Below are 144179 nucleotides of genomic sequence, written 5' to 3'. Positions count from 1 at the left end.
TTTCAAAACATAATAGTTATTCTTATAATAAATTTCCTTAGTGTTTATTCGATGAAGATTAATGGTTTTTTTCTAGAACATTTTATTATTTGCTTTATGAACTTGAATCTTACACTTTTCAACACCATACATATCATAATTCGTTTTAGGTTTGTTGTTATGTCTAATACTAAAAATATTCACGTAATTATTTATTGTTTAACAAACCTTTCATTATAGAAGAAGAAGAAGGAGGAGAATAAGAAGAAGAAGAAGAAGAAGAAGAAGAAGAAGAAGACGAAGAAGAAGAAGAAGAAGAAGAAGAAGAAGAAGAAGAAGAAGAAGAGTTTATTTCCAACTTGTACACATATAGTACCGCGTTGTTTCAAGTAATTATATAATGAAATTAACAATGTCACAATGATAAGGAGCTAATATGTAAAATATGTCAGCTAATTCAACATAGAAATAACAAAGTGTGACAAATGTATAGAATGAAGAATGCACACACTATTCAAATGATTTTAACAATTATTATCATTAATGTTCTTTACCAAAAATCTGAATTTATCAAGAGCTTTAATCATAACTCCTAACAAAGGTCCAAAGTACATTTGACTTTATTACTTATATTAACTGACAGTGATAAATAATTATTAAGAGACCAATTCACTCTAACAATCCTTAACAAAATATTCATATGCTATTTATCGCATGTCTGGCAATGATTTCGCGCATGTGCCGTACGCTTTAAAAGAATTTTGCATACATCATTTTTTTAATTTATGTACTTTGTTAGGTATTTTGTTATGATTTGATACCAAGATATAAACAAGTATTCAAGTTACAAACTTCAGACAACATAAGTAAGATCCTTAGAAAATAAATGATAAAATCACAAAAGATATAGTGATACACATGTAAACAAATGCAAATCTAAATGTTGTTTTCATGAAAAAAGTCTTAAATGCAATAAGAATTAGTACTTGTCAAAATTGACAGACATTATTATTTTTTATTAATGATCATTATCATATTAATCTTTCTATTTTATTTATTTATTTATTTATTTATTTAGGTCTATTTTAATCACTCACCTCTTTCTATATCTTTGACTGTTGAATATCCATTAATTTGGTCATTGTCGATCTCTGATCGATGTCAACAATATAAATGTATGTAAATTTAAAATATTCCGTTTAGGATAAGCAATACTTGATACTTAGGGAAAATATCTTACGTAAGTGATGAGGAAATAAAATTCTTGAAGAGCATTTTCTTCTTATTTTTTTCCGTCGCAACTCATATTTTTACGGTTAATACTGTAAAATCAGGACATTTCGCGAGTTATGAACTTTCGCTTATCTAGCGAGTTGTGGAATTTCGCGAAAAGAAAAAAGAATTCGCTATTCATTACCTTATAATAAATCAATTAACATCATTAAATTCTTCACATTGGAATTAACATATATCAATGGCAGCCATATTGAATTGTACTGATAACCATCTCCCAAACATCTGACTTTGCAGTATATCTAAGGTTTCGAGTGTTAATTCTGCGAAAGCAAATTTAATTACATTTATTTAAGTACATGAGAAAATGTTTTAGTTTTCTATTCTGTTTTCGAAAAGCTAATGTTTTCTTTTTCTTCCTTCAATTTTACTGGATGATTACTCACTTATCTTGGAATATTTTCATGTCCTTAACACATGACCTTAAACAATCAATGTTAAGAGATGATGTAACTACTGCTTAGTAGCTGTAAAAAATGCCGAATATTTCATCTCAGGGTTGTTGTATTTCTCTGGTGTTTCCGAGCCATTGATTACTATACGTAACTATACATTAAAGGCACAATATTCCTCAGAAACAAATAAGTTTTGTTTTCTTCTAAAGAAATCACCGTGTATATTCAGTAACGCCGGAATGAAATAATAACACACGATTCCGGCAATAAGTAACGCAGAATTGTGCAATAAATGGCGGATATCTGACAGGAATTCCAATGATGTAAGTAAACTGCCCAATATATTTTTTTATTTAACCGAACTGAAAAAAAAATGAACAGCTGCATACGGCCGCAAAGACATTACTTTTGATCCCTCATGATTATTTCCACGAAATTTATTACTTTTCAAGATCATTCGTGAAAATGATGACTTGACTTCCGTTTTGAGTGAGATTTTGGCTTCTGTCGACTCTTATAAGTACAACAATGCATATATATACCGTCTAATTTCGATTGTAGGTAGGCAAGGGACATTTACTAAACTTCTGGTAATATAGAAAATTGAAATAAGCTGATTAAATGGGATTCAAGTCGTTTGTATGAGGTAACGCCGGTGTACGTGAATTGTGCTTCGCGGTAACGCCGGAAACTGTGATTTTTTCATATATGGTACTGAACTGTTACACAGGTTTAACGCCATTTATCGGCGATTATTAGCACTTTTCAAATACAATGTATAGTTTTGTTGGAAAACTTTAATTCATTTTATACAGAATTTATGTTAGTTTGATTGCGTACAAAAAAGACACAATCACGAATCCGAACCCTGAAACCACCAAAGAGCTATAAGCTTCGTAATATGCCTTTATTGAAGTGAGTACGAAGCAATGCGAAAAAACATTTCTTACTCAAGGAAACAGCCGGGTAGCAACGGGGTAGCAATTTCTCAATACCTATTGAGATGGTAGTTATGAAAATGGGCTTTGTTAAATTATAGAATTTTTCATTGTTCTCACACTTATTAATTATTGGAAATGAAGAAATCCACTTTTAGAACTTCGTGGCATGGATAGATAAAATCTTCTACACACACATCTCTAGTAGCTTTCCATATGCATGTACATTGAGTTAAGAAACCAAAATATATTCAACCTATCTTTAGTCTATGTCACCGTTTACTTGGTAAATTTATGAAATGGTTTTGCTCAGCTGTGAACTTGGAACAGTTCATTCAAAGTCTGAGAGATTGGTATTAGATATTTAATGTATTTGTACAAATAAGCTACCTGAGTGAGCAAATGGTGACTCTGTATGGATGTGACCTGGCTTTGTAATGGTGGCCATTTTTAGAGTCATTAGTCCTGTTAGTTTTGTAAACGTCTATAGTAATGTCTAGCATAAACTCTTACGCTAGATTCATATGTTTTTCCATACAAGTTAACATATAATAAGAAACCCTAAGAGTTTGGTAAATCTTTACCCCAAGGGTTATAATTTATTTAACTTTAGCAGAGGACAATAAGGTTATGCTTTTACAAGTTTTGGACATTATAGTTTCTAAGCAAACTATCTTTTGAATACAAGTTACTTCCTTATATAAGCGAAAAAAAATCCATTTTCACAGAAGTTCACCAGGCAAATTGCTTCAGCCAAATATTTATTTTAATTGGGTTTCACATCACGACTACACAATAAAGGACATATGGAGACTTTCAAGCTCTACTGGTGCATTGTTTCATGCGTAAAATATACACATCTTCTCTTGATTGTTTTCTATTGTTTTTATATTCAATTATTTGCAAACTAAGTTTATTGTTCTTATTTTCTTACAAGATCAGATTCGGGCAGCATGTTCAATTGTCAAATTGTACTAAGCTACAATATGCAATCAAAATATTGAAAGTTTGTCAAGATCTAATTATCATATATTTCCTAATAAGTTACGAAGAAAATACATTGACTATATGTCGCAAATAACTTCATTATACTCGCCGATATAAGAGACGTTTAACCTGTGTAATAATTCTGTACCATATAAGAAAAAAGCACATTTTCCGGCGTTACCGCGAAGCACAATTCAAGTACATCGGCGTTACCTCATAAAAACGGCTTGAATCACATTTAATCAGTTTATTTTCAATCTTCTATATCATAAGAAGTTAAGTTTATGTCACTTGCCTACCGAAAATCGAAATTATACAGAATAATGTGCATTGTTCGACTAAAAGACAAAATCTCGCTCAAAACGGTTGTCAAGACATCATTTTCACGAATGATCTTGATAAAGTAAACAATTTCGTGGAAATAATCTTGATGAGGGATGAAGAGTTATGTCTTCGCAGTCGTATGCGGCAATTCATTTTTTTCAGATCGGTTAAATAAAAATATATTGGGCAGTTTACTTACCGGTTTGGAAATCCTGCCAGGTATCCGCCATTTATTGCACAATTCTGCGTTACTTATTGCAAGAATCGTGCGTTATTTTCACATTCCGGCGTTACTGGATATAGTTTGCATGAATTTTTATATCATGTTTAAGGCTATATTACATGCTTTGATCCTGTAGAATAAAATACTGAATATAAAATTATCTGTCATGTAAACTAAGTAGTATTTTGACTTCCTTACAAAATAAAACAATATAATTTGATTAGTTGCGTAGTTCGCTGTATAATGTACAATAGAGTAAAAGGTGCGTTTCGTTTTCAATTTCATTACTATGACACTGTGTGTGTACCTCAAAGTATCAATTCGTAAATAAATACCGCAGCGCAGGTGAGCTACTGCCGATCGTTCATTTTTCAATGAATTCGAGATAACATTTTGTTCATTTTTAAACCCTTGTTTGAAAAGTCTATACCTTCTTAGTTTTGAATATGGCATACATGTAGCATGAATTTGAATATCGTTTTACATGCGATATGATAGAATAATCATACTAATTACGGAGTAAGAGCTATTTTGCATTAAAACCAGTTTCTAAAAATTGTGGATTTTTGGTACTTAATGCTGTCTGCATGCAACTGCGAGGAGTATATTCTAAATAGTTGCAACGGCAGCGCGCTTTTTTATTTAAATAAGTCATACCTGTGAAAAATGATAAGTAAAGTACTTTAAATATTCACCATGTTTTCGAACCTCAGAATCCTTTCCAAAAAGGCATTTTTGAAGTGTTCTTTGGTTATACTGTTTTTACACTGGAAGAGAGCTCTCCAAAGGCACTACGGGTTTCGAACCGGCGACAGGGAAGGAAAGATTTGATGTATGAAATTAACCAAAAGTCGTAAGAAAAAAATTTAATCTATAATATGACTTTGCAATATTGCATTGGCAGCATCGGTGATGTATTCCATTACCTGTTATAGAGTAACTAATTTTCTGGCAAAAAAAAAAAAAAATAAAAAATCAGACAACATCTAAGTTTTCACTATGTAGGACAACCAAATATGATATTTGAATAGTGATAATATTATGAATAATAATATCTGTTATAATTTGCGGTTCGGATCGGAAAATCCGTCCCTGGGGACCCGCCCATTTGTCGGTAACGGACTTATATGACGTATAACCGCAAACATCATACTAGAATGTCAGATATTCAACCATATTCCATTATATTTTAAACACTTATTAAACCAATTTTTCATGGAAATTTATGTCATCCCAGTTTGAAATTTCCGGTAAAACGAACGGAAACGCCAGAATGCAAGAATAACTGTGACAAGATGGTGGTGTGCCTTATAAAAAAAATTCCCCGCAAAATAGCAAAATTTATTTCTGAAAGTTATACAAGGAAAAACACCATATTTACAATACAACATAGAATAACACTTTTATTAAAGCAAAAAAAGAGTCATGAACAATTTTTGATTATAGCATTTCCTATGATAACTCCTCATTAAATTTCCTTTGGTTTACTATGTGACATGACGATAGTTAATTGTTAATACTAGTGTGCTATACGGTGACTAATAGGCCCATCGGGTAGGGTGTGTTTGTGTTGTATATAATTTAAATGTCACCATATTAGTATGTTCACACAAGTCAACAAAATCAACAAATTTCTTATATTCTCTTCTCTTATCTTATCTTATTATGAACATTAAATCTGTATGTAATGGAGATAGTCACAAAACATTACGATAAGTACAAGCACTTGTATGTTAATGAAGGAAATTATTGTAAAATTTGATCATAGCTAATGAATGTACTAATTATGATGTGTCAAGTGTTGTGTGGCAGCTGTAAAAGTTAAATGCCTCGTACTTCACTTCAGTGTTGTTATATTTTTCTGGTCCTTCGGGATCACTTCTATGTGTTGACAATAGAGTACCACTCAAGCCGGTGCTAGAAGGCGTGAAGGATGTTAAAATTTTCCTTATCGACTCAATCAAACCGAGTCTGCAATTTCTATGCAATATTGTTGTGATTGATGCTTTCGAAGGGTCGCCTTTTTCCAGATTTTCTAGTAATAATACCACATTGTGCGCCTTCCATATAGCTTATGTTTTTACAGGATAATATCTCAATACAGGAATGTTTAGACAATGTTATCTGAATCAATGACGGATCCCACTTTCTTTTTCCCTTTTTGTATTGTGTTTAACGTCACACAAACACAGTATTGGCCATATGGTGACTTTCCAGGTTTACTTGTGGAGGAAGATCTCAGGTGCCCCATCCTTACATTATTTCAGCCATGAATGTGCACCTGAGTAGAACCACCGACGTTTTGAAAGGTTCTGTCCGGATTCGGATCCACAGTGGTAAACAATTTTCAGGGGACCTCATATGTTTTGATTAACAGTGGGACAACATACTGTTTCCCGATGCATAGAAAACTACATTGAGCGATATGTAATTTTGCTGACGCCATTTGGTTTATTGACGTCATATGGCATGTTTTTACAAGCTTTCCAATCTTATATGTTGTGCATATACCTGTAAAATGTATTAGATTGTCCTATCAGTTTTATAGCAAAATAATAAGAAACGTGTTAGAATTTTTACTGAGGAAAATCGGTGGTTCTATTAAGATGCTCGAGATGTACAGGTTCTTGCCTGAATGATACCCGCATATGTGAGGCTGACGTCTTCTTCCACCAAATAAAGATTGAAAGCCATCTTATAACAAATACAGCGAAAGATTAAGAGTACATGTAGATGTAACTGTACAAATTTTCACGTTAAATAAGACAAATACACAATTGATCCTCTTCTTTCTTGCACATTATCCATTTTGAAAGTCCTTAACATACATTTTGGTTTGTAAGAAAGGTGAATAAGAAATAAAGATTAGATAGAGTAATCGTTGTAGAGAGAATGTTCAAGACATATATCTGGTCAAAGCGTTTACGCGTTGCTCCGTCCTGCGTGGTCGTCTGCTACTGCAAGTTGTGGCATCGACAAACCCGTAATATTTGGAGACGGTGAACGCCCAACTTCTCTCGGTTTTAGAATTTGTCTTGATCTCATGGTCGTTGATCCAGGTCCAACTCTTGTCGCCGTAGTACCTGCAGCAAAAATAGATAGGGATCGCCCACCACGCAATAAAGATTTCACTTCTTGTCTAAAGCGTGATCCACTCAGAAAATAAAGCATGAAGTTAACAGCATTATTTGAATACATAAACGAATTCACGACAGACCACCATAAGCTCAAGACGGCAAGGTCATGATATGTCTTTAATTGTCTTAGCCATTTAGGTTCACCAATTAGATATATTGACATTGGTATTGTACAAATGAAGAAAACAACATTTAATAAAATCAGCATAGCTGTTAGTTGGGTAGTCCTGTTTGACCTTCCGATTATATCTATCCCTCCGGTAGTAGGTGCTATTTGTGTCCGTGTTTTATGTTTGCTGATGAGCACGCGAATAATTATTGAAACGTTTCCTATCAAAAGAATTGTGAAAGGACCCAAGCTAAAAAAGCAAAGGTCAATCCAAGGCCATTTAAACCCAAGGAAGTCACCATAATGTTCATTTATAGACTGACATTTAAGCACGTATGTCACATTCCCATACTCTATTTCTTTTTCGCCCATTCCATAAAGCCAGTGTGAATTAAGGGCCATCAAACTGCCAACAATTATAGAAATGGTTACTATGGCAATACGTGGTGTACATCCTTGTTTTACTTTATGAGGCAACCAGACACCAATAAACCTTTCTGACGTCACAGCAACGAGGAGCCATGATGAACATTGTGTCGCGAAATAGACGAGAAAAATGTGAATCTTACATCCGGTCTCCGACAGGTGGCGCATGTCAATATCAAACATGTATATTATCCACTGACGTAACAGTCCTGTCCAAAGCACGAGTAAATCTGACACAGCCAGTGCAGAAAGGTAAAGTGCTGTAGAGGACAGTCGACTTTTGCTTCTCATTAAAACCACAATGGTCAACAAATTTCCCAGAGTTCCTAGCACGAGCAATATCGGCGGAATTGTCTTCCATATTCTCACAGCGTGTCTGTACTCGGAATGCTCCTCCAAGAAGATGTCCATAATCGACTTGTGATGAATGTTTTAGAAACACGTTATACTATGTGGTCAAGTAGATTGTTTCAGATTCACATCAACTGTAAAAAGAACAAAACATTATTCGGTTCTCCAATACTTCTAACGAGAAAAAATAACACTCACAATATTACATAATATTATTTTTTTCATAAATTTGTTCCTTCCTTACTCACGAGACAGAAGGCCTTCAAACAAAATGAATGCCAGTACAACAAAAATAAATGAGAGTGACTGTCCACTCCCGCATACATTGGACAACGATCGAAGAATATTGAATTAACTGTATAGAATGATGCATTGTAGCTCTAACTATTATCATTACAGGTAACAAAAGCGATGTATTTTCCGCTATTGAATGTCCGTTCATGTACTTCATGTTCACATTCTGTCAGGTCAAGGACTTCCGGTATTAGAATAACACTAAAGACAATTAAAAACTTTTTATGTTAGATTATTATTTTCTTTATATTATGCGAAGTATTTTAAGCTGAAATATTGGATCAGTTATTTGACCCCCCTCCCCGACAATTATAGTCCTGTACTTCTTGATAGGCGTTGCAAGTCTTAAATGTTCATAATTTTGATGTGTGAGATTTCCTTAGTAATTAATGTTCTTGGCAGAAAATATCAGGAAATGGTTTCTTCGAATATGTGTCACGGTTCAGAACTGTTCACTATATAAGGGAGAAAATGTGCAAGCGGCTGGATAGCTCAGCCGGTAGAGGCACGGAACTGTATGCCGAGGTTCCCGGAATTGTATGTCGGTCAAGTGGCACATTGTTTTCACCCTGTGACATTTGGCGCCCATCGAGGGGACCGTGACTGCATGCAGCTTAAATCCAAGGACACAATAAAATATTCACGGTCCAGAACTGTGTAATTCGCGGTTCAGAACTGTTCACAGCAGCCAAACGGAATTTTAAATAGTATGGCACAAAACGTACTTCGAGTTACTTGAAAAATCATTATTTCTTCTTTAAAACGTTTCATTAAAAAAATGATCTTACCTACAAAATACAAATCCAGACTGAATGTCTTAAACTTTATTCGACATTTTTATTTCTTTCAGAACACAGAGTTTTCATTGAATTTTTATTCAATATAAAATATATCTCGCATCGATCCACATTACTAGCTCATTTAAAATAGGAATTTTCTCAGCTCTCAGTGGAATATATATACATGTAACATATTCACTCAAAAATAAACATATATATTCTTTATTTACTTTGAAAATGACAAAGAAATGTCACATGTTTATTAAGAATTAAACTTAAACTATGAAAAATATTGTTACAATTTTTAAATCTTACCTTATTTTCGCGTGTTTTCTGCTTTACTTTGCGAGAGATGAAACTGTCTTCTGCTTTACTTTGCGAGAGGTGAAAACATTTTATTGAACTGCCACGAAGAAATACCTGACTGCAGTTAACGATTAATTTTCTTTTAAGTCATAAACAATATAGAATTTCTTATAAGATTGAAATTACAAAGAATATGGCAAGATACTTATCAATATGAGCTGCTGAATTGCAAATTTATTGTTAAGATAATGCTTTGTATCTTGTCGTCTTATTTCATTGTTTAGAAACAGAGAAAGTTGCGCGTGGAAAATAAATTCGTGTCTTTGTTCCTAGAAAGAAAGAGTGAGGATGTATTTCAAACTTTGTAATCTTTTGGTTTACATCTGTATTTATATACTTGCCTCTTTTTGAAGATAAACATACTTACTCCCTTAAGAGTTATTCTTCTCGTAGACTTTGCATATAAACGCTTTGATGTCACGAATTGCAAAACATATCACAAATTTAATATCTTCATTTTACATCACGTATAATAAATTGAACAAAAAACCTTACCCGACATATAACAATGATTTATTAGCAAACAGGTAACCAGGCACTAGCTGTTGCTTAGGAAAACAATTTATTATGCTGAAGGTTTCCTATTTTATGTCTCCTGTATGTCGCCCCCAGACATTACGACACATTTGACGCACATTTCTAAATAATATCATATGAGCCGCGTCATGACAAAACCAACATAATGGGTTTGCGACCAGCATGGATCCAGACCAGCCTGCGCTTCCGCGCAGTCTGATCAGGATCCATGCTGTTCGCTTACAAACCCTATAGCAAGTAGAGAAACTGATAGCGAACAGCATGGATCCTGATCAGACTGCGCGGATGCGCAGGCTGGTCTGGATCCATGCTGGTCGCAAATCCATTATGTTGGTGTTGTTGTGACGCGGCTCAATTATAGAGGCTCGAAAGGAAAAACCAATTAAAGAAAAGGAAGGGAAGGAAGGAAGGAATCAGAGAAGGAAAGTATGACAAGAGGAAACAAAGGAATAGAAAAAAATAAGAAAGAACGGAATGGTCAGGTATTGTGAAGGTAAGAGATAAAAAGTTCAGTTAAATTAAGTTAAGGAAAAGCAAAGAAAGGCAGTTTGGTTTGTTTAAATGTTATTATTCGCGTTGTTATTAGGAAAATACAGACACTTTATTGGAGCTTTTTAACACTGTGAAGTAAGATATATCGGAGACGCGTGCGGCTTATCCGAACAGACGTGCGCGGTTTGTCCGAATAGACACGCGCTGTTTATCAATTCAATTCAATTATTTATTTCACTCATGTTAAACAAGACATAATGATGATATCCGAATAGATGCGCGCGGTTTTTTTCCGACTAAAAGTGATGATTAAACGATCCCTTATCAAAAAGGTAACAGACAGTCGGTATTTCCCAAATTTAGACCTTCCCATTGTACGAAAAGTAGGTGAAAGTCAATTTTTTTTTTACTTCTGATAAATGTGACAACAAAGCGCGCACATGCTAGATTGTGTCTCACGTGAATTATTGTCTGCAACAATGGATGTGACGTCATAAAACGGTCGTACGACGTTGTGGCAGACGTACGGCACCGACATAAAATGTCGTAGACTACGACACATTGATAAAACGACCCCCTGATTTTGTTTTGTTTCATAACTGCAATTATGGTTCCACAAAATGTGTTTTGTTTCATAACTGCAATTATGGTTCTGACATGACTGCATGACAGAAAGCAAGTCACTTTAAACGATTGTAAAACTTAGTACATGTATTATTGAACTTATTTTTACATTTTATCGCAATAATTGTACGTAAATTTCATGCTGTATCTTCGATAAATCAACGTTCAACATATCTATGGTTACGGCCTTTATTAACATATGTTGTCAGACAAAGTAAAGCTATAAAACATTTCATTACGGTAATGGAATAGTACTTATCATAACTGTAAAATAACGTCCATTACTAGTATACACATCTTGCTGATAGCAAATAATCATAACCCGAAGTTTGACGGAAATGGCCGAAAATTTGCGATTGCTTTAATTATATGTTTAATATACGAGACTATTAAAATTTACAGCACTTTGATTACACGTTTGGAATAATATAATTTAGATATTTACGATGATATCAATGAAACACGCGATCAACCTTACGTTAGTAACGTAACGGAAATTGTCGAGTCAACAACAAATAGAATTAAGGGTGATATTTTATAGATGGTATGAACGAGATCGAATGAATACTGAAAATTCAATAAGGTATATAAATAATATAAGATCACTATATAGGTTAATATACATGTACCTCGATAATTTAACTTAACCTTTTCTATATACCTTATTGGGACGGTTTGGCGCTATAAGTTTTATGCAATAATAAAAAAAGAAAAAAGAAACCAGAATATATAAGAGCAGACAGCATGCTCAACTTACATGATACAAGAATTCTGTAGAAAGACAAAAAAAAAAGCACAGGTCACACAGGTCATATGGTGACGTTCAAGATTTACGTAATGGTGGAGTAAGACCCCAGAAGCGCTTTCGTGCATTATTTCAGGCACGAACGGCATCCTGAGTAGAACCATCGACGTTCCGTAAGCTAGCTGGATAACTTCCTCATATGAACGAATCCAAACTTCCTGTAGGAATTCAAACCCTCAGCGGTGAGGGGCAGGTGGTTTTAAGTCAACTACTTGGCAACAGTCATTCCATCACCTAACATGAGAATAAGCCAATAAACAAAACATATCAACAGAAGTGTCTGTGTTGTAAGGGAAAAAAAAGGAAATTGAAATACTTTTTTTTGAAACCCTTTTTTTACATGAAATTCAAAGGTGCATGACTCTGGACGAAAGGGAACAACTTATGAACCTTGAAGATACTGATAAAAAAATAACAAATTTTGATATGAAAGTCTGGGTTCAACGGGAAGTGGATACATGTGTACATGTGTTATGATCCATGCCATGTATGTGGTGATTGATGATAAAACAATCTGTCAGTCAGCCCGCCTTTTTTTTAAAATTCATAGTCTCTTTCGTCTCTCAAGTACGGTGTTCCACATTCTTTCACTTGCTGTCACTCTTTTACAATAAAAACAGTGTGGGAAGCAGATTTATGAATGTTATATAAGAATTAATTAAGTATTTTCCGTAAAACTAAACCATTCATTAGAAGGAAACTTCCGTTTTTCTCATTCACTGAATATGAGCGTGATTGAACGTATTCTTCATTGAAACGTAAGTCAATAAATCAGGATATTTTCATGAAGATATATATCTTTCTCACATGCATACTTGATCAATGTCTAGTTTTTATTACATGTATTTATTTTAATATATGCACCCCCCTTGTAGCTGAAGGGTTGTCTTTAAGGGTTGAAGCATCAGAATTACAGAGGCGACTAAATAGGTTCGAATTACAGGGGTCTATGCATATCTTAGCTCCAGCAGGTGAGGTGGTTTTGACCCCTAGTGTTGCTTAACTTGTAACAACTGAGGTTACCAAAAAATCATCTTTCATGTTTCTAACGCCATAATTGTGTTGCTCCGTCGTAAAACCAAACAAAAATCTATACAGTATATATGAGAATATTACTACAATACAGGTATATACGAACTGGTAAACCATAATATAATTTCTAAGAAATATGTATATATGCAAGTCATCTTATAGATTTTCAGATGCAGATGGTAGAAATAGATCTACATTTGTCATGATATACATGAGTGCAAGTAAAATTGTCGTCTGCTAAATTAGATATTTTCAAAGCTAACAATTGTACAATAAATATAAAATCTAGCTACTAAGCTGTAACTCATTTATGCGGGACGAGTAAAATCCGCAATATAATGGTCCCACCATTCAAGAAATATTTTCTGGTCAAATGTTTATTACAGTGTTGAAATTAGTGTTTTAAAACTCCATCACCATCAAGGAAGTACATAGGCAAACAGTATGCATTACTTCCTCAGTAACCCGGACTTCTGTCAGTGTAAATGCTTATTTAAACGAAAAGAAGCCTAGAAAAACAAGTTATGCCGCTCGTTAAATTGGATAGCCCCGGCCGGAGTGATTAAACAAATGAATGACTTGATGAATTTCAAGGCATGCATATTACCTCAGAATAAACTCTGGACTTTCTTGGCTTTTCAGGGTGATGCTGTGACGATTGTTAGGTTGATTATCACAGCACATCAAATTAGTCCCCGTACCATTTTTACAAAACAAAGCCATTTTATTGCAAAAACAACAAAATCATAATAAATTAACAAACCACACTCACTAGTATACATCTTTAAAAATACCACCTGTGAAAAAAATGTTCTCATACATTTGTACATGTATAACAAAACAATGCAATTTGTCCAGTTTCCAAAAATATCTTTATTTCCCAACATCAATTTACAAACTTGTTTAATATCAATTTACAAATTATTCAACGTTAATATAATTACAAAGATTTACAAAAATGTAGAAAAATATCACAAGGAAGTATAATATGATATGTTATATATATGACATGGAATGTTGTCAATAAAAGGCATTTTATCTAATATTTCCTGAATATTTTTCATACTGAATATTTCCGGAACATTTTTCATACTTAATATTTGATGACTGGTTTTCAAACTATATATTTATGACATTTTTATACATAATATCTAATGAATATTATCATACTAAATATTTACTGAATTTTTTTATATTCTATAGTTTCTGAATATTTTTCATACTGAAAATTTCCTGAATATTTTTCATACTGAAAATTTCCTAATTATTTTTCATGCTGAATATTTCGTGACATTTTCTTACCAACCGTAATATTCATTCAATATTGTTGATTGTTCATACTAACATTTGCTAAATGTTTTTCCATACTAAATATTTGTCAAATATTTTTCATACTAAATATTTGCTGAATATGTTTTCATACTAAATATTTGCTGAATTTTTTCCACTCAATATTTACTGAATATTTCTATATACTAAATATTTGTTAAATATTTTTCATACCAAATATTTTTCATACTAAATATTTGCAGAAATATTTTCATACTTTATATTTGCTGAACAATTTTTATGCTAGATATTTGATTTTACAACAGCTGTAAAGGACATTTTTCATATTAGAATTGCATTTTTATAACACAAGATTCTTTGTTTTTTACCTAGTCTATGATGAGAGTACTTTTTTGCATATAAGTTATCAAGAAAACATCATATATAACAGCTGCATGGTAATTGAAAAAATATTTTGCATAACAGTTGTAAAGAACTTGCATATTTTATTCATAACAACAGTAACATATTAAAGGACCATTTGCATAAACATTTATAGATTTAATAGTTTTTTTTGCATAACATTTATGAAGAATTAAAGAATTTTTGCATATTATCAGTTGCATAACTCATGGATTCAATGCAAAACATTTGTAAGGACTTATTTGCATAACAATCTAAAATGAACATAAAAATCTACAAAAATTACCAAAAAATAGGTCAGAATAATGCAAAAATAAGCCTTACTTGTGTAAGTCACACCATAAATACTGCTAAATTAGTACTTAATTGCATATAAAATATAAATTATTTCTTGAATTGTGAATCTGTTTACTTTTCTTAAAATCTTAGTACATTTTTCTTATGGTTGATTTTCCTGATAAATTTCAGCTCATCTGAAGGCATGCAACTTTAAACATTCTACAATTAAAAAATGCACCATTTCATATTCAAAGGCAATGAGATTTCTATATATAAATATAATTTATAGTATATACATGGTACAACTATGTTTTTGGCAGGACAATATATATTCTATAGTAGACATTATCTAAAAATATCTAGGCATTTAAATTCATTTATATATGAAACATTTTGTAATCATACCTTTACATACACTATTACAATACTGCGATTGAATCTAAGGTGCTTTCATTAATACTGATGTTTAAGCTAGTCAAAATATACATGGTTTGTCAATTAGAATGTAATTCCTCATTTTTTCTCTAAAAAAGACGCTTGACAAGGTATATTACTGACCGACAAAAGCGCTTGAGATAGTGTCTGGATAACCTTCAAAAATCATTATAACTTATATAACGGATGAACAAAGTGGTTTCAGTTACAAAATTCTACTCATGACAAGTACAGCATGTACGTACTATCTAACAATACCTCAACTTTTCTGTCAATATGAAAAAATATTGGAATGGCCTCGTCATTTACATCAACGCCTATCTAAAACAAAAATTGTTATAGAACATCATTAATAAACAAGCTGGTTGTCTGAAAATGAAATAACTTAGAGGATATCTTCATGTACATAAAGGCAGTGATGCAGAACTGTTTATTAACCCTTGCTGTAAATGGACACCCCAAATAGGATCTAAAATTACAAAGCAAATTCCAGTTTCAAACTCTGGAGGAAACAAACAATATTCTAATTTAAACTAAGTGTATTCACAAAACAAAAATGCCCATGTCTGTTTACAAATAATAAACTTGTGCAAGAATTTTTCTGAATTTTAAAACAGTGACATTGAAGGACAAGAATAATCAAACTTCAAGGTCACATTTGCAGGCTATCTATCAAACAAGCAGTGGTTAAGGAATCAATGAACACAGAAAAGTTTAACCCTGTCTCCCCTTTACATATTTTGAACAAAGGCACAATAAACAAAACCCAAACATACTATTCAATTAAAAATGGTCATAACTTACCACAAAATGCATATATAAATTTCCAAATTGTAACTTTTTGTGCTAATGTGATAGCAAACAAAATTATGTACACTGTGGACAAACATTACATATTGTAATATATTTGACCAAAGATACTAAGATGGAACACACTCGTCAAACTTCCATCATGAATTTAAGTAGTTCATTAGAGATATCACCCAATGGAAAACGGAACAAGTATAAGCCTTGTCAGCATGTACAAATGTCCATGCTGGCCTGGCTCTATACTGGTGGCAAATACAGGTTATGTTCAGCAGCTTAAGGTAGTCTTAATGTAATGCTTTCCCGCCAAAAAATACTAACATCAGCCAGTATTATAGCAAATCGATTATTTTTTCAAAATCTTGGGCAATAGATTATATAGAATCACTCATACTTAATTGCTATGTACTAAATTCAAGTTATATTATTATTATATGGTTAAATTTATTGAATACTGAAGATTGTGAAAAATAACATTCCAGAAATGATTATTACTACATTGGCCAATTTTAGAATTTATCGGCGGGAAAGAATTGCAGTTAGACTACCTTTAGATCAATAGTGCATAATTTTCAGGCAATTTGGCACTCAATCTGTCAAGCTACCTGCATTTTTTATTTATATTTTTGAATCCAAAATAATCAACAAGTTATAAAAAAAGAAATGCTGACATTTATTAGCAAAACTAATTTTAAATTTTCTTCTAAACTGGTTTTTAGTGCAAAAATAATTTTTTCAAATTACCCAAAACACGATATTTTTATATTTTAAATAAAAAATAAATATATCAAAAAATCTTTTTTTTAAATTTAAAATAAATTGATAAAAAACAAAAAAAATTTTTAAATTGAATGAAAAAAAAAAGCACCCAATTCCCATTTAATTAAGGCAAAAGCAAATAGGGGCATTTTAAATGGTAAAAAATCACAATTTTTACCCCAATATAAGGGGTTAAACCATCACTTCCTCTATACGAAAAGCTGAAATTTTTCTTCTTGTATCTCGAAACAAACTTTCCCAACTTCATAATAAACGTTAAAATTTAGATTTTCTGTCACATTATCAAATGATGACGTTTTGATGCACAGATTTTTTTTAAAACCTTTCAAAAGAGCTTTTGGGAAAACCTTGATAAATTTGGGTTAAAATCACGGTGCAAAGGGGCAGACTGCATGAACTGCTGAGAAAAAATTTCTTTTACTCTGTTTAGGCGTTTGGGGACTTGTGAAAAGAAAAAAATACAAAATTTTTAAACCACAGAGCATAATTTAAATGGAAAAGGGAGTATACATATACTTAAACTGCCCGTTTAATTCACCAAGTTCACATTTTTCGTGATTTTCCAAAACCCCATCCATCATCTTAAAATTTGCAAAAAAAAAATTTGAACTTTTTTATAATTTTATACTTTTAAATATTTAAAAACAAGAGGGCAGAAATCGCCTTTCTTAAGGGCCCAATTAATCTGCTCTAATTGTGGGGAGGCCGGAATATTCTATTTTGGAGTTTATCCTTTGAAATAATTGAAGTCTCTGTTTTGTCCACTCCTAATTAAAATTTTTGACATATTAAGTCTAGTTCATACAGCATACTTCTAATACAGCTAAACCCTTTCTATCATAAATATGGTTTAAGCACCCCCTGATATTTAAAGGGTTTTTTTTTCCCTTTTAGGAAAGGGGTTTTTCACCTAAACACTTAAGAAGAAAAATATCCCAATTAAAAGGCACCATTCTAACCACGGGACAATTTTGTTAACAATTTTTTAACAGAAAAAAAATAAAAAAAAAAAAATTAAAGTGTTTCCGAATTTTTTGTTTTTTGTTTTGTTTTTTTTTAAGGGAACATCAAAAAATTATTCCAGGGCGCAAAAAAAGAAAGATGATTTGGATAATTCGGGTGTAATGTTAAATTTAAAGCAAAAACCAGGGTAAAATACTACCCGGGAACAAGAATAGGGCCTCCATAATCAGACCCTTTATAAAATCCACGGGAAAAAAACAGGGGAATTCTAAAAGGGAAATTCAAAGACAAAAAGCAAAAATCAACTTTTTTTTTTCACGTCAAATAAAAATCATTAGAAGCTCAATTTTTGGCCTTTTTTGAAAAATAAACCCAGATAAACCCAAATTTCTCGAAAAAAAAGGGGAAAGAACGTATCAATTTTTTTGAGATAAAACATACGGGTAAATTGTACGCAAATAATAGAAATTTTCCTACTTTCTACAGCTATTAAGACTTTTTAACTTACTCTGGGCATTTTTTTATAAAAATTAATGGAGAGTCTGATTGTGTAATGTTAGTGAAAAAAGCCTAAAAAAAAAAAATAAAAAATTGAACAGTTATTTGGGGCCTAAAAACAATCAATTTACAGTATTTTCTCAGGTTCAAATTGTTGCTTTTTTTTAAAAAGGAATGTGCTAAAAAAATTTCTGAAAAAATAACAGCATTGTTAAAAAAGTTCTATATGATAACCTTTTTTAACCCCTATCTACTGCCTTTTTTTCTAGTCTTTTAAGGTCATGTAAATTATCCCAAAAACAATGAAACACCTTAGAAAAGTGCCATACACACCTGTATCTGTTAATGACGAACATTACAGGCACCTTTTCATAATTAAAATATCACATGTACCAGAAAAATCTGATATTTTCACACAAAATCTATCACATTATTCAATCAGGTAATGAGGGTGAAACATTGGTCATAAGATTTTGGTTTACTTACATTCTGATAAAGTAATTCAAAAATTAAAGTACAAGAAAACACCGCAATGTGACAAAACCAGGTTTTTCAGCTTTAATGTTTCACAAAAGCTTTGTCATCAAGTGCCATGGTGTATAAGTATTGTGAGCATTTTGCAATTAAATAATTTTTTGGAGGAATTAAGGCCTTTTGATTTTTTACATATAGAATAAATAGATGAACATTAATTTTTTATCTGTTTAACTAGCTATACACAAAATTTATTAGGGTAATCTAATTTCTATCTCTAGTTATCGAGAGGAATCCATTTTTCTATTTTTAGTAACAGTGACACTGACCATAGCTGGCCCAAATGCGATCTCATGAGTGGTTTTCACATAAGCTTGCTTTACCCCAGATTTAATTAGATTTTCTCATTCATAACATAAGTTATTGGCTGAAATCCATTTTTCTATTTCTAGTAACAGACACATTGGGGTGGAATGTGGTTGGTGGTGAGTGGGACGGTGGGGGTGGATGGGTTGCCCAAATAAATCCTGATGAAAGTCTTCAAAGGTGCAGTGTAATTTCTATTGTTGAAATATTAAATGTATCTTTTTATGTTTATACATAATATGTTTAGTAAAGGGATGGTATAAACAATTAGATATGTAAAACATTCCCTTTTCACATATTTCTCCTGTTATTTTATTGTGAAATTGAGACATTCAGAGAAAAGGAGAAAGTATAGAATAGAATACAATGGATAGATAAGTTTTTTTTATCAAGCAGTCAGTAACAAACATATTATAATGGTGTCAATATTCACGATATCATAGTTAACAATCTATAGAAGAACATAAAGTGAACAATACATTATGAAAGAAAATAATACAATATGAACGAAAAATGCCATTTTTTATTACACCAAAACAAAGCTATTGTACACTAGCTGGAATAGGTCATTGAAGTGCAGGCCAAGAATTTAGCTTACATAAACAGCTAAAATTGCACCCCTTGTTGAGAATGTGATAAGACTGCCTGCATGAGAAAACAATCCTTAATGTCACTTACTATTTTTTTAAATTGGCATATTGATATCTTAATGAAATTAAATTCTATAGCTCTTAAACAAATAAATAAATAAAGATACTTTTGAAATTTGCTAAATGTTACCTAATCATATTTATCTTTGACTTCTACATTTCAAGGGAAATAAATCATCTTTTATCGTTAACGTCTTTTGAGGTCATTTGTAAAATGACGTTAAGGGTCATTTTTTCATGCCAGCGTTATTAAGTAAGCTGGTCTGAAGAATTTTATGTTACATATTATAGATTGCATCATCATAAATAGACAGGCAGAAGTAAGCAAAGTCTCAATTCTAGTGTTTACATACACAATTCAAGATCACAGTACAGAAAGACATAATAACATTATTCACCTTTCCAAAAGTAATGAATTCTGAAACGTTTTATGAACTTGACATGGCATTTAAATATATGACCATATCACTTAATTATTATGCAGATGAAAATAAAAAAAAACAACAACATTAACTTTTTACCAATGAAACAACACTAAAATGACATTTCCACCTTTAGTTATAACACCACAACAACAAGAACAACACCAACACCAACAACAAGTGGTCATGGGGCTGGAATAACTTTAAACAAAGTCAATTTAAGTAAATTGTCAAGGTTTAGCACTTAAAAACAAGCTGTTAGTATCATAGTCAAACAAAATGCATTAAAAAAACAACAACTTAAACAGATAAATGTTATTTAGTATGACTTGTACTTACATAAATTATAATAAACTTAGTAGATTTAAACAATTCATCAATTCCCAATAAAACCAGATCTGTCAGTGGGACAGTGTGCTTGACGTTTCTCGATGTTCAATAGTAAAACAAGAGCCTGGATAATGTACATGTAGAATTTTCCTAAAAGGGCCATAATTTTGTCAAAATCCATGATAGAGTTATGGACCTTAAATAGTGACCTTCTACTATGCTGTTAAATAAGTGTATGAAGTTTAAACCAATTCCTTTCAGTTGTTTTGGTGATACCAACTTGCATGCAAAAACTTAACCAAAGTGTGATGCCAATCCTTGGGATATTACAAGAGCTCTCCTTATTCTTTGAACAGTCAAGCTAAAAAAATTAATTTCCCAAATATTCATAATATTAAGCAACAACACTAGGTGCTAGAATAGAAAAAATTCAAAGACTTACTGAGTACTTTTCTTCTTTGAGAGACTGAGCATTTTAAGAAGTTCAGCTGAAGAGGTTGAGGCACTATTTGACTTCCCCGGAGCTGGGGAAAACACTGGAGTCGATGGTAGAAGACGTGTTTTCTCTAATACAAGTAAACCACGAGAGAAAAAACAAAAGGTTAATTAAAGAAACATTGAAAACATACCTATTTTTATACTATCTATTAAAAGGTATTAGACAGAACATTTTAAAACCACTACAGAATAAGATTGATGTTCTAAAGATGACTAGCAAATTCATTTTGATTTTAGTTGAAAGCATGAGGCCATCCTTAAAAAAAAGTTTGTTTGCAGTAACCCGACCCAGAATTTTCAAGGTGGGTAGGTAGGTTGATTTTTTTTTTTTTATTGAACTGTACTCCCAAATAAACATGGAATTTCAAAATGCTGGACAATATATGCTTTGATAATCTGGTAACAAGTAATAAATTGATAACTGAATTCTAATTTTATAAGACCTACAATTTATTTCTTCTATTAACCTTTAACAGAACGAAAACAAAGCACAAGGCATAATTTTCTGATTCAAAAAAAATAATTTTTTATCCAGACCATGAAAAAAAAATTTGAGTAGGGGCAAATTTTGTGAGTTGGTCGCGTTACTGCAAACAAACATTTTTTTAAGGATGGCCTGATAAAAAAACATTGTAAAATCAGATAATTTAGCGGATGAAAGATTTTGAAAATTTTATGTAAACCCATTAATTGGTGATTTATTTAAAATATTTGAAACATTTACCTTACAAAGCACTTTGTATTTCCCTCTCATCCCCCCAAAAACATTTATTCTTCCCAAATGCTACATTCAATTTTAACTTATGTCAGGGAGACAACCAATTTTTCTATCACTACTTTGCAATTCAAAAATAGAAGTTGTCCCCCTGTTGAACTAGGCACAATCTTATTCTTTAAACTTTCTTTAATATTTGTTCTATAAAACATCTAAAAATATCAATGAATACTTCCACAAAAATAAAACTTAAAAGTAAATGAATTCATTTTCCTAAATTATCTGATTTTTAAGAAATTATTTCTGAATGTAAAGAAAAGACAAATAAAGCGAGATAAAATCATTAGAACAGCAACACTCAATCAAAATCATTTTATAACTACAATCTATCACCAATCTGTTTGAAGACCTAACATTATTTTAAATCAACAGAAAAAAGTTACAGATAAAATATGAATTAAAAATAGAACTTCATTATAAAAAAAAAGGAAAAGAACAAACCCTCAACCTGCTGAATTTGTATAATGGACTTGCCTGGCTTTGAATTTGGAACAGTCCATTCAAAGTTTAAGGGATTTCAGTATAAAAATAAAAATAAATTGATCTATCAACAGTATAGAGCCTGGTCAGACTGCATATAAATGTAGGCTGGCTGGCCGAACTCTATAGTGGTCACAAAAGGTTATTCACTATGGTCCAGCAGGTTGAGTGTTAAAATAAGAGGCGGTACCTTTTGATCTGGATGGTGTAGGAGGCTTAGATGTATTATATGGTGACATGTGTATAATCTGAGTCCTTAAAAGGCTTGCTTTTTCCTCTTCCAGCTGTTTCCTCTGCAATAAGAGAACACAAATTCAAACACCAGTGATTTTTTTGCGTATAAAAACAGGCAAAATTTAAGCCTTTCTAACCCAAAAGACAAAACTGATAAAAACCCCTAAATATTATCTTTAACATTCCAAAATATTGTGAAGATTTTCCACCACAAGCTTAACTTTTAGTCGAGGATTGCTTTTAATGAATATCTCCATTCATGAAAGTGTGTTATCATGTGGCCAAAACTCTTGCATTGATTTTGCATGAATTATAGCCCCTTGTGAAGCAAAAGACAATGAAAATAATTTCTTATACTATTTTGGTTGTAGCAATATAACTTAAAAGTTGTGAAAAATTCAAATCAATAAAATCATGGGACAGTTATAATTATAGAAGTTTTTCTTTGCAAATAGTTTGTATTAAGAGACAAGGATATGGCCATGTATTATGGTGTGAATGCTTATACATTGTATGGTAACTACAATAGGGTCTATGAAAGCAGGCAGGTAATCCAAGTTCACAGATGGTCATTATCAACAATTTTTAAATATATTTCAATACAGTTTAACTTTTTTCAATACAGAAATGCATCTGAGTGTTTATTTGTGAAATGCATTTAAAAACACTCCTTTTTCATCAATTTTGAAAGGCAACAAAAAGTGGCAGCATGGCCGAGTGGTTAATGCGTCAGACTAGTAAACTACTGATGGCTAGTGACATGGGTTCAAACCCCATTACTGACAAGTTGTTGTTTCCCTGAACAAGAAACTTTACACTCATTGCTCAGTACTGGTTGGTTACAGGAACAGATTCGGAAATGTGTCTATAAGATTACAGCTTCCTTAACCATGGAACTAAAATAAATTCTGAATAGAACAAAAGTAACTCTTATGCGTTTTCTTTTTTAAACAAAATTTGGCCTATAACATTTCAGACAGGCAAAAATATTTTGGTCTGTCCTGCAGCAAACAAACACTATCTTATTTTAGGCCCAAAACTGTTACCTCATGTTGTATCTGCATAGAAATTTCAGCATTTTTTCTCCGTTCTTCTTCAAAGTTCGCCTTCTCCTGGTAGAATTTTCTACGTTGTTCAGATAAGCTCTCTTTCTCTTGAAGGATTTGAGATTCTTGGAGGAACGTGTTCTCCATTGACCTTGACTGTGTACTCAGAGATTGCTAAATATAAAACAAGATCACCACATGTGGTGTTAACATCTTAACACTTATCTGTGTTAAAATAATAACTTTTGACAAAAAAAACATCTGAGTTAAAAAGGGGCATAACTCCAAAAATATAGCTTTCAGAATTATGCCCCTTGTCATATAATTGCCTCTTGTCATAATAAGCAAGTAATCCAAGTTCCATATAGGTACCTTAAAAATCGATAGGCTAAATCAAAGATTTTAGACGGGGACAATAACAAGGACAATACCACAGCAATCATAATCGCTTGAATATTTTACGAAACAGATGAGCTAATAAACCACTAGCTTGATACACAAACATATTTTTTGGATCAGTTAACTTTGACAAAATCACAGAATTTGCTTTTACAAGAAGATCTTTACATTACTAACTGAGATTATAAATTAATGAGACTAGAAAACTAACTACATAAGCCCTTGAGGAAACAAGTTCTTTAAAGATATTATAAATATGAAAACTACAACATGTTAGGTGCCCATAAGTGTTTATAAGTATGGTGTTGGAGCTTTTACAAAACATTTACTGGGGGATATTTTTGGTAAATGTTAACCATTACATAACCTAAAATGACATTATGTAGCCAAATATTAATGTGTGTAACCGCCACATGCCTGAATGATAGCCCAAACCCTTCTCATCATACTACCAGTAAGGCTTTTAATTCGATTTTGGGGTAAATTTTGCAATTCTTGATATAAAGCTTGTTCCAGTTGTTGCTGGTTGAAACAGGCGGTTCGTACCATTGCCCAAATAAAATTTAAAATTTCAGTTGTGGTAATGTCAAATTTGAGGCAAAATGCCATGTGTGCCTAACTTATTTCCAGGTATATATTTACATATATAATCAAGTACCTGTATAAGTTGTTCCTGTTGTTTCACAATATCTTTGTATTTATCAATCTGTTTCTTGAGTTTATCCATCTCTTCCTGACATCGTTCACTTTCACGGTTATCGTCAATATGACGAGACGATGATTTACCCTGACTAGATTGCTGCACATGAGACTTTGGTGCTGTAAATGAAAAACAACTCATCAATGCCCTCCAAAAATAGAGAATACATGGTTGTTGTCAGAATGGAGAAGGTTTATCCTGTGAGCCAGAAAGTGTATCTAGGCTCGCTTAAGCTTTCACATCGAATCAGATAAACCTTCTCCATTCCAACAACAACAACAATGTATTAGATGTATCCTGCTTTTGTCTATTTAAATCATGTTTTTAGATCATTTAAATCGTCGTCACCTACAAAATAATTTCTATATGTAATTTTGTTTTGCTGTTAACCATGTGACATCATATTGGGCTAACCATGTGGCATAATGCCTGGAGATAGAGAAGTTTAACCTGCAAGGCCTCTATCAAGCTGATAATATAGGCAGAAGCAGGATAAAATGAATTCCTGGTTAACATCTTTTTTTATAAAATGATATCATCTCTATGTTAAAGTATCTCAAATCAATACAATTCATATTGTGTGTTGTACAGTATCATTTCTTTAGTACACTGAAGGGACATAACTGGAATATCTGGCTTTTGGGTAGCTGTTGCAGGGTTTTCATTTTATCTCAGGCAAACAAAATAACTGATTTGGCCAAGGGTCAAAGTGGATATTTTTATCAACAGGCTGAAAATACCACTGCATTTTAACCAATGATATGGATCGCCAATCTGTTAATAATGAAGACTCTGTGTTTAGCTAAAACTCAGCTGAGAACCATTATTGTCATAAACAGCTACCCTTGAGCTACTACATGTTCTGGTATGAACTGACAGCTGGAGAAAGATTTTTCATAATATTGTCTGACCAAAATGAAAATGAACTATCCTCCTAATTCTGAGATAATGGACTTGACCTGATTCGGAACTGTTCATTGTATATCAAAGGGGGTTCAAGTTATCAAAATAGTAAATTTGTGCAGAAGACAGTAAAGAGCCATGGTCCGACTGCAAGGATGTACAAGCATGCAATTTGTGCCGCTATAATTGTACATCTTCAAAATCGTTTCAGTTAAAACCGTTTACAATGTATGTACATAAATAGAATAAACATTCAAAATAAAATAACATGCCCATAGATTTCTTGACACAGTGGTCCCTGAATCTACATCATATAACAATAAAAATGATTTTTCTGGCAAAACAGTGCAATTGATACATCATATTATTATATGATATAACCAACTGATACATTTCTTCCATTGAAATAAAGATACAAAATCTTATACAGAATAATAAAATTTTGACGCATATATACATTTTGAAACATGACTATCTTAACATTAAAGTTGCAAGACTTCTAAATTTTTAGTTAATTTAGAAAAGTGAAAATAACAGTTGTGGCAATGCTGACTAGTTAATCTGTCAGACTATTAATCTAATGATTGACACAAGGGTTCAACCCCAACAGGGGAAGCCTTTATTTCCTTGAGCAAGAACTTTACACTCATTGCTTGGTACTGGTTGGTTCCAGAAAAGGATTCAAGGGTGTTTCAATAAGATTTATAGCTTCCAACACAGTTAGGTCATTTCAACAGGTGTCACCATTAATTCAATAAATTGAATTGTTAATGACAGGCTGTAAACACCTGTAATGACACTATAAGCATTAATATTAATAAATCAAGATTTAAAACATATCTTACATGACTGAGTATCTAATGAACACTTTCTTATACTATGACGTAAACGTTTACATGTTCCCTGAAAACTTTTCTGAAGATTTTCTCGTAGAAGATCATAAGGCATCTGGAAGAAATCTGTAAAATAAAACTTTCCAAATAATTTACCTACTTTACATAACTTGTTTTTTTTCCATATCACAAACAGCATTGTCTTTGGATTAAAGATATATTTATCAATGAGAATGTAAATTTCGCTCATTTGAGAAAAGACATATTTATCAACGATATAAAAACAAATTTAACATGACTGAGATGAGAACATGAAATAAAGACATATTGTTTATTTATAACATTCAGGTAATAACATATCTTAGTTATTGATTTGACAAAAAAAAATTCCATCATGAATGTAAGAACATAATTATCATCTTTGCAGTTCTAACATCATAAAAATATAGTATCTAACACCAAAGAGAACATATCTAATGTTACTGAGATAAAAACATATCGAACACCATCGAGATAACAACATAATCTAACATCACTTAGATAATTATGTAACTAACACCAAAGAGATAAGAACATATCTAATGTTACTGAGATAAAAACATATCTAACACCACAGAGATAACAACATAATCTAACATCACTTAGATAATAAAGTACCTAACACCACTGATATAAGAACATATCTAATGTAATTGAGATAAGAACATATTTACCATCATTGAGATCATGTGAAACAGAGGAAGATGTTGAAAGATCCTCCTCACTACTGCTTCCTGATAAATCGCCATTCTGTAAATATACCACACACATTATTATATATAAACAACAATCAAACATAATTAATGATTGAATCACAACTACCCAATAGTATGCAACAGGGCACATGATAATGATAGTTCTGTTAAAGTTTGATTGAAATTCTTTGAGAAACATACATTAGAAGTGGCGAACATAAATTGTTTACGATTAACCACCAAAAACTGAAAACTGATATTTGTCATTTTAAAACGACTACAGTGAGGACTTTTGGCATGACAGGACTGGAAATAATTTTTGATATTAATATTCCATTCGATGTAAGGCTAGATCTATAACTTGTGTGCAAAATTTCTGATCATTCTCTCACACTGTTATATCGGAAACACTAATTATGAAAATAGACGCACTCAAATTGGGCTAAGATGGCACAAGAACCAATTTTCAATTTATTTCTTGGTACATTTCTGAATTATTTTTTGTATATCTTTCTGTTATAATTGCCCTAGCTGATCTACCGGTATGTAAGAAATTGAAATTATATGTTTTTTGGCCTATGGGCCTTGTGGAGTTCTTTTATTTAAAAATAGTAATTTAAAAAGAACATATTATGTGTTCTGATGCGTACCTGTGACTGAATACTGGTCATATTGGTATTGGAGGTATTCAACACTGAGGACAGTTCTCTTTGCATATCTATTAAACAATCTCGGAGGTCACTATTCTCTACTCGCAGTTCTTGTTGTTTCTCCTCGTAGTTTGATACTAGTAACTGATACATTTCTTCTTGTCTGAAATATATACACAGAATATAAACAGAATAATAACACTATGACGCATTTATACCATTTCAAACATGGCTACATTATCATTCAAGTTGCCAAACTTTTAAATTTTAAATAAAAGTCAGAAAAGTGGAAATAGTAAATGATAACTTTAAACTATAATTGTGACATTGACTTTGGAGGTAGGGACATGGGTCTTGGATGCATCAAGTCATCTTGACGTGGTGGACATATATGCTACGTTATTTAAAAATCCTTTTATGCATGACAAAGTTACAGTCTGGACATGAATATGTGTACCTTTACTCTAATTAAGAGAGTGTGATCCTTCAAACTGTGAGACCTTGACCTTTGAGGTAGTGACCCGCATCTTAGATGTAACACATCATCATCATGATCAATCATTCTATTTATGACAAAGTTACAGTCCGACACAAATGTTGTGTAAGTGGGGATGCACTGACAGATGGACAGTACAATTTTGATATGCCACCCTTCAGGAGCATAAAAATGGCCTCTTAACCAGACAAACAAACAATTAACAAATTGTGTTACAGCAGAGTCCTAATGAATACAGAATACTTATTCTGGATAAAAGATATTTTTACAAATATAATGACAAGAATGACTTAAGTCACTATGGTTTAACTTACTTATTGCTACTGGCAGTGTTTTTCCATGTACTTCTTTTATTATCTCCCCTTCGTAAATATCCTTCCATATCCATACCTGAAATACAAAAATATAAACAGTTGTTGAAATAGTACAATACTGTAGGCTTTATCCTAAGTAATATATAATGTCATAAAGTTACATTTTACTTATATTGTAAACAAATAATAATTTACTGAGTAAACGGAAGATGCAGATTTTTCATGACTGGCATAGCAAACAGTGCAATGTAACTGCTGATGCTCACAAAATTGTAGAAAATTTTTATTCATTAAACGGATAAATTGTCTATATATTTCATGCCTTACATATAATATGCAACTAGAAATGTGTCCATAGGACATGGGTGCCCTCACACTCCACTGTTTTGTCAATCTTATGTCTCTAGGTCAAATATGTTTTGGGCTACATGTGCTATAAGTTGAAAACTAAAAATCTTTTACTAAGTAAAGGGCAAGAACTTTAAAAATAAATCCACAAGCAATACCCACACAGGCTGACCAACATTCTTGTAAACTTTCTGTTGATGTTCTATATTTAGACATGTGACATAACCATTAGACATGTTGACGTAACCATTAAAAATGTGATGTGCTGAAAGTAGTACTGAAACAAATCAGACGCTATTAAGTTTAATATATTAGGTATGGCAGCATTTATTTTTGATGTCATGTTAGATCCCAATCGCTTGATAAAATCACTGTTTGTTGTTTGGATGTGCATCACTATCATGCCATCTTGATATAATTCCTGGTTTCCAAACTACAAACATTGATTTTATTTAGCTATGATTTTATTTAGCTATAAAATCACTGTTGGGATATAATTGAGCCGTGTTGTGACAAAACCAACATAGTGCATTTGCAACCAGCATGGATCCAGACCAGCCTGCGCATCCACGCAGTCTGATCAGGATCCATGCTGTTCGCTTACAAACCCTATTACAAGACGAGAAACTGATAGCTTGGATGCGCAGGCTGTTCTAGATCCATGCTGGTCGCAAACGCATTACGTTCATTTTGTCGCGATGCGGCTCAATTATTATTTTTAATAACAACACACTGTTTCCATGGCCATATACATTCTTTTTCATCATACCTATTCTTCTATCAGGATTTTTATCCATGAGAAGTTGATGTAGTTTTTCCATGAGTCTGTTTACCTCCCTTTGTTTTTTCTTCAACTCATGTTTATATTGAGCATCACGATCTTTGATAACTGACTGGACACGTTTCAACTGTAAACGAATAAATAACAGTCAAATACCCATCAAACTCCAAGCATCTTCCTAAAACACTATATATTTGCAAAATTAAAGGGCAATAACTCTTGTTCTGACAAGATAGGAGATTTGCTAATAGTATTATTAAATGTAGACTTGCACATTAATGGATATTCATTAAACATCATAATTATAATCTTTTCAAAATGACCACAGATAACCTAATACCTTCATCATTTCTTGACCCTAAAAGATCATTTTTAGCATTTAAACATAAATCACTTGTAAGGAAAGGCCAATTGCAAAACTTAACAAAATCAGTATACCTTTAAAAAATTCTATGCCAAAGTTTTCACATGAAATTTACTTTAAACTTAAAACTCCGCAAGTTGGATGAGTCACCTTGTCAACAATATAGGTGTCAGTTAGGCATGTTCTTCTTAAATATAGATTATTTATAAACACTGCCCTTACAATGTATATGTACCTTTAACTTTATAGTGGCATTTGAACTGATTATAAAACTGTTAAGTGAGGATTTATAGAAATCAGTTATGATATAAATATCACTCTGTATCAGTATTAAGAAAGCACTAAAATGTGCTATATTTTTGCACAACATAATATCATATGACCTTGTCAATAAATGTTAAATGGTCATTTCTATGCTTTAATGGAAGAGACAGCAATTTTAAATCTGAAGTAAATCCCTTCAAAAACAAAAATACAAACAGAAGTTGAAGTTTTTTAATTATATGTTTAAAGAGGAAATAGCTCTTGAAAAAAGATGCTAGAGTTATGAACCTTGTCATGCATGATGTGAGTAATGACAAAAAACAATTAATTATCTTAAGTCTAGATTAGATTGCAATAATAATAACAAAGAAAGTACTAAAAAAATAGCAATTTACAAATGAATTCTAAGTTCAAAAATGACATGAAGATAATTCTGGGAATACTGGAGCTTGAGTTTTATAACTTTTATCATATGACAAGAAGTAATATTAAAAAATAACATTTGTTAACATAAATTCCAAGTTCAAGGAGGAATATTTTCTGGATAAAGTCACACTAGTTATGAACCTTGTCAAACAACATGTGGGTAATGATAAGAAATATATATTTGAAGTTTGAAGAAGATACCTTAAAAGATAAAGAAGTTATAATATTTCTTAAAGAAAATTTTAAGTTTAAGGGAAGATAAATCTAAAAATATTGCTTCCAAAGTTATGAACCTTGTCACGCAAGATGTGGTTGATGATAAGGAATATGAATTTGAATGTTGAAGAAGATACCTTCAAAACTAAAGAAATTATAGTAAAATAACATTTTTCAAGTAAAAAATCTAATTCAAAGGGGGATAATTCTTGCAATATTGGTGCTAGAGTTATTAACCTTGTCACATAAGATGTGGTTAATGATAAAGAACATATATTCAGTGTTTTTTCCCCTGCTTTAGGAATGGTGCAGGCACTGGACAGATTGCGAAAAAATGCATTGGTTTGACTCAAATTATCAATTTTACATAAGATGCCAAATATTCATGGGGAATTTTTTTCATCCAACGGTGCTGATTTCCAGTATAAGTTATTTAAGGGGAAATAAAGCTGATATATGAAGTTGATCCTTTAATCAATAAAGAAGTAACAGTAGAAAATAATATTTTCTAAGGAATATTGTAAGTTCAAGGGGAGATAAATCTCAAAATATTGGTGCTAGAGTTATGAACCTTGTCACATAAGATGTGGTTAATGATAAGAAACATATATTTGAAGCATGAAGTTGATCCCTTAAGAAATAAAGTAACAGTAAAACATAATATTTTTTAGGCAAAATTCTAAGTTCAAGGGGAAATAAATCTAAAAATATTGGTGGTAGAGTTATTAACTTTGTTACATAAGATGTGGTTTGAAGTTTATACCTTAGGAGATGAAAAAGTTATAGTTGTAACAGGGTTTATTTCTTGTTTGTTTATTTTGTCGTGGGAGGGGAACCTTTCACTATTTGTATTACTGTTTATAATGAAACTCCTTTTTCTTCTGTTTTATTTTCTCGAGATAACTTTCTTAGTGTCTGTTCTTTATTTTTCAAATAATAAAGCTGTAACAAAAGTTGGTTCCACTGTATAAAATTATTGTTCAAGCAAAGTGTATATCTATATTTACAATCATCACAATAAAACAAGAAAGATTTAACATTAGGGAATTATACACGTTTATGTTTTACAAATGAGAGGACAATTTGGAACTGAATAGCTATATAAAATTTGTAATTAGAAAATTAGAATTATTTAGAAATTCTCTGTTAATACGTTAAGATAGAAATATGTTTTACATAAAACATGATAGAACATCTTAGAGAAAAATATTGTAATATTGAAAACATGATACAGAATCTTATTAAGGTAAAAAAAATATTGTACAAACATATTTGTAATCTTAGTAAACAAAAAAAACAACTTACAAATATGAAAATAAATTAATTTCTAACCTGTTATAAAAGTTGGTTCCCCTGTATAAATTTATTGTTCATAAAAATGTGCCCCAGGTTTACCCTTATATATGCTTTGACTGTCAAGGTTGGTTTCTATGATAACCATAGCAACTCAATTGGACAGCAATGAACCAACATGTTACACAACAACAGATTTGATTACCTTTAGGGTGTCAATCCTTTTATCATTTTATAATTGCATTGAAAAGAAACACAAAAGTGGTAATACTAATCCTATCACTTAAAAGGATATTTGTTGAACACAGATATTAGAGAATAATACTTGTAAATAAACTTTTATAAAACTTTGTATATAAATGAGTTAAAAGAATGTATGCATATACATCAAACAACATAAAAAGAAAATACAGTACATTTTTAAATAATGAAAAGAATTAATCTTATACAACAAACTACATGTATAAAATTGTTGCTACAACATCCCTGTTGTAGGGATAAAACAGAAAATAAAACAGCAGAAAAAGGAGTTTGGCTATAAACAGTAATACAAATAGTGAAAGGTCTCCCCTCCAGGGCTCTCGTTAGCATTTTGAGACAGACTGGGGCCAGGGTTCATTCAGAGACGAAATTTCACATCATTTTCAAATATTTTCTATTCAAGGTGGAATTTCAACAGAAGAAAACTATTTCAGCAAAAACAAGTGAAAACAAGACTCAGTTAACAAACTTATCAACAATAAGCTGCTTTCCTGAAATATTTCAGTCATTTCCAATGAAATTGGATACATCTTTGATACTTTGTGTAATATAAAAAATCAACTTTTTGTTTAACATTTTTGAAATAAGTTTATCAACAAATTTATACTGAGCAGTATCCATTGAAATTTCCGTAGAATACTGACTAGAAGAAGATGATGCTTCATCTGTGTTTTTCTGACCTTCATTTTTATTGCCTAACGCCTAAATAATATATCTATTTTTGCACATATGGCATCATCAGAAACATCCAACAGTTCATCATCAATTTGTCTGATTGTAGTTTCATCTATAGGGAAAAGTTTCACAATTACTGTATTTGCCGTGATGTTAATCTCAAAAAGAAAAGGATTCATCAATCTACAGGCAGCATGCCCATGATCAGACTTCACAACAGACCTAGCTACAGCAATAATTTTATTTGAAATAGAATTCACTGGTTCAACCAATGCCACATTATTACAAAGTTTTGAGTCAATCTGACTTATAGTGAGGCAGTTATGCTCGGAACAAGCCTGAAATAAACCCTATATGTAGACTTTTTCAAGGCAACACAAAAAAGGATATTTAAAGGCGACACAAAAAGGGATATTGAAGGGCCAGGGTAGTGAAAAAACAATATTTCCTTACCTCATCTTTTTCTGTTTTTAACTTTGTCGTGACATTTTTTATTTTGTTATGTGTCTGTCTGTGCAGTTCCTTCTCTTGAGCGACTGATCGCTCCAGACGTTCCTTGTCGTTCTTCAACCGACGGATGACTGACTGGTTCTCTGACGCATCACAACTTATACGATGTACCCTTATATAATAAAGTGCAACAAAGAATATATATTGTACCCAAATATAACAAAGTGCAACAAAGAGTTTATATTGTACCCTAATATGATAAAGTGCAACAAAGAGTTTATATTGTACCCTAATATGATAAAGTGCAGCAAAGAATATATATTGTACCCTAATATGATAAAGTGCAACAAAGAGTTTATATTGTACCCTTATATGATAAAGTGCAACAAAGAGTTTATATTGTACCCTAATATGATAAAGTGCAACAAAGAGTTTATATTGTACCCTAATATGATAAAGTGCAACAAAGAGTTTATATTGTACCCTAATATGATAAAGTGCAACAAAGAGTTTATATTGTACCCTAATATGATAAAGTGCAACAAAGAATATATTATAACAAGAAAAGAACAATCTGAAGCTAGGTCTTAACAATAGCTTGCTAACAAGTTTCATTGAATCATCTCATTCCAAACTCTATGAGGGCTGATGTCACTAAATAGCAAATGGCTATTAATTTCTGCATTTAGTGATGAATACAGTCATGTTAAAAAAGTCAAAACTGTGGAAAAGCCATAATACTTCTAAAATAAGAAAAAAAATTCTACGTCTGCATACATTTACTGACAACGTACCTATTTTCCAGCTCTTCTTTGATTCTATTACTTCTCTGGTACATTCTTAGAATTTCTTCCAGTCTGTTGATGAGCGATGTGGTACACCCCACTCCATCTCTACTAACTGGTTGTAACCCAAGCCCTGTTAGTTCCTAGAGTATAGTTATATATCAACAATGAATTCAGCTGTTTTTACTACTGTTACATTCAAAGCAGATAAATAAAAGTTAAAACATAAGAATAGAAATAAAATATCATTAAATGGAAAGAAAAAGACAATAATCAACATGAGAGATACACTAGAAATTTATGAAAACATTTCTTCTAGATAATCCGAAATTATAACAGAAAGTACTACATATTGTTTTTTATGGAACAAGATCTGCCATTCCGATTATTGAGGATGCTCAACCTTTTTCAGTGTCTGTATTTGAAGTAAAACAAAAACCTTGATCACAAAGGGGAAAAATTCAGTGAAAATCAATGTAAGAGTAATGGTTCTTGAATATGATCCAAAAGATACGTCATCACCTTAGAGCAATAACTGGCTAACTCCTATTAAATTTAGGATTTAATCCTGCACTTTGGTGATGATATAAAGTCTCGAGTGGTTATGCACATAGATATTGCATTGTTAACTATTCAGCCACAACATATTTTGAAATTTTCTCTAAAAATTAGATTAATGGTTTTGTCCTGAATGAAACATGGGCAAGTCCATTTATGATACTATGGTAAGGGCACACTACCTGGTTTAAATGTGTCAAACAATCATCCACATTGTCTGGTGTACAGAACGTATTCTTATCAAAAATAGACTGGGAGGAGAAATTCCTGTCTATAAAACTACTCATCATGTGATTGTGAAACTGGGTCAAGGTCGGGTCATGGTTACTGTATGTTGTCAATGACGATAGAAAATCATTCCCAGAAGGCTTCAGTATACTCCAGTCAGCCATCCTGAAAAAAGAAAACAGATGAAATTTGTATAAAAATCAAGTTGCTGGTATTACTTAAAAAAACCTTTTTCACAATCTAGATCTTAAGGTTTGACTAATTGTTCATATTAATTAAATTTAAATATTGATATCTTTATTTAAAACAATTCACATTTGTAAAGTCAATTCTCATTGGACATGTGGTTTATATTATCTATATAATTATAATATATGGCCAAATTCATTTTAATTTAATCTATTGTGGAATGTCATATACAGGTTATATGAAATAGAATTAATGGATGTTTACTATATATGTGATGCCCCCTCCCCACCACCTCAGAGCAACTTAAGTTAATTTACAAATCATAACAGGCCAATTTTATTACCCATCAAGAATATTCTTAACTTAAAATGGTAATTAAAATATGTTATAAATTTTCACATTCTGGAAAAAAATGGAAAGAAAAATCTACATGATCAGCAGTTATGGCAGATTTAAGCCACAAACACTAAAACTCAATATGATATTGTAGAAAGGTTATAAATGAAAACACACTGAATCTTTAAACCTTTGTTGAAAAGTTTCGATAAAATTTCAAATTACAAACATTTTACCTTGCATTAAAGAAGCTATTCATTCACAAATCAGTTTAAAATTTCCCTTGACACTTTTATCAATAGCTACCATTATTTCAATCTGACACAAAGTTTTACCTGACACAATATCATCAATTTAACCTTGAATTAGCCACAACACATAAAAGATACATTTTTGTTTAACGGTTGATTAAGTATAAGAAACTCGATATCCGCATTAAAAAATAATAAGAAAATAAGAACAAGTAGTAGACAAGCAAAAACCTAAAAAAAAGAAATCATTTACAACATCAAAATTAAAGGGAATCCACTGAGGTTTTTTTACATGATGGGACTGAAATATTTTTTTCCAGATAAATGTACAATGTACCATTTGATGTAGGTGTAGACCACGAATCTTTGTGCAAACTTTAAGATCATTCGTGCACTTTGTTTTTCCATAATAATTATTCAAATTGTAAAAAAATGCCCCAAAATGAAAAGCGTTTAAATGCTTTTAACTCAAATTAGACTAAGAAAAGCATAAAACTATGATTTTCGTTTTATTTTAAAGTATATTTCTTAACTATCTTTGCATATATTTCTGTTTAAAGCGCCCCAGTTCATTTATGTAAGAAATTCTAACGTTATGTTTTTAGGCTTTTAAACCTCAGTGGAGTCCCTTTAAAGATATAATATAGATGTTTTGTGAGATTGTAAAAATCGTACTTCAACTCTTAAAAAAAACAACTACTACTTTCATCATTTTCATTATTTTATATAAAATTACAGCTTACCCAAGTTAAGAATTAATAAAAATCAAGGAATTCATGGTTATTCCATACTATACAGGGTAACACAAAGCATATTGATAAAAGAATTCCCTGCTTTAAATCAAACTACATGTACTTTTATTTTTTTTAAATTCCTTTTGTTATATTATTAAGTATTTAATACAATTCAAAAAGTAACTCAACAGCAAAGTTACTTAAAGGAGAAATCAATCATCAAATTTGCTTACCTTAAATTTAAACAAACCATTAACAAATTTCCATGTTATTAAGTCAAACTTCATTTTTCCAATTGACCGATAGTAAATATTTTGACAAACTATAACCCGTGAGGTCTGAACTTCAGTCCAGAATATATATCAATATATCACCATCGGACATTATTAGCCGAAGATAAATCTAGATTAATCCCCACTTCAAGCTGAAATTAAATTTTGATCATCGAGACAATTTTGATATGAAATATGTCATTTAAAACCACGGGTTAAAATCTGAACTGATAATGTTTCACCATTTTTTGTTTCTTAAATTGGACAGTCATTTAACTATTTAAGCAAAATTATCAATTATAACAGGAATATTAGGTTTAAGATGAATTTAACAATGTGCAGTATTTTTTCAAAATACCTATAAATTTCTCAATTAATAGAAATTCCTATTTTTCTCAAAATACCTGTTTCAATTCCTGATAAAAATTCTCATTTTACTTTCAATTAGATAAAAAATGAATGGTTTCAAAATTATTAGTGACCGGTGTTACAATTTATTTTCACCGGATCTTAGTGACCTTGTATTTCCCACTTACAGTAGATTGTCCGAATACAACATTATGAACAGTAACACCACATCAAGTCAATGTACATGTACACACAAGACTACTGCTAATTGCATGACACATTTGGTGTTTTTTGTTTTTTTTTTGCTTTTTTCAAATCATCAAACATCTGCTATTATCTATATGACAAAATGGTTTCTTTTGTTAAATTTGGTCAAATTTAAATGTAATTAAAACAAGAGCTGTCGGTAGGACAGCAACGCTCGACTATTCTTAGTGCTTGATAGTAAAAAAAATGCTTGATACAGTTACCTCCTCCTGTTTACAGGTTGGGGTCACGATGGTGAACAAGTGTGCAAAGTTTCAAAGCCATATGTCAATGGACTTTGAAAATATTTGAACTATTACAAAAACTTTAACGTAAATTCTAAGTCGAAAAAGGGGCATAATTCTGTCAAAATGCTTGATAGAGTTACCTCCTCCAGTCTACAGGTTGGGGTCATGATGGTGAACAAGTGTGCAAAGTTTCAAAGCCATATGTCTATGGACTTAGAAAATATTTGAAGTATTACAAAAACTTTAACATAAGTGGTTACGCCGACGCCGACGCTCGGGTGACTGCAATAGCTCTACTTATTCTTATCGAATAGTCGAGCTAAAAACCTTCTGTTGAATATTATGTTATTCTAATGCAATGTTAAGCAATATCAATTTACAGATCCTAAAAGAACTTTTCTGTAATAATTTGTCCATGCAGTCTCATGCAGTGTCCCAATAAACATCTTTTCATTGTTAATGCATTTGTATGATTGAAAAGAAAAACACATGCATATCATGTCTAACCATTTTCAATATTAAGAACAAATAACTCTCAAGACTACAAAACAAAAATAAAAGATTAAAAAAAAAAGTTCTCATACCATATTTATGATGGCCATTTTAATTCCCCAAGTTGTTTATGACAGAAAAATAATAATTATTACAATACTTCATTATCTTATTGTTTATAAAATCATCAGTATATAAACAAATAAATAAACACATTAGCGATACTCGATACATGTTTGCTGCAATAATAATACATTATAGGGGGTATAATCTTTATCCATACACGTTATTTAAGCAGCATGTTATGAACTTAAAACAATAAACAATTAATTTATATCAACAATTTTTATAATTGGTTTGTCCTACATTAAAAGAAATATAGAATCAGTTTATCAAATTGTTTTTATATTTACTTAATATAATTTCCTAAAATAATTTTTCAATATGACTTTGGGATAAACACTTGTGAAAGGTCTGATGCTGACCGATTGGGTATCAGTATCAGCAGATACAACCCACGATGTTAAACCCTGTGTCTGGTTTATTTACTATTGCCACCGGAATGAATGTGAAACCCTCAACCCATGCACAACCTTAGTGTTGCTGTCAAGTGTCAATATTTTACATGGAAAATTGAAATGTGGACGAAGGTTTATATTGTTTTTCATAACAATTTGAATGTACAAATGTGTCTATAGTGTTGCATCCCAATCTTTAATTTAAGTAATCTGTGAAAGAATGAAATCATTGACAAAATGAGGAACAAATTATTTTACTCACCATTTTAATGCTTATTTCAACAACTACCGCAGATTTTTTAATTAATTTTTCAACTAAAAGTTTTTTAATCAAATCATACATGTATATACAAATGTATATCAAATAATGACTGATATTGTGAAATATTTCATACAATTCACAAAATAATTTTATATCTTCACTAAGTTTATCTCAACTTGTACAAAGAATAGAAAATTTATCAATCCAAAAAATAAATTGCAGACAATAAATTGAAAAGATTTAACGTAGATCCGTCTAATATACTGAGTGTTACAAAATATCATTATAAATGTAGATCTATGTTAAAGATTTACATATTTTCACCATCGTTCATATAAAAGATAAGGCACACATGTTTAGAATCATATTCCGTGATTTAAAAGTCGATCAAAACCAATGATCCATATCATTATCATCATCGCACATTATAACATAAAACTTGCCAAATTTCATTCAATATTCATGAACATATTTCACTTAATATTTAACATAGCATGACCTGTGTAAGTGTAATTTAAACCTCAGCCCAAGATGACACTATTCTATTTACGACACCTTGTTTCTAAACAGGTTATATTGATTTCCAATTAAGCCCTGCGACATTTCAGTTCAAGACATCGGTTTAATGTTACATCCCACAGCAGTATGTCCAAGACCGGTATAATAACATCTCATTTAGCCAATAATTAAAACATCAGTGTTACAATGCTGTCCCCATGATTGAATAGCATATATCCTGCCATGTATGATGCTGCATGTCAAATTATAACGCTGGACTGATAATCTACGGTAACCACAACTAATCAATTTGTTTCTGGTAATGATTCAAAACAAATCAATAAAACATGCCTGTTTTCAAATAAATAATTGATTAAAGTTGCTGTTTTCTGTTTTTCTTATCCTGGGACAATATACTTAAAATGTATCCAGCAGTTATGGACAAATAATGAAGCCTTAGCACTGTTAACTAACCTAGAAATAAAAATATTTAAAGATTTTGTCTGGGTATTAAAGAAACAAACCATTATAACAGATCAGGGCTATTATAATTATTATTTATCCTGAAAAATGTATATCCTTAGTACATTTCAAAAATAACAAAAACAAAACAAACAAGAGGGCCATGATGGCCCTGGATCGCTCACCTGTATATAGGCCCTCCCCAACCCCCACCCCCCAACGTTGCAGGGCCAATTTAACCCAAGGGCTTTTATTTGCACAAACTTGGTAGACATCCATAAGAAGATGTTTCATGCTAAACATCTAAGCTCTAGCTCATTGGGCTTTTGAAAGAAATTTTTTTTAAGTTTTTACTATACAAATATAGTTAAAAACAATGACACCCCTGGGGCCGGGCCAGTTTTGACCCCAGGGCTTTTATTTGAACAAACTTTGTAGACACTTACTAGAAGATGTTTCATGCTTAATATCTAAACTCTAGCTATTTGGGTTTTTTCAAAGAAGATTTTAAGTTTTTGCTATACACATATAAAGAAAATCAATGACCCCCTGGGCGGGGCCAATTTTGACCCCAGGTCTTTTATTTGAATAAACTTTGTAGACACTCACTAAAAGATGTTTCATGCTTAATATCTTAACTCTAGCTATTTGGGTTTTTTCAAAGAAGATTTTTTAAGTTTTTGCTATACACATATAAGGAAAATCAATGACCCCCTGGGGCGGTGCCAATTTTGACCCCAGGGCTTTTATTTGAACAAACTTGGTAGACACCTATTAGAACATGTTTGATGCTAAATATCTTAGCCATAGCTCTTTGAGTTCTTTAAAAGAAGATTTTGTAAGTTTTTACTATATGCATATAGGGAAAATCAATGACCCCCCGGGGCGGGGCCAATTTTGACCCCAGGGCTTTTATTTGAACAAACTTGGTAGACACCCATTAGAACATGTTTCATGCTAAATATTTTAGCTCTAGCTCTTTGGGTTCTTTAAAAGAAGATTTTTTAAGGTTTTACTATATGCATATAGGGAAAATCAATGACCCCCCTGGGCGGGGCCAATTTTGACCCCAGGGCATTTATTTGAACAAACTTGGTAGACACTCACTAGAAGATGTTTCATGCCAAATATCTAAGCTCTAGCTCTTATGGTTTTTTACAAGAAGATATTTAAAGTTTTTTCTTTCGGTTGCCATGGCAACCAGAGTTCTGCATGGAATTAAATTCTTTGAACAATTTTTAAAGGTGACCACCAAAGGAACATTCCTGTGAAGTTTGGATGAAATTGGCTTAGTGGTTTATGAGGAGATGTCATTTAAAGTAAAAGTTTACGGACGGACGGACGACGGACGGACGCCGGACGAAAAGCGATCACAAAAGCTCACCCTGTCACTTTGTGACAGGTGAGCTAAAAACAGTAAGAAAAACAATGAAATTGATGAAAATCTAGAACATAATTCATGGCAAATAATGTCCCTTTTAACTCACCATTTTTGACCTGTTTAGCCCAAAAAAGAACAAAAATGTTAAAATTTGATGTCTTTAAAACCGTAAAACCAGTATCATCGATATTAAAGAAAGCTTGCCCTAATTAGTCTATGGTAAATAAAGTATCAAATCTTAACCGCAGGTCAAATATTGACACAGTGGGTGAAATGTCCCAAACACCTCTTTGATGATAACAATAAACCTTAAACCTCAATAAACATTATGCTGATGACACGCTCATGACATTATTGTATCAATTTAACATTGGACGTGTTAGAATGGAAATAGATATTAATTCTTCGTGCATTATTGTATAATAATGCACGTTTTTTGTTCAAATGCTTTGTAATTAATCACTCAGGCCTATCGGCCTTCGTGATTATATTACTACGCATTTGAACTCAAACCGTGCATTATTCTACAACAATGCACTCAGAATTGATATCTATTTCCTAAGTAATTTATATTTTGAAATTTTCCCTTAAAATGATAAAATCTTTTGTTCAGATTGAAAGATGGACATTGGACAAGTCCATTTAAGATATTTAGCAGGAAAAGGCTGAACACTACCCAGTGATTTTCCTACTTATATAACAGACTCCGAAAAAAGGCCTCTTCCCGATTGAAATTTTCTTTAAAATCATGCAGTTTTCCCAAAAATCTGAACTTAAACCAGCCTTTTTACTTCCCAAATCGGCAGTTTTAGCGATATTTTTTCCCAAAATCAAGAGGCTAAGGCCTCTTCCCAATTAAGTGAGAAAAATCACTGACTACCTTATAACATCATTTGTCAGGACAAAGATTCAATTGAATGCTGTTAAAGTATACTTAAAGATAAAATATTTTATCCTATCATTGTGTGTAATGATTCAGTTAGTGATATGTTTTGAACAAAGTACATGGATCAATTGATTTCATAATTTGAGGGAAAAAAATACACAAAATCAAACCAAGTACATATGTAGCTGTTGGTGGTCGTCAAGAATTCTATGCATGCATTAGTTTAATTATGTTGAAATAAAATCTCTTCAGCATTTTTATTAAAAGATATTGAAGAAATATCTACTTATATTTGGGCTTTTTTCACCAGTATGCATTTGCCATTGGGGCTACACATGTACCATTCTGAAAAGTCTGAGTAATATTGAAAAGTCAGTGTACTCTATTTCCATATTAGTATAATTTTCTTATATTGATTTTTAAGTATAAAAACAATATAAATGTATCATGGATAATCTTATAGAATATTTCTTGAAAAAAGAAATGTTGATAGAATTTTAAGTGTACAAGTATGTTAACATTTTGTTCCAGAATAATTTTATATTATCTGCTATATAAAGATACAAAAATAATGTATGTAACATTAATAGGACCATGTATCTCATTCCAGATTCAAGTAATGATTTACATAATACATGTTTTGTGCAATCATTGACTGATATTACAGTTATTATCCAATATAATTGCATAGCATGACTAATGCAGTAAGGGCTTTTCAGCATATTTTCAGTTATTTTTTTCTGTGTATTTTACAGCCAAATAAAGCCTATTTCCCATACCTAAAGTAAAATAAAAATATTATCCCCTAAAAATGCTATACTTTCCCTTAAAAGCCAATCTCATTAAAATCATATCCTAACTGTCGCTTCACGTAGGGAAGAGTAACAGAGTGAAAACAATGATCTGATTTTAATGAGATTGCCTTAAAAGCCCTACAGGTACACATTCTTCACCAGTACCTGATGTCTTAACAGAAGCTGACTGATATCTGCTAGTTGATAAATTGACTAAAAGACAGAAAGCTGTCCCTACAGTGTTCCATGCCATGTTGAATTGAATTTAGATTGAAACTTTATAAAATGTGTGGGAGAATTCCATTTTCAGTTGTTGGAATTTGATTTCAGGTTTTCCCCCTTTTCTGTCAGATTTATCATGAAATATTCCCCCTCAGAAAGCAACAGGTTACTGTCGAGTCTAAAACAAGTAAAGACTGCAGACTGTAAACACAAAATTTCAAAACAAATTAAACATTTTGAGACTTGACATTACATGGGAATTCTTTTTATTATTCTTATGGGAATCATCCAGGCAATGGTTTAAAAATTAATTTTAATGCATTAGATGCCCACATTGTGACGCGTTTAATGTTTTTTATTGACTGTTTATAGGGGCCGTTCAAGCCAGATAGGATAATAATGATTCGCCCCACTGACGCTGAATCAGGGTCAGCTCGGCCCTAAAACGTACTCGGCCCCCGAGTCAACTCGGCTCTATTCCAACTCTGCACGGGTCAACTCGGCCCATAATTATATATTACTGGTAATGATTACTTTTATTACTTTTTATATGTTTTCATCATAACTTTCATTGTTTAACATTTTCACAGTAACAGACCTCTACTCAAGGATATTGAAAAGTTTTATTGATGAAAGTACCAATTTGTATGTGACTTTGTAGAGAAAAGAAGAATTTATATGCATGTTTTGCCTATTTCAGATGTTTTTTTTGTAAAATCGTTAAAACAACATTGGCCGTATTAAAGAACAAACAGTGTCAAATATAATAACATTTATTGTCATAGAAATTGAATCTAAAAACTTAATTTATGGATCATTATTTAACATATATAATTTATATTGTATTGATATCTCTTCATAACAAAGACAATTTCAAACAATACGTACACTGCACTGCCAACTTTTTCAATTTCTGTTTGTAAGTGATCGTATTTTGAATACTTTTATAGTAATTTACTACTTAAATTATTTATTAATTAAACAATCTAAACAGTCTAGAATCTAGATATCCTAACATAAGTTTTTAATAGAGGGCCGAGTTGACCTGTGCCGAGTTGACCCATGTCGAGTTGGTATAGGGCCGAGTTGACCCTTTACCCTGACGATTTGCCCAACATTAGTGATGATTTGCCACAGATGTTTGACGATTCATCCCTTTTAAAATAAGCATTTAAAACAAGCTTTAAGTTATTAGTGAGCTCGCAAAGCAAAATGAGCATTTATGGTATCACGAGTACCTGCTAAAGGTGATGGTTTAAAAAACTTTCGTCTGAAGTACTGAATTGACACATCGAAACTTTTCGAATTACAAGATAACCGTAAAGCTCGTTTTGCGAGCAGGGCCTTTGGGCCAGCTCTTCGAGCTCGCTATATTACTTGAATAGAGAAATTATCTCTAAAAACATCAAACATTCTTTTCAAATTGAACAACTGGTATCACGTGCTTTAAATCAAATATTTTTTTAACAGAAATTATTTAGATCTTTAGTTTTTTGAAATACTGGTTAAAAATATCAATTTACGTTAAGACAAGTAGGATAGTATTTACATATTCATGCTATTTAAATAACATTGCAATGTTATTTCATTGCAAAACATTATTATTTACATTTAAAATTATGTTATGTCTTTCTTACCTCACAGACTTTTCAGAATTTCCCTCAAAGATTTAGCGTCATTGGAAACTTGCAATCATCCGTAGTTACGTATTGAAGAAGTAGGAAAAGGAAGACAATTTATCGAAATAAATAGATTATCAATATTGCTTATTGCATAGTGCTAAATAATATGAATATAATATTTGATTTTGATAGCAGATAATGTTAGTTTTCAGAAATGATAAATTGGATTTGAATTTAGTTTCGAATTCAGCGGGAGAATGTGAAAAGACTACGTTTGAAACGTTCCAAATATCTGTACGGAAAAATTTACAATTTTTTTTCCTTCAGTGCCCCATTTCGATAGGTTGGTCATATTTACATGTATTTTAAATTGATATATTGACTTTGTTTAGTTTTTGTGTAATGTCTGATGCCTTTCAATGTTAATTTTTTTTGTATTCTTCTAGATCCAGTTTCCGCAATCGAGAATTGCAACATGAAAATATTGCCTATGTCTTCATTTGCTTTGAACAGTGTTGTTTAACACACAAACAGAGAATAACAACAAACAAAACATAAAAGCAACAATTCAAAACAAACAAACCAACAACAAAAACACGCCCCAAGGTCGGAAATTTTCTATTTTGATACAACTTCATGTACATGATAATGTAAAAAGTAAACACATTTTTAATCAAATCAAATCAAAATCAAATCAAAATTTATTTATTGTCGGTATACATATATAACATTTTACAAAACATAAGCTATGTATAGCTTTTGACCGACATACATGCATAATGATATAAACATAAAACTCATAAAAGAAGCACATTAAGATAAACTTTGAAAGACAAATGGTAAAAGACAAGTTAAATTACTATAATATGGGATGTAGACACTAAATGTTATAATTTAAAATAAAATAATAATAATTAATAAATAGTAATGATATGCTAAGGATATGCTTAAAAGTTCTATACTGTATCATAAGTGAATAAAATAATATATATCTAGATAAAATGCGGAACATATTAGCACATACATAAAATAAGATTACATTAAAAGTGGGTGGATACTGCTGATCTTGACCCAGGCCTAGCCTGGACTGCTATAAAAGAAAGGAAATACGATATTGAAAATGAAAAGGATCAGAAAACTGTTACCACTAATTAGGTTTTATAAATAAAAATCCCCAATTCAAAATTTGCAAGAAGTGATCAGCAGCCTCCTCAATAAGCAAACTTCGCAAAAAGCTGACAATAAGCAAACAAAAATTCAAGCATACTGGAAAAATAATACATGTACATAATCATTTATGTTGAGAATATTAACAAAATTTAAGCCAAATGTGAAATAAACAGATACATGTAAGTAAGCAGCAAAACAAAAGAAAGCAGGCAAGAAACAAAACTGAAGATGGAGCTAAACTATAATGCAGGTTTATTGACAGAAAGTACATGAGCAACTCTCTCCATTCCATGCACCAATTAAACTTTTAAATTGGTCATAATTCACTTCCATTTTGAGGTGTTGAGGAAGTGAATTCCATAGTTTAGGTGCATAGGAACGAAAAGAGTTGCTGCCATAACTGGTGGTTCTTACCTGAGGGATAATGGCTACATTTTTATACCTAAAATTAAAAGAATGAGATTTTATATTAACAAGATCATGTAAGTATGTTGGTCCTTGTTTATGAATAATTTTATGAATTTCGAGGGCTATAGTTCTGATTCGTCTTAATTTTAAATTTGGTAGTTTAGATTTTATTAAAAGTGAGTCAAGGTCTGATTGATAGTCATCATAAATGAATCTTAATGCTCTTTCTTGAATTTTCTCCAGTTTTTTTTGTTGTGTACTTTTCTCCACAGAAGTGCCAGGTGACAGGGCAGTAATTAAAGTTTGATGGTATAAAAGAGTAATATATGTTCAATTTCCCCAATTTACATAAATTTTTACCTAATCTCTTTAGCACGTTTAGTTGTTTTGAGGCTTTTTTTACAGATATCAGAAATATGATTATCAAATTTGAGTTTAAAATCAAAAGTTACCCCTAGAAGTTTAACAGATTCATCACATTGGATTGTACTATCATTTAAATTGAAACTAATATTTTGATCCCTAGTTTTTTTTACCAATAGCAATAGCCTGGAATTTGTCGGGGTTTGCTTTCATATGATTGTCCGAAAACCATTGTATTAATGACTGACTATCTGACTCTAAAGATTCAACAACATTGTCAATGTTTGTGTCACTGCATGATAAAGTGTTGTCATCTACATAATAATTATAAAGATCACATTTGTGTACAAAATCAAAAATGTCATTTAAAAATATGTTAAATAATACAGGGCCTAGAATAGAACCTTGAGGAACCCCTTTATAAATATCTTTGAAAGAACTTAAATTAGATCCAAGTTTGACGCATTGTTTCCTATTTGTTAAATAATTAGTTAATAAATCTAGGGCATGGTCGGAGACCCCATAACATCTAAGTTTCATGAGAAGGGAGGTCATGGGGTAGGCAGTCAAAGGCTTTTGACAAATCCATTAAAATAGCTGCTATGTATTTGTTTTCATCCAGTGATCTTTTCCAGTCTTCAGTAATTTTAAGTAGAGTGCTTTGACAGCCGTAACCTGGTCTAAAAGCAGATAAGTAAGTATTAAAATGGTCATTGAAGAAGTCAGTTAGTTGGGTATTAATAGACCTTTCGAAGATTTTAGATAAAATTGGAAGGATACTAACAGGTATGTAATTACCTTTATCTAGAGTACTATTTTTCTTATGGACCGGAACTACCTGAGCTATTTTAAGACTATCAGGAAAGATGGATGATTGGAAACTCAGATTAACCATATTAGTAATATGTTCCACGACTGAAGGTTTAGAAAATTTTAAAAGTTTAGCATATATGCCATCTTGACCGGTTGCTTTTTTAGATGATAATTTATCAATCTGTTTACTAATGAAGGAGTTATTTACAGGTTGAAAATTGAGTTGTTTATCAGATTAAGATTATTTCTTATAGAATTAAGGCTAGGGTGATTGTTGTTGATTGGTATTGAGTCTGCACCAATGTCCTTAGCAACATGTACATAAAATTCATTAAAAATATCACACACCTGGGACTGATCACTTACTAGAATATCATTTTCACATAAAATCATGTCCTTTTTTACAATAGTACCTTTATTTGTTAAAAATGGTTTAACAGTAGGCCAAAATGATTTATTTTTACATCCACCTACACATCTCTCTAAAAAATATTTATTTATTGATTTTCTTTTAATGCTTGTGACAAGATTTCGTTGTTTACGGTATTTTTCCCAGTTCTTTGATGTTTTGTATTTATTATATGTATTTTGTAACATGCGTTTCTTATAAATAGCTTGTTTTAAGGTTTCATTCATATATGGTACTGTCTGGTCCATTGAACGTTTACGTTTTAAAGGGGCGTGTTTGTCTGTGACTTCCATAAAAGTTTTGCTAATTCTAAAAATAAATCAAATAAACCCATGAAAAAATTATACTTAGCTAGTATCTAATCATGTTTGGTATGATTGATGTAATAAAATATAATGAACGTGTTGCATGATGTTTAATGTTTGAAAGTTATCATTAAGTATGTAATAATGTTAACCTTTTCACGGGCACAAATTTTCAGACTCAAATATTGGGACAATTACCGGCTTAGGTTAAAGTATTTTATTTATTTTATTTATACAGTTTAGGAACATAGCACATGATACAAAGTATAAAATTATACAGTTAAGAGATAACATATATAAATCATATACATGTATATAAAATGAGATCATAAAACAGCATAAAATAGCACACTTTTGTCATAAAAAATAATAATAAAAGGTACTATGCACCTATGCATAGCCCATTTAGCTAAACACTTATTTCCAATGGGGTCCATAGAAATAAAAATACATATTTATAACCCTTTCCCCCCTAAAAAACAACAAGATAAAACTAAACTAACTAACTTTGGTCAAAATTTTGGTTGAAAAAGGAAATATATGTAATAGAAAGAGCACCGAAACACGAGGCTATCTGATTTGTACGAGGGGGCGTAGCCCCCGAGTATAAATCAGATTGCCGAGTGTTTTGGTGTTCTTTCTATTTTGTATCATAGTCAAACATGACAACACGTTCCCTGTTGTCATAATATTAAACCCCGGAAAAAAATAACCAATGAACGAGCATTTGAATATGATAGTTCTGCCCCTTTCCCTTTCTCTGCCGTCAAAATATGTAAACCCCGGCAAAAATGAACCAATCCACGGGCATTATCTGGAGTGCGGGTAACTGATACCTGCACTCCAGTTACCGCACTGTGCATGTATATGTATACGATTTAACTCTGACACTTTTTCAACAGAAAGGTCTCCAAACTATGATACAATTATAAAAGTATGCCCTTTTTAAAATAAGCCTAGTATTACTATCACAGAAATATCGGATCACAGTGCCTAACACATTAGCTGTACTCATATATATCTTCTGAAAGACTTTTATAACTTTTTAGTAGGTACTTTTTAACAGATTTTTTGTATTGCACAAAATTATTAATGGATTTTATATATTCTGGCAGATCATTCCAGTCTTTAATTCCATTATAAAAAAGGTATTTTCATCACAGAATTACACTGGGGGACAATACAATTAAAATTGCTTGATCTAGTATTGTAAAATCTTACATCAGCACAACACCTAAAGTCAGCTCTATGGTATGATGGACTCTTTTTGTAAAAAATCTTATGCATATGATTGAGTCTTAACTGTTTGACTCTGTTTTCTACATTTAAGCAATTTAATTTTTCAAAATCATTCACTGTTACAGAAGTTCTACGTGTTAAATTCTGGATAAATCTTAATACCTTTTTCTGAGTTATTTGTAACTTTCTTTTCAAATGTTTTGATATACCTTCATACCAAGAGGAACAAGAGTAGTCAAAATGACACTGAATCAGGGCTGAACTGTTTTAGTATCTAAAAGTTTGCTCTGCCTGTACAAACATTTGAGTTTGGCATTCACTTTAGAAAGAATGTTATTAACATGTAATAGTTTCCCCAGATAAATCACTATTGATATATAGACCAAGACACTTGACTAAATTAGTACCCTTTATGCTATGACCATTACATGTAACAGTAAATTGTTCTTGCTTTCGTAATTTTCTTTTGCGGCCAAACAGCATACATTCTTTCTTACCAAGGTGGAGTGACAGCTTATTGTCTACGAGCCATTCTGAACAGCTGTCTAGGTCTGTCCCAAGTTTTTCTGAGATGAAATTTGGGTCTTTATGTGAGAATAAAATAGTGCTGTCATATGCATACATTATTAACTTACAATCATTATTAATACTTAAAATCATATCATTTACGTAGCACAGAAAAAGCAACGGCCCTAGAATACTACCTTGTGGGACGCCACAGGTCACACTGTTTGATTTAGAGTAAGTATTTCCTATATTAACAATTTGTGAACGTTCTGAAAGATATGATCTGAACCAGGAAATAGACTGAACACCCATTAATTCTAACTTTCCACTAAGAACATCATGGTCTACGGTGTCAAACGCCTTTTGAAAGTCAAGCATCACCATACCTGTGTATAGCCCTTTACTGGTATTAATTCTTATAACATATTGTAAGTGAATAAGACAGCTATCTGTAGAATTACACCTTCTAAAACCAGACTGGTGTTCATACAGTAAATTATTGGAAACCAAAAATGTTTCAAGTTGAACATAAGCAGCTTTTTCTAAAATTTTTGAAACTACACTTAAAATACTGACAGGCCTATAATAACCAACTTCTAAAACACTATTCTTCTTGTAAAGTGGTTTTACTCTAGCCAACTTCATTTCATCTGGTACGTTACCTTCAGAAAAAGATAGATTAACAATGTAAGTAATTGGTATTTTCAAAACACTAGAACCATCCTTCTAAAATCGGGCAGGAATACCATCTAATCCTGTGCTTTTACTAACATTTAAGTTGCATAGTTCCTTAAAAACAAAATTTTCAGATACATGTTGTAGATTTAAAATATTACTATCAGAATTTCTTTTACTATAAAGATTAAAAAGCTTTTCAGACCCTAAGTCATACATATTTTTTTACTTGAAGGTAGTTTCTCAACAAGTTTAGAAGCAACACTTGTAAAAAAAATCGTTAAAATAACTTGAAACAGTATCAGCGTCATGGCAGTTTTCCCCATTAATTGATAATACAATATTTGAAGATTTCTTATTGTCATTTTTATATCCTAAAGTCTTTAAGTTTTGCCAGAGTTTACTAAGATTAAATTTGTTTTCCCCCTATTTGTTAGTAAATTTCCGACTTTATATCTCTTTGAATTTTATTCCTTAATTACAAAAAATCTTATAACCTTCTTTTTTTTTATCTATTAAATACAGTTTCTTTGTTTGTATTCTGTATTTCAGAGTTAAACCCAAGGTCTGGACTGGTTAGTAGTCTTCTTTTCCTTTTTGGGGGACAGATCAAAAAATATAAAAATTTTTAAAAAAAATCCATGCGTATTAAAATCAGTAAAAGTAAAAAAAAAGTACTTTCCCAAACACAATTTCTAACTGGAAAAAAAATCTTTTTTATCATTTTATTAAGACCTGATTTTAACTAAATTTTTTCCCTTTTCGGAACTTTCACAATTTTTTTTGTGCAAAAAAATTAGCATTGATCTCTCAGACCCCTAGGAATAAACTCCTGACTGAAATATTTTTTCTTTGTTATTACATAGAATATGATCAAGTAGACTAATAGATGAACTACAAATTCTAGTAGGTTCTGAAATTATCTTTCTAAATTAAAAAGCCGTAAAATATTGTAATAAGACTTGTAAAAAGAACCAGATGTATGTAATACACAAATATTAAAATCACCTAAAATTATAGTTTCACAATTTGTTCTTAAATGAGTTAAAATATTTTCAAAACTGTCTAAAAGACTAGAATGTTTTGGAGGTCTGTAGACAGTCCCAACAATGATAGGCTTGTTTCTTGGCAAGAGTAGTTCCAGGAATAAGATTTCTTTGCCATCCCATGATAAGTCTGTTCTTATATTGAACGCCAGGTCGTCACGTACAAACATGCACACTCCACCTCCATTCCTATTGCGCTCACGCCTTATAACTGAATAATTTGGAACATTAACTTCCCCATCAGGTACTGAAGAGTCGAGCCAGGTTTCTGACACTGAGATAACAGCTGCTTTGGATTTTAGTGTAATTAGCCGGAGTTCCGATATTTTAGGAAGTAAGGATCTCGCGTTAACATGAATAAAATGCTGTCCTTTTTAAAAGTAACACTGGAAATGATCTTGACTTATTTCAGAAGGATTTTGTGTTTCGTAACAACAATTCAGAGTCAATAAAATTAGGAGTATCTTGTGAAAATGGAAGTTCAGTAAATGTGCACCCATTACACGTAAAGTTAAATATAGCGTCACCTCTACATAGGGATTCATAATCTTTTTCTGTTATACTGGTGATACATTTTATATGAGTCCACTGTTGACAAATATCACAGCTTACTGCTTACTACGAAAGGTAACTCCTCTTTCACATTTTGTACATGGATATTTGGATTGTCTCCCTTTCCGTGAAGTAGTACGTTTATCTGAAGCGGGACCCGGGTGAGGATGAACATCGCCACACTGAAGCAAGTAGAAAATGAACACTAATCTAAAGATTAGTGTTACATAATATTTATCAAGTTTGAAAATTTGTTTCGAGTCTTGGTTGAAATGACTTCCTCCGAGTTTGACAGTTTTAGACGAACAGGCCAGAATTCATAATAATAAAAATTAAAAATGCAGGAATCCTTTCTTTGTTACTTCATATTTGCCAAACATTTGTGTGAAGTCATTTTAATGCCAATCAAATGACCCAGTTATTGTCCAACTAAACATTTCTACCTCACAACTCTAAATATTGCCTTCACCTTAGAGCTCCACTCATGACTTTTATACATGTACATGTAATGCCGTTTGACGTGTCGTCCCCTTTCGGAATGAGACCTAACCCGTTACATCCTAGGAATAATTATTTAACCCTTTAAATTGCCTCAATTTAAGGCATGCCAAGTTTTATCACATAGATATATTACTCATATTTTAAGTGTATATTTTGCATCTGCATATTTTGTGTGTGTTTAGTTATATGATGACTTTAAAAGTTGTTTTGGTGTTTTCTCCAGGACCTGATTTCTGGATTAAAGATGTACTACCCGCAAGCAGGCAGAGCATTTAAAAATGGACAATATAAACAGTGTCACGACAAATGCCTGAAAAAAGTAGATAGTCAACATAATTATCATGTTTCGGGCCTGGTTTGACTTGGATGGTGATGATGTTTAAATTTGAAGACAATATATAATTCATCAAGGTTTGTGTAATCCAGCATTTCATTGAAGTTTCTTTAAATAAATGCTACATTTACGCTCTGAATTTTAGACAGTTCTTACTTAAGTACTTTCAATCTAGGGTTAGGGTAGTCATCATCGCGAGATGTAAATAACCAAAGTATGTCTAAAAGGGCATAAAGGTACAATTGAACAGCTCTAAGATTTCTCATACTCACATCGGACTTAAAACGAATTAAAAAGGTTCTCTCCGACCACGTGACTTCAGATGTTTAAAGAGAATATAAATAACAAATGTATATATTAATTTTGGCATTCAAATAAAATCGAAAAATATGTCTGATAATAGGAATCATTTTAAAAATGCGCACTAACGTATAATTAGATGTATACCGAAATCTGAAATACAGTTAATAGTCAAACATTGTTCTTTCGGTTTCTGTTAAAGTGCCACTATGCCCACCCAAGGGTAAATAGTGAGTTAACAGGTGAAAGTCAAAATAAACTTTCGTTTTGCCATAATTCCTTTCAGTTTTATAATTTTTTTTCGCATAAACAATGCGTGACCCAAAGAAATGTCTTTTTTAAATTTTTTTTTAATTTTTACCATCGAAATTTACCTGAAACTTTATAAAGAGAGTGGCACAATTTTGTGTCGCCTCTACGGAGTAGTGGCGACATATAGGGATCACTTCTCCGTCGTCTGTCTGTCCGTCTGTCCGTCTGTCTGTCTGTCCGTCCGTCACAAAACTTGTCCGGACTACTGCTCATAAACTACTGGTGCAATTTCATCCAAACTTTACAGGAATGATCAGTACCAAGTCTAGTTGTGCATATTGTCAGCATTTTCCGGTTCAATGATTTTTGTCAGAGTTATGGCCCTTTAATAATTTTTATTTTTAAAGTTTGTCCGGACTACTTCTCTTATACCACTAATGCAATTTCAATGAAACTTTACAGGATTGATTTGTAGCTCAAGTCCTTGCGCATATTGCACGGGTTTTCCGGTTGAATGATTTTTGGCCGAGTAATGGCCCTTTGATAAAAAGGTCTCTTTTTCTGTGTGTTGCCAGATACGCAAAAGCTTGTCCGGACTACTCCTCATAAACTACTGGTCCAATTTTATCCAAACTTTACAGGAATGATCAGTGCCAAGTCTAGTTGTGCACTGTCCGTCTGTCTGTCTGTCACAAAATTTGTCCCAACATGAAATTGGCCATCATGAGGCGACACATGTGATTACTGATCGCTCTTGTTATCGTTTTAGACAGACTTATATTTTATCCTAAACATTTTCCAATATCAAGTGTTGGTCAATCCCCATTATAACAGTGATTAAAAAAGTACATAGTAAATTCAGCTCAACTTGATAATGAAAAAAACATAATGTTCCTTTAACATAAGAATAAGTATTTAAAAAATGTACTGTTATATCTATACATTTACTTAATTTATGTGGACTTTGATCATTCGGAAATACTATCGCTAAATTTATTTTATGATGATTTCACAAATACCGACTCTAAAGGTATAATTCCTGACTTGAATTCAGCAAAGCATAAAGTTGCTATATTGTCTGATCATGTAAAAATTCATGAAGTAATAGATTCAGATCGATGAATACAACACACATATGCGACATATGTGTGATATATGACACATCACACTCTTTGGTATTTAACGCTCAGATGAACATTCGATTCGAATGTGGAAAGTCCCTCTACTCTACACTTCTGATACCGATATACAAGTTCTGTATTAATACACAATTAAGCTAAAAATGCTTTTTTGGATTAGAACTATTATAGGAAAACTTAGATAGAAATCGAATTTGAAAGGAATTTTGAATAAAAATCAGTATGCATTACACAGTTACATATGTACGTAATTTTAAAGCATGCTCCGGATGTGGAAATACCAAAGGTATTTCATTATCTTTCTATAGAAAATTGAGTGAATTCGCTCTTTGATATCAGTCGTTGGGGCATTTTATGGAATAATTGACAGGAAAGAAATATAAACGTGACAAAACTTTCAAAGATATAAATAAAAACACAACAACAACAACACTGCCCTCAAGATTAATTTGGTAACGCTCTGATGAACATTCAACTCAGTTGTTGAAATACCCTTGTACTTTACCCACCACATCTTGTTTTACATACTGAACCTAATAATTGTCTTTTGGATTACTAAAACTGTAAAAAGCGCATTTTTTAAAGGACATTTGTGAGAGTTTGTGGACAAAAATATGCCCTAGTTAATTTAAAAATACACACTAGTGACAAAGACACGGATTACATTAGTTTTTTTAAAAATCTATTATCAAAAAGAGGACAGAATTTGTTCTTTAATGTTGTGTGTTACTTTTGGTCAATTTAATGGATTTTTATTGACAGAAAATTTTAACAAGTAAGTTAAAGTGCAACACCAGTTTTCAAACAATGGACATTTTCAAGGAGTAATCTTTCTATACCAGATAATGAATTGCTGATGACAGCAAGATAGTTTCTTGTCTAGATTTCTATTTCTTTTTGAAAGAATGATCCTAAAACAGAATGTCATTATTTAAATCAGCTAGTACAACTATCGTTTATCACAGGTTTTACATAATAAATTGTGATTATATAAAATAATAATAATAATAATAATAATAATAATAATAATAATAATAAATAATAACAATAATGATGATAAAAGATTGCGAAGTTAAATCTAGTATGCCTCGCTATTTATGTTGTTTTTATTTTTGCTGGTTTCAGTTGATGGCTGAAAATGCAACACTGTGACACGGTAGCTTTATCCTTATTCATACATGCACAGCTCGACAATGTTGGATTCAGTAAGGATAGAGTACGACAACGCGTGGCAATGTACAATATACGATCCACTGCGTTGTCGTCTGCCACAAGGACAATTTTGAATGCTCCTCATATTGAAAAAATTGTTGTTGGAAGTAGACGGGAAGGACTAGCTTTAATAGAGAATTCAGATACAGACATATTGCAAATAAATCATGGAATATCATGCAAGGAACAATGTGCATACTTTCGCAAAAGACAAACGAGTTATGTTTAAAATGGAATACCAAAATACACCTCCCGGTTATGTATTGTTGCGTATACATTCTAATGACCAGTGCGATCCAGTGTTTTATGAAAGCATTGAATACGCTCTGGTATTTAGCAGACGATATTTATCAAGCGATAAGTTTGTAAAAAAGAATGAAGATTTATTTTTCCAACAGACAGGATATGTTGCAGCAAACACAAAATACACGGAACACAATGGTCCTTCATTGCCTAAAAAGGTGTTTAATACCAACGAAGTAGATTTTGTCCGTGCATTTCCTGCTAATTTCAATGGACTTACTGAAACATGGTTCAACAGAAGCCGATTATTCAATTGGCCATCAAAGGAAACTCAAACTGAAATAACAAGTCTGCCGATCTATGTTGTTCCGGTAGGGAAACTTGAAAGCGAGAATCGGGATCTTCAATGGCGCATAAGTTTTACACCTGCAGAAATTCATCTTGTTCATTCGCTAAATGACACTCAGACAAAACTATTAGTATGTCTAAGACTTCTATGTAAACATATATTTTCCCCGATTTGCTCAACTATGTCATCTTATTTGATGAAAAACGTAGTATTTTGGTTATCAGAACAAAATCCTTTACAACATTTTGATGAACATCGTTTGTTTGACAGATTGATAGATGCCTTGCTTTACATACAAAATGGCATTAGGAGGAAGCACATTTCAAATTATATGATAATGGAAAGGAACTTGCTGGAAGGCAAACTCCTCGATAGATCTATCCGACGTGATTTGGACAAGGCAATCGCTGATGTAATAGAACAATTACCTGAAACACTTTTGATGTGTATGAGATATTACCATGACAAGGACTCCTTGCAACTAATGCTCCCAAACTTGTATTAGTTGTCAGTTTACTAAAAACAGTAGAGGAGCAAGAATGTCAAAGCATCAAGATAATTCACGCGATGACTCTAGATGATTTAGCAAATTTAACACATGGATATTATAAATCATCAAATATAATCATGATCTTGTGGTTTGATTTATGTTACATTGTGCTTCCTTACATAAGGAAGTATGGTTGGAAGTCAATGCTTTTTGATTTCTATTTAGGGAAATTCAGTCGCATTGTACAAAATGAAATGACTAACACAACATCGCCTTGTAAAGATGGTGCGACTACCAGAGAAGCGGTGTCACTGAACATTAGCTATAAAAGGCAAGTTGTGCCTTCAACGACTTCAAAAACTGACAAGACAAATTTAAAAATACTTTAAAAATTTAAACGACAACACACAGACGCTGGATGGTAAAGCAGAAGATGTTGCTAAGCAACGCGTGTATGAAATATTTGCAAGACCTCTAAACGACAGAACTGCACTAGCATCAAGCCAAAGAAAATCTATAGATTACAAAATTGTCCCTAAATGGTGGACATGTCCATCGCAAACTTTTCCTGACCTTATAAGCGCATGCATCAGTTGATGGAATTAGCTTGTCAGAATGTAGTTCAACAAAGAGGAAAACGCATACAATTACTGAAACCGCTACCGTTATAGAAGTGCCTAAAGTAGACTTTTTCCAAGTTATTTTGATTTGGATTTTCTCTTTATTTTCAAAATGTAAAAACATTTTTAGTGCTGTTGTTACACTTATACATGAATTTGTTTTAGAAAATGCTTATTTGGCAATTTTCTTGTTTGCAATTGACACTGCCTTTCGGACAAATCAGAGATTTCTAGATTTAAAAGAAGCCATAGAAATGTTCGCAGTCATACTTTTAGTAGTAGATATTTTATCAAATAATAAAGTAAAATTAGTTTTGCAGATTATTTTACACATGTTTAAAAAGTTATTTCTTTTTATATACATACTTGGTGTGTATGTAGTGTGGTTCTTGTTAGTAGTCCGAATGTTGATAAATAAAGTAGACTTTACATTCACCCATTTTGACGTAGGTGGATACTATTTTCATAGGACCTTTAACGGTAAATATCATCAACGGTTTTGTTGGGAGACTTCAGTTAATGAAACTTCTTGTCGGTACCTCGACAAAATTCATGGCATTTCATGTGATAATATTCAAATCTGCTTCAAATGCGATTACGTGCTTCCAAGTTACTATATATATTTCCAAGAAACGTTGATTTATATTTATGTTTAGTGTGTATTTAACATGGTAAAGAATAAATATTTCAAAGGTTATTTTGTTTCATTAGTGTCTTATTTGCATTTTTTATTTACCAAGTTTATAATGTACAGTTAACCAAAATAGCAATTTTGATGTTATTGATAGAATAGCACATGCGTTTATAGACACTGAGTATTATAAGATGCCAATTATATCATATTATTAATGTATACCACGATGGTAATCTTAATGCTACTGTTAGAATAGTACAAGACCTAAATTTGAACTGTTCAGGAAACAAATGAAACCTATGTTTTATAAGTCCTAATTATATTGAATCCATTAAAACGGAAAGATATGGAGACATGTAGTTTGTCACTTTAGTAGTTATTTACTTCTTTTGTGTTGAAATATCTTTGAATCCAATACTATTTGGTTTTGACTGTTGGGCTAAATACTGACTAAGCTAGTTCTATGGGCCATGTGATATATTGAGTTTTCCATATCTCATATGAAAAAAAATCAACCAAACCATATACCAGGTAAACGATTTTCATCCATCTATGTTTTGTTCATTGCTCTCGAGTGTTCTTACCTTCTGACGCCTTGACTCAGTTTATACAGATACATATACAGGTAAAAATCCTTATCTATCCAGAACATACACAAAATGGAAGACACAATAAAAACAATCTGTACAGTAGAATGTGATACTACAATTGAATTATTAAAGACATTTCGACAATGACACACACTGATTAATAAAAAAAATCTAAATGCTGATTAATAAAGACAATACTTTGATTAATAAAGGCAAAAGTGATGATGCTGATTTCGAAGTTAAAAATGTACACGCTGATTTATAATGAAAATCATGGTGCAAGCTGATTAAAAAAATTAAAGACAATAGTGCACTCTTATCAATAAAGTAAGTGTTGCATGCTGATTAATAAAGAAAATAATAATATACGCTGATTTATAAAAACAATAACGAAAGTGATTCACGATTGTTAAAACCACAATGGTATACGCTGATTAATTAAGATAATAAAGGGTATGGTGGAGTTGATTAATAACGAATGTGGTGCACGCTGATTAATAAAGAAAATGGTATACGCTGATGAATAATGACAATAACGCATATGGTACACGCTGATTAATAGATAAATGGCATACGCTGATTAATTAAGACAATTAAGGCTCTGATACCCGCTAATTAATACAGTACTTTGATAAATATGTATTGTCTGATATCTTTATTTTGGATACAATTCTTCATAGTAATGGATATATAAATGCAATTTTAATTTATGTAGTATGGGTTTTGTTATAAATGCATCTTTACAAACTTAATTGTAAATATCAAAGGTTTGCGATCTGCTAAAACAAAACTTATAAGTGGTCAATCAAAGCCAACCATTGACATAGACATGTTATGCTTTATATTATCATTAAATTTACTTAACTCATTAAAGATGTAAACTGTTGAGTGTTCACTAAACATTATTTAAACAATTTATACGAGTTCCAAACTTTCATGAACCTTAGATTTGATGTATTAAATATTGTTTGGATTTTACCCAATAAAAGGTGCACACCAATTTGCACCAGCATGTTGCTTCTCGGTTTCAATTAACCTTAATAAATCCTTCAGTTGTTGGTAATTCTGTATATAAAACAAATGTTCATTTATCGGTGAAGACACATATTTTGTGAGTTCATTCATCCCAGCCGATGAGTAGCTGCCTATCATTAGCCCGTATATGTCCGCCACAGGTTTAAGCCTTTCAACTGCAGCTAGGGTTTGCGCTTGATTGGTAGACCTTCCGTCAGTCAGAATTAGTACCTCGCGTTTTGCACGTGTTGCAACTCTTACACCTGAAAATTGTGATGTTTGAAATCAAACAAGCATCCTTTGTTAAGTAAATACTCATTGCAGGTAAGTAGATTAGAACTGAACCTTATCTTACTGATGTAGAAAGAGACACTATAGGGACAGGCATTTTATTAATCTGTTTTAGACCTTGTTAAAACGTTTCAAAACATATGACAACATAATAAAAATGTTAAAAATACTGATATTTCTTATTTTGTTTTGTCAGTATTATCAAATGAACCAAAATGTTTAACATAGTTTATTACTTTAAAACCCTCATTTTTTTCAATATAATTCATACACTTAAATCATTTAGAAATAATGCTAGATGATATAACGTAAAGATTATGTAAATTACCATTGCTCGGCTGAAATAGACTCCTTGCTTGATCAAACGCTTTATAGGTATTTGTACTTCCACCTACATACACGGCACGCATAATTGCACGCTGAATACCGACTGTGGTACTGTAAGTATTGAAATTAAAGTTTGTGACCACATTCGTTGAGTATGTCACCATGGCGGCTTGGTTATATTGATAAGGAGACCCGGCAATCATATCAAATGGGGAGTTTGGACACAGCAGACCAATAAGCTTGCTTGTTTGCTCCTTTCCAACTTGAAATGCAGCTGTACCAATACTACCAGAACTGTCCATGATGATCACCAAATCCCTTGGCAAATCTGTAGTCTGCGATATAGGTTGGCTTGGTATGGAAGCTGGCCCATTTGGCCGAGCGAAGAAGTCTTGAACATTCTTTGCCGTTATATTAACGCTTGGAAATACACCTGAAGAAAAACAAATATTCAGCCAATTTGACTTTTATATTTGAATTTAAGTTTGTGTGATGCTAGCTTTAACTTTAATAATTTATCAATATGTCATTGAAAACAAAAATTTATAGTTGTTATATTTAAAGTTTTAGTTGGTAGTATAATGTTTCAGTTGATAAGTAAAGAAATGTTTAGTAGTGTTCACCCAAACATTTTTAGAGAGTACATGTCACATTCGAATGTTTGATTCATGGATCAGCTCTTCAGTTCAAATGGTATACAGAAGAATTAAAATAGTGGAAAAAGAGGTTGGACTGATCTTTTTTATTTTCTTACAATACATTGTTTTAAGAAGCTAGAAAAAAATGCAGCATGAAATCTTTTGACATTGATATATACAAAAGTCATATTTTTATATTTTACAAAGTACGGAAGATTCACCTTTGTCATAAGTTTCCGTGACAAAAAGAAGATTTATCTACTGGTCGTGTACTGGAAAACTAGAAGTTGGGTTGGACTTGTATTACTGATTTTATTTTTGCTGAAAGATGACTATGTTCAATATGAAATACATTTATTTCAGGTGTGTATTTATAAATTTGGCCTATATATTATACTTACCAGTGTATCTGATTTCCTCAAGGATTGGGCATTGTTTTCCTGATCCAATAGGCTGTGTTATGACGGTTCTTACTCGCGATTGTTGTCCAAACCCAAAGTTTGCGCTCCATGCCGACCAAGCAGTAACTCTACAATCCGCTGAATTTAAATTCGAGAATACTTTTATCAGTTATTGTTATCAGTTATTAGTTTTCACTGTATGAAAACGATTTTGCAAAATTGAAAAAAGCATAGAGTTCGACAATTATTTTAATGTCATTAATGGGTATATAAATTGACACCGGACATTATTTCTTTTCGGAAAAATCTTCTGCTTGCAAAACACTATTATACTTTTATTCATTTATTTATAATTATTCATTTTTATTGCAAAGTTGATGTCTCAAGATGACATAACTGTTTTTCAGGAGTCACAAAACATGACACTGATTCTATTGAAAAAATATCAAGATATTTCATATGTGATTTTGATACTTAATTATTAAGATAAAGATTATAATTATACCATTAAAATATTCGCAAAAAAGAACAACAACTTAAAATCCAACAAATTATTATTATGCTTTTTTGATTTGTTAATTAATTTGGCACATGCATTTACAACAATGACTATCAAAATACCACAGTGTTATTGCATACAAGAGTCGGCTAGTCGATTCTGAAGCCCTTTCTTGGGGAATTCATATGTATTAGGGCTAACAAAACAAATCCAACTGCGACAAGATATGAAGAAAATTGTAGAAAAAACATTTAGATTTTCTGAATTAGCCTTACTATGATAAGTTGTGTTCTTGAGTACTTCGAGGGGCTAGTTTATAGTTACAAAAATTCTTTGCAGGTATTAGTAAAGTCTTAAAAAGGTCCACGATTATAACAACAGTAAAAAAGGGAAACATGAGTGAGCACAGTAATTATTTGTCTTTTCGCTTAACAACATACGTTTATTTGCTTTCACAACATGCATATTTTTTTCATTAAGATGGTTTTTTTGAGCGAAAATAATAATAACAATAATAAAAATAATAATAATAATAATAATAATAATTATTATTATTATTACTGTATTATATTAATACAGCTTAAATAAACATAGTTACCATGCATATGTAGTAATGCTCTTGTGTTTTTCAGACATACATGTGTTTTATATCAAGATGTAATGCTACTGGCGCCTTCTAACAACAAAATGTCAATCAAGACATGTTAAAAAAGAAATTAACGACAATATAATACCAAATTTATGAAATACTAAATTATCTTTTTTAGTTTTATGAAAATTTTATAAAGAGTTGTGTTTTGTCTGTTATTTGTCAACTCAACCACCGACTACTTCTTTGCTACGGCAAAAAAAGGAGAGGAAATTACAATAAAATCTGCATAAGTCATTGTTATCGTCTTATACCTGAAGAAAAAAAATCCCACAATAAATGGGTGTGTTACTATTAATTAAACAATAAAGATAAAAAAGTACCTCTTGTCTCTGTAAGGTTGGGACAAGCCTTTCCGCCATTTCTAGGATTACGCATAACACGCCTAAACCTCGTCTGCTGTCCGGCACTGTTCGCTGAACTCCAAGCACTCCATTGCGACACACTTCAGTCAACCCTTGACCGCCTTCTCCACCACCAAGCTTCAGTGACCGTTAGACATATAAAGAAAAACAAAATCACTTTAGAACAATTTGAAACCATCTTTGCTTGATTTTCTTAAGGTCTCTCTGACAGATTAACTGTCGGTACAGCTTTATATAGTCACACTCTACAATATACAAAGCTTGATCTGTTACCGTGAAGCGAATCTAGGAAGTACTTAAGTATTTCGTGATAGGTATGTAAATGCATAAACTGAAAAAAAAAAATACGTTCAGAGAAAGTGTTCACTTGTAAATAATTTATAAAACTTTTAAAAGGAGTGCTATCAGTTATTTTATTGGAGTTTTGTGTTTATTGAGTCATTTGTACAGACCCTTATGTATTGGTTTAGAAAAATTGTCATATAGATTTTGGATAAATAACGATATGTTTAGTTAACTTATATATTATAATCGTAAATAAAAACACAAGAGGAAGATAAATCATCCTTGCTGTAAGAAATCAGTGTCTAGATTATCCAGTCAAAACTATCACCCTTTAAGTACACGGGAAATTGCATAACGTTAGTATAGAACAATAAGGTAATAGGCACACAAACATATTGAGCGAAATCACCAAAACAGAAAATGACTTGGGTAGGACAGTGGGCAAAGAGAGGAAAGTAACAAATGCTTATCGTAAAAAAACAAAACATGCATGCTCATTAAAACAAAACAATATACATAAAGTAACCACTTTGTATAAATATCTTAACCGTTTATAAGATATTGAATGTCAACGTGGTACAAAATGGTACACTGCATATCAGCCTATCTTAACAGTGATAAGAAGTCAGGAGATAAACTTAAGGAAAAGTAATCAATTAATTATCAGACGTACATTACACAAGAAGTAGACACAACTTCAAGTACCATAGTAATGAACAGATTATTATGGAAGCAGACATGGCTTATGTTCTTCCCTTTAATAATGTGACCTTAATATACCAAGTAAAGAGGAACACATCAACATCAACGAAAAACACAGCAAAGGCCAGCTGATAGATGTGCTTTTGTTGATTGTTGATTGTTTAGCCAAGTTATTGCACATTTGTATTGCATGACATCTCTGTGCTAACCGTAAATATAACAAAGTAACAAATAACATGAAAATAAGACATACAATAATGATTTTAGAGAGGCACATCGTGATATTACGTGTATTTCTTTATCTGAAGTATTGTAAATGCAGTTATGAGAAAATGAATGACGACGTACGTTTTCTAAAATCAAATAAAATAGGCATAAAAGAATTTCATGAAAATAAAATAAATTGATGACATTTCATGCCTTCCGACATGTACATTTCTTTAGTTCTTTTGTTGATCTATATAACACAGGTACAGAACGTTAAGTAATAGATAAGGAAGTAATAAGGAGTGATCCCGCATGGCAAGGTCTTAGTTGACAATAATCTTTTCAATTAATTTACTTTCTGAAAGCGCGAGGAGATGAGACGGGAAAGGACGAGGAACAGCCTGTTAGCGATTTTCGGCAATAATAAGATAGTTAAATTATTTTAGGACACAGCAGTCGCAAACGTTGCATGACAAAGTTAATCATCCGCTCATCAATTATATATAACGTCATGATCTTTGATTGGCTATAAAGGGAGCCAATCGTATTAATTTTGACACTTCTTCCCCATTCACCAATAACTTTTTAATATTTCGCTTTAAGTCAGAAATATGCAGAAAACATGTTATATTATACACATGAAAACAAAATAAAACAGACGTTCCAAAAACATTGAGGAAGTGAAGATAAAAAGGGGAAACTACCAAATTTGCATAATCGGTTAACGCGTGTGTCTTGTCTGGGCTGTTAAATATCTGCATCTATTATATACTAGAAAAAAACACAACATTATACGATGGAGTCTACTTCATAAATTTCTTTTTGTTCCGACAAAGTGATTAAAATTTCAAGGGGAAATTGTTATTTATGTTCCTATCAAATGCATACTTTTTATACTGTCAGTGTATACGATTTCTGTAGTATTCGTAAGATAGATAGATGAATGTGCTTATATTTAAAACGTTTTATACACAAGTTAATTTTCTTTGACAATGTAATATTTTTCATGGACTTAAAGTACCTTTCTCATTTCCCAGTACATGTTTACCTTTTTAAACATAGATATTCGCGAAATTAACCAAACAGTGGAGAGCAGCCGGTACATATTTTGTCTTGTCTTGTTTTTTTAGCTGTTCCGGCAAGTCAGAATCCGCTTCCGGCTGGTAAAGGTATGTCTGTCGGAAATTCTCTGGTATTCTTCCGTCGTTAAGCCGAAAATCGAACACTAAATGGTCATTTTAACTCATATCTCGCCATTTCCGGCTGACCACTGTGAGCGCAAAGCTCAATTCCACAGAACCCTGTTTGGTGGGATGGTTAGTTGCCGCTGGTATAAGTGTGTCTGTCAAGGATACTCGTTCAGTCGGAAATCAAACTGTAAATGATCAATTTGCTCGCCATTTCTAGGGTAAATATTGGCAAATATAAAATTTTATGATTATGGTGATAAAAATGGGCTTACATTTGGATTTTCAACAATGTGGCCATACAAGAAAAATATGGAAGAATGGTAACTTTAAAAACACAACAACAAGCTTTAAAAAGTGTATATGTATTCTGCTTATACATGTATCAGAGTTTGCGGGCGTGGACCTTAGTATAGCTTTCATTTAACACAGGAACCGTTTAGAACAGGCTCAACCAAATAAATACTGAGCTGGCACAATTTTTCAAATTATACTTGTTTGACAATTATATCAAGTTTTTAAGTACATAATTGAAACTATTAACCATCAACAAAGAATAATTCAAAACGTTAACAAAGTTGATTATGACTTTGCCCTTTGAATGTTTGACCTAACGTAAACATATGACAGTTACCAGTGTGCATCTGCATACAAAATGTGATTTTTTTTATCAATTTACTTTGCTTTAATGTGATTTCGCTTTGTCAGCCATGTACGTTTGTTTTCATTAAAGTCTGTCCAAAGTGAAAGTAGGCCAAAATTCACATAAGAACAAAGCTCTTATTGTAAAATGATGAACCATTTGAAAGTACACTTCCAGGTTTATATTTTAAGGACAATTATAAACAAAAATAAAAATGATAACAATAAGAAAATTTACCTTGAATGGGCTAAATTTCTGAAGACCAAAAACATTCTGTTGCAAAGTTTTATGCACATTTCATGAATGGCAAAATCCTTTTTAAAGTCTGTTTTAGTGTAGGCACTAAAACAGACTTTAAAGAATAAACACATGAATAACATATGTTTTTCATATGGTAGGAAACAGTGTTTTTCCAAGAAAAGGACATTGATTCTATACACTATAAAACTTATTCATATGAGAAACATGTGATAACCACGAGTTTAACATATGTTTGTTGACACATGTTTTTCATATGGTCCTGTTTAACACAATGTTAATCTTACATATGATAAACATATGTTCTTACACACATGTTTTTCAAAACACATAAAACACATATGTTTTACATATGGGAAACATATGGGGTACCAAACATACAGCAAACATACAGCGGCGTCGTCTCTTATGGAATGCATTTTATTTTGGCCTATGGAAGGAGCTGTTATTATTAGCAGTTAATGTCATGTTGTGTTATTTAGTTTTATTTTGATTCGTAAAAATCAAGTAAACAAATATGTTGTTATATTTGTATTTAATAACTTTATGTAAAAAACATGCGCATTGTGATATTATTTTCACGAAATTGCAGGTTCAGTTGAACAGCTTGTCCCTTAGCTTTATTGGCAATACTAAAACCCGGATTTCGAATATCGTTGTGGTCTACATTGATGCCTTATTTATATATTTTCAAAATTTCCCTACAAGAAGTACGTTCACCTGCAAATGAGTATTGGGATAGGTAATGGAACTATTGTAAACGATTATACTATTGATTTTATCCATATTACGTTTATCTATTGCACAGAATGATTGTTTTTACAAAGTGTACCAGTATCCAGATGTTGAAAGCTATCCGATTTTCTGCAATTACTGCTGTCACATAGCAATCTAACTTTTTTATGAATACTTTACCATTACTTTGTATGGCTTAATAAAACTAAGCCTGCAACATTTAATAATTTTGCTGTTTATGGTGTTCTTTTGGGTTTCAGGTTTTCTCTATTTTAAGGGGAAGTAACTCATGTTTACTAAATAATTTGTTCTTTTATGTCTATCTTAGGTATTACTAACTATTTTTTGTTGTATAAGATTTACCAGTTGTAAGATCATCAAAAGCATAGATGCCCTGAGGAGTGAATATTGATAGATTTTTTTTACTTGCTTTACTTGCTTTATATACCTTAGACTGGATTTTTCTAGATTGTTCAGTTAGTACACACCTACAGGTATTCTGCTACTGGAATCTAATCACTATGTGAAACTAATAATTATATTCTATGTTTGTATATGAATCGTTCATAAAATAACCTTTGGTAAAAATGAAAGGTAGAAAATGAAAGCTATGCATATAGATGCTCATGTCCATATATTAAAATAGAGAAAGGATAACATCCTGAAGTTATTAATTTTAAACACTTGATAAACATGTATATGCAGTTATTTATATTAAAGTCTAATGGAAGGTTAAAAGAGGGACAGTATTTGTTACTGTAAGAGATATGCATTTAATGTTAAGACACTTACACAACTCAACTCAATACTATTTGAGATTTTTTTTTACTTTAATACTATACATTATAGTTTTCTTTCTACAAGATTATGAATTCCATCCAAGTACCAATGTTAATAGGATGTTATATTTATTTTCATTAATGGAAACTGGGATTTATTAATGTAATGTGCATACATGTATATCTTAGTATATGGATATAATGCGTATTTCTGTTTTTAAAGACCAATAACTGTCTAAGCCCTTTTTAGTAAAAATAATTCTACAATATATAAATTGTTATTTTGATTAAGACTATGAGTATGTAAGATATTTTTCTTACTTGTTTAATTAAAGAATTAATCTACCTGTTAATTTGGAAATCTAAAAGTATCTGTCAAGGTTAAGAACTGTTCACTATTAACGGGAGAAAATGTGTAAGCGGCCAGATAGCTCAATCCCTACAGCCGCGGTACATTATTCTGTGGGTCAAAGGTTCGAGTTCAGGTCAAGCTGAAAGATTTTCTTATTCTGTGACTGCATAAAACCCTGAGTTTAATTCACTATGCTCTGTAAACATCAGAAATTCAAGGACACAAATCAATATAGTTGGGAAATATGTTGTGGTTTAGAACTGTTTCATTATTAAAGAGAAAATGTGAAGCCGGCCGGATAGCTCAGTTGGTTTTCTGACAGTCATGGGTTCGAGTCATGGTCAGGCAGTTTCAGTAAAAGCTTAGAAGTGGTTTTTTCAACTGACACATGTTTGATTCATTTAACAGATTGTATTAAATTTGAAATGGACAAAGGCAGTATTGCATGATACTTTTAGATCTACAAAAGGCATTTGAGCCATAGATAATGACATTCTTACATGGTTCAAGTCTTATCTCTGATAGACAGCAGCTGGTGGATGTGGCTGGTACTCATTCTACTACTGCTCCGAGTACCTATGGTGTCCCCTGAGGTTCATTTTAGGCTAATATATGTCAATGACATGTCTGCAACCCTAAGCAATAAGCTTTTATTATATGCTGATGACTCAGGTATGTATCCTTGAATCTGGTAAAATAAAGCTGAAGGAATTCTCTCTTATGGCATGAGTCTTCTAAGATTGGTTAATTGACTATAAATTGTCTTTGCATCTTGACAGAGTCTATTCATTTTGGTTTAACTTTCAACTTAAACTGGGCCTAGCCTCCAGGTCACATGTAATGCTACTGCTACAAAGTACAAATCTTTTGTTAAGTATTTAGGTGCAAAACTTGATCAATTTTTTGGCGTCGCCTTTGATGCTTTGCATCAATGCTTTTCTTGTATGTAAATGTAATCATTAAAATATATGCATTCATTACTTATTGAAAAACTTAATTTAGACATTTTAGAGAAAAAAATTATTACATGTACTTCCCTTTATTGATTTATCAATTTTGTAAGTTCCAAAAAGCATTATTTATAAAAAAAATACATTTCATGTAAATAAAGGGAGGTAATAAAAAGTTTATTTATTCAAATTTTCCGATTAAAAATGAATGCAATATATTTTAACGATTAAATATAATATGCACAAATATTTGCAGTACATATTTTACATATTCTTCGATGTTGGAAAATTGTTTTATAAGCATAAAACACAATTAGCCATTTGTAATGAAAAAATATGGGAAAACATACATTTATACCAGTAATTTAACATACAGTGTCATTTTCTTGGAGAAACACTGTTTCCTACCATATGAAAAACATATGTTATTTATGTCTATCCATATGAAAAACATGTGTCTGCACCATATGTAAAACATACGGGGTACTTTTCTTGGAGAAACCATATGTTTCTACCATACGTAAAACATGTGTGTCACATACGTTAAACATGTGGTGCATATTTACCTGTGTTAATGACGAAACAAAAACTTAACCAAAAGGTTAACTAATTTGACGGTGGCGCGGACGAATGGATTATTTTTTTCCTCGGAAAGTGATACTGAAATACACAGTCCATAAGAACCTTCTTCTACTTACAAATAAAGGGAAGAAACAATAAAAAAACCTGTATCTACAAGCTGATGCTTTGATAATTTAATTTAATTAATAAAGATTTTGAAAATCATTTAACAAGCTGAAAAATGCAATGATACACACTGATTAATAAAGACATCTAAAACAATAGTAAACGCTTAAAAGACAATGGTCGACGCTGGTTAACATTAAAGATTATTTAACATGAATTGTACAATACGGGGATTTACTCGTATTTGGACAAGCGCATAACTAGAGGAACTATATTTGGCAAGACGTTAGGCGCGTCTTATATAATTTCTCAGGCTATGTTTTAGTACAGATATAATTAGCATTGTATATATTATATGTGTAATAATCTGTTTTATTCTATATCCTTATCATATTGACATGATTGTCAATTAAAGCGATACGTTATTGTCAACCATAGAAAACATATGAATACTAGTACATTAAAATATCTAAGATATTGAATCAGTGCGATGTCTTGTAGACATCCCATCAGTCAGAATAAGTACGTGTTGCATCTCTGACACCTGGAAAAAAAATTCTTTTAAGAATTGAAGTTACAAACATTGTATAACATGCCTTGTGAAGTATTTTATTAGTACAGAAAAGTAGATTATTATAAACATTGTATAACATGCCTTGTGAAGTATTTTATTAGTAAAGAAAAGTAGATTACAACTAAATGTGTATTTCTAACTGATCTATAATAATGAAACGAAGAGTGCAGCGAAATCAGTATGAGGCAATGCAGTGACGGACAAGTCCCTGTTTAAACCTGGACAAGTCCCTGTTTAAACAGCCTGTAAAGTTTGAAGGCATATATCTCCACCTATTTCAATATTCTTAGTACGTGTTCTGTTTCTCATCAACTTCTTGTTAACTTTAAACTTTTAGTTGAAAACTCTTAAGTCCGTTATTTGACAAATGTTATTATGACATTGTTAATACTGTTTCAGAATTAAAAGAAAAACAATGTACACTTTGGATTCGTTAATATACAATATTTGCAATTTAAAACAATTATCGACATCAGATTTTTTGGTGCTTTCAATGTTTAAATAGGGCCATTGTGTCCCCTACAACTTCTTTCGTTTTTTTCACGCCTTCAAAAACTGTATATTTTACTGGTACATATTATTCAGCACCAACATATAGAAACATTATACAAACATGTATTGATATAGTTAGGTAGAATATTAGTACATTTGCTCGGTTGAAAAAGACCCACTGCTTGATCAAAGGCTTTGTTAGTATATGTAAGTGCTCCAAAATAGTTGGCCCTTTAAAGGCTTTTTAACGCTTTCTGAATACTCACTATGGTACTGTAAGTATTAAAATCAAAGTTTTCAACCACATTCGTTGAGTATGTCAACCTGATGGCTTGGTTATATTGATAGGGGGACCCGGCAATCTTATCAAACGATGAATTAGGACATAATAATCCAATTAGTTTGCTGGTTTGATCCTTTGCAACTTGGAACCCAACACTGCAAATACTATAAGAACTGTCCATAATGATCGATAAATCTCTTGGCAAATCTTGACCTTAGCTGTTTTTGAAAGCTTTCCCGAGCAAAGAAGTCTTGAATGTTTTTTGCCGTAACACTGACGCTTGGCACTGTACCTGAAATATATGTTTGTATGCCATTGTAATGTGTTTGGAATTTATTTAGTGTTACTACAACGCCTGTTTTTTGAAAGAAGTGCTATATTCTGTTCATAAATTGCACGATTTCGACGATTACCACTTAACACCAGTGATTAGTAAGGTCGATCCATGGTCCGGCCAGTCGTCTCTTTAAGTTTTCTGTATCATTTTAGATTTTTTAATTGAAGTTTATCTACTTAGTAGGTGACAGCTTCAAGTTCAATTAATTCAGCGGAAAATAGTCATAATGCAGCCGTCAAACATTGCATGTTTGTGTAATCAGAAAAGCTACCTTGTTTCATTCTACCGAAAATTCTAGTTTTCGTTCAAGCATCAATGTCTTATTTTACATGTTAACTGTTAAACACACACTAAATTTTCAAAATAAATGAAATATCCTTTTATTTACATTTCACTGTCTACAGTATCAATAAAAAAACTTAGACCAAATAGAAACAAACATAATCCATAAGTATAATCACGCCCAAAACGGCAAGATTAAAAATTTCAATACAATTAAATACTGCTTTAAGAAGTACTTAGGCTGATTACTTATTACCGGTGCTCGGGGTGTGAGTTGCTTCACTTTTTAAGTTATGATTAGACCTGGATTGTAGTTTTACTTTACCTCTTCCGTCGATCAGCAGCTAAATGAAACCCATCCTGCAGCATATTCAATTTTGCCGTGTGCGGCAAGTTTTATGGATCCCAATTTACCTATTTTTTAATCAATCCGACACTGCTATTTTACTGATATGTTTTCATTTCCCTCGCGAGAATAGTCTATTTTAAGATGTGCATTTGTTTGTAAAAATGTTTCGTACTAGGCAAATATTCTCTCAGCGGGCCTTAATTTAATAAAATGTAATTGCGAAAACCCTTACGTTTATATAATCTATATACACGGCTGCTGACAATTTATAAACTTTTTCGATTTTCCTTTAATAAAATAATCATGCTACATTATAAATAAATTTCAAATATGTATATCATGCCATGTATGAATGGTTGTTTGTAATATAATTATCGTCTAGCGGTTCTGACTACCGTTTCAACTGATGTCAGAAATGAATTTGACACCGTTTTGTACTTTAAAAAACGCGTTTCCATTCGACAAAATAGAAAGGTAGGGAAGGGGACAAAATTATGCATGCACGAATTACCTTTTATGTGTCAATCAGTTACATTTTTAAAAGTTGTTCTTGCATACATTATCTTGGAATGAAATACTACTCTTTGAAGCGGGGTTCTCTATGCAATTACTTCCAAAAATGCTGGGATCTCAAAGAATATCAATGACCTACCAGTGTATCGGATTTCCTTAAGAACTGGGCACTTGTTCCCTGTTCCAGTAGGTTGTGTTACGACAGTTCTGACACGCGATCGTTGTCCAAACCCAAAGTTTGCACTCCATGTTAACAAAGGTGTATCTGAACAATCATTTGAATCTAAATGCGAGAACATTTTCATGAGCTTTAAAAATCTTTACTTAATTTGAAGACAAAGTTTGCAAAACGTATATCCAATTATACAGAAATTTTGGACAACCACAAAACCCCTCCAAAGTTGTTATTTAAATATACCAAACCAATACCTTTTTGTTTGGGTAATAGTTAGGTAAATTGCATTTGTATTAGGCAAAGTACAACAAATCAAAAGGTGTTTAATTCAGACAAAATTGTACAGTAAGAACTTAGCTATTTCAAAGCAGCTTAAAAATGGAATGTAGTCTTGTTTTGTAGTTTGAAGACTAAGATTGAAGTTTTGCTTCAATTAATATAAAATAGAATTTGGTATTAAATAACTATTTTATGAATTAAACAATAAGCACACAAAGTCATAATGTAAGTACTTCCACATACGAGATAGATATGGGCAACCTGATATAAGACCATTTTTCTATATATGTTTTAGCATGTGAGAGCAGATATTAAAACCCTGTAACAATTATAAATACATCAATGTAAAAAGAAAGGGAAAAGATACCAATACAACTTCTTATAACTGAATAATAAAAATCATGAATTGTGATAAAATGAATGATAATCGACATCCGAGTTGTATCTTAGAAATAAATAAATAAATAAATTCAAACAAACAAATAAACAATGACATGCAAAATATTTATATAAATTAATATGTGTGACAAGAAAGGAAAGAAAAGTATCCCTTTTCTCTGAAAGGTGTGGACATGGCTGGCCACCATTTTAAGGATAACGCATAATTCGTCTAATTCTAGTCTGCTGTCCCGCACTGGTCGATGAACTCCATGACGACCATTGACCTACACTACAATCTACCTTTCTATTCCAAAATAGGAAAGCATCACTGACCATAAGACTTAAGAAAACCAAAGGTACTATCGAACAATATGAAACCATAAGGAAAAGTAACTGTTAAATTTCTTAACGTACATAAAACCATGTACAGCGGCAAGAGAAGCAGAACAGAACAGAGAGTTCATTTCATAACTTGTACACACATAGGTACATCGTTATAACAAGCATTTTGAAATATATAATTTTAGGTCACATATTTTACAATTACACATAAAGAAAAAACAAATCAATACAATACTGAGCAATGGGATATTTAATACATACAATGTAATACATTACATATACTGACAAAACTCCATTCATCAATTATATATTCATATCTATAAATTACTTCTGTAAATGAATAATGAAGAGTACTAAATTTAAGCGGAGAAAAAACTATAACTTCGCTTTTAATCAAATTTGTTTGTAATATACAGAAAGAACATCAAGGTATATATAATCAAAACAGCATCATAATACTATTGAAGATTTCTAGAGTAATCATTTCGTCTGATGTTTGCCTTTTTAAAATAATAACATAAGTTTGTAAGTACTTTATGACTTTTAGATTGCAATAGTTCTAGAAATTTGGCCATACTAGGCTGAATGTAAAAATAAAGCTTAATATATTGACTGCGTAGATTTTCATAAGCACTGCATTTAAAAACAAAATGATACTCGTCTTCGAGCTTGTTAGTATCACAGAATTGACAAGTTCTTTCGTGGCGTTCTACACGGCCTCGACCATACCTTCCGGACTCAATTCTAAGTCTGTGAGAGGACACTCGAAGGCGTGTGAGAGCGCTTCTAAATATTTTACATTTTATCTTATCTAAATATAATTCATAACAGAACTGTTCTTTTACATATGAATATAAATTACTAAGCACACAATTACTAGATACATCTGCCCGCCATTCTTGTAAATAACAATCAATAAGTCTTTGTTTAAAAATAGGTAAGAACTGTTTCATCAAACACTATCGGGAAAATTCCATTTTTCGACAAAACCAAGTACCGCAAGCAGTTTTTTTTAATTTTTTTCTTTCAGGAATGCAAGTTTATAGGGGCCTTCTTTCTATGAAAATATCTGATTAATATGTTTTAGATTAGATTGTCTATTACAAGTTATTTATTAATAATGCAACTATAATATCCATCAAAAACCTAAATTCTCTTGCATTTTATGAAATTTTGCAACATGTTTAAACATTCCTAAACAACATGTTCCATCTTTAAACACATCAATACCAGACAATCCGGAAAATAAAGTAAAAACTTCACTTTAATTTTAATTTTACAAGCAAACAAATTTCTCGCAACACCATCATGAACAGATACAGTCTATCATGCCTATATAGTGGTCAGCTAGGGAGCTGAGTTTAAATGACCGCTATAGAGGGTGACCACTATATCAATGTTGTGATGGATATTGTTGGCGGCCGCGCCGAAGCGCGGCGCCCCTTATGGATTGTGAAAGGGCGACGGCAACTTCTCGAGCCTTTTAGTCGGTCATAATAAAAGCCGAACACTCCGATCGGTATGAGGGTGCTTGATTATTATTAATTAAAAATGAAATGTCGCGATATGTACAATGAATAGCGAACTGGAGAATTTCGCAATGCAAACATTTTCAAATGAAATAACCCTTTCCGTCTCTTCGGTTTTTTTTTATTTATCATTTTTTAGTACTCAGTGGGTTATTATGGTATGTTAAAATAGAATGATGAGTTGATGTAACATTCCGAAAATGTATTTATAGAGGTATGTAGTCTTATCGATCGGTAATTCCCGGTCTCTCCCGGTCTATTTTTACCGGGATTTACTAGTGACCGGCGAATAGTATCACACGTTTATTGTCCGGTCTCTCCCGGTTTTGGAGTAGATGTTTGATATCGTTACAGAACAGGACAAATATTTTACAGATGAATAAGCTTTTCTTCTAAAATGAATGTTTGTCACTAAGATTGGTTACAATGATTAATAAACATAGATCAACTCTCAAATTTATTGATTATTATTATACATAAACATACAATTCGAAAAAAACCCCAACAACAGCAACAATAGCATGTTTCATTCTATGTATATGATATAAAAACAATAAATATGTTCAATAATTGAGAAAAAAGGTAAATTTTTATGGTATTAATATGACACTATCAACTTTGAAACATTTTATTTAATTTGTCATTCGTGTTTAGTAAAGATGCCAAGGAATTATTTAAAGTTACAAATTAGATTTTATGAATTATTCAATTGATTGATAATTTAAAAAAATAATTAAGAAAAATACAAATGTACATGTACATGGTTTAAGAATAAACAATATTATATATTGAAAGATTAACCATAATTTACTGACTTTTTCCAGTTAAGTTTTGACTTATTGTCGTCGGTCAATATGACAATAGAATTCTTAAAAATTATTTTACAATTTTAGTAAGAAAAGAGTAGTAAACGTAAAAACTAAAAAACACAAATAAGAGAGGAAAACAATATTCATATTTTTTTTATATTAAAATAGATATCACAATTATTGTATAATAAACAATTATGCTCAACATGATCAACATGGTAATATAACCAGTGCCATATGTTTACTAAGTGTGAACAGATACCTTAACAGGGGGTCTTCGCTAATAGCGATAACATAATAAGGGACAATTACACAAGTGTGGTGTTGATCATGCGTTACACATATGGATTATAAATGATTGTATACATGTATACCCGTTGCTATTAATAATCACGATCATAAAGAAATAAAAAGTAATATTCTAATCTCTAGCATGCCAATCAAAGTTCATAACGAACAATGTCTTTCTTCCGTTCATTCTGGTAAAAACCAATTAACCATTGAAAAGTTTATAAGAATATATTGTCATCATATGTCTACTAGTTCATCTTCACTTTCTGCATTTCTTGCTTGGACGCCCTTTGATGCTTTGCATCAATGCTATTCTTGTAATATGTTGTAATAAAATCGTTGTTCATGAAAAAACAGTTTGCGGAAGTGGACAGATGAAATGCAGGATATATTTACTTTTATCGTGTGATCTTGATGTAATAAATAAAGAAGACATCATCATCGTCATCATTATCATCATGAACAACAACAACAACAACAACAACAACAACAACAACAACAACAACAACAACAACAACAACAAAGAAAAACACAACCAAATTCAGATAGCAGCTACATATATTTATTGCACGACACCTCTGTGCTACCTGTAAATATTGCAAATATACAAATTACAAAATGTAGACAAGACATACAAAAAACGTAGAATGGAGAGACACCTCGTGACGTGTAGTTATGTCCCCATCTGATGAACAGAAGACTCAATTATGAGAAAATGAGTGATGACGTCTCTAAAATCAGATAAAATATGCATTAAAGAATTTCATGAAAGAAATACCAATTGATATAATTTCGTGATAATATTTTCTATATGATAATTTTATTTAATACATTTGGTGATCTATACAACGCAGGTACAGAATTAAATTACATATTCTGAATTAAAACGGTAATAAGAAGGATTCCTGCTTGGCAAGGTCAAAGTTGATATGTATCTTTTCAGTTCATTACTTTCTGAAATCATAGATAAAAGGGGATGAATGAAGAACTGTCTAAAAGAAATTTTCAGCAAAATGATTAATTATGAGACACAGCAGTCGCAAACGTGGCATGATCTGGCGTTTCGTCTATGTATCTGCAATAGTCATCTTGTAGTCATCATATTTCAACATCAACAATCACCTTTGATTGGATACTGAAAGGACCAATCGTATAATTATGACACATCTTCCCCTTCTCAATAACAACTTGAGGGTGTTATACTTTTGCAAAAATTGTAAGAAAAATGTAATATCAAACACTTGTATTTCACCATATAATAAAATTAACATAATTTACAAGATATTATGTTTATAATTGTTTTTTTTTAATTTAATTTCACATTTATTAACATTTTCTGAACCAAATATGACACTTTAAACAAGATTTTGTCATCATTTATATTTTCATATCCACGTACAAAGGAAGTAAAAAGGTTGTTCTTTTTTGAAAAATGAAGAATCTATCTAAATTACAAAATATGAGTACGTACACGTATGCGGTTAGCCCCTGCCGATGCATGTGTTTTTTTATAATTTTGTTAGAAGATTTTATAGTTTAATGCATTGTAAATAATACAGTGAATAATACAGAAAAAAATCTCTAAACACGCATAAAGCAGCAGAATTGAAAACGTTTTGACTGAGCAAGCTTTTGGACGGTGCTGGAAAGTGCAAACTACCGTTGAGCCCCAGCACCGGCTCATTTAGAGATCATTTCATTTTTGAATCGGAAACATCCGCAAATATGCTCATAAGGCAAATATCACGAGACTTACAATGTGACACGTGAGTACCATTTTATGAAAAGCAGCGTATGGGGCACAAACAAAGAAAAAAATGCGTGTGCCATGAACGAGATGCGTAATAATGAGCTTGACTTAATGAAATGTAACTTTAAAAGATGATCAGAGGGTATGAAACCTGCATATCGGAAACGACAAGCTTTAAAAAGCATGCAACATAGTCTAAGGTTGATCATACAATATTCAAGTAGGACTAGTAAAAAGTCAAATAGATGGAACAAAAAAATAACACAACACAACAATGATACAATCTATGGAAACTATAAAGCCAAATAGAAGAAACTTAAAATACCGCAAACAACAATTCTGACGTGTAAACGTTTTTATGAAAAATGTATTTAACAAAAAAAAATATTTTACATAACGTAGCATTATTCTATATTTTTATAGTAGAACTGATAATATGAAAATTATAATGAACGTCCAACACGTTAAAATTAAAATGTTAAATCCAGAAAGAAGTAAATGCAAGTTACCGTTCACTTCCCCCATGCACCGATTTCAGCTGAACACTGAAAAGGAGTCCAGCTGAGTATTTGAAATAGGAAATTATACAAGCTTCAATCTTTTCCACAATAGTAAATAATACATTACGTAAAAATGTTTTGCCTTTGTTCGCATAAGCGCGAATTATTCAATATATTAAAGTTATTTATCTGTAGGTAAACTGTTCAGGGGCAGATGAAAAATAGGGTTTACTGGGGTGGCTGACATTTGGGTCGCACATTCGACAAAAAGTAGAGAAAATAATATGATAGGCGAAAAGCGTATTTTTAAGCTCGCGTCAGCATCGGCCAATTTCCGGAATGTACACCTAAGTTTATCACAGTCTATAGTCTATACAGTAATATACTACAAATTCATAATGAGCCTACTCTGTTATCGCCAGGACCTTGTACATGCACCAGGGTAGGGAATGGTGTACCCTCCCATGGACTGAGAAAATTTTGAAATCTGAGGTTGAAAATAATGTTATTTCATTGACTTTCTGCTTTTTTACGGTAGCTTTTTGATAATTCAATAACTCTAGTCTACATTTTGTTTATTTAAAATTTACATCACCAAGTTACATTATTATATTATTTTAATTATTATATTATTCAATAAGAAATTTTTCCACCAATGAGTTCATTTTAGTTTTAGATATATGGAGAACATTACATTTAAAAATATTAAAAGGCAAATATAAATGAAGCTTTCGCTGTCGGGTACGGACCCCGGACATGTCACCAGTCAAGTCCTTAAGAATTATTTTGAAGCACAAAGTGGTGATAATTTACTTCCATACAATTTCCACGGAGTATTAGCCAAAGATATGAATTATCATAACGTAGCATTATTCTATATTTTTATAGTAAAACTGATAATATGAAAATTATAATGAACGTCCAACACGTTAAAATTAAAATGTTAAATCCAGAAAGAAGTAAATGCAAGTTACCGTTCACTTCCCCCATGCACCGATTTCAGCTGAACACTGAAAAGGAGTCCAGCAGAGTATTTGAAATAGGAAATTATACAAGCTTCAATCTTTTCCACAATAGTAAATAATACATTACGTAAAAATGTTTTGCCTTTGTTCGCATAAGCGCGAATTATTCAATATATTAAAGTTATTTATCTGTAGGTAAACTGTTCAGGGGCAGATGAAAAATAGGGTTTACTGGGGTGGCTGACATTTGGGTCGCACATTCGACAAAAAGTAGAGAAAATAATATGATAGGCGAAAAGCGTATTTTTAAGCTCGCGTCAGCATCGGCCAATTTCCGGAATGTACCCCTTATTTTATCACAGCCTATAGTCTATACAGTAATATACTACAAATAGAGAATGAGCCTACTCTATTAATGCCAGGACCTTGTACATGCACCAGGGTAGGGAATGGTGTACCCTCCCATGGACTGAGAAAATTTTGAAATCTGAGGTTGAAAATAATGTTATTTCATTGACTTTCTGCTTTTTTACGGTAGCTTTTTGATAATTCAATAACTCTAGTCTACATTTTGTTTATTTAAAATTTACATCACCAAGTTACATTATTATATTATTTTAATTATTATATTATTCAATAAGAAATTTTTCCACCAATGAGTCCATTTTAGTTTTAGATATATGGAGAACATTACATTTAAAAATATTAAAAGGCAAATATAAATGAAGCTTTCGCTGTCGGGTACGGACCCCGGACATGTCACCAGTCATGTCCTTAAGAATTATTTTGAAGCACAAAGTGGTGATAATTTACTTCCATGCAATTTCCACGGAGTATTAGCCAAAGATATGAATTTTGAGCCAAAAGAAGGTCACTGTACGGCGATCAATAAGTCTTAAATGTACAGTAACCTGAGACAATATGAAAGGGTAGCCTTTACAAGGGTGGTTGGTGCCCAGCAAAAGCCCTGCCGTGTAAGCCGTCTAACCATGCAAGGGGCTTACCCACCCTAGCACACCAATCTCGTCGACCCAAAGCCTACTTTGTAGGACCATTCCCCTTGGCTTTAGTTAGGACATCGACAGCTGGTCTGCAGCACAAGTCCCGATCTTTTTCGCCGTCCCCAGTCTTCAAATCTTCTGCCGATGCCCTGTGTTAACTTAAGGGAAAATAATTTCCTTCTAATTCGTTCCTCAAACGAAAGAAATTATATTTCCCTCAATCTACTAAGTCACATTCAACGAATAAAAAACAAAACTCAGTCTTACTTTCAATTTCAAATTGTAATTTGTAACCGAAGCACTTGGGCAACCGATGAAAGTTAAAGAACGGGAAAAGTAACTATAATATCATTATTAAAAAATTATTTCAATGAACAATATCAATCATGATACATGTATATTTATACAAATATAACACACATATTGCATCATATCAAAAGTTATTGAGGTTTATTATCTATCAATAATTCACAATCCTAAAGATAAAGATAAAAGCTCATTTAAATTGTCTTTCACATATCCATCTTTTGCACTGCCGCTAAGCCAGCGACCAAGCCGTTACTCCTTTATTAGCGGCGACAGTAGCACCGCCTGACCATAAATAATGTAAGCAATACTGCTTGACGTCTTTAAAATGTGGCTTTAAAGCCCTGAGAAATTCTTCACGTAAAGTAGTGTATGACAAAGCCTTGTTAACTTTTCTCACAGAATACCTTTCTTTTAAACCATTCAAATCACAAAATACAAAATCATCACTTTTTAGTGACGACCATGATATAAATTTCTGAACATTAACAACTGGACATAAACAAGTTCCCGTTTTAGCTATTGTTATCCAAGAGCCGTCCCTATATTTATCAGTCTTACGGCTTTCTATAAAAATGACATGTATGTTTGAAAGAAAACAATATCAGACACTTTAATACTTAACAATTCGAAACTTCTCAAAAATCCAGAAAAGGCTAGAAGACACACACAAATGATTCTCTGATTTTTTAAACTTTTTTAAGAATACAAATGATTATTCATTTTTGATAATATGCCGTTGTTAAAGGTTCTTTTTTAACTGTTGGTTTGCCCAGTAATCTCGACTTGCGTAACAGATCCGGGAGTAGGTCCACCTTTTCTGCCAAAACTTCGGGTAATGCATCAATTTCATCTTTATTCGTCTGTGAAAATAAACGTATAATAAAAGAAAACAATTAGTATGTATGCTTGAAATGTAAATTCACAAATAATCACAATAAACACAATTTGACTGTACATTTTATCAATCAATTAAGTTTTGTTAACTGCAATACTGCCTTTCCACTAACAACTCTGTCTATGTCTGGCAAAACTGCCATTTTACTGACAATTCTGTCTATTGCTGGCAATGCTGCCTTTTCACTGACAATAATGATGTCTTTTGCTTATTATAAGGGGGACAATTCTCAAGTAAAATACTGAAATAAGTAATACGATTAATCTCCCTTTGGAAATCAATAAATAGTTATCATTCGGAATTTTAAATATGTATTGCCGACAATACCTGTCCCGGACTTACATCGAGTATAAAAATCTCTGTTTGAAGGCATATCTATCCAATCCTTAACGTTAGACATTAATTTAAATTTCCGCTTTGACAGAGAATAGGCCAATATACAGCTGATTTCCAGCAAGGCACGACAATAACACCTTTTGCTTTATCAAATTTCATCTTTGACAATACTCTATGAATTATTGAAATGGTGAGACGAAATATTCGAAATCATTGCCCCAAAACTCTGTGAATGCGTCTACCCCTTCAGAAGACGGATTCCAATATCTTGAATAAAAACGATCTACTTTCGCATTATTTTCGGAAGCAAACCAGTCTTTCTCAAATTAACCAAAACGTTTTTGCAATAAATCGAAAGTTTGAGAAGCAAGTCCCCAATCGTTAAAATCTACAATTTCTGATAAATAATCAGCTTTATCATTCTTCAAACGATGGAGCCATTCTAACTCAAGAAAAAATGAATTTGACAAACATAAATGAAAAATCTTATAAGATATATCCTGTAAGTCTTTTTTCATAGAACCTTTTTTCACAATTGTAGCAACCGCTTGATTATCCGAAAACCATTTAACTCTTTCAGGAGCTAAAATAAGAGTTAAGGACTGTAAAACCCTATACACAGCTTCAAGCTCTTTCCAAGTGGAAGAATAACTTTACAATTCCAATTACTATGGGAAACCCCATTTATAGTTGACACTTCATACCCTGCATAACCCGTGCAGCTGGCATCAGAATATACAATTTTATAAACCTTTTGATTCTGAAATCTGCTATTTATCAAACTAACATTGGACTTCCAAAATAATAATTGTTGACAGACTCTGGAGAAAGAGAAATATATGAATCTAAGTGCTTCGCGGTAAGTACATCCGCACTTAAATATCTCGTCATGATCTGTGTCACGTGACCTAACACTACTGACATCGAAATAAGTTGACCAACAATACTGGCAACTTGTCGTACAGGAATCCGTCTATAACTTTTTGCATATTTAAAATTCAATAATAGTGTTTTTTGCTTTAATCCAAAAACTTTCGATCCGGAATATAAATTTATACCCCAAAAAGGAATTTAATACAATTCTAAATATTTTCCAAAAACTTAAAAAAGGGATCCAAATTGACTTCTTTTGCTTAGGTATTTTAAAAACCCGGGAAAAGTACAAAAAACTTTTTTTTTATCGGGCGAAAAAACTTTTTTCCTTTTTTTTTTAAAAAACTGGGATCGCCCCCAAAAAACCCCCGTTTTAAAAACATAGAAACCATTTTTTCTTTACCCACGCCACTTCTTAAAAAAGTGGTCTTTTTAAAATTTTTTAAAAATATAGCAAAACGCTTTTAAAAATCCGAAAGGAAAATTTCAAGAAACTTATAAACTTAACAATGCCGTTTTCTGGCCCCTGCAAAAACCCTTTAAAATCATGTGTGGGGCTGATAAATGGGGCTGATAAATATCAATGAAATGATATGCACTCGTTAAATCAAATTTGAGTAAATAAATACCTTATCGAAGATATGAAAGTACTTCTTTTAAATCCACAAATTTAACAGATTGTTTCCAGAGATGATGATTAACTATTCGAAAATCAAGAATAAGTCTTTTCTTACCAGATCTTTGCACAGAAACAGTTTATGGATTTATAATACATGTATATAGAATAACAGAACATCTTTTAATTAAAGATCTATCTAACAAATCCTGAATAGCTTCATTTACAAAATCTGATTCCAACAAAGCTGATTTGATTAATGTACTTTTAATCTTCCTTTCACAATTATATTTTTGACCCTGTTCATACTCGTAATAATTGTGCGTAAACTTATAAAGATTATAAAAATATTCATCTTTGAAGAAGTCTTCATGAGAAGGATTTTGCTCACACTTTTTAAATTCCACTGGATGACTGGTTTCCAGCTGGGACTGATGTTTGGACATTTTTTTCGAAAGTGGTTATATTCGCCGCAGGCAAAGCAGAGCCCAAGTAAACCCGAGTTATACCCAAATGGTTGCATGTAGCTTCTTGAACTGAGGTTGTTGGATGAGCCACGAAAAACCTTCCCTCCAGGAAACGTTGATATTGGTTGATAAAATCATTCGTACTTGAAAACTTTGCACCGGTGTAAGAACCAGCATCATCACGAGAATAACATGACGTGGCCGCACTCTTGCCACGTGAGCTTTTTACCATTTCATGTTTAAATGTTGAATTATGCTTAAGCCGGCGCTAGGGGCGTGGACGGTAGTTTGCACTTTACAGTACTGTCCATGAACAGACTCAATCAAACCGAGCCTGCAACATTTTCAATTTTGCCGTGTTGGACTTTCTCTCTATTTTATCGACACATCAGTGCCGTGTGGAGGCTGTTAAAAGTCACCCCGTACATTCAATCAGGGATGTTATATTTCCGATCCTTAAAGATCGTTCAGCACGACCTAATTGTTATCCGTGTTATTTGTGCCGTGTGGCGGCTGTAAAAAGTCTCCCCGTACATTAAATCAATGATGTTATATTTTCGATCCTTGAAGATCGTTCAGCACGACATTATTGTTGTGCTTGTGGTATTTTTAGTTTAAACGTTTTGGCACTTTCTAGTTGGGTGGTGCCAATATTCCTACTTGAATAATGTTGAATCACCGTTAGGATATGTGGCCTGCTTTTTAAATTTGTCTTTTGACGTTATATCTGTGATATGCAGCTTTCATAACCTCTGATCCCCTTTCAAAATTCCATTTTATTTAGTTTAGCCCATTGTTCCTCGTTTAGGACACACGCAATTTTTACTTGGGGACCATATGCCACTTTTCAAGGAATGGCACTTGCGTGTCACATTGAAGGTTCCATGATAACCGCCATATGAACACATCTGCGGATGTTTCAAAATTCAAAATTTTAGGTCAAAAGGTCATGTTAAATGTTGAATTCTGCTTATGCCGGTGCTAGGGGGCGTGGACGGTAACTTGCACTTTCCAGTATCGTCCATGAACAGGCTCAATCAAACCGAGCCTGCAACATTTTCAATTTTGCCGTGTTGGGCTTTCTTTAGGGATTCTGTATTTATCTATTTTGTGCTTGTGTTATTTTAGTTCTTTCTATTCGGTATCTTTCTTGTTAGGTGGTTCCAGTATTCCTCACTTGAATACTATTGAATCACCCTTAGGATATGTGGCCTGCTTTTTAACTTTGTCTCTTGACGTCATATCTGTCATATGCAGGCTTCATAACCTCTGATCCCCTTTCAAAATTCCATTTTATTTAGTTCCGCCCTTGTTTTATCGTTTAGGGCACAATCTTTTTATTACTTGGGGACCATACGCCGCTTTTCATGGAATGGCACTACTGTGTCCCATTGAAGGTTCCATGATAACCGCCGTATGAACACATCTGCCAATGTCTCTAAATACAAAATTTTACCATCACATGTTTAAATGTTGAATAATGCTTAAGGCGGTGCTAGGGGGCATGGACGGTAGTTTGCACTTTACAGTACCGTCCACGAACAGACTCAGTCAAACCGAGCCTGCAACATTTCAATTTTGCCGTGTTGGGCTTTCTTTAGGGATTCTTATTTCTCTCTATTTTAAACGTTTGCGCTTAAGAGCTCGAGCCTCAGCCTTGTTGATTCTGCTTTCGTCTTCTGAATCACTAGCGACGGGATTTGTTTCATATTGTCTCACAGTTTCCCAGCCGCCTGATGAATTATCTGCGATGCGTTTCAATTTGTTTCGTTTTTTAAACTTGTCTGATAGTTCTAGACAAAGCTCTTTAGAATAGTCAAACTTCTGATTATCTATAGCAAAAACTAGCTGCTCTACTGTACTGCTCATGTCACTATTAAATTCATATTGTATCTCGATTTTCAACTTCTTCATTTCGTTAACGACACTTTGAGAATTTCCTTGAACTTCTGCACGCAGAGCTCTTACTTCTTTCCGTTGCTGCCTAAGTTCAAACAAAACTTCTCTTATTGAAGAATTCTCTGACTGTAGAATAGAAGAACTAGTTTCGTCATTTTCAGCCATGCCACATGTACATGTACAAAATAACTTCGGTTGTGTTAAGTGTGTAAATTTTAACGATGTAAACTGGTCGGTTACCGAAAGCTGAATGAATTTACACAGACTGAAATACTGCACGAAAATATCGTGCACTCATGTCAAGCTTTACTAAATATACTGACGATGACTACGTTACCTTAAGGGAAAATAATTTCCTTCTAATTCGTTCCACAAACGAAATAAATTATATTGTTTTTATCTGTGTATATATCAAATAGAAATCCGTCTCATTGCATGTGGACCAGTTGTAAAACTATCTTTATTTGGGAAATTCCTAATGCCGTGGTCGACGCCAACTTGCACGGTTTTAAATGGAATACATCAAACATATATCTGCCCACTTCTATGGATTATTTTTTATATAAATATAAACCCTTATATATAGAAAATTCAACTGTATGTCTGAATTATTTAAGAATTACAGAAGTTAGGATATGGTTGAATTAACTCTGCATGTATACTAGTACATGTAGTTAACAAGATTGTTACTTGTTACAAGCAATAGCAAAATGTCTAAAGTTATCCACATACATATTTATATCCTTGATGTTAAATCCATGTGATGGTACATATAATTTGTAGCTATTCATATTCTCCAGCTTAGATTAAATGTAATTTATATATTTTTTTAAAATTATTTTCAGGTACATTTATCTTTTCTAATAGTTGGGCACACCCATGAGGATGTGGATGCAGCTTTTAGTAAAGTGGCCGATAAATTGCGAAAAACAGATGTTGAGACAGTTCAGAAATTTATAGATCTAGTTGATGGAAAGATGTTGGACAACATGTATGATGTAAAAAGCTGGCTCTCTCCCGAAATAAAATCGTTAACTGGTGTAAGTGGGCCCTTGCACTATAAATTTTGCAAAGCAGCAACAAAGACAGATGGTTTTTATAAAGGTGCCCAAAGTAATTCATGGATTCCAATGGAATATACTATACTTAAAACCATTCCAAAAAATAAGCCCAAAACTTTAGCCCCAGATTATTCCAACATAGACAAAGAGAGACAATTGAAACAAATTGAAAATATTAAACATATGTTTGAAAATCATGAAACATGGAGTATTTGGAGAACATTTTATGACAATATAAACAACAAGCCCAATACAGAAAAAACGAAATGGATTTTGGAGGAACTTCCCAGACAAACATATATTGAAGCCACAAACAGCATAACGATTTCAGAGGAGGTAGATAAACAGATTAACAAAGAAACAGTTGAGCCAAAGGTATCTTGGATATTTATTTATATTGCTTGACAAAAAGAAAAAAACGAACATTTCTAAATAGTAACAGATTACAGCTTAAAGGATTGAAGCAGATGATTCAAAATTCAAATTTCACCTTATACCTATGTAATTGTTGTGTTCTTAAGTCAGTGTGAGGGCCATGCATTTACCACTACAATCGATGAATGGGCTAAAACAAACCAAGCCTGCAACATTTTAGGTTTTGGTGTTTTGAGCATTCTTTAAGAATTCAATTTTTCTCTATTGATTATTGAGATTTTGCTATATTGCTTTATAGTTTTTCCTTAAAGTTTTGTTGTTTTGATAGGACCTTAATTTTAAGAAATATAATATGAATTGTGACACAAAATTTGAAAAAAAATTTTTTTATTAACATTCAAACGTTTATATGTAGTCTAATTTTAATTTCGGAACTAACATCTAATAGTCTTATTTTGAATTTGGAACTTACAACATCTATAGTATTTAAAAACTTACAACTTAACAGTAACTTAAGAAAATTCAGGTGTTAGCTGTATTGTGATATTTGTGGACATTATTATAAATAATATTTGATAAACTCTTTCCATCACAGTGAAAAATTAAAAAGAATTAACTTGAACTTGACATCTTGTGTTGTGTCATTTATGCATCATATAATTCTTTTAATGATTTTTAAAATGTGAAAGTTAATTGTTTGAATATTGAAATAATTAATGTTTTCATAATAAGTACTTTAAAAGCATTTTGACTAGGAAATGCTATGTTACATATAACAGAAAAGGATAACATAACTGTTCAGGAATTTCTTTTTTTTATAAATATTTAGATAACCATAAAGAAACCTAGGCAACAGACACAATCAAGAATAATGTCAAATGAAAAAGAAAGTCTTTGCCGAAGAAAACCAATCAGAAAACCAGAAACAAAAGCGGAAAAACAGGTAACTTTCAGTAGCTTTATATATTTCATGAAGTCAGTACTCAGTTTACTAAAAAAAAACAGTCACTAGGCTGAGGGTTTGAGCCGCACCAGCAACATCTGTTTTTTTTATGTGATAAACCTGTCCATATTATATAGATATTCATTTCTGTTGATATGTTGATAAAAAAAAACATGCAGAATATTTATTATAATCTACTCACACAAAAAACATATAAAAACAGGTGCTTTAGAAACGTATAAAGAATTATGTAAAGTTCATTGGACCCTGAAAAAAAATGTCAATTATTAGTAATTATCATGCTTATTGATGTTATTCGCTAGTCACGGCGTATACAAAAGCATTTACAGTTTGCGTTCATTGAATGACTTGGATTTTAGTTGCTTGGAGTATGTGTAATCCTTTGTTAAAAGTACTATAGCGATCAACTGCTACATTGATAAACAGCTGTTATGTTGTTATAATGAAAGCGATGTACAGTATGATACTGTTAAAGTAGCACGAAATAACTGTCATTTTTCGGTCCAGACGTCTGGATTTATGTAACGGTTATTTCGTGCTACTTTAACAGTATCATGTTAATTTTGTTGTTATAATGAAAGCTATGTACCGTATGATACTGTTTAAGAAGCACGAAATAACCGTTAGTCTGGACTGAAAAATAACAGTAAATTACCTGCTATTCTTGTTCTATTTTATAGATATTAAGGTCAATCATAAATCGCAGGAATTGCTGCATCATTAATGTGACATTCATAAATGGAAAAAAGGCTATACTGCATGCGTATATATAGGGGAGGAGACTGGGAATAATTTTATTTCAATATTATTTTTTCATGTTTTGGACATCAAATACATGTAGGTTTATACTGTACGTTGTTCAGCCGTTGCCTTCAGAAACTGTAATTTAGGCCGTAGCGACTTAATATTCGCGGAATTTGCGGTTACTACATATCCACGAAAGTTTGTCTCCGTGAAAATGATGATGTTGTGAAAAACGCGAAATATTGTATCCGCGAACATTTCTAGGAATACAGTATACTGATATCATTACGTGAGAAAAATAAACAGTTTATCTTATTTTTAGGCTTTTTTATTTGATTAAAAGTCAATGTTGTCTTACATTACAGATCAAGGACGGAAAAAGGCCCATAATAAGGACTGTCAAAGACTTGTGATGATTCCGCTCACAGATGAAGAAAAGAAACACATCTGGATTTTAATTCTGTTAAACCTGTTTGAAAATTGTATAATGTTATTGTTCCTTTTTATATATTTAAATTTCTTGAAACTGTATTGTTTACTTGAATTGCTGTATTATTTAGAAAACCTGTTTCAGGCTTTGTTGATAGTGCATACAGGGCAGGTTGCATTAAGATTTCATATAGGGTAATGATTTCTTTGTATTTGCTTAGCTGATTACACACTTTTATGGGTATTTTTTGCATAGATGACTTGCTCTCATTTAGCAATTAGGAAATATATTTTTCTTATTTCTCTACTGTGATGCAATTTTTTTTTCATGTATACTACCATTAAAAATCTGCAGAACAATTTCTTGAATGTAGTTGATTTAATGTTATTACCATTTGGTACCTTCTAAATAGTTGAAAATAATTTCAAATTATGTAAGTTGTAAATTGATCACATATTACTGTTTACTTTTTTGGCAAACTAGAATATATTGTAATTTTTGGTATTTAATCTTTGATTGATTACACATATGCTAAGTTACATATTTTATTTACTATTTTGTTAAGATTGATTGATTCTGAGAAAATCCGAGTTTCATTTCCATGCCAGTTTAACAGTTTTGTCCTTGAATGTATTTCTATATATTTCTGTTAAACTATTTTGTTAAGCTACCTTATCAATTTTTGTCATGAAATGTATTGATATATACTTAATTTATTTATTGTGTTTAAGTAGCTTAATATTTGCATAACAATTTATATGGTAGTTTTAAAATATTACTTAGAACTTTGGAACTACAGTAATTCTTAGATAAACAGGCGCTCCAATGAATTTCAGTGGTTCAGCTAACATATAAATTTATCGGATAACTTGAAATTTTATGCTGTTCTTCTACTTGATATTATACAAATGTTAGCTGGTTAACATTTCAGCTAATGAAATTAATTTTAGTTTTGTTAAATCAGCATCCCAGCTTAACTGTTAGACTTATTGATCATTTACGTTCTACTTTAATATGAGAAATTGTGAAGCTGGCATTTTTCTTCTTCAAATGAAAATGGTTTTCAATTATGTTAACAATTTATCCTACAGTTTAAAATGGTTTTTTTGAAATATTACTTTGATTTGAGAATTTGAAACTGATTTTTACGATTTTGTTAAACTGGCTTAACAATTTATTTGAGAATTGATATGCTGTAATTCCACTTGGATATGAGAATTTGTTAAGCCAGCTTAACATTTTTCTTCATGTAAGGAAAATGATTTTTCGATTTTGTTAAGCCGGCATAACAATTTATCTTACAGTTTAAAATTTTCTTTGAAACATTACTTTGATTTGAAAATTTGTTAAGCCAGCTTAACATTTTTCTTCATGTAAAGAAAATGATTTTTCGATTTTGTTAAGTCGCCATAACAATTTATCTTACAGTTTAAAATTTTCTTTGAAACATTACTTTGATTTGATAATTTGTTAAGCCAGCTTAACATTTTTCTACATGTAAGGAAAATGATTTTTTGATTTTGTTAAGCCGGCATAACAATTTTACTTACAGGCTGTAATTCCACTTGGATTTGATAATTTGTTAAGCCAGCTTAACATTTTTCTACATGTAAGGAAAATGATTTTTCGATTTTGTTAAGCCGGCATAACAATTGAACTTACAGGCTGTAATTCCACTTTGATTTGAGAATTTGTTAAGCTGGCGTAACATTTTTCTTCATCTAATGAAAATAATTGTTTGATTTTGTTAAGCTGGCGTAACAATTTAACTTACAGGCTGTAATTCCACTTGCATTTGAGAATTTGTTAAGCTGGCGTAACATTTTCCTTCATCTAATGAAAATGATTTTTTTATTTTGTTAAGCCGGCATATAAAATTAACTTAAAGTTTGAAATTTTGTGCTGTAATTCCACTTGGATTTGAGAATTTGTTAAGCCGGCGTAACATTTTTCTTCATCTAATGAAAATTATTAATCTTACAATTAAAATTATTTTCCATTTTGTTAAGCCGGCATAACAGTTTGTCTCACAGTTTGAAATTTTCTTTGAAATATTTATTTGATTTGAGAAATTGTTAAGCCGGCGTAACATTTTTCTTCATCTAATGAAAATAATTTTTTGATTTTGTTAAGCTGGCGTAACAAAATAACTTACAGTTTGAAATTTTGTGCTGTAATACAACTTGGATTTGAGAATTTGTTAAGCCGGCGTAACATTTTTCTTCATCTAATGAAAATAATTTTTTTGATTTTGTTAAGCTGGCGTAACAAAATAACTTACAGTTTGAAATTTTGTGCTGTAATACAACTTGGATTTGAGAATTTGTTAAGCCGGCGTAACATTTTTCTTCATCTAATGAAAATGATTTTTTGATTTTGTTAAGCCGGCGTAACAAATTAACTTACAGTTTGAAATTTTGTGTTGTAATTCCACTTGGATTTCAATATTTGTTAAGCCGGCGTAACATTTTTCTTCATCTAATGGAATTATTTATCTTACAGTTAAAAATATTTTCCATTTTGTTAAGCCGGCATAACAATTTGTCTCACAGTTTGAAATTTTCTTTGAAATATTTATTTGATTTGAGAAATTGTTAAGCCGGCGTAACATTTTCTTTATGTTGTGAAAGTGATTTTTGATAATGTTAAGCCGGCATAACATTTTATCTGGTTGATTTTTATCTTATGAAATGATAAATTTTGTTATTTATATCGTATAAGATATTGTTAAGCCGGCGTAACATTTTTCTTCATCTAATGAAAATGATTTTTTGATTTTGTTAAGCTGGCGTAACAAGTTAACTTACAGTTTGAAATTTTTTCTTTGAAATATTTATTTGATTTGAGAAATTGTTAAGCCAGCGTAACATTTTCTTTATGTTGTGAAAGTGATTTTTGATAATGTTAAGCCGGCATAACATTTTATCTGGTTGATTTTTATCTTATGAAATGATAAATTTTGTTATTTATATCGTATAAGATATTGTTAAGCCGGCGTAACATTTTTCTTCATCTAATGAAAATGATTTTTTTTTGATTTTGTTAAGCTGGCGTAACAAGTTAACTTACAGTTTGAAATTTTCTTTGAAATATTTATTTGATTTGAGAAATTGTTAAGCCAGCGTAACATTTTCTTTATGTTGTGAAAGTGATTTTTGATAATGTTAAGCCGGCATAACATTTTATCTGGTTGATTTTTATCTTATAAAATGATAAATTTTGTTATTTATATCGTATAAGATATTGTTAAGCCGGCGTAACATTTTTCTTCATCTAATGAAAATGATTTTTTGATTTTGTTAAGCTGGCGTAACAAATTAACTTACAGTTTGAAATTTTGTGTTGTAATTCCACTTGGATTTCAATATTTGTTAAGCCGGCGTAACATTTTATCTGGTTAATTTTTATCTTATGAAATGATAAATTTTGTTATTTATATCGTATAAGATATTGTTAAGCCGGCGTAACATTTTTCTTCAGTTAACATCAGTTGAGTTATTGTTGTGTTTTTTTCACAAATTTATTAGTATGTAGCTTTGTTTTATTATTTGTTAAGCCAGCTTAACAATTCTTCATAATTAAATTACTGTTGTCAAGGTAAGAGCTTGTTTGATTTTGTTAAGCTGGCTTAACACTGAGTTATGTCAATTAAATCACTGTTAATTAAAAGATACAAATACATTTATGTTGATTTTTTGCTTGTCTTTGTTCTTTTCTTTCTCAAAAATGGTAAAAAGGGGCATCCTTTTTGTAGTGTAATTTGGCCATAATTGGTACGTGAATTGGGAATGAGTGGACATTCCCTTTTTAAAATAGAAATGGTTATACGTTCATTTTTTGTTTAGAATTGCATTCACAGATGTAATCGTACGCAGGTTGTCATGGAACATTAAATTGATACACATAAAGCTAGATTTTATTTTTGAATTCCGTTTCGACTATTAATTTTGATTAAAGAAGGTCATAGTTTTTAGTTTAGTTTAAACATAGTTTATTTCAAACAAGTATACACATTTACAATTTGCAAACAGAACTTTACAACACATGAAATGAATGAAAAAGGATCAGAACCGAAAGCTGATGCTTATATAGGTCTTATCCTAGTTTTTATTTGCTAAATATTGGCAGTGTGTATATGTATGTACATGGATATGCTTGAAAGTACAATGAGTAATTATGTAATAAGAATGAATTTTATATTATATACAAAACATATGAGTTCGTAGTTGGTTAGTAGAAGGTTTTGTAAAATAATCAACTATCTGAAAAAGAGAGGAAAAGAAGAAATAAGATAGCAGAGAAAGAAGGTATTTCAATACGGCACTAACAGTATGGCATTGATAAAATAAGGGTATCTCATAGTAAATCGTAAAGTAAATCGCTTGCTTTTGCTGATATAATCTTGAACAGTAAGAAAAATATTACAGTTAGTATTATCACTCATGTTACAGTCGCCATGAAGTAGTGTGTGCAACGTTATAGTACAGTAGTTTGATAAGGTGTTCATGAAACTTTCTCTTATTCCATTATAAAGTTGGCAAATAAAAAAGTAATTGTGTGTAGTTTCACTAAGACCACAGCTACATAGTTCTGACTGAGAAATGTTTTTTCTGAAAATATGGTGATTAAGTGAACTACATCCGGTACGAAGCCGTGTGTGTAGAACTTGCAGTTTTCTATTCCCAATGTAAAAATAATTTGGACATTTTAGATTATGTTTCAATTTGTATTTAAAAGATGACAGTGATGAAGAATTTCGAATTTCACAGGAAAGTTCATTCCAGTCCCGTATTACGGACGGCAAAAAGGAATTTTCATAAAGCGTTGTTCTTGTGCGTACGGTTTGGATGTCCTCGGCATTACGTAAGTTATATCTTGAAGTATTTCCTACGGATGGCGGGACTAGAGACGAAAGATAATTTGGTGTGAGATCGTGAGTCATCTTGTAAAAAAGTATTAGCTTGTGATTTTTTATTCGAGTATGGAGAGTTTCCCAGGGTACTTCCTATTGAAGTTCATGGAGAGAAACAAGTTTTGTAGCCCCAGAAACGATTCGAGCTGCTTTTGGATTTTGTCTGGTTCTGTTTTTTATCCCCCGCCGAAAAGGCGGCGGGGGATATAGAAATAGTCTCCGTCCGTCCGACCTTCCGTCCTTCCGTCAGTCCATCCGTCCGTCCGTCCTTCCGTCCGATATTTCTGTCCGGAGCATATCTCTAAAAGTATTTGAGTAATCAACTTGAAACTTCAAAGGTGGATAGACCTCATTGAGCAGTGCAGTGCACAAGAATAATAACTCTACTCTGTATAATTTTTGAGTTATTGCCCTTTGTTATTTTTCAAAATTTATTTTTGTCCAGAGCATAACTCCAAAAGCCTATGAGATATCAACATGAAACTTCATAGGTGCATAGATCTCTCTCAGGAGATGTGCAGTGCAAAAGAATGATAACTCTACATGTCAAAATTTTTGAATTATTGCCCTTTGTTATTTTTCATACTTAATTATTCACCTGAGTGGAGCATAACTCAAAAAGTGTTTGACATATCAACATGAAATGTTGGATAGATTTTATTGAGGAGGAATGTTGTGCACAAGAATGATAACTCTTCCCTATACAATTTTTAAGTTATTTCCCCTTGTTCTTTTTCATGCTATTTTGTCCACAGCTTATCTCAAAAATTATTTGAGGTATCAACTTTAAACTTCATAGGTGGATGGATCTCATTGAGGAAGAGTGCAGTGCACAAGAATAATAGCTCTACCCTGCATAATTTTTAAGTGATTGCCTTTTTTTTATTTTTTAAAATTAATTTTTGTCCAGAGCATAACTCAAAAGGCCTTTGAGATATCATTATGAAACTTCATAGGTGCATAGATCTAACTCAGGAGGTGTGCAATGCACAAGAATGATAACTCTATCTTTTATAATTTTTGAGTTATTGCCCTATGTTATTTTTCATACTAAATTTTTCAATTCAATTTTTTTCTCAAAAAGTATTTGAGGTATCAACTTGAAACTTCATAAGTGGATAGATTTTACTGAGGAGGGATGCAGCACACAAGAATGATAACCTACCCTGCATTATTTTTCAGTTATTGTCCTTTGTTATTTTCAGCAATCAGTATTCACATAGGTTTCAAATCTGTAATCACTATAGCCATCAGTTTTCATTACCAAAAGACCTCTTAAAATGGAATTATTCTGCTGTACTACATATACATTCTTCCAATGAGCAAACACATTCGGCGGGGGATGGCCATGTTGGCATGGCTCTTGTTTATATTGGGTACAATTGTCATATAATACGTGTGCATACTCTAGTAAAGGTCTGATGAATGTAAGGTATAGGGTTTCAAGGGATTTTCTATCTAACTGAAATTTAAATGATCTCATTATGTGGATTGTCTTCCAAGCTCGTTCTTTATTAGAATTGATATGTATATGCCACGAACCGTCGTTTGAAAAGGTAACACCAATGTGTTTGTTATAGGCTACAGACGATATCGGAGTGTCAGTCATAAATAATGGATGTAACGGTTTTTGAGACTTTCGAGAAATAACCATAGTTTCAGATTTTGATGGATTAAAGGTTACTAGCCAACGAGAAGCCCAAACTGAAATTTTATTAATATCTGATTGCAAAATATTGGCAGCTGATTATGGATAGTCTACGATGATATGGAGACTTGTATCGTCAGCAAATAAATGAACATCTGAACCTAGATTATCGACTATGTCGTTTATATATACCAGAAACAACATGGGACCCAAGATGGAGCCTTGAGGAACTCCAGCATTAACAGTTGACCAATTTGACCTTGTACCAGGAAGAGTTACAGCTTGACGACGATCTGAGAGGTAGTCAGAAATCCATGCAAGAAGGCGTCCATCCAGACCAGCAGTTTTTAATTTAAAAATGAGTCCTTTGTGTCAAACTTTATCAAAAGCTTTGCTGATATCAAAGAAAACTGTCCTGATTTCCAACCCGTCATCTAGAGCTTTACAAAATGTATTATAAAGGGACGTAAGCTGATTGACAGATGAGTCGCCTGGTGTGAAACCGGACTGTAAAGTGGAAAGAAAATTGTTATCCCGAAAGAAATTATATAAATGTTTAGATACAACACGTTCAAAAACCTTTTCAGGACAGCATAGTAGAGATATTGGACGGTAGTTATTTGGCATAGAAGGGTCGCCTTTCTTGAATACAGCACAAACATGAGCTTCCTTCCAAGACACGGGAACCTTGCTACATTGAAGAGAAAAATTAAAAAGAGAAGATAGTGGAGTTTTTAATTCCGATGCTGTTTCCCGTAAAATACGGTTACTAATTTCATCAGGACCTGTTGCTTTGTTGATTTTCAAAGATTTCAAGGCATCTTCTACATCTTGTGGAGTTATGTTAATAATTTCGAGTTTGTTTTGTGGATGGTAAAAGTTAATTATTGGCAAGTCTTTATCAGAGTTTAAAAGTGTGGATTGACTACAGAAATAAATGTTTAATAGGTTAGATTTGGCTTTGTTGTCAAATACCAAAGAATCCGAAACAGTGTCGACTAGAGGAGGGATTACTTGTTTGTATGAAGGGGAGATAAAACCTTTGATAAGATTCCACCAGTCCTTGGATGCAAAAGTTTCATTATTTAATGCTTCTGCAAGCTTTTGGATATGGTTTTCTTTGGCATTCCGAATTAAGGCAACTATTTCATTACGGACCTTTTTAAAAAGAAGGTCATAGACGGCACTGGTTAATGTAAGTAACCATTGTGGCGCCGTTAAATGTAGCAACGCCGCTATATGTCGCACTTACCGCTAAATGTCGCACGATTACCGGTATATGTCGCAACCGCCGCTAAATGTCGCCCCATTGTCTGCCGTTAAATGTCGCAATGGTACCGTTAAATGACGCACGATTTTGCCTTACCGTTAAATGTTGCAACACTGCCGCTAAATGTCGCAAAATGTTAATTCATGTCAAACAAGAAGCTGTTGGTATTCTGTTAATACATGTATTACCATTATGTATATAATCTGGGGACAAACTATCTATAATGTAGGAAATTATTTGCTGTAGTATTTAAATTAATTGGTTGAAATAACGTCATCTTATAAATTGACGACGACGATTTATCCCATAAAGCCCCCTTGTGATTAAACACATTTGTATACGTTTTTGTCTCCCGCCTATTCGAAGAAAAAGAGGGATATATAAAAGGTTCCGTCCGTCTGTCCGGTCCTTAACTAAACCATTCATTAAGGGATTTTAAATTAACATATGTTAACCAAATTAAGACGACCTGTCATGTGAAACAACCAGACCTCCGCGGTGGTCCCACTTGGAGATGAAAGGTCAATATTGTCTGATGGAGGGTACAATTCGTATCCGGTTTATAACTTTTTTGTCCATCAAGTTATTTGAAATAACTTTGCACAAATGCTCACTATTTAAGACAACGTGCTTGCGAGACAATGGTCACAGTCATTATCGCATAGTTTGGAACTTTTCCTTTGTTCTTACTAACCCATTTTACTCAGTACACTTTAATGAGCATTTGAAAACTGTATTGATATATAACAGTACAGTTTTTTCATTGCTTCATATAGGAAAAAAACTCGACTGATATATAACGGTTGAGTTTTTTTCGCACCTTGTATATATCAATGTAGTTTTTTTCACAGGGGCTCCAATGGGGAAAAGGTAACGAATATTACCAGTAGCAAAAAAAGTCAAAGCACAGAAGGCGCTGAATTTGTTTGGGTCTCAGAAAGTCAGAAAGGTGTAGGTTGTGTGATTATGAACCAAATTGTTTTTGTATAGTGCCACCAATGCTTTCCAGTGTTTTAACTGTAGTAAATTGGCTATAAGACTAATTGCAACACTGATATTCAATTCAATGTTTATTTGACTTAAACAGTTTAAAAAAAATGAGATGACCTTACTGGGATTTGAACTCCAGTCCTCTCGATTCCTAAGCGAGCGTGTAAATCCCTCGGTCACGGTGAAGTTATGTAAACTGCCTGAAGAAAACCATATTATTTTAAATTAGGGTTTGTAACACTTATTATTTTGACACTAAACCTGCTGTTTAACACAGATGTAAATAATCATGGAGCTTACTATAAGCATGTTAATCTATAAAGATTAAAACAATATTAGAAATCTTGACCATTCGGAAACTATTTTGCTTGAAAATTAATGCTCCTGTCATTTGACAATCTTTACGCAGTGATCTCCCCTGAATTTTTCGGCGTTAGTGTACATATAGAGGGAAGTAACCGCTTCAAAAAAGCGGACTACTTTCGCCATTTGCAATTAACAGCATCAGAGTCTGAAATTACGCTACCATTATGTGTTTGATCTGACGACCCAAACAAATAAAAATGGAATCAAATGAATAAATACAATGAAAATATAAACAAAGATTATTAATGAAATGAAATTTACTCTCATTTAATCAAAAAGGTACATCCGCTGAATGAATTATTTCCACTGAAAAAGGCCCATTAATCTTGAATCAATATTGGTAACAGTTTACAAACCGCCTCTAACATTGGATGTCTCTTGTATATCTTCCTTTTTTTGCGGCAGCGAAAACAACTTTTAAAAATTGCCTTATCATGAATAACTGTAATGTAGCTTACGATTTATTTATTTATTTATTTCTATTACAAAAAAAGAAAACATTATACCATTGCGATAAATCAGTTATAGTATATGAAACTCGTTAGTTACAGGGGTATAACACTGGCTAGGGCGACATCTCGGGATGTTTGTGAAAAAGATGGAAGGAGCTGTTATTATTAGCAGTTAGTGTCATGTTGTGTTAATTAGTTTTATTTTGATTCGTAAAAATCCAGTTAAGAAATATGTTGTTATATTTGTACTTAATAACTTTATGTAAAAAACATGTGCATTGTGATATTTCACGAAATTGCAGGTTGCCCCTTAGCTTTATTGGCAATACTAAAACCCGAATTTCGAATATCGTTGTGGTCTACATTGATGTCGTATTCTTTTTTATTCATTTATATATGTTCAAAATTTTCCTAAAAGAAGAACGTTCACCTGCAAATGAGTATTAGGCTAGGTAATGGAACTGTTGTAAACGATTATCCCATTGATTCTATCCATATTACGTTTATCTATTGACAAAGTGTACCAGTATCCAGGTGTTGAAGCTATCCAATTTTCTGCAATTACTGCTGTCACATGGCCATCTAACTTTTTATGAATACTTTACCATTACTTTGCATGGCTTAATAAAACTAAGCCTGCAACATTTCATAATTTTGCTGTTTAGGGTGTTCTTTTGGGTTTCAGGTTTTCTTTATTTTTAGGGGAAGTAGCTCATGTTTACTAAATTATTTGTTCTTTTCTGTCTATCTTAGGTATTACTTACTATTTTGTTGAATAAAATTTACCTGTTGTAAGGTCATCAAAAGCTTAGATGCCCTGAGGAGTGACTATTGATAGATGTTTTTACTTACTTTATATACCTTAGACTGGATTTTTCTAGATTGTTCAGTTAGTACATACCTACAGGTATTCTGCTACAGGAATCTTCTAATCACTATGTGAAACTAATTATTATTTTCTATGTGTTTGTATATAAATTGTTAATAAAATAACCTTTGGTAAAAATGAAAGGTAGAAAATTAAAGCTATGCATATAGGTGCTCATGTCCATATATTAAAACAGAGAAAGGATAACATCCTGAAGTTATCAATTTTAAACACTTGATAAACATGTATATGCAGTTAGTTATATAGTAAAGTCTAATGGAAGGTTAAAAGAGGGACAGTATTTGTTACTGTAAGAGATATGCATTTAATGTTTAGACACTCACACAAATCAATATTTATTATATGAAATAGACTATTTGAAATTTTTTTACATTATAGTTTTCTTTCTACAAGATTATGAATTCCATCCAAGTACCAATGTTAAAACTGGGAATTATTAATGTAATGTGCATACATGTATATCTTAGTATATGGATATAATGCGTATTTCTGTATTTAAAGACTTACAGTTATGATAAATGAGACTTGCATTTAAATCTATAAATGATAATACATGTATCGATTAGTCTACAGGTTATAGATGTTTATACCCAGCTGGCTAATAATAGTATCTATAATAGAGTTTATACATTATAGTTTTCTTTCAACTAGATTTAATGTTAGGATTTCATATTTATTTGATAGAAACTGGGAATTATTAATGTTATGTGCATAATGTATATCTTAGTCTTATAATATTTCTGTATATAAAGAGTTACAGTTATGACATTATTATTAAAGGGATAAGACTTTCATTTAAAGTTAAAAATGATAATACATGTATTGATTGAAAATGTCCTTAAACTTGGATCAAGCAGTATAATTAATAAAGTCTCAAAAATCATATTCTGAATAGTAATTCTATTTTTTTTAACATGTGCATAGTTTGAAAAGGACAACTTCTGTCTTATCTATTTGTAATGGAGGGACACCGGTCTCAACCTCCAAGTCTCCAGAGTCAACCCGACAACAGACTTTTCATAGAGTAGATTGTTACTTGCACTAAGTTTTATAGTGGGTGATTTGTGCCACATGAAAACCATCAAATTACAAAAAGTAACCGGGCGCTAGATGAAAACATTAAAAGATCTAAAGGATGCTGGACTTAATGGCAGACTTCCTCTTTTCATTTCTGGATTTTTAAACGGTAGGCACTTTAAAGTAAGACTTGGTTCAACTTTTTCTCAAGACCACCAACAAGAACAAGGTGTTCCTCAAGGAAGCATACTTTCTGTTACACTTTTTGGCCTTAAAATAAACAATATTGCTAGCGCTCTTACACCAGGCATAGATTGTTCTCTATATGTAGACGATTTTCTTATCTGCTATCGATCGAAAAGTATGAGAACAATTGAACGGCAACTTCAACAAAATTTAGATAAAATTCAGAAGTGGGCAATAGAAAATGGGTTTAAATTTTCAAAGTCAAAAACTCAATGTGTTCATTTCTGCCGATTGCGAAAACACCATAATGACCCTGAACTTTACATATCTGGTTGTAAAATTCCAGTAGTTGATGAAGCTAAGTTTCTAGGAATTATATTTGATAAAAAACTTTCTTTTATACAACATATTAAACATTTGAAAACTAAATGCCTAAAAGCTTTAAATTTACTTAAGGTTTTATCAAGTACAAATTGGGGATCAAATTCTTCCACATTACTGAAATTATACAGAAGTCTTATCCGATCAAAATTAGATTATGGTTCTGCAAGAAAATCATATCTTCAAATGATAGATACCATACATCACCAGGGTTTACGTTTAGCTTTAGGTGCTTTTCGCACTTCACCTGTAGAATGTCTATATGCGGAAGCTGGGGAACCATCGCTTTATCTTCGTCGTAAAAAGCTATCACTTCAATATGCAACTAGAATTTCATCTAATAGGAAAAATCCAGCTAAAAATATTATTTTCAAACCAAGTTATACTGAAAAATTTGTTAACAAACCAAAGGAAATTAAACCATTAGGCCTTCGTCTAAAAGATGATTTAGATAAACTTAAAATTAATCCAGACAGTATCCTTCAAAATGACGATGAGGATGTTCCACCTTGGACTTATAATTCCCCGGAAATAAATATTAACCTTTTAAATATAAAAAGGCATCAAATTCACCTGAATATTTCAAAGAGAAGTTTCTAGCAATTAAGGAAGAACATGAAGATTTTATACATATTTATACGGACGGTTCAAAAGAAGGTTGCAATGTAGGTGCGGCTGTGTTTGAAAATAATTTTACATCTAGTATTAGGTTACCAGATAATGCATCAATTTTTACTGCTGAAGCAAAAGCTATCGATTTAGCATTGTCATACATAGCACAGCATACCCACGATAAATTTGTGATATTTTCTGACTCGCTTTCTGTTTTAATATCCATTAAAAATAAAAAATCTGACAATATCATGGTAAAGAAACTTCTTTTACGATTTCATGATATACTAAAAACAAAATATGTTAAATTATATTGGATTCCAAGCCATGTAGGAATACGAGGAAATGAAAAAGTAGATGCTTTAGCTAAACAATCATTAAATTTTCAAAAAACTGACTTATTGTTACCTGCTTGTGATTTTAGACCGGCTATAAATAAACTCGTATCATCTGAATGGAAAGCAAATTGGGACAATGCCGTTTTTAATAAACTTCACGATATAAACCCATCTCTTGATATGTCACCATCTCTATCTCTGTCAAACCGCCGTGATCAAACAGTTCTTCTTCGATGCCGAATTGGACACACTAAAGTTACCCACTCTTATCTCCTCACAAATGACAATGCCCCTTTCTGTGTAGGTTGTAATGAAAATTTTACTGTCAAGCATTTTCTTCTTGAATGTCATGATTTTTCACAGGCCCGTAATAGATTTTATTCTGTAAATTCACTCAAAGAACTTTTTAATACAATTCCATCAAAAAACATAATTGATTATTTAAAAGAGATAAACTTGTATTCTAGGATCTAATTGGCTCATTTCTATTGTCATTTACAATGTTTTACATAATATTTTAAGCGTATTATAGCATTCGGCACGATATGGCCAGTTATGTGTTGACGTGCCGTAAAAATCCAAACAAACAAACAAACAAACAAACAAAGATGAAAACATGAAAATACAATCTACCACAAAGTGGTTCGTTTGTTGCATTTTCATGTTTTCGCCCAGTGCCCCTGATGCAAAATACAAATCAGCCTTCATAAAATTTCTTATCACAGAAAAAAAGGTTAGTTTTTTATCTGTACATAAAAATATATTGTACATGTATTGGTAAAGTTATGTTCACTTTCAAATTGACCTGTTATAGATAATGGCACAACCAATAACTGTCTAAGCCCTTTTTAGTAAAAATAATTATACAATATATGAATTGTTATTTTTATTAAGACTATGAGTATGTAAGGTTTAGTTTTCTTACTTGTTTAATTGAAGAATTAATCTTCCTGTTAATTTAAAAATCTAAAAGTATCTGTCAAGGTTTAGAACTGTTCACTGTTTAGGGTAGAAAATGTGTAAGCGGTCAGATAGCTCAATCACAACAGTCGCGGTACATTATTCTGTGGGTCACAGGTCCGAGTTCTAGTCAAGCTGAAAGTTTTTCTCATCCTGTGAATGCATAAAACCCTGAGTTTAATTCACTATGCTCTGTAAACATCAGAAATTCAAGGACACAAATCAATATAGTGGGGAAATATGTTATGGTTTAGAATTGTTTCATTATTAAAGAGAAAATGTGAAGCCGGCCGGATAGCTCAGTTGGTCTTCTGACAGTCATGGGTTCGAGTCATGGTCAGGCAGTTTCAGTCAGGGCTTAGAAGTGGTTTTTCAACACATGTTTGATTCATTTAACAGATTGTATTAAATTTGAAATAGACAAAGGAAGTATTGCGTGATACTTTTAGATCTACAAAAGGCATTTGATACAGTTGATCACACTATATTGCACATGAAGAAGTTCTTCTTCTTCTTCTTCATGAAACTTCAAGCATCTGCCATAGATAATGACATTCTTACATGGTTCAAGTCTTATCTTTAATAGACAGCAGCTGGTGGATGTGGCTGCTACTCATTCTACGACGACTACTACTACTACTTGTACCTATGGTGTCCCCATGAGGTTCATTTTAGGTCCTCTTTTATGTCTAATATATGTCAATGACAAGTCTGCAACCCTTTTAGCAATAAGCTTATATATGCTGATGACTCAGGTATCCTTGTATCTGGTAAAATAAATCTGAAGAAATTCTCTCTTATGGCATGAGTCTTATAAGATTGGTTAATTGACTATAAATTGTCTTTGCATCTTGGCAAGACAAAGTCTATTCATTTAGGTTTAAGTTTCAACTTAAACAGGGCCTAGCCTCCAGGTCACATGTAATGGTACAGCTATAAAGTACGCATCTTTTGTTAAGTATTTAGGTGCAAAACTTGATCAAATGTTTTTGCGTCGCCTTTGATGCTTTGCATCAATGCTTTTTTTGTATATATTTATAATGTATATCAGAATGCTAATTTTAATGTTACTGTTAGATTAACGCATGCATTTATAAACATGGTGTATAATTATGTTAGATATCGGTTATTATGGTCATTTAGATATGATATCACATAGAATATATACAATGACTAAAAGTTGAAAAGAATAGTTTGTTTTGCCCATTATTTCACACATTCTTTTACATGGAGATAATGCATTGTTTCCAAGAATCCGGAATAAATCTAAGGACACATGTATTTGAACCGTTCAGTAAAACATGTTTTGTTTATTGCTCTCGAGAGTTCTTGCCTTCTGAAAAGCTGACTTCGAGTTGTAAGTTTATACTGATACATATAAAAGTTCTTATCTATCCAGAAAACACACACACAAAACCAGCACAAAATGGAAGTCACAATAAAAACAATCTGTACGTTAAATGTGATACTACAATTTAATTATTAAAGACATTTCGATAATGACGCACACTGATTATAGACAAAAGCAAATGATTAATAAAGACAATAACACAAAGATGCACATTGACGTTGATCAATAAGAGCAATAATAAATGATGTTCATTAGCAAAGAAAAATGTACACGCTGATTTATAATGGCAATGGTGGTGCAAGTTGATTATTATAAAGACAATAGTGCAAGCATATCAATAAATAAATGTGATGCATGCTAAATAATAAAGAAAATAGTTTATTATATACTTATGAATGAAATATTGAGATATGCTGATGCAATAAATTGCATATCTTTATTTTCTGTATTTTCACTGTAAAAATTTATTTTTCACTGCAGTGAAACATATCTTCCGTATTTCCAATGGTATCTTGCCGGACTACATTCTTCGAAATTGAGCCAATACTAAAAAAATAAATGGGAATCTTTCTTATTCACCAGGTTAAAAATAAATGGGAAAAGGTACATAATTAACAGAAAATTCAAGTTTTGTTCTATTAAGAAAATTATAATATTTCACTCGTGGCTACTGCCACTCGAGACATATTTATTTTCATAACACTCGGTGAAAATAAATTCTGTATTTATAGAAAAAACTTGAATATCCTCTATATACGCTGATTTATAAAAAACAATAATGAAAGTGGTGCACGATGGTTAAAGCCACAATGGTATACGCTGATTAATTAAGATAATAAAGACTATAGTGTACACTGATTAATAACCAAAGTGGTGTACGCAGGTTACAAAAGGAAAATGGTATATGCTGATTGATAAAGACAATAACGAATGTAATGCACGCTGATTAATAAATAAAATGGTATACGCTGATTAATTAAGACAATAAAGGCTCTGGTACACAATAATTAATACAGTTCTTTGATAAATATGTATTGTCTTATATCTTTATTTTGGATGCAATTCTTCATAGTAATGGATATATTTATGCAAATTTAATTGATGCAATATGGGTTTTTGTTATAAATGCATCTTTACAAACTGTATTGTAAATGTCAAAAGGTTTGCAATCTGCTAAAACAAACTTATAAGTGGTCAATCAAAGCCGTAGACATTGCCATAGACATGTTATGCTATATATTATCATTAAATTTACTTTAATCATTAAAAATGTGAATTAATCAACTGTTAAGTGTTCACTAGACATTATTTTAACAATTTATACGATGTATAACACGTTTCAAACTTTCAATAACCTTAAAATTGCCACATAAAATATTGTTTGGATATTACTGATTAAACGGTGCACACCAACTTGCACCAGCACGTTTCTTCTCGGTTTCAATTGAGACTAATAAATCCTTCAGTTGTTGGTAATTCTCTATATAAAACAAATGTTCATTTATTGGTGGTGACACATACTGTGTAAGTTCATTCATCCCAGACGACGAGTAGCTGCCTATCATAAGACCGTATATGTCCGCCACAGGTTTAAGTCTTTCAACCGCAGCCAGAGTTTCTGCTTGACTGGTAGACCTTCCGTCAGTCAGAATAAGTACCTCGCGTTTAGCCCTTGTTGCATCTCTAACACCTGAAAAATGTGATGTTTGAAATTAAACAAGCATCCTTGTTAAGTACATACTCATTGCAGGAAAGTAGATTAGAACTGAACCTTATCTTACTATAAAGAAAGAGACACTGAATGGACAGGCACTTGATTTCACGTTTTGGACCTTGTTTAATCGTTTCAGAACATATAACAACATAATAAAAATGCTAAAAATACTGTTATTTCTTATTTTGTTTTATCAGCATTATCAAATGACGTCATGAATGACATAAATAAACCGAAATGCTTAACATCGTTTATTTCTTTAAAACCCTCATTTTTTCAATTTTATTCATACACTTCAATCATTTAGAAATATACGAAATAATGCTCGATGATAAAACGTAAATATTTTTACATTACCTTTGCTCGGCTGAAATAGACTCCTTGCTTGATCAAACGCTTTATGGGTATTTGTAATATCATCTACATACACGGCACGCATAATTGCATGCTGAATACCGACTGTGGTACTGTATGTATTGAAATCAAAGTTTGTGACTACATCAGATGAATACGTCACCATGGCGGCTTGGTCATAAGGAGACCCGGCAATCTTATCAAATGGGGAGTTTGGACACAGCAGACCAATAAGCTTGCTTGTTTGCTCCTTTCCAACTTGAAATTCAGCTTTACCAATACTACCAGAACTGTCCATGATGATCACTAAATCCCTTGGCAAATCTGGAGTCTGCGATATAGGTGGGCCTGGTTTGGAAGCTGGCCCATTTGGCCGAGCGAAGAAGTCTTGAACATTCTTTGCACTTACATTAACGCTCGGAATATTACCTGAAGAAAAACAAATATTCAGCCAATTTGACATTTATGTTTTGATTTAAAATTGTGAAATGTTAGCTTTACTTTAAATGATTTTATATACATGAAATTGAAAGGAATATTTGGGCTTCTAAATATTTATAGTTGCTATATTTAAAGTTTTAGTTGGTTGTATGATAATTCAGTTGATTAGTAAAATGTTTAGTAGTGTTCATCCAAACATGTCACGTTTGATTCATGTATCAGCTCTTCAGTTCGAATGGTATGCAGAAGAATTAAAATAGTGAAAAAAGGAGGCTGGACTGATCCATTTTCCATTTTTATTTTCAGACTATCCATTGCTGATGAAGCAAGAAAAACTGCAGCATGAGATTTTTGACAAAGTAGGGAAAATTCACCATTGTCATTTGTTTGCGTAACAAAACGATAAAGATGGGCTATCTATTGGAAACTAGAAGTTGGATTTCTATTACTGAATCTTTTGCTAACAAATGACTATATTCAATATGAAAAAAAATTATGTCAAGCGTGTACTTATAAATTAGGCCTATATATTAGACTAACCGGTGTATCGGATTTCCTCAAGGATTGGGCATTGTTTTCCTGATCCAATTGGTTGTGTTACAACGGTCCTTACTCGCGATTGTTGTCCAAACCCAAAGTTTGCGCTCCATGTCGACCAAGCTGTTACTTTACAATCCGCTGAATTTTAATTCGAGAATACTTTTATCAGTTATTGGTATTCGCACTGTATGAAAACGATTTTGCAAAATTGAACAAAAAAAAAAAAAAAAAAAAAAAATAGTAAAGATTTTGACAATTATTTTTATGTCATTAATGGGTATATAAACAAATTGACACCGGACATTATTTCTTTTCGGAAAAATCTTCTGCTTGCAAATCACTATTATGCTTGTATTCATTTATTAATTATCATTTATTTTTATTGCAAAGTTGATGTCTCAATATGACATAGCTGTTTTTCAGGAGTCATAAAACATGAAACTGATTATTCTGAAAAAATGTCGTTTCAAGATAATGTCATATGTGATTTTGATACTTAATGGTTAAGATAAAGATTATAATTATACCATTAAAATATTCGCAAAAAAAAAACAAACAACAACAACTTAAAATCCAACAACTTATTATTATGCATTTTTGACTTGTTAAAAAATTTGGCACATGCAAATGACTATGACTAACAATGACTATCAAAATATCACAGTGTAATTGCATACAGGTGTCGGTTAGTCGATTCTGGAGCCCTTTCTTGGGGAATGCATATGTATTTGGGCTAACAAAACAAATCCAACTGCGACAAGATATGAAGAAAATTGTAGATAAATCATTTAGTTTTTCTAAAGTAGCCTAACTATGATAAGTTCTGTTCTTGAGTACTTCGAGGGGTTAGTTTAAAGTTCCAAAAATTCTTTGCAGGTATTGGTAAACTTTTAAAAGGGTACACGATTATAGCAACAGTAAAAAAGGGAAAAAATGAGTGAGTACAGTAATTATTTGTCTTTTCAGTTAACAACATACGTCTATTTGCTTTCACAACATGCATATTTATTATCTTTAAGACGTTTTTTTGTGAGAGAAAATAATAATAATAATAATAATAATAATAATAATAATAATAATAATGATAATAATAATAATAATAACACTACTACTGCTACTACTACTAATGATGAATATTATCATTATTTTATATCAATACAGCTTAAATGTTACCATGCATATGTGATAATGATCTTCTATTTTTCAGACATAGACATACATGTATTTAATATCAGATGTAATGCTACTGACGCCTTCTAACAACAAAATGACATTTAAGACATGTTATAAAAGAAATTAACGAAAATATAATACCAAATTTATGAAATACTAAATTATCTTTTTTAGTTTTATGAAAATTTTATAAAGAGTTGTGTTTTGTGTCTTATTTTTCAACACGACCACCGGCTACTCTACTTCTATGCTACAACCTATACGGCAAAAAGAGAAAAAAAAACATTATACGATGGAGTCTTCTTCATTAATTTCTTTTCGTTCCGACAAAATTATTAAAATTTCAAGGGGATATCATTATCTATTTTCTATCAGTTGCATACTTATTATACTATCAGGGGGCGTCCGTGGCCGAGTGGTTAAGGTCGTTGACTTCAAACCACTTGCCCCTCACCTCTTTGGGTTCGAATCCCGACAGGGACTTTGGATTCTTTCATGTGAGGAAGCTATCCAGCTAGCTTACGGAACGTCGGTGGTTCTACTCAGGTACCCGTTCGTGCCTGAAATAATGCACGGAAGGGCACCTGAGGTCTTCCTCCACCAGTAAAGCTGGAACGTCGCGATATGACCTATACTGTGTCGATGTGACGTAAAACCCAAAAACAAACAAACAAAATTATACTATCAGTATATACGATTTTCTGTAGTATTCGTAAGATAGACCAACATTTCAGCAGTTGAATGTGCTTATATTTAAAGTGTTTCATATAAAAGTTAACTTTCTTTGACAATGTAATTTTTTTAATGGACGTAAATTACCTTTATCATTTCCAAGTACATGTATACCTTTTTAAACATAGATTTTCGTGAAGTAAGCCAAACAGTGAAGCAGCCGGTACATATTTTGTATTGTCTTGTTTTTTTTACTGTTCCGGCTAGTCAGAATCCGCTTCCGACTGGTAAAGGTGTGTCTGTCGGAAATTCTATGGTATTTTTCCGTCGTTAAGCCGAAAATCGAACACTAAATGGTCATTTTAACTCATATCTCGCCATTTCCGGCTGACCACTGTGAGCGCAAAGCTCAATTCCACAGAACCCTGTTTGGTGGGATGGTTAGTTGCCGCTGGTATAGGTGTGTCTGTCAAGGATACTTGTTCAGTCGGAAATCAAACTGTAAATGATAAATTTGCTCGCCCTTTCTAGGGTAAATATTGGCAAATATAAAATTTTATGATTATGGTGATAAAAATGGGGTTACATTTGGATTTTTAACAATGTGGCCATACAAGAAAAATATGGAAGAATGGTAATTTTAAAAACACAACAACAAGCTTTACAAAGTGTATATGTATTCTGCTTATATCAGAGTTTGCGGGCGTGGACCTTAGTGTAAATAGCTTTCATTTAACACAGGGGCCGTTTAGAACAGGCTCAACCAATTAAATACTGAGCAGGCACAATTTTTCAAATTTTACTTGTTTAACAAATTTTAAGTTTTAAGTACATTTTTTAAGTACATAATTTAAGCTATTAACTATCAACAAAGAATAATTCAAAACGTTAACAAAGTTCATTATGACCTTGGCCTTTGAATGTTTGACCTAACGTTAACATATTACAGTTACCAGTGTGCATCTGCATACAAAATATGATTTTTTTGGTCAATGTACTTTGCTTTAATAGACAGTTTAATGTTTTGGTCTATAAATGCGTGTAACATGTAGAACTCATCCACGGACAAATATCGAAGATCCTACACAGGTAAATATGCACCACATGTTAAACGTATGTGACACATATGTTTTACATATATGGTAGAAACATATGGTTTCTCCAAGAAAAGTACCCCATATGTTTTACATATGGTGCAGAACATTTGTTAAATTCTTATGAATTATCATGTTCAGGCAAATCAATTTCTGAACACAATTAGCCATTTGTAATGAAAAACATATACTTTCTATACCATAAATGTAACATACAGTGTCCTTTTCTTGGAGAAACACTGTTTCCTACCATATGAAAAACATATGTTATTCATGTGTATCCATATGAAAAACATATGAAAAAGATGTGTCTGCACCATATGTAAAACATATGGGGTACTTTTTTTTTGAGAAACCATATGTTTCTACCATATGTAAAACATGTGTGTCACATACGTTTAACATGTGGTGCATATTTACCTGTGTTAATGACGAAACAAAAACTTAACAAAAAGGTAAACTAATTTGGTGCCGGCGCCGAATGGATTATTTTTTTCTCGGAAAGTGATACTGAAATACACAGTCCATAAGAACCTTCTTCTACTTACAAATAAAGGGAAGAAACAATAAAACAACAATTTGATAATTTAATTTGATTAATAAAGATTTTGAAAATCATTTAACAAGCTGAAAAATGCATGATAATCGCCGATTAATAAAGACATTAAAGACATTAAAGCAATGGTTAACGCTGATTTGAGGAGACATTCAAGACAAGAAATGGTTTCAATTTCAAGTTTTATTGAATATATATCCCAGTTTGCATATTTACAATGATATATTATACTGATAAACAAATGGTTAACATTGATATAAGTAAAAACAATGGCACAAATGAAGCCAATTATACACGCTTTTTAATAAAGACATCTAAAACAATAGTAAACGCTTAGAAGAGAATGGTCGACGCTGATTAACATTAAAAATTATTTAACATGAATTGTACAATACGTGGATTTACTCGTATTTGGACAAGTGCATAACTGGAGAAAAAATATATTTGGCAAGACGTTAGGCGCGTCTTATATAATTTCTCAGGCTATGTATTAGTACAGATATATTTGGTATTGTATATAAATGATCAGGATCCATGCTGTTCGCTTACCAACTCTATTACAAGTGGAGAAACTGGCAGCGAACAGCAAAGATCCTGATCAGACTGCGCAGATGCGCAGGCTGGTCTGGATCCATGCTGGTCGCAAACGCACTATGTTGGTTTTGTCGTGATGCGGCTCATTTAATCAAATATCTAAGATATTGATTCAGTGCGATGACGGATCATTATACCAGTACCAGTTTTAGTTTTGATTCCTGTAATATTCTTTGGTTTCCTTTTAAAAGCTTTAAACGAATAACGACAAAAAAGGCCTCGAGAAAAAACAACAATAAAACAAAATCAACAAGAAAAAAAAAACACACACACACGCACACGCACACACACGCCAACGCACGCACGCACGCACACATGCACGCACGCACACACACGCATACGCACACACATACGCACACACAGGACCCAAAATCCCAGCAAAAACACCCACACAAAGCAACAACAACATCAAATAAAATATGTCGAAACCTTTACATTTTATATGCACGATATTAATTACTTTAACTCTTTTAAATCGTGATCTCTTCCCATTACAATCAGAGAATATACTATTTCTGCTAATATCACACATTTTAAGAGATGTATTTTAAGCGGTGTGCAAATACCCCACCATACGTAATATTACTTAATATGTTCATTTGACAAATATATTTACTAGTTATATTCTAACACTCCACGTGATTTTGCACTATAGACTATATACCCTTTTAAAGCAATAATAAAAAAGCATTTTTATTTATAGTTGTTTCATTCTTATAATGTTTTCTATTCATACAATACCAAATTAATATCTCATTTACACTAACGCCACATATTTGATCCATATCAGTTAATAAATATTTTGACAAAACGGCGCCAATCCGTAAGCAGCGTTATGACGTCATTCTAAGTGAACAAGTCATTCATAAACGCAGACGTCAGTTCAAACAATGGGGCACTGATGTTAACACAATACAATCCATTGAAGGACGTAAGTTTTATCCGTTTTTATATTTTGACGTGACGTCAAATACAAATTATATATTTAACTCGTGCAATAAATTCAGTGAAAGAAATAACATTAGTGATCTTCCTTATTTTATCTTGTTAGAATCGAAATAACATCGGTCTTAGTGGTGTTTATCGGCTATATAACACCGGTTTTGTCGTTTTGATGTGAACAAACTAACCACTTAGGCCTACGGCTTTCATGGTCAATTCTTTCGCATCAAAACTCCAAACCGGTGATAAATAGCCGATAAACACCGCTAAGACCGATGATATTTCCTAATTGAAAACATTCTGTAAATTTCACAAAAATTAGTATGGAGTAATGCTGCTTAAAAATGCCATAAGGGTACTACGGATTAAAAGGTGCACACCGATTTGCACCAAACTGCAGCTTCGCGTTTGTAATATATGATACTAAATCTTTTAGTATTTGTAAATTTTGGGCATAAAACAAATGTTCATTTATCGGTGAAGACACATATTGTGTAAGCTCATCCATCCCATCCGATGAGATGCTGCCTATCATAAGACCGTATATGTCCGCCACAGGTTTAAGTCTTTCAACCGCAGCCAGAGTTTTCGTTCGATTGTGAGACAATCCGTCAGTCAGAATAAGTACCTCGCGTTTTGCACGTGTTCCATCTCTTACACCTGAAAACATTTCCTTTTAATATTGAAGATATTAACATTGTATAATATGCCTTGTGAAGTATTCTATTAGTAAAGAAAAGAAGATTATAACCTTATCTGTAATCTAACTGATCAACGAAGAGTGCAGCGAAATCAGTATGAGGTAATGCAGTGACAGACAAGTACCTGTTTAAACAGTCTGTAAATTTTGAAGACATATGTCGACCTATTTCATTATTTCTTTTACGTGTTCTGTTTCTCATGAACTTCTTGTTACTTTGAACTTTTAGTTGAAAACTCTGAAGTCCGTAATTTGACAAATGTTATTTTGACATTGTTAATACTATTTCAGAATTAAAAGAAATGGATTCGTTTTGATATACAATATTTGCAATGTAAAACAATTATCGACATCAGATTTTTTTATGCTTTAATGTTTACACAGGACCATGCATAATGAGTCCCGTACAACTTTTTACGTATTTTTCTCACGCTTTCAATAATTGTATATTTTACTGATACATATCATTCAGCACCAAGATATAGAAACAATTGATAAAGTAACGTAGAATAACAGTACCTTTGCTCGGTTGAAAAAGACCCACTGCTTGATCGAACGCTTTGTTGGTATATGTACTTCCTCCGACATATTTGGCCCTTTTTAACGCACTCTGAATACTCACTGTGGTACTGTAGGTACTAAAATCAAAGTTTTCAGCCACATTCGTTGAGAATGTCAACATGGCGGCTTGGTTATATTGATAGGGGGACCCGGCAATCTTATCAAACGGTGAATTAGGACATAATAATCCAATTAGTTTGCTGGTTTGATCTTTTGCAACTTGGAAGTCAACATTGCCAATACTACCAGAACTGTCCATAATGATCACTAAATCTCTAGGCAAATCTTGACTTGGGTTTTTTTTTAAAAGCTTTCCCATTTGGCCGAGCAAAGAAGTCTTGAATATTCTTTGCCGTAACATTTACGCTTGGAACTGTACCTGAAAAATATGTTTGTATGTCATTGTTATGTATTTGGAATTTGTTTAGTGTTACTACAGCGCCGTTTAAAAGCAGTGTTATATTCTGTTGATTAATTTCCCGATTTCGACCATTACCATTTAATACCAGTAGTTAGTAAGGTCAATCTATGGTTTGGCCAGTCGCCTCTTTAAGTTTTCTGTATCATTTTAGATTTTGTTTTAATTCAAGTTTATCTACTTAGTAGGTGACAGCGTCAAGTTCAATTTATTCAGCGGAAAACAGTCATAATGCAGCCATTAAAGATTGCATGTTTGTGTAAATCAGAAAAGCTACTTTTTTTATTCTACCGAAAATTCTAGTTTTTGTCTTATTTTACATGTGTTTAACACACACTAATTTTTTAAAAATAAAGGAAATATTTAATAAAATGTAATCGCGATAACCGTTGCGTTTATATAATCAATATACACGGCTGCTGAGAACTTATAATTCGACAAAATAGAAAGGTAGAGAAGCGAGACAAAATTATGCATGCACGAATTACCTTTAATGTGTCACTAAATTACATCTTAAAAAGTTGTTCTTGCATACATTATCTTGGCCATGGTGCTCTGATGCCGGAGTTTACTATAAACACGAAATATTCACATTTTTATGAGGTTGAAAGGCCCAGTTTATAGCAAATTCGGAATGAAATACTACACTCTGGAGCGGGGTTCTCTATGCAAATACTTGAAAAAAATGCCGGGATCTCAAAGAATATCAATGACTTACCAGTGTATCTGATTTCCTCAAGAACTGGGCACTGTTTTCCGGTTCCAGTAGGTTGAGTTATAACAGTTCTGACACGTGATTGTTGTCCAAACCCAAAGTTTGCACTCCATGTCGACCAAGGTGAAACTGTACAATCCGAATTTGGATCTAAATGCGAGAACATTTTCATGAGCTTTAAACATCTTTACTTGATTTGAAGACAAATTTTGCAAAACGTATATCCATTTATACAGAAATTGTTCGACAACCACAAAACCCCCCAAAATTGTTATTTGAATAAACCAATACCTTTTTGTTTCGACAATAGTTAGGTAAATTGCATTTGTATTAGGCAAAGTACAACAAATCAAAAGGTGTTTAATTCAAACAAAATTGTACATTAAGAACTTATATATATGCTTTAGCATGTCAGAGCAGAGATAAAAACCTTGTAACAATAATAAATACATAAATGTTTAAAAAGGAAAGGAAACAAATACAACTTTTCATATCTGATAAAATCATGAATTTTAAAAATATTGAATGATAATCGACATCTAAGTTGTGTCTTAGAAATTAATAAATAAATAAATAAATAAATAAATAAATAAATAAATAAATAAATAAATAAATAAATACAAACAAACAAACAAATAAACAATGACATGCAAAATATTTACATAAATTAATATGTGTGACAAAAAAAAAGGAAACAAAAGTACCCCTTGTCTCTGAAAGGTGTGGACATGGCTGGCCGCCATTTTGAGGATAACGCATAATCCGTCTAATTCTAGTCTGCTGTCCCGCACTGGTCGGTGAACTCCAAGACGACCATTGACTTACACTACAATCTACCTTTCTATTCCAAAATAGGAAAGCATCACTGACCATAAGACATAAGAAAAGCAAAAATACTATCGAACAATATGAAACCATATTTGTTTGATTTTCAGGAAGAGTCTCAATCTAACTGATTGGCTTTTGGATAACCCTTTATATAGCCACACTCAACCTAATATAAACCTTGATCAGTTACCATGAAGTGAATCTAGGAAGAACTTTAATATTTCATAATCGGTATGTAATTTCATTACTAAAAAAAACAAAAAAAACAAAAACAACAACATCAAACAAACAAACAGAAAAAATCGATTCAATAATAACGATCAGAAAAAAATATTCAATTGCAAACACAAGTGCAGCCTAATTTTTGAAGGTTTAAGCAATTCAACAAGTCGGAAAATCCGCATTTCTATAAGGTTCTATAGGAATGTTATATGTTAATACAATTGGGGTATTTAAGTCTTATGATGATTTGGTTTTTTTTATTTGGTGTTGGTCCGGATGCGAAAAAAAATGCACTATAGATTTCTGATGAATAACTGTTTGAACAGATCATGAAACATATAAATTATTGAAATACAACATGAATAAAAAAAAAGATTTAAGAAGGGACCAGTGTTTAAGAAATCAGCCTCCACACTACAAAGTCAAAACCTTGATCCCTAAAGTACATATGGACACCGCATAGTAACGGACAATAAGTTACTGAATACAAAGGCAGATACGGGTGTAGGGATCAAAGCAGGATTGAAATAGGGAAGGACAAGGGACATAAAGAGGAAACGTTACAGGCAAAACAGGCATGAACATAAGAAGAAAGCAAGACAAATAAGCTAACAAATTTGTAAACATAATCACACCGTTAATACGATATTTATTGTCGCTGTGTAGTTGGAAACGACAAGATGTATATGACTATGAATACAAAAGCAGTTGGGCATCATCGAGAAATGGAGATAAGGAAGCTTGGCGCAATGTTAGCAAACAAACGAACACCCCATCACCCCTAAAAAAATAAACAAAGCAACAACTTATTGCAAATCGCAGTACAAGTTAGGACACTACAATGACGCAACCTAAGAGTGAAAAGGACATAAACTGTAACGAAAAGTAATGTGTTACTTTCTGAATGTACATCACACCATGTACAACGGCAAGAGAATCAAACATATATTTCGTAACACAGATACATTCTAACATGCCTATATATAGTGAGGTAGCTAGGGAACTGAGTTGAAATGACCGCTAAAGACAGGTGATCACTATATCAATGATGAGATGGATATCGAAATATGTTATGCTAAAACCGTTGTTCATGATAAAACAGTTTTACGGAAGCAGACAGATGAAATGCAGGATTTATTTCCTTTTATTATGTGATCTACAGGTAATAAATAAAGACAACAACAACAACAACAACAACAACAACAACAACAACAACAACAACAACAACAACAACAACAACAACAACAACAACAGCGAAAAATACAACAAAATTCAGATAGTGGCCACATAAATTTATTGTACGACATCTCTGTGCTACCCGTATATATTGCAAATAAACAAATTACATTTTTTTATGGAGGCAAGACATACAAAAAGGTGGAGAGTTACCTCGTGACGTGTAGTATATGCCCCGATCTGAAGAAAAGGAGATTCAATTATGAGAAAATGAGTGATGGCGTCTTTAAAATCAGATTAAATGTGCATTAAAGAATCTCATGAAAGAAAAACCAATTGATGAAGTTTCGTGATAAGATTTTCTATATGATAATTTTATTTCATACTTTTGGTGATCTATACAACGCAGGTACAGAATTAGATTATATATTTGTAATTAAAACAGTAAAAAGAAGGATTTCTGCTTGGCAAGGTCAAAGTTGATATGTATCTTTTCAGCTCATTACTTTCTAAAATCATAGATGAAAGGGGATGAATGAAGAACAGTCTAAAAGTAATTTCCGGCGAGATTATTTATTTTGGGACACAACAGTCGCAAACGTGGCATGATTTGGCGTTCCATCTATGTATCTGCAATAGTCATCTTGTAGTCATCTTATTACTTTTCAACAACATAACATCACCTTTGATTGGATACTGAAAGGACCAATCGTATAATTATGACACCTCTTCCCCTTCTCAATAACAACTTCAGGGTGTTATACTTTTGCAAAAATTGTAAAAAAATTGCAATATCAAACACTTGTAATTTCACCATATAATAAAATTAACATAAGTTACAAGATAGTTTATAAATGTTTTTTTTATTTATTTAATTCAACATTTATAAACATTTTCTGAGCCAAATATGACACTATAAACAAGATTGTGTCATCATTTATATTTTCATATCCACGTACAAAGGAAGTAAAAATAAGATGTTTTCTTTTTTGAAAAATGAAAAATCTATCTAAATTGCAAAATATCAGTACGTACACGTATGCGGTTAGACACTGCAGATACATGTTGTTTTTTCTTTATAAAATGCTGTCAGTTTGAATTATAGTCAGTTAAAATAAATACTGTCAAGCTATAAAGCAATCATTTCATTTGAAAATACATATTGGGGACACTCCTAGAAGATTATATAGTTGAATGCATTGTAAATAATAATGTCGATACAGTGAATAATATAAAAACAAGAATCTCTAAACACGCATAAAACGGCAGAATTGAAAACGTTTTGACTGACTGATCAAGTTTATGGACGGTGCTTGAAAGTTTAAACTACCGTCAACTCCCAAGCAACGGCTCATATAGAAATCATTTCATTTTTGAATTCGGAAACATCCGCAAATATGTTGATATGGCGATTATCACGAGACTTACAATGTGACACGTAAGTACCAACTCGTGAAAAGCAGCGTATGGAACAAAATGCGTGTGCCATTAACGAGATGCGTAATAATGAGCGAGACGAAACCTGCATATCGCAAACGACAAGCATTAAAAAGGATGCACATAGTCTAAGGTTGATTATACAATATTCAGGTAGGACTAGAAAAAAGTCAAATAGATGGAACAAAAAAAATAATACAACGCAACAATTATATGGCAATCTATGAAAACTATAAAGCCAAATAGAAGAAACTTAAAGATCCAGAAAGAAGTAAATGCAAGTTACCGTTTACTCCCTCTCCCCCCATGCACCGATTTCAGTTGAACACTGAAAAGGAGTCTAGCAGAGTATTTGAAAAAGGGATTTATACAAGCTTTAATCTTTTCCACAATAGTAAAAAATACATTAAAATATATTTTGCCTTTGTTGGCCTTAGCGCGAACTATTCAATGTATTAAAGTTATTTATCTTCAGGTAAACTGTTCAGGGACAGATACAAAATAGGGTTGTATGGGGGTGGGTGTGGGTGGCTCACATTTTGGTGGTAGATTCGACAAAAAGGAGAGAAAATAACATGATAGACGAAAAGCGTATTTTTAAGCTCTTTACGTTTCATTATAATAATTATTTATTATTCAATAAGGAATTTTTCCATCTATGAATCCATTATAGTTTTAGATATAAAGAGAACATTACAATTTAAGAATATTCAAGACATATATAAATGCAACACCCTGAAGAAAAGATCATTAAAACATGTGACAAATCATTTCAGCTTACAATCTAGCTATACAGTTTTTTTTATAAATCTTAATAAAACTTGACACCTTTTTAATTCCTTTTCAATTAATTTTAATAAGTGCTTTGGCAAAGAAAACAGAAAAACAAAGACAGTAAATCATATTGTACTGCGTAAAGCACCTATTTGCTACTACATGTAGTTGTGACTGTTATTTTATAAATAAATCAAGCTATGTAGGAGCACATTTGTCTCGGAACACATTTGTCTCACGATGTGTGACCGATGTGCTCGTAAACATTTATGTTTACGACAAATTGGAAATGAGACAGATGTGTTCGACCAGCAATAGAAAGGACACTCAAAGCAGATTTGTCTCACAGTCTTTCAGAAAATTCTAAAAAGGTAATAATTATGCTCGTCCATATCCGGCTATCAACAATTGTCCTGTGTTTTTCTGTATTTATAATACCGTTTTTAGGTCACTTCCGGTCAATCAAACACTTCCTGCCTCTGCATAGGAGTCACATATTAACTTAAAGAATATCCTGTTCTGTAATGTCACAATGAAAATTTCTTCCAGTACAGTATCCAGAGCCCAAACACATATACAGAGTGTCCTTTCTTATCGTTATTGATTGTGGATGCTTTAAGCTTTATAAATGATTTTAAAAAATAGTCTAAGCAATCAATAGCGGTTTGCATAAACGGGACATAAGTATTTTCTTATTCATTACGTGCGCAAGCGATTAGCTTTTTTACGTGGCCATCCGATACTAATACTATTACGTGCGCAGCGATAGCTATTACTTTCTAAAGGGATAGTTATTGCGTGTGCACGAGGATAAGTACATATTCCGCATTTGGGGCTTCATCGCATGAATAGTTAGACGCCCCAAAGGAGTGTCGAACCTATAGAGGTTAGGGGGAAGTGGTTTTTTTCGGAAATCACTCGGACACGGAGGCCACTTCAATGATCTCAGGAAGAAAATGAGAAAATCATCCCATACATATTTTGTTTTCCGGTCAGATAAAATATCGCCATTTTCCGACAGATCCGCCATTTGAAAAAAGCTCTTACAACGTGTATGAGTCCCTAAAATAATCCGGGAATGGCAATAATTATGGAATATCGGCCTCGCATAATCGGGGCGAGACGGGAAATTCCGACGAGATACGAATCGATGCACGAGGTATTTAACACGAGAGTCTCGCAAGTCGAAGTATCCCCGTTCGTACCACGAGATGTACAAAGTAGAGATATCGTTGCCTCACGTCATGTTTTGTCGAACTTTCGCTCTTCATGTCGTGTCTCTCGGTAAAATATCGCGCATCGCTTCGTGTCTGTGCTTTCAAAGGTTTGACTATGGTAAAGGAACCCAGCGCGGAGGCCCCATCTGGCCTTGTCGTAAATGGACACCATTTTCTTCTCTTAGCATGGCCACAGACGTCTAAATTTAAGCTATTTTCTGTTTAAATTTCATCCATTGATATCTTTTTGACATTTTGGTAAAATTGTACTTTGATAAAGTGAATTCAAATTTTTTAATATTGGAGGTTTCTTCCACGTCATAGCAGATTATTGTAAGTGATTTTATGTTAACAATGTGACGCTAGACATTTTTCTTAGAGATGCATGACTCCTACTTTTATCAGTTTTATTATACCTCATGATTTGTTCTCTAAAATGAGTCTAGCTTTGTTTTGTAGATCTTCGAAAAACGTCCGTTTTATATAGATTATTAAAGAGGAATACTATTTTTAGCGGTATTTGGCCTCGAAGGATTTTCTTGTCTCACGTCGAAGTACGAGATGCAAAGCGAGGCGCGAGATTCCAGCGAGATGCGAAACGAGTTCCCACGATATTGTATCGTTTAAACATCGCCTGATTACGTTGTTTCGTTTTTGGACATAAGCAACAACTTTTGTTTCTCTGATCCACTATGCACGAGGGTACAATTTGAAAACGCGATGGTGCGATGATGAAAACACCACGGTACTAATAATTGAAAAACGATGGCAGGATGGTGAAAATACGATATTCGTTGACTTGATGGTGAAAATAATATCGCGTTTTCATCATAATGTCATTGCAGTTTCATCATCTTACTAACGTATTTTCAACATCGTAGCATCGTGTTTACACCATCGTACCATCACGTTTTTACCATCGTACCATTTGTTTGTTTCACCATCATACAATCGTTGTTTTCACGTTCGTATCATCGTGTTTTCTCCATCGTACCATCGCGTTTTCATCACTCGTACCATCGTGCCATCGCACTTTAACCCATTGTACCAAGGAATGTCGTGCTTCAGGTTTAGCCAATCAAATTTTCTTGAATTAGAGGTATTAAAATACATTGTATTATATTGTTCAATGTAGGTTTTTTGTTTTAAGATTTTATATTAAACATTTGCAAACCTATTTATGAAATGAAGTAAAACGGCGAACCTCGATTCTAAAAAAAATTTACCGTGGGAAAAATATGTGACAATAATCATAACAAATGACATGAGACAAAATGTGCTTTCTGTCCCTTAAAAAACATGAGACAAAATGTGCTTTTTGTTCCCTTTAAAAAACTTGATTGGAGCACATTTGTCACACAAATGAGTGTTTTGGGGTAGACATTTGAGGTCCCATTTGTCTCACGTGGGACAAATGCGAACGCATCGGTCTTACGTAAGACAAATGTGTTCCGAGACAAATGTGCTCCTACAAAGCTATTCAAGTATGGCACTTTAACCTTCCAGTCATCTAAGCATATTAACTGATAAAGATCTCTATAAAGCCCCCAGTCAGGAGATTAACAACAGGATGCTATCAATTAAATGTTTTAAAAAGGGAGTACACTACTGCCAATTATGCATAAAACTGTCCAAAAAATATTCCAGCCCAGCTAGTAAACGTATCTTTGGGCTGACCTGGAGGCTGCAGATTTAACTTGTACAGAGAAATCCCATAAGATATAGTCATAAAAAGAGTTTCGCTGTCGAGTATGGACCCCGGACATGTCACCAGTCATGTCCTAAAGAAATAATTTTGAAGATCAAAGTAGTGATAATTTACCTCAATGAAATTTTCACGGAGTATAAGCCAAAGATATGAATTTTGAGCAAAAAAGGTCACTGTACAGCGGTCAATGAGAACTTAAAGTAACCTGTAACATGTTACAGTTTCCTGAGACAATATGAAAGGGTAGCCCTTACAAGGGTTATTGGTGCCAGCAAAAGCCCTGCCGTTCAAGCCGTCTAACCATGCTAGGGGCTAACGCACCCTTGCATATCCATCTCTTCGACCAAAGCCTATTTTGTTAGGAAGGGGACAACTCCCTGGCGGGCTTTAGTTAGGACATCGGAAAGCTGGTCTGCAAGACACAAGGGTTCATTTCTTTTTTTTCGCCGGTCCCCAGTCTTAAAAATCTTCTGGGCCGATGCCCGTGTCCCTTCACGCGAACGTTACACGTACCGAAAAGGGGAAGAAGGACGGCAATCTTTCATTGCCCAAACATAATTATTTGCCGTAATGGATTTGACCAAACATTTTAGCTGCTGAATGTTTTATAGTTAACAACGTTGTCTTAAAGTTACGATATAAAGTAAAAAGGTGTTACCCATTATTATTTTTTTGATGGACTTTTGATCCTAACATGTCTTGGAAACCGGGAAAACTACTAGTGCCCTTTAGTATTTCCTTGAATACATTTTTTTAAAAAAACATGTAGAAAGACCATAAATTGCTTTTGGCCTTTAAATTGGTCAATTTTCTGGCATTTTTTGCTTCATTAATTTAGGAAATGGTCTCATCGAGGAAAGGGATTCAAAATGTATCATCAAAGTATTTTCAACATTATGGACAACAGAAGAAGAAAAAAGCGTCAATCCGACAGATTGAATCACTACTTTAAGCAATAATAAATGTACAGTCATGTCTATTGAGTTAAAATGAGAAGGTACTCTCTTTGTTATTAAACCAAGACAAAGCACATGGGCAAATCTCGGAAAGTTATTAAAATCATTCAAAAAAGAAATTCATAAATAACCCTGTCGTTACTCTTTTTATCACCAAACCTTTTTATACAGTATCTGATAATTTTTTCAACAAATTTCTATATGTCCTCCTTGCATTAGAACTTTACTAAATAATTATTTTCTTACCCAATAGTTAGAGGTTTATAGGAACTAAACTCAAGTAAGGATTGTTTACTTTGATATTCAATATAATGATAAAAGCTAAACACATAATGAGCAAACATGATATAATACTATTATGATTAATATCAGGTATGGTTTTTTTCACTGTAAACAAAGATTAGATGTTTTATGACGTATTTAAAAAAGCCAAATTTGTCATCCATTTTAAAACAATTTTTTCCCAAAAATTAAGAAGAAGTGTTTTTAAAGGTTGTTTTGGGAAAAGAAAAAAAAATCATGTAATTTTAAATTATAATGATAATATTTTTGCTCTAAAAAACACATTTTATATTTTGTAAAAAATGCATTTATTGTGTAAAAATAAAATAATGACAGTTTGGAAACATGGAAATAGGTGGCGGCGTCCTTGGCGGAAAATTTTAAAGGGTTTTTGATTTACCCCGTTCCCCTTTCCTCCTGGGGTTTTAATCCTGTTAAAGACTTGGTTTTGCATTTGGAGGAATGCCCTAGCTGCTTACGGAACTAATGGTTCTATTCAGGTGCCAGTTCGTGCCTGAAAATATGCACGGAAGGGGTACCTGAGATCTTCCTCCATCAATAAAGTTGAAAAGTCGCCATATGATCTACACAAAGTTGTGCGACATAAGACCCAACCAAAGGAAAGGTAGTAACTTGTAAACCTAGCCACTTCGTATAATAAACTTAAAGGTCTCTATGCATGCTACATGATAGATCATGATGCTACAGTGACAAAGGCTAATTTCTTTAACGTTCCAAGAGGAGGGATAAGCTTAAAAAAATAACTCGTTCCAACAAGCCATAAAAATCTAAACATGAGTTTAAGAAACTTGCAAAAAGTACTTGTTTCAGTTGTATTTTTATTGAATTACAGAACAGTACGGATGCTATATTTTTGAATTGTACAATTATACATCGACATACAAATATAAACAAAATGACAATGAATATACACTATATATAAATTAAAATGATAAAATTCAAATAGGCTATTTTCATATTGACATAGAGTATTATTAATAAAGTTATGTTTTGTCTAGAAAAGAAGGAAATTCCATGTCAACAAAAATTTCTTATATATAAGAATACATTTATCAGTACATTTCATTTTTTATGATTTCAGCATATGAATCAATTTAAACAAACTAGGTCTTGTTTAATAGTATCGTTTTATATAATTCTTCTTATACCGTTACAATATTAAGGTAATGCAATGATATTCGTCTTTAACGTCATGAAGATTACAATATACACACTATTTTTCAGTTCTAACAGTTTTATTCGTATGGTATCTTCTCTTATATACATGTGATGAATGAGGAAAAAAAAGATATTCTAAATTTTGTAAGATATTTCCTTAACGCATTACTATTGAGATAATTTTCATGTATTATAACAAAAGAATATTTAACATGATTATATAAAGAGGAAACATATACGTTCTCCTTATTGAAATGCCAACTTTAAAATACAAAAAAAAGTTAAGGCGGTACAGGTTTTTTACCATCAACAGGATCTGGGAAATTGGCAAACATAATCTAAAATTTAAGACTTAATAACCAAGATCTGACATTTGCTCAGTCTCATTAAAATCAGATCATCGTTTTCTCTCCGTTACTCTTTGCTCACAGTATGTATGCTTTGTTCTTTTATGTATTGTTTTTTTTCTCTATTTTAATTTTACAAAGTTATACGAGTCTCTATTCGGTAATGCATTATCTGCCCAAAATAACTGTTTTGAACTTCGAGGTCAAGGAAACTTGAATATCTGCTACTTTTCGTTTTTATCATTACATCTTTTCTTTATTGATGCTTAAACGGTGTGGATGGGAAAAACAAAAACAGATAATATGCTGCCCTGTCTAACACCACTTTACTTTGTTATATTCAGTCGTCATCAGACTCGCTGTCATAATCAACCTCTTCATGATATCGTTTACGACCACGATAATCGTCATATCTGTCTCGATAATCACGTCTATCGTAATCATCATACCTGTCTTCTCGATAATCGATATATTCACGATCATATCTGTGACGTTCAGTATCATCACGATTTTTTCTTCGATTATCGATATAATCTGAGTCATGTTTTCTTCTAATACTAGTATTATCATCATCATCAGAATCGTCGTCACTATATTTGTCTCTACGTGAATTGTTTTCATCATGAGCATCTTCATGACTATCACGATCTCTGGAACGGCTGTTCTTGTCTTGGTGGTAATAATCTTTGTCAGCACCATAATCGATATCATCATGTTTATCATCATATGTATCGCTTTCATCTGACCGATCGTATTTGTTGTCACGATAATCGCGTTCATATTTTCTATACCTACTATCATCGGATTCAACATCGGAATATTCAGAATCGGAGTCATCCGAATAATACCTATCACCGTCATAGTCGTCATAATCGTCGTAATCGTCATAGTCATCATAATCATAATATTCATCATCGTCATCATAGTATCGATAATCGTCATCAAAACCATGTGACTGCATAATGACAACAACCTTCTCTTGGACAGTATCAAATGGTTGATTCTTAATCATCTCTATCTCCTTGGGTAGTTCTTGCAAACCGCAAACTTCACTTAGTCGCAAAATAGCCTGAAATATATGTTTTAGTTGATTAAAACTTTATTTTAATTCGATTTTGTAGAAAGGTATAATTGTTATAAGACAAACTCTCAATTTTGCTGCTGGAACCAAACAGTACTTAGCAAAAAATGAAACCAAGGCTCATAGGGGGTTGAATCTAACGCAATCTGACTAAAGTTCAGATCTACTTAGATCGTATATGTTTCGCCTTCTTTATAATTCGGATTTCGCGAGAAAGTTATTTTTAACCATGTTCACATAGGCATAAGAAGAAGTATGAAAATGTCGTTATCCGTGGAAGTTGAACAGATTGTTGATGTTTGTTAGAAAAAAAAATTGAAGTAATTTTTCACAAATTGACTTGGAATAATAGAGACAAATTTTAAGGGGAAATATTGTTTTGCCAGATTACCTGTCGGCTAAATGGACAACGCCATGTTTTTTCTTGAAAATTACCTACTCAGTATTGGTTTTCCCAGGGTTAAAATTAGACACCACATCGCTTTTAAAATTATGAAAGCTCGCCGATGATTGGCTGTGTGGAAGGTCACCAGAAACGATTTCGTATCTGGTAGCAGGTTAGATCTAAAAGCGGAGCGTTATTTAGAGCTGATTTAAATTAGATTGAATCTAACGCGACTGATGATTAAACGCATAAACCAAACGGCCACTATATTTACAAAATATATTGTGAAAATGCATATGACATTTTGCCTAAAGCTTAGGGCCATAACCAACAATAAATCTGAGAACAGAAATGCACCATATCTATTGCAATCATTTTACCGATAAAGAAGCAACGATGCTCATAACAAAGTAAATAAATAAATAAATAAATAAATAAATAAAAACAACAGCAATGAATAATGTCATACAGGAATTTGTGTACTAAAAACTTGACATAAATTACTTAACCTCAATGAATGTGTAGATCTGATTGTATAAATTTTATTTCAGAATGCTTTATTCAGCAAAAGAATGTTAAATTACCCTAAATTCTGTATAAATATGATAAAGTAAAATTGTCTTTTTTGAGGAAAGAATTTACCACTTTATGAAAATATGTCATAAAAGAGTAAAAGTTAATTTTACATCACTGATGTAATGCGAAGTAAACATAGACGTTGTTTATTTACGTTTTGGTATATTAAAAACAGTCATAGCCACAATAGCGTAAATAATAATAATAATAATAATAATAATAATAATAATAATTAATAATAATAATTATAATTAATAATAATAATAATAAAACAACAAGAGTAACAATAGCGTATATGCTAGAGTTAAAGCTTCTAGAAAGTTTTTTTGTTTGTTCCAAAATGTCTGTTTTCGAAAAGGACAGCCAGAATCTATGACAATGTAACATATGTCACTATTTTCATCTAATTTATTTATGTATTTATTTTGTCTATTCTGAATTTATTACCTTTTCAGTTACGTCCCATTTTTCTTCAAAATTCTTTTGGTCGATAGACGCTCCCTGTGCATGTTGAATCTACAAATAAAATTTGACACTAAAGCAAAGTGTATGTTTTCAAGTATTTTTTCATCTAATCGATTGATTTTTTCTTCATTCATCCACTCATTTTGGTAGCTATACTCGTAGTGACTAAATGCCAATGAAATACATGTACATATTTCATATTTCAAAAGGAAGCGCCCATGAAGGCACCGGAAAAGAAATTGTTTGGTTTGTTTCTTGGATTGAAACCCGCACTGACTCTGGATACACCACAGCGGTGGGGGTGGGCGGGGCGAGGCGGGGATAGGTGTCTAGTGGTTTGAAGTCAGCGACCTTAACGACTCGTCCATGGACGTTCCACCTTTTAACTTTATATATGTATAAATAGTATGTATCATTTTGAGTAATGAAAGATTGTACCTCGTTCCGAACATTTCTTATTCGAACGATATCAGCCACTTCTTCAACAACCGAATCTGGAATGTTTCTGTTCTCTTTCTCCGTCCACCACTTACTTCTTCCATCGAGTCCACATATATGTCTTAACAAATACACAAGTAAAGTAACATCGAATACATCAGAATTTGGTGCTGCGTCTTGAGGAAACAGTAAATCGTATTGCTTTTGACTTAAAATGTTCTTTTTCTTGCCGATTTCTATTTTTCCAAGAGATTTTTTCAGCTTCTTACGAAGTCTTTTAGGTGGAACGCTTTTGTTAAATCTAGCTTTGAGCACAGCTGTGGAGAGCTTGACCACTAATAGATTCAGTCGAAGGTAGTTATGTTCCTCCCTCTTGATAGATGTTTGTGATGCCATTGGAAGTGCTATCTATCTCTGAAAATATGACAATAATGTAAGGTTTTTAATCTACTTTTGCAAAAGTGCCTTTTTACTCAGTTTAGTGAGTGCAACGGTACCAAAGTGAAAATAGGACACTTTAAAAACTAAAAATGGTCCAGACAGAGTGTTATTATTGGCATTACTTTGAAAATAAAATGATATACATGTAGATAACTTATTATCATATTTTCAATAAGAAAATTACAATATGTATGTATGAATGTATGTATGTATGTATGTATGTATGTATGTATGTATGTATGTATGTATGTATGTATGTATGTATGTATGTATGTATGTATGTATGTATGTATGTATGTATGTATGTATGTATGTATGTATGTATGTATGTATGTATGTATGTATGTATGTATGAAGCTATTAATAAATATACACTTACAACTTTTTGCATTGATATTGCTTTTCCACTCTCTGTTTTCAGTTTAAATCCTATGCCCTATATCAAGACAATAATCGTTAAGATTACTTTATTATTATTTCTCACATAACGTAATCATTCTCAATATTGATATATACAATACATATTCTGATCATATGATATACTATTCCATTTTCAATCCTTATACTCAATAAACCAAATACGTACGTTTATAATTAGTTCATATTTTATCCAATACAATAACTGTAAAACGTCCTAGCTACACGTCTTCCGACAAATGTTTAAAATCGTTTTAATACGTTTTCATAACCGGTATATATCTCTCTACAATATATCAGAGTAAATGACTGTCTTTAATCTATATTTTCAGTTCGTATGGTAAACGTATAAATAAATGTTTCACAATACTTACTTTATACCGACTATGCACATAAAAGCGAAGGGAGATAATTTAAGAATACAATTGTAAGCGTTATTACAGGAGGTTAATCATCGATATTTAAATGTTAATATCTTAACGATCATTACCACATATTTACTCTAAATATAAACTGCAACCTACCTCATGAATGATATGGAACTTCGTAAATGTCTTCATTTATATAACAATTTTTAGTATTAAATTAAAACTTAATGGTTTATTCCTTTTTAACACTATAAACAGTCACGTAAACTGATCGATTAATCCATGTAGTATACGTTTACTCTTAGATCAACACATTCATATCTATTTTTAGATTTAGTTGTATAAACCAGAGATATAATATAAAACTGAAATAAAAATAGACGTACTGTAAACGATATTTTCTTTAACATAATAATCAATATTTGCTCTTGATTAAATTGCAATAAAGTCGCCGTACTGGACTTTATCTGTTTCTGGATATTGCTCTGTTATTCCTCTTGCCCTGTTTTATTCTACCACCATTGCTGGAGATCATTCCATAAAATATTTGCGAAGTGGTTTGGCTTGATTGTTTTGGGGTGCAAATACTTTTGCTCATTTGGGAGCGTGCTGCTTCAATCAATACAATTTTAGCATAAATATATATAAAAAAATACATACATACATACATACATACATACATATACCTACCTACCTACCTACCCCTACCCTACCCTTACCTACCCTACCTACAGACAGACGCACGCACGCACGCGCGCGCGCACGCACGCACACACACATACATACATACATACATAAATGAGTAAGTAAATAAATATAAAAAATACTGATATTAAGCAAATAATGTGCTGTTCATAGTACCTAATCTTGCAAAATAAATAAATAAGAAATCATTTAAGTAAGAAATTACATTTTTAATTCTGTAAATGAAATTTGCAGTCTACCTTTTACTTAAATTACTACATCTATTTCTTTTAAGCAATATGTAAGACATGAACCTCTCTCGGAACAGCTGCATTGCTATCACAGTATTATTACGTACAAATCATCATAATATTTATTTTTATTGATTAAAAATACATTTATAACTAACATACTTTAATAATGATTTGTAAATGATGACACGGCATTGTATTTTAAGTATGTTGCTAATGTATTACAAAATGGTTTTCTGTAAATAAATTCGATATGTACTGTTTTGATAAATTAATAGTTATGAACTTTGTACAAGTCGAACTAATATTAGGTTCTGTTAAAACCATATTGTTTTTTTTGTGTCCGTCGTTTGAACTCTAAGGAAATCTTTCAATATGACTATGGCAAACCAAATATTTGCATTTACACAAAACAGTTGTACAAATGAATTATTGAAAAGCCGGATGTCCATATATTAATAGCTATGCGTCATATCACTGAACCAAAGCCGAAAAAATAGAGACAATAAGAATCCCTTAGGAAAGTCCAAAACGGCGATATTGAAAATGTTGCAGGCTCTGTTTCATTGAGCCTGTTCATGGACGATACTGTAAAGTGCAACCTACCATCCACGCCCCCTAGCACCGGCTTAAACAGATTTCATCATTTAATCATGGTAATGGTGAAATTTTGAATTCAGAAACATCCGCAGATGTGTTCATCGGCGGTTTTCATGGAACCTTCAATGTGACATACGTGCCATTCCATGACAAGCGGCGTATGGTCCCAAAGTAAAAGAATGCGTGTGCCCTAAACGAGAAAACAATGGGCGGAACTAAATAAAATGGAATTTGAAAGGGGAACAGAGGTTATGAAGCATGCATATCACAGATAAAACGTCAAAAGACACATTTAAACAGCAGGCAACATATCCTAATGGTGATTCAACATTATTCAAGTAGGAATAATATTTTATTGATGGAACCACCTAAGTAGAAAAAATGCCGAAAGTAAAAACTAAAAGTAGCACAAACACAACAATAATGTCGTGCTGAACGATCTTTAAGGATTGGAAATATAACATCTCTGATTGAATAAACAGGGCCACTTTTTACTGCCTCAATTCGGCACAAACAACTCTGATGTGACGATAAAATAGAGAAATAGAGAAAATAAGAATCCCTAAAGAAAGTCCAAAACGGCAAAATTGTAAATGTTGCCTTGTGCCCTGTCCTGTTTTTGTTTAGGGTCCGCCTGGGCTTCTTGCCACTGGTTCTTGTTGCTGGTTTGCGTGGGGTTGCGTTGATTAAAAGCCACCTTTCCTTGTTGATCTTATTTATCATATTTTCGGTTTGATTGAGCCTGTCCATGAACGATACTGTAAAGTGAAAACTACCAACCACGCCCACGCGAAGTCCTTCAAAGAAATGATTTGATGAAACTTTGGTGCTTATGTTGATACTTTTATTGATATGATATCAATTGATCTAATAAAGATAGGGAAACATATATTGAAGATAGGGAAACAACTTATATTCTGTCAATTGTACAATGTATCTGTGTCAGAATTGTTATATAGCTTTATTAATCCTCTTAATCAAAGAAAAATTTAGTATGCAATAGAAAAATAGATTATGGTAGTGCCTGATATTTCAAAATTTATATCGCAAGGCTAAGAAAAAAGGAGCCCTTCATTTTTTGTGCCGAGTCTGATAATTCTTTAATATCAGGCACTTGTTTGGTATTCTATTTATCATGTTTTCAATTTTATTTATGCGTCTCAAATGAAACAAAAATCTTCCAGGAACCTCTCGAGTTCCTGCCGGCGCAGATATATATATATATGCTTAAAGTAATAACTGTAAGAAAAAGTCGCAAATATTGTGGTCAAATATAAGAATTTTTTTTATTCGATTCAATGTTAACCAGTTAGATATCTCAAACTAGAAAGAGGTAAAACTATTATATTCTCTTCATTAAATTTTAATATGTACTGATGGCGTGTCTGATACACTGAGAGTGACTGATAAAGCTAATTTTATCAGGCATGCACCTTATCAACAAAACTCAATGTAATGTGATGATAAAAAGTCATAAATCAAGCTCAAATATAAAGCTTTCAATAAGAATATACTTTTACAGAAAAGGTGAGAAAAAAGTCTATATTGGAACATTTGACACTGTACTTCTTATCAGATAAGCATTATCAACAGTACGAGTTCATGATTTATTTTACAGCAGTTCACAAAAGTATGGACCTTACGGAGTGAAAGGTGCACACCACTTATCACCAGCTTGTATCTTCTTAGCTTCAAGGGCGTTTACTAAGTCTTTAAATTGTGAGAAATATTTTATGGAAAATAGATGTTCATTTTTCGGGAAAGACACACATTTTGTGAGTTCATCCATCCCGGCCTGTGTGAAGTTTCCTATCATGAGTCCGTATATATCCGCTACAAGTTTGAGTTTTCCAACAGCAGTCTGAGCTAACGTTCGACTTGATGACTGTCCGTCAGAAAGAATAAGTACCTCGTTTTTAGCGAGTGCAGCATCTCTTACACCTGGAAAATGTGATTTTTAAAAGTAAAGTTAAAATCAGTCCATTAAGTTTAGTAATTAAGGTTGATATAAAAATGTTATATCTTTTGCTGACCTTTTATACAGCTCCAAATGTAAAATTTTGTAAGAAGAGATAACAATAGACGTGAGATTCCTACAGTATGCCCATCACCACGGCAGGTTCGAATCCCACCAGGAACTTTGGATTCTTTCATCTAAGGAAATCCAGCTAGCTAACGGATGATTATAAAGTCAACATGTGATATGTTCTGTGTTTGTGCGACTGAAAACTAAACAAAAATTGTGAGATAATGTTAGCAAACAAAACAGTTTAAATGTCAATGTAAAGTTAGAATAGCAAAGAATCAAACGATCACTCGAAGGATTTTGAAAGTTCGTATGCTATTCAAACAAACATTCAATTGTACTGTAGTAGTAAAGAATAAATGATCAAGTGTCCATATAAATATAAAAATTTGCAAGGTGCTCTGAACGTTTAGCTGGCCGATTATGAATTTTCCATTCTGGGCTGAAAAGACATCTTCATAATCTGTCATGTGAAATTTATAAAAGGATGTAAGTAAGCTGAATTGTGTTACTGTTTATAGTAACAAGTGTTATGACATAATATATTATATTAGACCTATTGCACTTCTGTTTTCAAGTACTCTACGCAACATTGTGGGCCAATTTCAGGATAATATTATATTATTTCGGCAGACAGTGCAAGTTGAGTCGGAATTAGCAAATATTTTATTAAGCACACACCTTATTTAAAAACAAATCTTGGCCAGCTTGTCGTGAAATCGTAGTGTAGACCTACCATGACATAAGTGTAATAATACATGAATAATAAGGCTCAGTTCTTTTTAAAATAAGAATTATGATTTGCCTACCTTTGCCAGGTTGAAAGAGAACCTTTGCTTGATCAAACGCTTTGTTGGTATATGTCAACCGTCCTACATATGCAGCGCTTTTAATGGCATTCTGAATACTGACTGTGGTATTGAATGTATTGAAATAAAAGTTTGTAGTCACATGCGTCGAATACGTCACCATGGCAGCTTGGTTAAATTGATAGGGAGACCCATCAATCCTATCAAATGGTTTTGCCGGACACATCAAACCGATAAGTTTGCTTAACTGTTCCTTTGCTCAGACAAAACTCGTTGTGCCAATGCTTCCAGAACTGTCTAAGATAAGAACCAAATCTCTTAGCCTTGGAACCTGACTGCGGCGACTGACAGGGCTGAAAGCTAAGCTTTTAAGTGGTGTAGCAAGAGATTGCCAACTTGGTCTCAAAAAGAAGTTCATGAGTGATTTTGCAGTTTCTCTAACATCTGGAGTCATTCCTGTCAAATATATTGCAATTGTCAGTGATATTGCTAGATAATGCGAAATGATATTGAAAACTATAATTTAAAGATGTTAAGTTTCAGTTAATGGTTCAAAACGAAATCTAGTTAAATTTACACCTCTACAATTTAACGTGTTTATGTATTTGTGGTACATTTTTCATTTTACGAAATAATGTAATTTTCAATTTAATTGCATGTTTGTACAAGTATAAAAACCTTATTTATTTATTTTATTTTTGCACAAATATTATTAACATCCAATCATATAAATAATGATACCTTTGTTTAATGTAATAGTTAAAAAATGTACAGTGAACTGTTCAATATGAAAGCTTTGTATAAATGTACGGATAAATGTACGGAAATGAATTTTAATAAAAGCAGGGCAAAAATATGTCACTCAGGAATAACTACGTGTTTAAATCTGATACTCAATCTTTATTTACGGTTTTCCGTTTGAAAAATTGTGACTTTATTTACGCGATGATGGGAAAAGACGGGAGGATAAGATAACACAATGACGAAAACACGATACTGAAAGTAAGACGGTACGGATGAAAAGATGATGAAAATACGATGGTACAATGATGAAAACTCGATGGTATAATGACGATAAAACGATGACGCGATGGTTATTTCATGATTATAACATTACACGTAAAATCACATTTTCCCCATCTTACCATCGCACTTCCACTACCATGTCATCGTTCCAGCGTGCCATAGTACTTTCGCCATTTTAACATCGTTGTTTTGATCAGTTATCTCGGAAATATGAATAAAGTTATAAGCACTGTTGAAACGATGCCGTAGATAATCTCAAATTCACGCTTGATTGTTCTACGTTGACTGTATCAATTTTGCCATGATTACATAGATGCATTGTGTCTAACCCTTTTCGATTACTTTAGAAATTTTTGTATCAATATTTGTGTGTTATACTTTGTTCCCGGTGGTAATCGTGGAGATAACAGGAACATAAACAACATAGGTTGTACGATAGCCATGTACAATAGCTGTGTACGATATCCATGTACGACAGCCGTTCGGTAACGTATCATTAACGATGAGACCAAATGAATGATACAATGCATAACGGTAGCTTGAGTAAGGCTTCGTCTTGACACAATGCTCACAATGTTAGAAAGTTAACAATAGACCGCTCTGTTGCTGTTTTATACCGTGGGCACAAAAGTTACCCAACGCTCCGTGATTCCCGATTTACTACATACGTATCATTGACAAAACGTGTAAAACTTATCAAACATGAATTTAAAACGTAAACAGGATGAGAGACCGTATCAGAACGAATTGGACGAGGAAGCATGATTGACCCATAGACTAAAATGGCTAAAATATAAATATCGGAATTGCGGCAAAAATTATCAAAGTGAATCGTAAGATCTAATGTAAAATACGCATAAATGTGAACGTTTTGATATATATTTATGTACTTCACTTACCAGTATACCGGAAATCTTCAAGCTTATATGTTCCAGTTGGTCGTCCTGCACCAACCGAAGCACTATTAAGTGTAGTTCGAACTGAATTAGATAGTGGTGCTATGACTTGCCTTACTCGCGATTGTTGACCAAACCCAAAGTTTGCACTCCATTGCGACCAAGGTGATAATATATCTGGATATGAGAATAATTTTACAAATTTAATGCAATAATAATATCTCAATAGACAAACATTTGTGAACTTACACTTTTTTCCCTAAAAGGATGACAGAGAATATTCATCCAAAATAGTTAAACATTTACCATGGTTAAACAATCAGTTGATGATGAACTTCGATTATGTTAGACCGAAATTGTGTTAGAACTAAATCCAACGGGTGCGATTCAAAAAGACTATAAATTAGAAGAGAAAGCTTTTGTTAATTATGGATATTGATATTCGTAAGTTCTACATCAAAAATAGATTGATACAAAGGAAGTAAACAGTAATAATACAATTGTTATTTACAACACATATCAATGGCATCAAATAAGTCAATTCTTATTAACAGCTGTAATAAATATTATACACGATAGATTGATACGACATGGTTATCTTTTGTACAGTACACTGTTGTCTTTCATTAAAACTTCTGAAAACAAACATCGCTAAAGTTTTAAGTATCCACTCATTTTCAGATCAAAATAAATTAAAAAAAAATAAATACAATAGGTTTCTTTTCCGCAAAAAAATCTTTTTTAATACCTTGGTACAGGTGATCGAAAAAGAAATGAAATTCATCCTCCTGCGTGATACATAGTCTACAATTTCATAATAAACTGTAGTTGATTTTATGTCTAAATTTACTTTATTATTTCGAAGAAATATTTTTCTACTAGTATATCTATCTTTAAAAGTCAGTTTTTATTGTTGTTTAAAGCATGTCATCATTGATCTTTACATGTGTTCACATATATTTTGGACTTACTTATTGCTACACAGAGATTATACATAGTCACTGGCTGACATTTTTTTCATAAAAAGAACAAATAGTTTTGTTTGCATTTTCGTTTACATTTGTATGTTAAAATTCGATTTAGTGTCATTCATGTAATCTAACATATATCAAATAGTTGCAAAACATATGATTCAACTTATTTATATGTTGAAAAGTCAAAATTGTGCGGCTCATTCAAAAAGACACTAGATTTTCACTGTCCATAACAGATATATATTGCCAATAAAGGCATGTCAATTCGGAATTTCAACAAAACTACTTCAACAAAGCAGTATGTGGCGCCGTTATATGTCGCAACACCGCTTAATGTCGCACTTGCCGCTAAACGTCGCACCGTTGACGCTAAATGTCGCAACCGCCGCTAAATGTCGCAAAATCATTTGACGTTATATGTCGCAATGTTAACGTTAAATGTCGCACGAATTTCCCTTACCGTTAAATGTCGCAACACTACCGTTAAATGTCGCAAGATGTAATTTTATGTTGAACTCAAGTTTTATTGTTGTATCATATTAATTAAATCTGCCTACTCAATTTGAAAGCGATTGAATTGATTATAATATATGGAACTGCGCTACAATTTAGGCGGCGATAATACTCATCTTGTAAATAAATGTATATTGTTCTGCGTTTGATTTTTAGCTGATCTTATGCAAGTACATATTGATAATTATACAATTGTCTACTATTTGTATGAAACTGCAAAACTGGCATTGTTCTGTGAATAGTTTAGTACAATTGTGTCTGTAAAATGGCAGAAGAGACAGGCTACCTGAGGTGGCAGTCTGATGGCCTAGTTGACTGAGGAGGCAAATTGTCTCGCTGACGACCTGGACCTTAGGAGTTTGCCTAACGCCCTGTAAGCCTAACGTTGGTAGCCTAGTATCCTGAGGAGGCCGCCTAACATCCTAACAGCCTATCGATGTCAGCTTTGCAACCTGAAGTTGGCAGTCTAACAGCTTAAAGTCGGCAGCCTAGTAGCTTAAAGTTAGTGACTTATATTATGAATATGGAAACAAGTTAAAATACAGTAAAATCACTATGAAAGGTCATGCAAAAGCACATACACATGCATGATTATGGGAAAAAAACGCCTTTACCTTTAGGGCACTTAACTTTGTAGTCTAAAAGCCTAAAGCTGGCAATCTAGGAGCCTGGCAGCCTAAAATTGGTGTCATGTTATAAAAAATGGAACGATCAAAATAATAAAACGGCAAGTTGGATTTTTCCTAAAATCTGCTAGTACAAAGGGCTTCATAATTTACACATTTATTAATCAATACAATAAACTTGATCACGACAAGTAACATAATTATTGCATAAATTTTAATCAAGTTATTGCCATTTTCAGAAGTTTGAGAATGCAATCCATTTTCCCAAGTTATATTCCTTTTTTTTCACTTTGAAAATAGGACCTTGTATGGTTAACCTATTCCGGTAAGTTGGATTTATCTTAAAAATTTATTTAATGATATCTTCCATATCTGGTAGGTTGATACCATTAATGGCCGTGTATTTTTTATGGAGTAAGGGGTCTCTAGTGTCAAGGTCACTGGTGTGAATTTTTTATAAAATTTTTGCTCATTAAGCCTTTTTTGTTAAGATTATGTATTTCATGTTTAATACAAACATGCCAAGGGAGGTCCTCTTCCTTTGGGTTTAGTTGGGGGTCCTGTGGGTAAAGGCCAAAGTCACCAATGCCAAAAATAGATTTTAACATTTTTACAGGTGTTTTAAAATTAATCTTTTGAAAGATGTCTTTTATATTTGGTAGGAACATGGAATTGACGTCTTCTCATTTGGATGGAGTTATGGTTCAGTTGGGTCAAGGTCACCAGTTCTAAAATAGATTTCTACACTTTTACAGCCTTTATTTATTGACAAATGTATTTCATATTTGGAAGGTAGATAACTTGCATGGTATTCTTCCTTTATATTGAGGAAGGGATCAATGGGCCATGGTCACAAATGCTTAAACAGATTTTAATTTTCAGGATGAAGTTCACACAAACAGTTTATGTTTTTATCGAATTTGCTAGTCATATGCGTGTTTTTATTTCCATTTTAACGTCAGAAAGGCAGTGGTCATTCATATTATTGTTGCAATAAATTAAAAAGATGTTTTCTTTACACATCTGTCCCATTTTTTTTTTGTTTTGAAAAATAAAGTTCTTAAAATGATCTTAAAATAATTACACTATTGTGCGTGTGTTTGTATTTATGGTCATTTGAACTTCACTATGACGTACTCGACATGCGCATTTTAGGACGAACATAAAAGTGGTTACAGATATCTAACCAATATCGTCGTTACATATGTACGAGTATAATTCATGTCTTGTGTTTTTCGAAAAATGTCAGATTTAATTTCATTGAAATATTTATCACGAAGATTTTCATTACAGCAAAGCAATGATATAAAAAGCCTAATTCTCTGGTCAAAACGGCTAGCTGTCTTTAGCCAAACAGCAAGGCCAATATGAGCTTAATCAATTATTTGTATTCTTATTATATGATAGTTACTGAGAATCTTTCATAGTATAAAGAGACTTGGCGAGTAAAATATCACTTGCCACAATGTCAAAGCGTAAATAGTGTTTGACAAATCGTAAAATGTACTAAATCTTGTGTACTTATTTTAACTTTGACATCTGCTTACTGTGTATGAATTTGCAGATTTATACTCGCCACCGGTTGCCAATATGGGCGAGTCATCCAGAAGAGTACAAGTCATTTTAGATTTTGGAGGATAGTGCTATAACAGATATAGAAAGATGTCACGATTCCAGAAGCTTCCCCTTCTTTAACGTGCCAAGTTCTTTTAGCACCCATACAGGGGACCTCGATTTAAAGTATCATCCGAAAGACTGATCAGTAATTTTAGTTGGCCAGCCCGGGAATAGAACCAACAAGGTCGAGGTTACAAGTCTCGCGCATTATGCGGGCTGGCTGCTTACAAAAATTCCCGTGCATATAATCGTAAAATTCGCTCATATCTAGCACCCGACTGCGGATCGAATACTACATGATCAAAGAGTACTACATAATATTTTTTTCCGATTTTCGTATTGACCGTGCTTTTCATACTATGTTTTTCACGTTTTTGCCGTTTCTGTTAAAATAAAAAAATTGCCTTGATATACAATCAATATTTCACGTTTGAAGTGAATATTTGTAATGTTTTTTCTTTTTTTGAAGATATAAAAAGGGAGATATTTTAGAAAAAATACCTTTCACCCATCTGTCCTTTAGAAATGCATTAGTACTTTCATATGAAATAAGTATTTTAAGTTTAAAGTGAATATGTTTGAAATAAGCCGTAACCAAAAGGTTAATCAGAGCGAAAACATCTTAGAGAAATAAGGGGAATCACTTTGCAAAATATAACTAGGATTATCTGCCTTTTGATATTGCATCATATGATCATAGTGAACAACTAAACCACGTTTAAAGCAAATTCGGTAGTTTCTGAGAAAATAAATGAAATTACTTAAACCAAATTCTGAGAGTGACAATACCATAATACCTTTAATCTGTTGTCAATCAGGGTTACAAATGAAAATGTTAAACAAGAGAAAACTACTTATCTATTGAGAATTTAGTATCAATTATCCTTTCTAGCCTAAAGATTACATTATATAGTAGTTCAAAACCTCGATATTTATGTTCATTTAAGAAACCAAGTAAGACAAAGATAATTTTTGTGTAATGGCAATTACAATTAAAATAACTTTGAGAATGTAAAAAAAGTAATATAATCTACTTTAAACATGATTTTAACACGAATTTACATCTTGCGACATTTAACGGTAGTGTTGCGACATTTAACGGTAAGGGAAATTCGTGCGACATTTAACGTTAACATTGCGACATTTAACGGCAAATGATTTTGCGACATTTAGCGGCGGTTGCGACATTTAGCGTCAATGGTGAGACATTTAGCGGCAAGTGCGACATTTAGCGGTGTTGCGACATATAACGGCGCCACACAGTATCTTTGTATATTGCTCCAAAACATAAAACGATTGTGCGAGAAATAAAAATTTCTAGTCACTGATATAACCGATAGTAATTCCTTATCAACAACATTAATAATAATAATAATAATAATAATTAATAATAATAATAATAATAATAATAATAATAATAATAATAATAATAATAATAATAATAATAACGTAGTAATAACGTAATAACGTACCAAAAAAATTAGTTATGACAATGATAATAATAAAAACAGCATCAGCGGTGGCGGCGGCGGAAGCAGCAGCAGAAACAACAACAACAACAGAGTAAGAAAGACGATTGAGTATAAAGATCATGGAAAAGACAAAACATATAGCAGCGAGGTTCGGAAATGAAGATTCATAAAAGACAATGTTACACGTTTTATTTACAAAAATAATTGTCATTACCTCTTGTCTCTTTCAGGGGAGGACAAGGTTTTGCCGCCATTTTGAGGATGACGCATTATTCGTCTAATTCTAGTCTGCTGTCCGGCACTGTTCACTGAACTCCATGGAGACCATAGCGTCACACTACAATCTACCTTTGACGAAGATAACCAAAATTGTCCATACGTCATTGATTATGATACAATAACATATGAAAAACAAATACATTTTAAAGCAGAAAGCAACCATGTTTATATCATTCTCTGAACGAGTCTTCTGACAGGTTCAATATGACCAATTTATTGGTAATACCTTTCTTAATATATATATACTTTATGCATAATATATTCTGTATTATAAAATACCTTCTAGGATGAATAAAAAAAGGTAAATTCTATGCAAATTTTTATTATACAAAGAGGATTAAAACGCGACTTTATTCTTACCGACTTTGCTACATAAATACAGCTGTAAATTTGTTTATTACCTTGCACAGCTGCGCTTATTTTGCGCAACATTGCTGCCCCATAATCTTATTTGTTCTTATATGTTTAGTAGCCTGGAATTCAGGTGATGATATTTTTTTACTTAGATACGCGCTATTCCATACTTGTTCGTGTTTTTTATACATGTAATATCCGAACAGAAGTACATAATAAACCAAGGCTATATGTTTAGTTTTAAGATATTCTATTTAAGATTTTATTTTATATAGAACAAATGATACTTCACTTGCCGATAGAAAAAATACATGCACAATATTTTTGTGCAGTTTTATTTCAAAATGCACTGTCGTACACTTAAAAGTTCTATTGAGAAGGCTTTCAATTTCGGCTGTATTTTTTTACATTGATGGCATGACATTCACTTTAAAGTAAAACTTGTGTTCAATTTGATAATTATAATATAGTTTCCATTTTGTCATAAAATGTCGATTTCATTTTATTTCAATTTTTGCCGAACTATACTACATGTACAATTTAATTTTGCATTAAAGTATCTAAATAGATTGATAATTTATATACTGATGCTCGAGCTACAGAATAAGTTCGTTCTAAGAGTACAATTTACTAATTTAAAACATAAAAAAATATTTGAAAACGAGAATAATTCATCACCAGTATGCAGATATTAAAATCAATTTCTACATGGCCGAATATGAAAACATTCAAAAGTTTAACGAATGTCCTGCAAAAAGGTCTGTCACTGGCCGCTATGATGGCTGATTTGTATCATGTCGTATTTTCCCTCTGTGGGGTCCTAGAGAAAAATACGAAAATACTAAGCGACCACATTGTCGTATTTTCGCTCCGCGGGGCGCCAGACGAAAACACGAAAATTAACAAATGTTCCACATAGTGATCATTTTGTACTATTTCGAGTTTTGTCCTTACGCTTCGCGGGGCGTCAGACGAAATCACGAATACACGACAAAGTGATCAATTTGTTGTTCTTTCGCTCTGCGGAGAGCGAGTCAAAAACACGAAATTACGACAAAGTGGCCTGATTTTTGTCTGCCGCGCCGCGGAGCAGAAATTCGACACCTTATGCAGCTCAATTCGGCAAGTTCAATGCATTCGTTACAGGTTTTGTTTAATTGGGCATCCGGTATACTGGTAAATATAGGTGACACGCTCTGTAGCACCTGTTAGCTATAGTAGAATTCTAACTAAAACATGAAATTCGTGAAATTTATTCTTAGTATTACATAAAAACTCCATGGTTGACTAGCTTACATGTTTTATTTCTACAAAGTCCTAAACATGCTATTTGGGCAAATTCATTGTTTAATTCACCAGGTTAAGGATTTATAAAACTTATCAAGCAGGATCTTATGCAACTTTAAACTCTCGTCAACAATTTATCTAGGCCATCATAAATTGTTTGAGACTCCATCTGCTTATATAACCCAAACATCACACACTGCATTCTATTACTAAAATAAAACTGAAAATTACCAAATAATGTACAGATTTACATCGTTTCATCTACTTTCAGTAAACAGATGTGTTCAGTTTGTACACATTTGAGACATAAATGAGCCGCGTCACGACAAAACCAACATAGTGTGTTTGCGACCAGCATGGATCCAGACCAGCCTGCGCATTCGCGCAGACTGATCAGGATCCATGCTGTTCACTATCAGTTT

At 32.3% G+C, this 144179-nt stretch overlaps 9 protein-coding genes across 14 annotated transcripts in view; 2 read left to right on the top strand and 7 right to left on the bottom strand.

Moving 5' to 3' along the window:
* LOC132719966 (uncharacterized) overlaps positions 1 to 1197 on the bottom strand; it is a 6194-nt gene extending 4997 nt beyond the window's left edge. The window contains exon 1 of the mRNA XM_060703933.1: positions 1077 to 1197. The gene's annotated coding sequence lies outside the window, so the exon portion shown is untranslated. The remainder of the gene's footprint in view (positions 1 to 1076) is intronic.
* A 5269-nt stretch (positions 1198 to 6466) lies between these two features.
* Positions 6467 to 8428, bottom strand: LOC132719959 (neuromedin-U receptor 1-like). Its single transcript, XM_060703922.1, has one exon. The coding sequence runs from the start codon at positions 8220 to 8222 to the stop codon at positions 7062 to 7064; it is 1161 nt and encodes a 386-aa protein (XP_060559905.1). The 5' UTR covers positions 8223 to 8428; the 3' UTR covers positions 6467 to 7061.
* Positions 8429 to 21199: 12771 nt separating this feature from the next.
* LOC132719965 (afadin- and alpha-actinin-binding protein B-like) lies at positions 21200 to 45407 on the bottom strand. Its single transcript, XM_060703932.1, has 13 exons — positions 45275 to 45407; positions 35453 to 35663; positions 34722 to 34855; positions 33931 to 34099; positions 29967 to 30105; positions 28850 to 28925; positions 28040 to 28202; positions 27369 to 27444; positions 26668 to 26781; positions 24878 to 25038; positions 23821 to 23994; positions 22731 to 22833; positions 21200 to 21353 (listed from the first exon to the last, which is right to left on the bottom strand). The coding sequence occupies exons 2-13, from the start codon at positions 35660 to 35662 to the stop codon at positions 21226 to 21228; spliced, it is 1647 nt and encodes a 548-aa protein (XP_060559915.1). The 5' UTR covers position 35663; positions 45275 to 45407; the 3' UTR covers positions 21200 to 21225.
* Positions 45408 to 55306: 9899 nt separating this feature from the next.
* On the top strand, positions 55307 to 59438 carry LOC132719962 (uncharacterized). 2 transcript variants are annotated; one of them, XM_060703929.1, is made up of 2 exons: positions 55307 to 55558; positions 56398 to 59438. In XM_060703929.1, exon 2 carries the CDS (start codon positions 56652 to 56654, stop codon positions 57579 to 57581), a length of 930 nt encoding a protein of 309 aa, XP_060559912.1. In that variant the 5' UTR covers positions 55307 to 55558; positions 56398 to 56651; the 3' UTR covers positions 57582 to 59438. The 2 variants fall into 2 exon arrangements, with proteins under 2 accessions (XP_060559912.1, XP_060559911.1); XM_060703928.1 differs by having other exon boundaries at positions 55307 to 56047.
* A 768-nt stretch (positions 59439 to 60206) lies between these two features.
* On the bottom strand, positions 60207 to 63842 carry LOC132719963 (matrilin-3-like). Its single transcript, XM_060703930.1, has 4 exons — positions 63553 to 63842; positions 62082 to 62219; positions 61044 to 61475; positions 60207 to 60687 (listed from the first exon to the last, which is right to left on the bottom strand). Exons 1-4 carry the CDS (start codon positions 63605 to 63607, stop codon positions 60386 to 60388), a joined length of 927 nt encoding a protein of 308 aa, XP_060559913.1. The 5' UTR covers positions 63608 to 63842; the 3' UTR covers positions 60207 to 60385.
* An 8076-nt stretch (positions 63843 to 71918) lies between these two features.
* Positions 71919 to 117007, bottom strand: LOC132719964 (thrombospondin type-1 domain-containing protein 7A-like). 2 transcript variants are annotated; one of them, XM_060703931.1, is made up of 4 exons: positions 116751 to 117007; positions 116050 to 116196; positions 115231 to 115292; positions 71919 to 71966 (listed from the first exon to the last, which is right to left on the bottom strand). In XM_060703931.1, the coding sequence occupies exons 1-4, from the start codon at positions 116962 to 116964 to the stop codon at positions 71943 to 71945; spliced, it is 447 nt and encodes a 148-aa protein (XP_060559914.1). In that variant the 5' UTR covers positions 116965 to 117007; the 3' UTR covers positions 71919 to 71942. The 2 variants fall into 2 exon arrangements, 1 of the variants encoding a protein (XP_060559914.1); XR_009624292.1 differs by lacking the exon at positions 71919 to 71966 and adding an exon at positions 113692 to 114312 and having other exon boundaries at positions 114872 to 115292; positions 116751 to 117006.
* On the top strand, positions 87450 to 90183 carry LOC132719960 (uncharacterized). Its single transcript, XM_060703923.1, has 3 exons — positions 87450 to 88062; positions 88892 to 89005; positions 90136 to 90183. The coding sequence occupies exons 1-3, from the start codon at positions 87604 to 87606 to the stop codon at positions 90181 to 90183; spliced, it is 621 nt and encodes a 206-aa protein (XP_060559906.1). The 5' UTR covers positions 87450 to 87603.
* An 8472-nt stretch (positions 117008 to 125479) lies between the features above and the next one.
* On the bottom strand, positions 125480 to 130664 carry LOC132719961 (protein starmaker-like). 3 transcript variants are annotated; one of them, XM_060703924.1, is made up of 5 exons: positions 130500 to 130664; positions 129938 to 129994; positions 129118 to 129531; positions 128662 to 128730; positions 125480 to 127241 (listed from the first exon to the last, which is right to left on the bottom strand). In XM_060703924.1, the coding sequence occupies exons 3-5, from the start codon at positions 129511 to 129513 to the stop codon at positions 126513 to 126515; spliced, it is 1194 nt and encodes a 397-aa protein (XP_060559907.1). In that variant the 5' UTR covers positions 129514 to 129531; positions 129938 to 129994; positions 130500 to 130664; the 3' UTR covers positions 125480 to 126512. The 3 variants fall into 3 exon arrangements, with proteins under 3 accessions (XP_060559907.1, XP_060559908.1, XP_060559909.1); XM_060703925.1 differs by lacking the exon at positions 129938 to 129994; XM_060703926.1 differs by lacking the exons at positions 129938 to 129994; positions 130500 to 130664 and adding an exon at positions 130145 to 130366.
* A 2522-nt stretch (positions 130665 to 133186) lies between these two features.
* On the bottom strand, positions 133187 to 142319 carry LOC132719958 (collagen alpha-5(VI) chain-like). Of its 2 annotated transcripts, none has more exons than XM_060703920.1 (4): positions 142052 to 142319; positions 136639 to 136812; positions 134714 to 135169; positions 133187 to 133819 (listed from the first exon to the last, which is right to left on the bottom strand). In XM_060703920.1, the coding sequence occupies exons 3-4, from the start codon at positions 134937 to 134939 to the stop codon at positions 133518 to 133520; spliced, it is 528 nt and encodes a 175-aa protein (XP_060559903.1). In that variant the 5' UTR covers positions 134940 to 135169; positions 136639 to 136812; positions 142052 to 142319; the 3' UTR covers positions 133187 to 133517. Both variants share the same exon structure in this region, with proteins under 2 accessions (XP_060559903.1, XP_060559904.1).
* Positions 142320 to 144179: the final 1860 nt, after the last annotated feature.

Source organism: Ruditapes philippinarum, unplaced genomic scaffold (assembly GCF_026571515.1).
Source record: "Ruditapes philippinarum isolate M1 unplaced genomic scaffold, ASM2657151v2 ctg962_1_1_1_1, whole genome shotgun sequence".
Lineage (NCBI taxonomy): Eukaryota > Metazoa > Mollusca > Bivalvia > Venerida > Veneridae > Ruditapes > Ruditapes philippinarum.
The sequence above is the reverse complement of the archived record's forward strand: the minus strand, read 5'-3'. Positions and strand labels throughout refer to the sequence as shown.

Bases quoted from the DNA above. Each gene is read 5' to 3' on its own strand.
- LOC132719960 (XM_060703923.1), top strand. From the start codon at position 87,604: ATGTTGGACAACATGTATGATGTAAAAAGCTGGCTCTCTCCCGAAATA. The intron at 88,063-88,891 runs GTATCTTGGATA...ATAAATATTTAG, and splicing joins AAGAAACAGTTGAGCCAAAG to ATAACCATAAAGAAACCTAG. The intron at 89,006-90,135 runs GTAACTTTCAGT...CTTACATTACAG, and splicing joins AAACAAAAGCGGAAAAACAG to ATCAAGGACGGAAAAAGGCC.
- LOC132719964 (XM_060703931.1), bottom strand. From the start codon at position 116,964: ATGGTTTCATATTGTTCGATAGTATTTTTGCTTTTCTTATGTCTTATG. The intron at 115,293-116,049 runs GTAAGTCATTGA...CATATTTTTCAG, and splicing joins TGAGGAAATCAGATACACTG to GTACAGTTCCAAGCGTAAAT. The intron at 71,967-115,230 runs GGGAAAGCTTTT...ACTTCTTTGCTC, and splicing joins ACTTCTTTGCTCGGCCAAAT to GGGAAAGCTTTCAAAAACAG.
- LOC132719963 (XM_060703930.1), bottom strand. From the start codon at position 63,607: ATGCGTAATCCTAGAAATGGCGGAAAGGCTTGTCCCAACCTTACAGAG. The intron at 62,220-63,552 runs GTACTTTTTTAT...ATTTAAATTCAG, and splicing joins CAACCTTACAGAGACAAGAG to CGGATTGTAGAGTTACTGCT. The intron at 60,688-61,043 runs GTAATTTACATA...CACAATTTTCAG, and splicing joins TCTATTTCAGCCGAGCAATG to GTGTAAGAGTTGCAACACGT.
- LOC132719959 (XM_060703922.1), bottom strand. From the start codon at position 8,222: ATGGACATCTTCTTGGAGGAGCATTCCGAGTACAGACACGCTGTGAGA.
- LOC132719962 (XM_060703929.1), top strand. From the start codon at position 56,652: ATGGAATATCATGCAAGGAACAATGTGCATACTTTCGCAAAAGACAAA.
- LOC132719961 (XM_060703924.1), bottom strand. From the start codon at position 129,513: ATGGCATCACAAACATCTATCAAGAGGGAGGAACATAACTACCTTCGA. The intron at 128,731-129,117 runs GTACAATCTTTC...TTTTATTTGTAG, and splicing joins TAAGAAATGTTCGGAACGAG to ATTCAACATGCACAGGGAGC. The intron at 127,242-128,661 runs GTAATAAATTCA...CATATATTTCAG, and splicing joins AATGGGACGTAACTGAAAAG to GCTATTTTGCGACTAAGTGA.
- LOC132719965 (XM_060703932.1), bottom strand. From the start codon at position 35,662: ATGGCTGACTGGAGTATACTGAAGCCTTCTGGGAATGATTTTCTATCG. The intron at 34,100-34,721 runs GTACGTTGTCAG...TTATTATATAAG, and splicing joins AAAGAAGAGCTGGAAAATAG to GGTACATCGTATAAGTTGTG. The intron at 27,445-28,039 runs GTACGCATCAGA...GTATATTTACAG, and splicing joins TGACCAGTATTCAGTCACAG to AATGGCGATTTATCAGGAAG.
- LOC132719958 (XM_060703920.1), bottom strand. From the start codon at position 134,939: ATGTGTCCGGCAAAACCATTTGATAGGATTGATGGGTCTCCCTATCAA. The intron at 133,820-134,713 runs GTAGGCAAATCA...CACATTTTCCAG, and splicing joins TCTCTTTCAACCTGGCAAAG to GTGTAAGAGATGCTGCACTC.